The sequence below is a fragment of the Erpetoichthys calabaricus genome, chromosome 8 (assembly GCF_900747795.2).
Source record: "Erpetoichthys calabaricus chromosome 8, fErpCal1.3, whole genome shotgun sequence".
Classification (NCBI taxonomy): domain Eukaryota; kingdom Metazoa; phylum Chordata; class Cladistia; order Polypteriformes; family Polypteridae; genus Erpetoichthys; species Erpetoichthys calabaricus.
In genome coordinates, this window is record NC_041401.2 from 162,195,353 (window position 1) to 162,319,232 (window position 123,880).

General features: G+C 39.2%; 2 protein-coding genes across 4 annotated transcripts; one reads left to right on the forward strand and one right to left on the reverse strand.

Moving 5' to 3' along the window:
• Positions 1-1,294: 1,294 nt before the first annotated feature.
• Positions 1,295-78,587, forward strand: trim62.1 (tripartite motif containing 62, tandem duplicate 1). Of its 3 annotated transcripts, none has more exons than XM_028807700.2 (6): positions 1,297-1,695; positions 2,240-2,840; positions 63,389-63,484; positions 75,520-75,776; positions 76,121-76,236; positions 76,422-78,587. In XM_028807700.2, exons 2-6 carry the CDS (start codon positions 2,400-2,402, stop codon positions 76,970-76,972), a joined length of 1,461 nt encoding a protein of 486 aa, XP_028663533.1. In that variant the 5' UTR covers positions 1,297-1,695; positions 2,240-2,399; the 3' UTR covers positions 76,973-78,587. The 3 variants fall into 3 exon arrangements, with proteins under 3 accessions (XP_051786336.1, XP_028663533.1, XP_028663532.1); XM_028807699.2 differs by having other exon boundaries at positions 2,243-2,840; XM_051930376.1 differs by lacking the exon at positions 63,389-63,484 and having other exon boundaries at positions 1,295-1,695; positions 2,243-2,840.
• A 6,166-nt stretch (positions 78,588-84,753) lies between these two features.
• svbp (small vasohibin binding protein) lies at positions 84,754-107,590 on the reverse strand. The gene is made up of 3 exons (XM_028807701.2): positions 107,485-107,590; positions 97,250-97,425; positions 84,754-85,816 (listed from the first exon to the last, which is right to left on the reverse strand). The coding sequence occupies exons 2-3, from the start codon at positions 97,361-97,363 to the stop codon at positions 85,730-85,732; spliced, it is 201 nt and encodes a 66-aa protein (XP_028663534.1). The 5' UTR covers positions 97,364-97,425; positions 107,485-107,590; the 3' UTR covers positions 84,754-85,729.
• Positions 107,591-123,880: the final 16,290 nt, after the last annotated feature.

Below are 123,880 nucleotides of genomic sequence, written 5' to 3' on the forward strand. Positions count from 1 at the left end.
AGTCATTGGGACTGGCTATTACGAATCCCTATTCATATCCTTCTATATCACTTTGTATCACTTCTATCTTGAACAAGGTGCACCACCAAGCCTTCAAATGAGATTCCAGAATGGTTGAGAATTACATCAACAGTGACAAAAACAGCTCAAAACCATCATTTAAAAGTCACAGTTATGAACATTCATGTGAAGTTTAATAATGAGCAGTCATACAGTACATGAAAGACGTGGTCAAGTGTGAAGCTGAGAGACAAAATCTGGCTATTTGATCCTCGCAAAATCATAGGTTTACTGGGTCAATATTGTCACATGTACAGAGTATAGTGAAATTCTTACTTGCATGTGGCAAACCACATGCAACCTGTTGCCACTGTTGCCACACACCATGATCAATTAGATTACTTCCTTACCTTGAAACTTCTGTGCTCTGTTAACAATAGCTTTACTAGAACAAGTGGGCCAATGCATCTGCCTGTTCTTTGGGATGTGGGAAACAGCAAAAATTAAAATGAATTAATTCCTTGCAAAATGCAATAGTTGCTAGGAACTTAAAAGCCAAAACTTTCAGTCAATAAAGGGTTTATATTTTCCAAAACAGACACTCATGGTAGTTTTCCATTTTCCTGTAAGTTCTTTTATGGGTTAATTTGAGTGTCTGTGCTAAATGGTATTTTTGTGCAGGGTTATGTGTCAGTTGTTTTAATAAAAAATGTACATATAAATAAATAATACTGCTTTTAGCTAATGCTCATGTCTGTTTTCAACCTCATTCAGGCCCGCAGATGCTGTATATACACATCAAAAGATAAAAGTTAGCCCGGTACAGCACAAAGTCCGTAGTCGTTCATAACAAAGCATGTCTCGAGACAACGTCTCCTGCCACCATCACCCATTCTGTTGTAAGATCCCAGTCGCTCGTGACATCTGTTAACTTAGAATCAGCTGTTTCTTTTGGTTCAGGATAAGCAAAACCTCGGAAAGCGGCCCGCATGCAGAACAATAAAGAAGCTCGGGATATTCCACTTCAGCAAAGGAGGGGAACGGTTTATATTTATATTGAGGAAATATTTAATTTGACATTGGCTGCATATAAAAATATTACCCTGTTATAACTTTAATTTTATATTTAATAAATATTGCATATGCAATTTATGAGAATGTTTACAATGAAAAGAGATAAATAAATATTTAAGCCCCCCCCCCTTAGTGCATGTGCAGGTAGCCCGTTGGTTTGCTCCGTCCGCTAGGCTCTGCTCCTTCCTGATATCTGTTAAGAAGAGTAGAGAAAAGCCAAGCAAAATGACACCTTTTATTGGCTAACTAGAAAGATTACAATATGCAAGCTTTCGAGGCAACTCAGGCCCCTTCTTCAGGCAAGATGTTAAGAAGAGTGAATGAGGTGCAGGCGACCAATGTAATGTTGGCGTTCTGGAGTCTTTTTTAAAAATAATTCTAGAACATTTGGTGGACTGAAAAATCAGAGATGCATTGGCAGTAAGAAGTCACTAAGACAGACGCTTCAAGTATTGCCTGGAAACCCACGGAGCCACGGCGACGGGCTGCCAATTGCTTGTATTCTCTGTTCTGTGGGCGACTGCTGCTGACAAACCAGAGGTCGTAGCCTCTCTTCGCCTCAACAACCCACAAGTGACGGAGAAGAAAGACACCGTGGGTCGAACCCCAGGGACTGGACGAGTAAGTTTACTTTCGAAAAGCGAGCCGACCGAACTGGTTCGGCCCGTGTTGTGTCGCGCTGCTAGAAGTAAGGGAGAGTTCAGGGAAATAATTGAACCTTTCAGTGTTTTAAGGCTTGGGAGTTTAGACATCTGGTGGTTCGAATGCTTTTGTTGTAAGGCGAGATAGCTTTCTGTGAATGACATAAGGTATACATATTTACGTACAGTAAAAGAAGCGAAGTTCAGTGATAGACGAGCTGCTTCTTCTCTGGTTCAGAAGTTAAGTTCGGTGAGGAAACCAGCTGTGAATTGCATTCTTCCTCAACGAAAGGATTGGAAACCTAAGTGGCAATGAAAGCAGCTAGTGCAAACCGTGTCGGGTCGTGAGAAAGAGTTTAAACTGTGAAGTCCTACCTGTAGTGATAGCAGATTCCAAGAGCTCCGAAACTGTTTATTTATATAGTGCATTAGAAAATAAAGCTTAATCTTTTGGTTAGGGACAGCAGAGGTTTCTTTGTAATTAGCTGCTCCTTTATGTCTGAATTTATTATTTTGCTTCCAAGCAGAGCAGTGTGACATCCTGCAAACGTAGACCCTGGACTTTATTTCTTTGAAAAGGTTTGCTTTCCTGCATCGATCCTGACCCTGTGATATGATATTTACTTTGCTTATTTGGGAATGACAACTCTGGAGGTGTCAAACCAACCCTCTTGATAACTCTGGATGCTACGTACTTGGTCGAGACAGCCTTTTTCAATGGCGTGCAGTCTAAAGGATGAGTTGCTTTGCTCCATCTGTCTGAGCATTTATCAGGACCCGGTGAGTTTTGGCTGCGAGCACTATTTCTGTCGAAAGTGCATCACGGAGCACTGGAGCAGGCAAGAGCCCCATGGGGCCCGAGACTGCCCTGAATGCCGCAGGACTTTTGCTGACCCGCTACTCTCGCCAAGTCTCAAACTGTCAAACATTGTTGAACGATATTCTGCCTTCCCGCTGGATGCCATTCTTAATGCTCAGAGGACCACATACCCTTGCAAGGACCATGAGAAGGTGAAGCTCTTCTGCCTGAGTGATAAGAGTTTAGTCTGCTTTTTCTGTGATGAGCCCGCCCTACATGAACAGCACCAGGTGACCAGCATTGACGAGGCCTTCGACGAGATTCAGGTAAGATACCCGATACTGTATGAATGGGATTTCAAGTCGATCAAGTTTATTGTAAAGTGTAGATAGTACAGTGGATGTCATTTTGACTTCCTAAAACTACATCCTGTCTTTAAGGGCAAAGTTGGATACTTCTGGGTATGTCTGACTCTCTCCACTATGCTTACTCCTGATTTTTTTTTTATTTTTTTTTATATAATTATGCTTGCTTTATAATGTTAGTTAAAGTGAAGAAAAGAAGCCCCTGACATGGCTCTTGCTTCTGCCTTGTCTCTTCCGGAGTTACTTTACCACAGGCTTGTACATTCAGTTTAGTAAAGTTAACACAAAGCTTTCTTTGTGTGTTTTAATTTTTTTTTTTTTTTTCCATTCAGTACTGCTTTGCACTTTGAAATTTTTCGACACAAGTAAATCAAATTGATTTTGGTATTGTGACTTAATGTCTGTCTTGAAAGGGCTTTGTCTATCTGGTACAACTGTTACAAAAACAAACATGGACTAAATTTAAAGCAAATCCTGCAGCTGGTTCAAGCCCTGAAACGTCATTATAGTGGTGTTGATGGCAGAGATAATATGAACTCTCCACTGATAATTTTGAAGAAAACATTTTTTTTCAAGAATAAGTGTTTTGGCTATCTGATTACTGCTGTTGCTGTTGTGACACCTTTTTTCTCCCCCTTCTCATTTCAAGAGTTCACTCTGAAGTTCAGGGAGATCCTGGTTTGGAATCCAGTTTGACAGCTAGCTTTCTACTTAACTATCAGCAAGTTACTTGTCCCCTCTGCAGTTTTAGTTATAGCTCATCCATCTACACGCAAACCTTGCCATTTTGTTTGTGTATGAATATGTGTGAACATATCAACATAGTTAAGAGTACTCCACCAAAAAAGGTTTTGTTAATGTTATAGTTTGTAGTGATGGCAAAGAAATTTATCATGTTTTCATGAAGAATGAAAATAACATTAGAACAGAAGACTGTGGTGACCAATGTTGGACAACAACAAACATTATCAAAACTTCATCAAAAAAAAAATCTTGTTACTCGCATTATGAAATCCACCTGTCAAGTCATTTGCTTACATCTCAAACACATGTGTTTTTACTAAAACATTGTTAAATAAGTTACTTCCAGAAAAATTATTCCTGTGAATTAAAACAGAACATGCACAGATGTACATGGACATTTGAATTGAAGACCTTCAAAGTATGGTGTTAGAATAGTCAACTCTGGTGATCATCATAAAATTTGTTATCTTAATTCTGCATGAAGTCATGAGATTGAAAATTTCTTTGCCACATACTACAAACTACATGGAGTTAGCAATATGTTAAAAAATATATAGTTTTTGAATGTAATATTCCTTTAAGGAGATACTAGGAATGGCAGGGAAAGAGATTATCGCTAATGTGCGGGGTGGATTCTTTAAAGTAGGTTTCCTTTAGAAGCCCTGCCTTGCCTGTCTATTGTTGTGTTGACCTTGAGATGGTTCCCATTGTAGGGATAAATACACTAGGCTCCAGTAACATTTGGTTTTGAGTATGTTTTCTGGATTGGTTCTCTCTGTGGGGTCATCTTCGCTTTTAAAGAAATTGTTTGTGTCAGAGCAGCGATGGTAGTTGTACTTCTTGTCTGTTGCAGTGATTTGATGGTTGGGGGTTACCAGGTTATTCATTTTGAGGACTGTTCTATCAGAAAGTGATGATTTGTTTTTTAAATGAGAACACGCCTGACTGTGATCGAGACACAGATGTGTCAGGACTGATGAGTTTTTTTTCTGTATCCCTAATGCACCACCAAAGAGAGGAGGGTGGTGAAGCTTGGCTAATTAATTCAAGTTGTCAGCTCGGAATAGTAAAGCCCTAGCAGGATCTTGTCCTACTTGAACAGCCTCCTGCATATAGAGGTGTGTGTTTTTTTTTTTTTTTTTTTTTCCCTTTCTCTGAAAATGAGGGTGAAACTGCTTTGTGAGTCACAGTCCTTCTTAAGACCCCTTGCATGTATTTCTAAGTGTCTGATACTGCTCGCCTGATGTCTGTTGGCACTGTGGATTGTCTTCCATTGTAACTTGATTAAAATCCCAAGTAAGCAGGCATGTCTTTGTTCACTGTGAATTAGACTGAAGGACATGTCCTTCCCATTAGTTTCAAAAAGCAAAGTCGTAACGTTTTATAACCGTTTTAATATGCAGATTCCACAGAGAGTGTCCAGGCTGGGATATGAACCCAGGACTCTTGAGCTGTGAGTCAGCAGCCTCAACCACCATGCTGCCTATGGTCACCCTAAATGCAGTTGTATTATTGTGCATTGTGGAATGCCAAGGCAGGGGCCAAATTGACTCACCTTACCTTGATTTACTTTGACTTGCCTCTTCCTGATGACAGTGTGTTCTGAACCTTTATTTTTATCAGAGATCTGCATAGAATGAAGTTTTGTTTTCCACTCCTGTTTTGGCAGGTAACCTTAGCTACAGTCCCTCATTGCTTTAAGAAGAAAAAAAAAGTATTCAGCCCTCAGCAATGTTTTCATTTTGTTTCTTAAGCTTTGAATATGAAAATAGATTAATTTACTTTTTTTCTCCAGTCATCCCCAAAAGGTTTGCACTCCATATCAAATTTAAATACAGTAATCCCTCCTCCATCGCGTGGGTTGCGTTCCAGAGCCACCCGCGAAATAAGAAAATCCGCGAAGTAGAAACCATATGTTTATATGGTTATTTTTATATTGTCATGCTTGGGTCACAGATTTGCGCAGAAACACAGGAGGTTGTAGAGAGACAGGAACGTTATTCAAACACTGCAAACAAACATTTGTCTCTTTTTCAAAAGTTTAAACTGTGCTCCATGACAAGACAGAGATGACAGTTCTGTCTCACAATTAAAAGAATGCAAACATATCTTCCTCTTCAAAGGAGTGCGTGTCAGGAGCACAGAATGTCACATAGATAGAGAAAACAATCTCTAGCAAACAAATCAATAGGGCTGTTTGGCTTTTAAGTATGCGAAGCACCGCGGCACAAAGCTGTTGAAGGCGGCAGCTCACACCCCCTCCGTCAGGAGGAGAGAGAGAGAGAGAGAGAGACACAGAGTTTGTTTTTCAGTCAAAAATCAATACGTGCCCTTCGAGCTTTTAAGTATGCGAAGCACCACGCAGCATGTCGTTTCAGGAAGCAGCTGCGCAAAAGATAGCAACGTGAAGATAATCTTTCAGCATTTTTAGACGAGCGTCCGTATCGTCTAGGTGTGCGAACAGCCCCCCTGCTCAATCCCCATAAGTCAGGATCACAGAAAGTCAGCGCAAGAGAGAGAGAAAAGTAAGCAATCTAGCTTCTCAGCCATCTGCCAATAGCGTCCCTTGTATGAAATCAACTGGGCAAACCAACTGAGGAAGCATGTACCAGAAATTAAAAGACCCATTGTCCGCAGAAATCCGCGAACCAGCAAAAAATCCGCGATATATATTTAAATATGCTTACATATAAAATCCGCGATGGAGTGAAGCCGCGAAAGGCGAAGCGCGATATAGCGAGGGATCACTGTAGATGAAATATCAAAACATTCAACTCTACACACAAAGTACTATACCGTACAAGTTTTTCTAAGCCCACTTAAGCTTGTTCACTCCCTTTCAAATTATGAGCCTTAGTTTGGTTCATCTCTCAGTAAGTCACCTAGTTAGGAGGTAGTGTCTCACCTACCTTTAATGAATCTGTGTGGCAAAATCTATTCTCCTGTCTCTAAATTTCCACAGCTTGGTAGTAAACTTTAAAATGAAGACAAAAGAGCTCTCTAATTATTCTAAATTGGCCCTAGTGTGTGCTTGGTGTGTGGATGTGTTTGTGTGTGTCCTGCGATGGGTTGGCACCCTGCCCTGGATTGGTTCCTGCCTTGTGCCCTGTGTTGGCTGGGATTGGCTCCAGTAGACCCCCGTGACCCTGTGTTCGGATTCAGCAGGTTGGAAAATGGATGGATGGATGAGCTCTCTAATTAGGTTGTATATCTGGGTAAAGACACGTACGAGTACAATGCTTTCAGAAAGTAATTGCCCTGCACTGACTATTTCTTGTTTTGCTGTTGTGCAAAATTACTTTAAATGGGTTTTTATTTTTTGTAGTTGTCTAGAAGTAATTCTCTGTAGTGTTAAAATGAAATTAAATATATGGTCTTCAGCATTCTATTAAAAATAATCTAAAATTACTTAATTGATATCTACTCACCCCTTTTGTTGTAACAACATAAAATGGGTGAGTGTATGTTTAGAGACTACACTAATTATGTTAACAAGGTACATCTGTACTCATTTTGACTCCTCATGTTCAGTTGTATGATGGTATAATTATTATTGACTTGAAGTTTCAAAACTGAAGCCGCAATCGGATCAGTCTTCTTGTCCTACAACCAGGAAGCTGCCCATGAAACTTCCAGATGATGTTATAGGCAGGAAAAAAGTAAGCTGGAGTTATAAAATATTAGTAAAGTGGCGAGCCATTGTAACAAAATAAAAGTACCACTAAATATACACTAAGTTCAGACCATCCTACCAAATTGAGCAGCTGGAGAAAACAGGCAGTTTTCAAAGAACTCCTCAAGAGGCCAGCTGTAACCCTGATGCAGTTGCATACAGCTCTTTGGATGAAATATGAACATTTTTCCAGACATTGATGATCATTTTCGTACTTCATAGATTTGGCCTGTTTGGGGGAGTTGGTAGAATGGAGCTACTAGACCAACATTAAGTTGTACATGGAATTTGCCAGATGTCATGTGACAAAATCTGAAACCTTTTGGAAGAAAATGTTGTGGTCTGATAACACTAAAGTTGTTCTCTTTATCCTGAAAGCAAAACATGATGTTTGGTTTAAACCAAGATGATCTTGCTTTTCAGCAGGTGGAATTGCGAAGCTTGTTGCCATCAAAGACAACATGGGTGTAGACCCATATAGGAAAATCCTTAAGGGCCTCCTGTTTCGCTCAGCCAAAGAGATGCATTTAAGATAAAGGTTAATTTTCCTGTAGGACAATGGCCTGTGTAACACAGCAAAAAGGAAGGGCCCCACCAGAGCCCAGAACTGCCAGTCCTACAGTATAACCTGAAAACTGCTGTTCTTCAATGCTCTCCATTTAATTTAACAAAGTATTGCCTTGGGGATGTGAGTACTTTTATGAATGAGAAATAAGTGGCGTTTTTAGAGAAACAGGTGTTCTTGAATTAAAAATATATTTTCATTAAAAAATGGATTGAATTTATTCTGGTGGTAAAGAGGTAACACACTTTTTCAGTACATTTATGTTTGGAAAGTGTAACCGGAACAAAATGTAAAAAAAACTAAAGGTTGATAGTCGTCAAAAATAAAAGTACAAAACCATTTCAAAGGCATTGGTCAGCCTTTTGAGCTAATGGCAAGCCCTGTACAGAACAGAAGAAAGTACAAAAGTATTGCCATACTGCTAAATTGGGCCCTCTTATATAGTTGGTGGACAACGAGGACAATTCTTGGTATCAGCTGGTCTTGCAGTAGTTTCTGTGTGACTGCGTTACACGTTATTTTCTGCAATTAAAGATGATGATCCTAGTCCTTGGATGTAATACTTTTGTGAGGAATAAAAGGGAGAAGGCTTATTTTAAAAATTCTCATAAAGTTTTTGCAAAACATCACCTAAAGTTTACTGTAAATAAATGGTAAAAAATCTTGTCATCTGATTACATTAAAGGGGAAATGTCTCTCCTAGAATTCTGAGACCTAACCATCCTTCCATTTTCAAAATCATGCATCCATTTAAGTGTAGGTGCATTCCAGCAAAATAACATCATCTCAGTGGTAACGTGACATTACCACCACCAAGCCTTATTAGGATGCATTTCCATAGCAGGGACAGGCACTCCTGTCATCTTTTGAAAGAAAAATTATTGCATTTTAGCAGGACAAGGAGTTGAAGCAAATATGCCAGAGCAACACTGCGCTGACTTAAAATGCAGAGTATAAATATCCTTGGGAGACCCAGTCAGATTCTTTATCATGAGCTGTCAATAATATGGGACAAGGTGTCAAACCTGCTCTCCATTACCATGCCTTTTTTCCAAAGAAGAATGTGTAATTTATTTTTTATGAATATATGCAATTTTTAAAGTAGTATCCCAAAGACTACTGGCTTCCAAAGACTATTTAGCCCTGTGCTGTTGGTAGGGATGAGAAAGTGTTTTTCCTTTTTATTCCAATGCTTTTCTCAAAGAAAAGTACCCATTCGGCTACATCAAAATCGAAGGCCATGCTGTTATAAATTAAAATTGAAGGATTTTTCAAGCCACTGCAAATTAGTTTATATTGTTTTATTGATTAAAAAAATATGCAAATTCTACTTAATGTGTTACTTCTCCATTTGCCCTCAAAACAGCCTTAATTTGTCAGGGTCATATTGTCATATTTGTGGCACAGTGATTGTGACCCCTATTGACTTCAGTGTATTTCATTGTTGCTCCATACTACGAGGTATCTTCAATTCAAACGTCTTTTACATTTCTTCCTACCAGTGTGTAATTAAACTAAGATTTGTAATAGGAGAGTATTCTGCATCAAGATGAGTCAACCTGAATCTATTTAGGACTTTATAACATGGAGTTAGTATCTCAATATTTTAATATCTTACAGAAAAACATGGATTTGTAGATCAGCATGCTGCCCCATGAAGGCATGCCCCTTTTTTAGTAATTACATTTAGGTTTCTTATGACATTCAGATGCTGCTCTTCTTGTATGAAGAAATCTACTGTTTGCCATGGAAACAAACCCCACATGAGTTTTGATTCCTGGCAAGATAGGGAACTGGACTCAAATATTCTTTTCCTTTCTTTGTCAAGAGTGCAGAAAACCAAGATTCATCTGATTAGTTTTTATTTTATTTGAACCACACAGCATTTATACAAAGATTTATTGATAAGAGTGGAACCAATGTTGTTTCTTGACCGCAATGCTATTTCCATGCAAAATATTGTGAGATGTGCTGTCTGATACACCACCCTGGCATGTGTAAAACCTAAGGAGTGTTACTGTTCTGAACCACTTGCTGTTTCCGTTCTGGTGCCTGTTACAATGCAGTGTTAAGCCACTTAAATGTTTAGCCTTACTCATTGTCTCTCGGAATTGCACAGGATTCATCAGTAGCTGTGTGTGAGAGTTAAATCTCTTGTTCTCCACATACGCTGTGCACCCATAAATGTGGATTCCCAGGATTATTGAAAGGTGGTTTAAATGTGACAAATTATTACATATTACAGTAATCCCTCGCTACTTCGCGGTTCAGTTTTCGCGGATTCACGACTTCGCGGATTTTATATGTAAGCATATCTAAATACATAATGCGGATTTTTCGCTGCTTCGCGGGTTTCTGCGGACAATGGGTCTTTTTACTTGCTTCCTCAGTTGGTTTGCCCAGTTGATTTCATACAAGAGATGCTATTGGCGGATGGCTGAGAAGCTACCCAATCAGAGCACGCAGTTAAGTTCCTGTGTGCTGCTGATTGGCTCAGCGACGGAGTGTTGCATTAACCAGGAAGTCTCATCTCACTCATTCATCATTAACGTGCTAATGCTTCAGGGGCCGTGTCCAAGCACCAACAGAAGATGCAAATGATTGCAGAAAAGGTAAAAGTTTTGGATATGTTGAAGGAAGGGAACAGCTACACGCTGCAGGACATCGATTCTTTTTATTTAAAAAGGAGGAAAAGCATATAAGATCTACGGCCGCAGTGTCCTTTAACCAGGGTGCAAAACGAGTTGCAAGTGGACGTGATAAGGCAGTAGTCTGGATGGAATCTGCTTTAGGAATCTTTGCAACAAGGTCGACGACGTCATGACCGCCTACAAGCTGCTACGTGTACTTCACTATACAGTAAGTGTAAACTTATCTACCGATTTCATATTGCTTAGCAGTTGTCCCTGTTTTTAATAGAGTAACTGGTGGGTTGTAAACAATACAGGGAGGGTTTAAAAACGTCCAAATACACGTTAAATAATTAAATAAATATAGTGTCCCTACTTCGCGGAAATTCAGTTATCTCCCGCGATAAGTGAGGGATTACTGTATCTCATAAAGACATTCTACTTTGCCAGATGTTTTTTTTCCTTTTTTTTTTAAAAAAAAATAGGTTTAATATGGAATGAATGAAAGGCTTTATTTTTTACCGATTTACAATAAAATTTGGTTTTAGGTAGTATTAGCCTAAATTTCAAACCTGAAATTTGTCTGTGTGTGTGTGTGTGTTTTTTGGTGGGCTTTCTCTTTCCTTTTCTTCTGGTATTTTGTCTTACTCCTGTCATTTTCTGGAGTGATGCACTTGGCCCCAGTTTGACCCTAAAATTGGACGAAGTTGGTTTATAAAAGGAAAGAATGCACATATGTTTTATGGGGTACTTTTTGTGTGGACCTGCTCCCCTCCCCTTTGAAAATTGTACTGAGCAGCTTGTTGATTTTAGATTAAACTTCCAACAAGAATCTAAGCTACAGCACCCCAGGGATTTAGATCCCTTTTTCTTTTTTTTTTTTTCATTTTGTCACTCACCCAATCCTCTGATACTCCTTTCCATTGTCATGGTGTAAATTCAGCATTTTATATATATGTATATGTGTATATGTGTGTGTATATATATGTATGTATGTATGTGTGTATGTATGTGTGTGTGTGTATTATGTATATATATATGTATATATATATATATAGTATATATATATATATATATATATATATATATATATATATATATATATATAATAAATAAATAAATAAAATTTGTTTCTTAGTGTGGATAGTCCAGCAATAGGCATATCAAACTTCACATTTTTAAGGAAGCTTCTTTCAGCAAACAAAGGGTGTTATACATGCACAGTAGTAGTCTGTTGTGCACATATTTATGTAACTGTCAGTCTGTGTGCTGCTTCCATATATCTGGCATGTGGACCTCCGACGTGACTAGTGATAATAATTGAAGCCATTAGTGTGTCGTATCAAGACAGATGCTCAGGACCCTGAACTACTTTTATGGCCTGTGAAACCCCTTTTGAAGCAAGGACTACCGTTTTTGATTCTTGCAGTTGAACAAATGGTTTTTTCACAGATGGGCCTTGTGTGAGGTGGATTTTATAGACTAGCTTAAATGACAGGAAAACAGATTAGGCAGAAGTGCCCCTTCCCTTCACCTTGATTCGTATATTTATCCTAAGGATTTTCCTGCTCCAGAGATATGCGTCAAGGATGCGTGGGCTTTACAATTAACGGCTTTTCAGGCTGAACCTCTGTATCCTATAAATATGTAGGTAGTGTTGCATACTTTTCTATTTTACTTATTTTGCTTTGCAGCAGGTCTATAAGGTGTTGTGCATTATATCTTACTAGAATTTGTTTTTTCTTTTTATTCTCAAGGTTCTCAGCATGAACTGTACAGACTTGGCTTTACAGTAAGCCTGTCCTTTGCCTAATGAAAAATGGCTGAAACTATTTTTTGAGAAGGTGGCATATTTCAGCAACTTAGTGATACTTAGCAGGCATGCCTAATCTAATACTGCTGTAGTTGCCACTGCAATTATCTTCTGCAACTACTGCATCATTTTACAGTTCTAACTTCCACTTATTAACCCTTAACTATTTGCACCATTTCTCATCTCATAAGTATTTGTGCTGTGTACTTTGTGCACCAGTGTTAAAATGGCAATTTATATACATAGTATTAGGTTGTAATATAAAATATTGCAATAATTTGAAATTGTACATATTTTTAATGTAATTTAATATTGTATTACTGAATATTATTACACAGTCTTTGACTATCTGAAAACAAACCTTATCCACTTCTCCACTGCTCATTCGTCACCGGTCACACTTTCATCCACTGCAGGATTTGCACATGTATCACATTTCATTTCAGTTGTTGAATGTTCTTTGCATACAAAGTCATTGCAAGAAGAACATCTTATTGTTATCATAGATAAGTAAGTACTCGCACATTGTACCAAATACACCATATGGAACTTGCGACAGTGCATCCACTCATAAAACTGGCTGGGGGCACACTGGAGGGAAACCATTGCAACACTGTACTTGTAGTGAATCAAGCTGAGGATAGATTTAGGTTCATGTAAAAGGATGTTGGACAAAAATAACTGAGATTGGTGTACAAAATACAGTAGTTAAGGGTTAATATAGCACAGATCCCTAGCTGCCCCCCTCTTTCCAGTCTGTGAGCCTCCCAGACACATCCTACCCTAGCTGATTAACATGTCGTGTGTCTAGATGACGGGAATTACCAGATTTTCCATCAGGATTGGAATTAAAGGACTTTCTGATTGCCTAGGATTTGTAAATTGTAGCTTATTCTTTTTTCAGGGGAGAGGTAATGATTAAAGAGAGAACGGACACTTTTATTAGCCTCACATCATTGTTTAGTTTGCTGTCCACTTGCCTAGTGTTCTTGGCTCATGTTTAAATGTGGCTACATGAAGTATCAAGGAAGGGATGATACATTGTCTTTAGCCAGGTGTAAAAGCTGACATGTATACACACACACTTGCCTATGCAGTTGTGGAGGTCGGCAGCAGGTGCTCGCCAATGACAAATCAATGCTGTCAAGTAATCGCATCAAGCGGAGCTTCTGCTACTTTGCTTGGGAGGCTGCCAGCACTGTCTCGACTAAATCTCCAGCCCACACGATGTGTGTGTGTGTTCTCTTGAATCTAAGTGCCAGCTGCTCCCACAGTGTTTGACACTCTGGGCTAATTGAGGTCATGATGTAGACACTGAATCCATGAACCTTTGTTGGCATGAAGCTGTAGGTTTTTCTGTGCACACACTTACAATGATGGTTATGGTTCCATCTTTTTATATACTGTGTCTAAGGAGGTATCCCTCATATTCTGTGAACACTAAAATGTGACCCATTGGAACAGACATCCATAATAAGAGATGTGTCCTGCTTTGACTTTGTGTGCCATTGAGCTCTTCCCTTTGCGGCAATTATCTACTTGGCAGGAGCGGAGCAAATAGAACTGCTAGTGGTGTCTGAGGGGAGTGATCAATTTCAGCTCTGCGGCTGCCTATATATCTGCATTTGTCTTCAGGTTGCGCCATCCTGCTTTGTAACATTTCTGATTTCCCCTGTGTGTGGAAACTCATTTGTGCGAGCAGGACTGAAATTTTGGGCCAATGTATTGCTCTGTTGACTAGTTTTCCTGCCAATACACTGCCAGCAGTTTCTATTGAATTGGTTTGTGTGTGGATTGACAATACTGCTGTGTTACCTCAAGTTACAAATCACCCTGATTCACTGCAGTGCTAGTGTGACACTCCTGTTTTTCTGTTTGTAGTCAGTTTGCCCTTTAAGATGGCCCTGAGCTTTACTATAAGGCAAGAGATTAAACCAGGATCAAAGAAGTATTATTTTGGCATTTATTGAATTTTGATGATAACACTGAAAGGCAGTAATTAAGAAACCATTTCTTCTGGTGTTAGAGTTATAAATATGTGTTGCAAAGAAGGAACAGGGTTTTATTTTTTTTTTAAGGATTTCTCCTGGGATATTTTCCTGTAACAGAGATTCAGTATTTAGAAGGGTAGAAGTGAGCCTCAGTTCATGCACCCCCAACAGCCATTTGCACACCAAGTGCATGTGAAGTAGGGCCCAGCTGCCAAACACCATAGCCTCGGAATGCAATGAATCTACTAATAGTAGCATCATTGCAGAGTGAAGAAAAAAGCCCCACATTTCCTTTAAAAATGTAATTTGCTTCCAACTATGCTCACTTTGAAAAAACATCTGAAAGTATCCAGCTTGATCAAATAAAGGTGTTGAGACATACATCAGAAAGGTAGGAGGACTGTATTGTTGGATCTGGAATGGTGAAAGTTTGGAGGAAAAGCCATAATATCTGAAAATGATGCAGGAGTAACCTTAGTAATAGTAAGGGTGGAGATGAGCAACATTTGACATGATCAGCATCTACAGTGGTACAATAATAGGATGCTATGATCTGAGAGCTGCAATATACTAAAATTTCACTGACGGCGGACTGTACCGAGGGACTGCTACAAGGACCAGACATCCAGGAGGTAAAGCAGTTTGGCCATTTGGATCTGTTGGGATGTTTTTATTAAAATCTTGGAGTATTGCTAAAGGATCCTTAAATGTTGCAAGATCAGCTATGGTAATCGCAAAGGTACAGCCTAGTAAAGTATGATGGTATTAGACCTCAGGAAGGTGCAGCTACAGAATGTCCAGGTCAGAGTCTAGGTGATAGCCAGCAGTAGAGTTGCAAGGCTTTGGCTAGTTAAAGTGAGAAGAATAGACATGCTGGCAGTAGATTATATGACCCTTAGATTGTCATATGTCTGGAAATAAAGCTTCACTGGGAAACTGTGCAGGATATGTTGTCTATTAAAAGCTGCAGTTTTTGGGTCATATCTGCCAGAGGTGCAAATGTAGCATGCATCAATTAGAGAGCATCTAAAGTGGTAAACTGGCAGGGTACTGAAATCTCATGAGACCAGTCTCCATCAGTATAAAGCTACAAGAGTTGGAATGTAGTGGTGAATGGGGCATTGGGATGCTTAGAGTCACACGCCTGAAAGTAAAACTGCAGAATAATTGATTCTGACAGGTGGAATTATAAAAGAGAGAAATATTGCAGGATCAGGCTTTGTCATGGTAGAAAAGAAAGACCAGATTTCCAGGAGGTAAAGAGGAGAGAAGATGGTAATTCTTGATATTTGCAGCAGAATAAGAGTTTAATTTTAGATTGAAAAGTGATGATTCTGCTCAGTTAAACTTGACCTAAACACTACCTAACTGGAATGGCAAAGGATTAAATTGTCAGCATGTTAAAGATATGCCAGCTAATGTGTAACAGGAGACTGGGTGCGGTGTACACGCCTGTGTGTGTGAGTGTAGCTACCAGCGAGAGCAAGCAGCAAAGATCCTCAACTTCTAACTTCATGTTGAGACTAGTGCAACAGTATGAGCCACTGAATCAACCCTGACTTGGGCTTGGGCTATGCTTTTTTTTGGGTTCACTTAGGTGAAAGAATGGAAAAAAAAAATGTAGATGAGGCACTTCCAATCTTGGGCCTGGTCCCAATCACAAATCTGGAGAAAAGGCCACATGCAGGATTGGTAAATGCCTACTTATGGCCTTCACTGTCTGGATTTAGTAGCTGCAATTTGGACTCTGAGACGCACTACACTGGTTAACTCCTGATTTTTCTTGTATTCATTAAAGGATTAATGGTTCCAACCCAGCACTGAGATACGACTTTTCCAGCGAATTTTCAGTTGTAGCGTTAATTTACTTAATATTAGCCTGTCGGATGCATCCAGTGACAAGCTTCCATGAAGGTGGTTGTCTATTGTGACATACCGAATGACTAAGATCAACTAGTCTGTGACTAGCTATGATAAAATTGAACAGGTTTTATTTTCTCTTTGGTCAGAGGAGCAAACTTTTTGCATGCAAGAGTTGAGAATCAATGAGCATTCAGCTGACAGTATAATGCATAGAATGTAACAATGAGGAATAAGGAACACAAGTGTTTTGAACCTTGCAATTTAGAAGAGAAGCTTATCTGACTGATGTCTTGTGTGTTATGTACCATAAGGGAATGGAAAAAAGAAATAAAGGACAAAGATTGCTGCTGAACTTGCCACACCTGTTAACCCTTCTTATAACGCTGGCTCCATCAGGCTGCACAGTATTGGCTGTCAGAAATAGGGGTAAGCATGACTGCGGTGGATGATTGGTGCTAAGTCAGAAAATATGACTTGGTGCGCCAATGAGATCAGTTACTGCAATCGGCAAATCTGACATACCCCGCGACAAAAAGTCACATAATATGACATTGTCTTCTAAGATTCCTACTCTTCACCAGTGCTGACTGGTGGAAGACATTGTCTTGCTGCTGAATAGTACAGAATTGGGTAGTCTTTTGGTGTTCTCTCCAGTTTTAGTTTAACTGCAAATATCTGTTACAAAAAGGCAAGTATCACCAAGCATAATCTTGGACTTTGATGTTATGATTTAGGTGAAACACCCACAGGATATCTGGCTCTTAGGATTTGAAAGAAACACTGGACTGACAGGTTATGCAGGTAATGTGGAATTGCCCAGCAATCTGCAGCACACTTATTAGAAAGCATGTCTGCCACACCTTGTCCAAACAGGAATATGTGCTGCAGGTGAACATCACATGGGCAAGTTGGATGGATGGCAGTCACTCACTTAACACACCATTTCCTGTTACTCCTCCATATAATTTGCCTTTTTAGTAACCTCTTGTTCACATGTTTCGTTACTCTAGCTGTCACGGATATTGTGGTGTGTTTTTTGCCTCTCCTGTTACATATGTATATATGATTGACCTTTCCTGTTGCATATGTATACTTCACTTGCAAATGTGCTTTTTTTTTGTGTCACAACTTTATACTCTAAAAATTGCCTTGTTCACCAGTTACTGCATCTCGCCTTAGACAGGGCTTGCTTTACTGTGAGCCTCTTCCTCTCTCACAAGAAAGTTGCTTTCTTAAAGCTCTCATTCTATGCTTCCTGCAGGTTTGTTTCCTACACAGCCCTCCCAAATCCTGTTTGTCAACCACCATTCTCCTTTACTTGTACATGTATATTTTTGTCTTTTTTTTTTAAATCCCAAATGCAATTTTTACTTGCACAACGTCCTTTCTTCTTATCGTACCATTTAATTCTCACTTTTGCACCTTACCTCATTTTGACATGCTTCCTTTGATTCTCATTCACATGTCTGCCTCTTCTGTCACATGATCCTACTGCCCTTAAAGCCCTCTTCTGGTTTCACCCAAAGACTCCTTTCTAGTGCTATTGTTCCTCCACTACCATTATTCCCACACTTGGGCCTTGCTTCTTCAAAAGTCTTTTCTTTTTCTACATAAGCCAACCTTGTATGGACACAATCTTCTCAAGACTTGCTTTCCCTTTGTCGTTTAATAATTGGTGTCTGTGTGAGAATTGGGATTTATTTTTTACCTTGTTCTGATTAGTGCTTACAAATGAAACAGAAGACAAGCTGCCCTCACTGGCACACTGCAGCCTGAGGCTGCCAGTGATGACTTCGTCTTATTCTACGCTGCATGCTAAAGAGCGAACATGCGTCAAAGAAGCAGCCTTTTTTTTTTCCTCAAGGTTGTACTTATTGATCTTTTAGACATGCTGAAGAAAATATCATCACATCGAGAGGAGTGCAGCCAAGAACTGTGAGGAAAGAGAAGCCTGACCCTTGAGTGAAAACAACATCCTGTTGCTCCTATTGTGTGTGTGTGTGTGTGGTATTTTTTTTTTTGTGTCCGTTAAACTGGGAGGACACATTGACCCCTTGTCACGGAAAACAGTCAGATAAAGGATCATGCCTCTCCCTTTTTAAAGCTAGACACAGCTCTGTGTTTTGTTCACTGGCCATTTCCATAAGAAGCTGTTGGAACTTGTGTGCTCCAATCTTTTTCCATGCAGATGACTGACAACAATTTCCCAAACATGGTGTTTGGAGTTTGTGTAATATTCTCAAGAAATATCAATCCTTCTTTGTTTTGGAGATGATTTACAAGGGACTGCTTACATTTTATACCTTTTTTTTATTATTGTGTTTTTGATTAAATTTGTTTGCTATATGAAGGGAGCTATGCGTGGTTATACCTATTTTGTCTTTTTTTTTGGTTAAATTTGTTTGCTATATGAAGGGAACTGTGTGTTCTAGTGTCTAAGGCACTGAACAGTGTGACAAGAGGTTGTGTGGGGCAATGGCAAAACTGGTTTGGCATAGAACAGAGCTAAATCCCCCAGCAGAGCAGAGAGACCTCCATACGGGCTGTAGGTGGATGGATTGAGTGCATGCTGGTGAGACAGTACATTCTGCTTATGTACTATGTCAGAAGCAAGAGCAGCAAGCGTGGACATGGGGATGAGTGAATGTGTGATAGAGAGATGTCCTGAGTGTAAGCATGTAAGACCAGTGTCGCACTATACCAATTTGAGTCGGAGATTACGTCGCACTTTACAGCTGCAGTTACTGAATATCATTTCCACTGAGGATGTTCGATTCTATGGCTAGGAATCACAGGGAAGTACAGTTAACACAACTGCCTCATGATTTTTCAGCATAGTCTCAATTTTAAAGTGTCACAAGTTCCTCTCATCTTGACAGCCAATTAATGTGCTGTCTGACCACATCAATGGCGATACTAACGTTTTCTTGTTCAAGGGAGCTGAGCTGCAGTCTTAACCTATTATTATTTATTTATTTATTTTTTTCTCCCCTTCATTCTTTATGACAAACAGGGAGACATCAGACTGCCAGGTCTCTTCTTTTTCTGTCCAAAACGCCTACTTTCCTTGTTTTCTTGTGGCTGCATCATTCATATTGTGCTTCTTGTTAAGCCTGTACTGGTTGTCTGGTGTTGCACCCCAAGTAGCCCACCCCTACGAACTGAGGCAGTGTAGAGCCACAGGGTGTTCTGACTGAGCTGCTGGGGATTTCACAGTATATGGCTGATGGTCATGAGCATGCGCTGGAATAGTCTTTGACACTCTAAGATTATGTAAATGAAGGCTACACCTGAAAATCATCTGTAAATTTGCATAGTGAAATGCATGGATGAATATTTCTTGAATGCCAGAGTGCAGGTTGACCCAACAGTTGCTAAGAATACCAGGCCCTCTACCTGAACAGAAGGCATGGTTAGCAAGGAAATGATAAAGATAGCAACACATGATGTTCATGGAAGAAACTGTATGGAACTTTGTTGTGCTGTGCCTCCAAGGTCTGGGATACTATTTGCTGCTAGAGGGAATTTTAGCCTGTTTCTGTCAATGTCACAGCATGGTGGCTGGTGACCTAGAAAGTGAACTTAGGTTGAAGTTTAGATCTGTTTAACCACCAGCGTTTATTACTTCAGAGTCGGGAGGAGAGTAGGACAAATGCATAACTGGCAGGGGTCCATAAGTATAGGGAAATTGATACTTAGAGAGTGTTTCTGTGGTACTATAACAACATGTGAATTTAGTATCCGAAAATGTTGACAAGTATTCAAGACCTGTTCAAGCAGGTTTTTGAAATTTTGTGTTTGCTTTGTACATTTTTTCAACTTTGTGTATATCCTTCCTGGTGATTTTATTCTCTTTTCTCTTTCAGTGAAGTCACTATTTTTATTTACCTTTACCCCATTTCAATTTGAAGGGCTACTGAGAGAGCCACTCCTATCACTGTCGTAAAACAAAGTAGTGGGTTGAGTCTGCATTATGGGCATGCTGTACAGCAGTTAGCAAGTTACTTCAACGGCCAGTACTACAATCTACAAATATTAGATTAGATAAACTTTATTAATCCTAGTAGGAAATTTAAAATAATCGAAATAATTCGAATAAATAATTGACATAAAAACTCAAAATAATGCTATTTGTGGCTGTTGTCTGTCATAATATATCAATTAATAAAGACAGAAGATCGGTACTGTTGCCTTTTTAAATTCCTCCCATCCTCCATTCCAGATTGGTCAAGCAGCTTTGAAATTAGTTACTTCTAGAGTCCCCTAGATGCATAGCCTTGCTTTCATCCTGTTGATTTCATGCCTCTGCTTGCACACTGATGTGCTTGGCCAGTCACTGCACATTAACTAGTGTGCCTTTGTATGGCCACAGATGGCATGTTCATACTCCATGTATATTTTAAGTAAATAGGTAAGATGATACTACTTTTGTCCCAAGGGGGAAAATTGGCATTTTATAGAAGCCAAAGAAGTATTAGAACAAACAACCTGCTCAAATGCACACAAAAATTACAAAAGAAAACTTCTGGCTTAAAGATAAAAGAGCAGTTAAAGTAACAGTGAGGCATTATAAAAGTGAATTGCCAAAGGTATAAAGGAGCCCCAGAAGTGTTTTGTGACATACATCTGCTAAATCATTTTTTTGGCTGAAAGTACTCAATAGCTTGTGTGTTAAAGAGGGGATATGCAGCATTTATAATGGCCATCGGTTTTATCTCTATTCTCTCCTCCACTTTTACCTCAGGCATGTAGTAATTGTGCACCATCACTGAGCCTGCCTTCTTAATCCGCTTATTTGGTGGGACCTCCTTGAAGCGATTTTACCAGCCCAGCACACGCCAACATAGAAAATCGCACTGGCCCACATTAAAGGAATGCAGTCTCCTAAGAAGAAAGAGTCTGGTGTAGTGCTGGAAGGTATACCGGTTTATACCGAAAACCATTTTTATTTTTATGATATGGATTTTTCTTATACCGCAACACCGATTTAAATAGCCTAAACAACGTTCGGAACGTGGTGCAGCGGGAAACTGTATAAGAGGGGACCTATAAATAAGGTTCTATATTTTGACTGCAACTGTCATGCAATGTGATTCCTTCTCTTCATTAGTGCCACCCCCTTGAAAACTATCACTTTATGGGACCATGCAAACCTGCATTAATACTTGTGTGCACATTAAAATGACAGTGGAATAGGTTATTCTTAGCCAGTCTACTGCAATAATTGCAGTGGAAAATGTGGTTAACATCCACTCTTGCATGGGGAAAAAAATACCGTTGAATACCGTGAAACTGGTATAGTCAGTCAGTCATTTTCCAACCCGCTATATCCTAACACAGGGTCACGAGGGTCTGCTGGAGCCAATCCCAGCCAGCACAGGGTGCAAGGCAGGAATAAACCCCAGGCAGGTTGCCAGCCCACCGCAGGGCACACACACACACACACACACACCCACACACCAAGCACGCACTAGGGACAATTTAGGATCGTTAGTGCACCTAACCTGCATGTCTTTGGACTGTGGGAGGAAACTGGAGCACCTGGAGGAAACTGGTATAATTTTGAAAAATACCGTGATGTAGAATTTTGGTCATACTGCCCAGCACTAGTCTGGTGTGTCCTTTCTTATGTAGTGTTAATGTTAGGCTGGACTAGTCTAGTAACGTGGAATCCCCAAGTAATTACAGCAATGCAACATGTCCATATCTAATCCCTAATTAGTGACTGAGCTTAGAGGTTGTTTGGTGTGGTGAAAGTCAATAACCAGTTCTTTGGTATTACTAATGTTAAGTTCTAACTATTTTCTTTGCACCACGAAACCAGTGATGTTGTATCCATGTGTGGTGTACTTGAAGTTAGCTTTAGGTTATTAACTTTGTGTAACGTGATAGAGCATTGCTTAGAATCATCAGATGTTCAAGTTGGTCGAATTATCAAAAAGTTTGTGAGAGTGCCTACTGCCTGGAGTAGTAATGTGATTGGCTGCATTAGTAAGAAACATCCAAAGGTTCATGCGTTTTGGGGCTTAGGTGCCATTCTGCTCTACTGTTAGAGAATGTGCAGTTTACAGGGATAGCACCACTACAACATTTATTTATATAGCAAATTTTCATACAAACAGTGTAGCTCAAAGTGCTTATAAGATGACAAAAAGAAAGTTATATGAAACAAAAAACAAGATTACGTAATAATAATAAAGAATAAGTAACAAAGAAAAGGTAAGGTCAAATGGCCGTGAGGACAGAAAAAAAAAAACTTCAGTTAGGCTGGAGGAACCAAAAAAAAAACAATCTGCAGGGGTTCCAAGGCCAAAAAGACCACCCAGCCCCCACTGGGCAGTCTATGTAACATAGATATTCATTAATCAGTCCTCTTGGTTTTCAGGCTTCACTTGATAGCTGTCCACAAGACCAACATCAGAAAATACTGAGACACCCGCATTCAATTCACTAATGCAGGGGGCTGCATGGTGATTTGATGAGTTGGTGGTGGCAGTGCAGATTGCCACCATAGAAGAACCGGAAGAGTCAGCAGAGAATAGTAGTGATTGGTACAGATTGTGGATCCCTGAAGAATATAATTCTATGCCCATATAGTCTGTCAGTAATTCAGCTAAAATGTAGCTACGAAAAAAACTAATTGAAATATGGGATTTTAGCAGTTTTTTAAAATGTTCCACAGTGCTAACCTGGTGAATTTCTATTTGTAACGTATTCCAGATTTCGAGTGCATAACAGCAGAAGGCTGCCACACCAGTTCTTTTAAGTTTAGCTCTTGGAATTATAAGCAGACCTCCTTTCGAAGATCTAAGGTTACAACTTGGAGTGAATGGAGGACAGGTATTCCAAAATATAGGATAAGTCGGGACTTAATTTTTACTGTATTATTTCTAGTATTTTATAATGTCGGTCATATAAGTTGAATGTGGAAAACTCACACTAGTAGTACAAGGGATCATGATATACTAATGCCCACCTGAGAGAGTAACCACAGAGCACATTGGGTTTTTTTTTTCTTTTTCTATGTGGGTGCATCAGTGCATGCTCCTAACCTCTCTCTCTCTCTCTCTCTCTCTCTCTCTCTCTCTCTCTCTCTCTCTCTCTCTCTGTTGTGCCTATGTGACCACATGGCAATACCCAAACTATTCCGAAGCAATGCTTACACTGATTTGTGTTTTTTGTATCTCACACCGTCATATGCCTTTACCGGAAGAGCATCCCTTATCTACGATGGAGCGTTCGATCAGAAGAAAATATTCAGCTGGTTTTAAATCAAACATTGTTGAAGTATCCAAAGAAATTGGTAACTGCGCTGCTGCAACAAAACTTCATGTGTCTGAGAAACTGATGCGAGATTGGAGGAGGCAAGAAGATGTAAAAAAATATATATATATTGTCGCATTTTTGAACGGGCGTATAAGTCGGGTCTTATTTTATGATCATTTTTTTTTTTTTTTTGGGTTTCAAGACCCAACTTATATGTGAGCATATACGGTAATTCTGAATGACACAGGTAACCACTGTAACAATGCCAAAACTGGTGAAATGTGCTCAAATTTTCTTTTCCTAGTTAAGATTCTGGCTGCTGCATTCTGCATGAATTATAACCAATTAATGTCTTTCTTAGGTAGTACTGTTAGGAGTGCATTATGGTAATCTAGTTAACTGAAAACAGATGTATGAACAAAACTAAGAGTGTCTTTTAAAGTTAGACCTCATAACTTTTGCTAAATTCCTTAAGCGAAAAATGCAGACATAGTAATCTGGTTGATATATGATTTAGAATTTAGGTCAGAGTCAATGATTACCCCTAAATTCTTTCTCTGTCATGACTTTTAAGCCTAAGGAATCAAGTTTATTTCTAATACCCTGTCTATTTCCATGCCAATCACTAAGATTTCTGTTTTTTTTCCTTATTTAGTTTGAGAAAGTTACTAGTCATTCAATTGGAAGTACTTCTATGACACTGGATCAGAGAGCCAAGAGTGTCAAGATCATCAGGTGCTATCAATATATACAGTGGTGTGTCATATACATAGCTGTGGTAGCTCACCTTGTGATTTGAGATAATCTGGCTTCATGGAAGCATGTAAATTGAAAAAAATAATGGACACTGAATAGATCCTTGTGGTACACCATGTACCGTGTATCATGTATCTTTGAAGTACAATCACCAATCACCACAACTAACAAAGACTTTTCTTCTTGTTAAGTAAGACTGAAACCCATTTAACATACTGCTAGAGTGGACCACCCATTGTCTAAGGTAATTTATAAGAATACTGTGGTCTGTGGTGTCAAATGGTCCACTCAAGTCTAAGAAAACAAGAACAGATATACGGCTTCTGTCTGCATTAACCAGCAAATCATTTACTACTTTAACCAGTGCAGTTTCTGTACTGTGATTTGTTCTAAAACCTGACTGAAACTTGTCGAGAATAGAATGTTGAATCAAGTAATCGGCTGCTTATGTACTGCTTATTTTAGACTTTTACTTAAGAAAAGCAGTCTAAAGTTGTCAAGATTATCTTTCATGAGCAGGGCTTTTAAAATTGCAGTCTTAAGACAGTCAAGGAAGACCCTTGAATCTAATGATTAGTTCACTACGTCAAGTGCACTATCAATTAGCACGTTGGAGACTTCTTTCAAAAAAACTTGTTGGTTTTGGATCAAGGGTGCAAGTGGAGGTTTTCTGTTGAGAAATTATTCTACAAAATACGGGTAGATCTATTCCAGTGAAAGAATTTAACTTGCTTAAAAGGGATTGCTGGGATTTAAATGGATTAACTTTTGGGAGGGATGTACTGTATTATTTCTAATATAATTTATTTACTAGCACTATAAGCTACAACTTTGGATTTGGTAAACTGATGCCCCAGGACAAGCATCACAAGAGAGAAGTGGTTGTTTGATTGCTATTTGCTGCTTATGGCAGTTGTAGCTTCAGTGTCTTATTGATTCACTGCATGAATGTGTGTGCGAGGCTCATATTGCAAAATGTGTCATGTAGTTTTAGAGAGACCTACAGTGAGGGTGAAGAGACAGATTTGACAAATTAGTTGATTATGGGCACCTGTCAAGATGCAGGCGTTTGGTTTGCCAATCAGCATTCCCACAGAACCTACTGCACAGGAGACATAAGCAGGTGTTTGGGAGAAGCGATTTGCTCCCTTTTTTTGGTTTTACCTTGGTTTATGATCTATCAGTTAATTATCAGTTTTAAATTTGGCAATGCTGGTGATTAATTGAAAGAATCACCATGATGCCCATGCCACAAAAATGCCAGGTTAGATGTAGGTTGTGGGATCCGTTTTATTTTCTGATGGGACACCAGAAATATAGTGATCTGTACAATTTGTGAATGATGTTCATAAATTGGCAAAGGTCTACGTTTACACTTTCACTTTTTGTTGTGGTTCGACGTGGCGATAGACTTGATTCAGAAATAATCTAAAACATGCATTTTGAAATGAACAAAATTGCAGTTTATAAGGATAATAGGAGATGAAAATATGCAAGTGTGTGTGGTTACAATATTGTTGCCAACACACCCTATAAACACTGGGGTCTCAGCAGAAGTTAAAGCCAGGGTGAGCAGTGAGCTTGATGGAGGAAGCAATGATTTAGGGTTGTGCTAGGGTGTTTTAAAGGTAGTACTGGATGTCATGAGATTGGTTTTTTGGGTGAATATAAGCCCATCCTTTTAGGTTGTCCATTGGATAAAGTTCTGTCCCTCAAGGTTGTCGGTCCTGGAGTGTTAGCTTTTTGTTTGAGCCAAACGTTTTACTGGTACTGTAGATGGCTCTGAGATGCAACTTGACGACTGATCATTTTATCGGGTAAGCCGCAGAGTACTATTTTCCTTAGAGAGGTCCAGTGAAAACAAAGCTGATATTAAGGGTGTCTGGCAGTGGCTTGCCAAGCCAGGACTTGTGTCCCAGCCTGGCAAAATATATAATGCTAATCTGTCCTGCACAACCCTAATTTTTATTTAAATGTACCATTTTTTTTGGCTTTGCTTTGTTGCCTTTCTTTCTGCTATGTTGCTTTTCTGTACTATGAGACATGATAAAAGATAATTAATTAAATAAGGTTTGATAGTAAGAGGCAGATAAGCAGCCTTATCAAAGTCTTGTATTCCTGTGTCCCTACCTGCACCTATCAGCATTCTTGTCTTTCCCTCATTGTTTCTGCACTGCGCATGCTGCCTGGCACACTGTCAAATGTTTCCTATGAATCAGCTACTTTGCAGACTCCCACAGAGAATCGCCCATCTGCCCCCGCTGTGCTTCTTTTGGCATTAGCCTAAGGGGTTCGGCAAAGCGGCTTTAGTGTCCTCTAGGTGGAAAGTAGCAGCAGCTTGGAGGTATCTGTTAATCCAATAGTCTATATCTCAAAAGTGAAGCGCAGATAGTACTTGTCGTCAGTCTAAACCTTGACGGTGCTGATGTAGTCAGTAGGGATACCGAGGGTCCCAAATAAATACGTGTAAAGGGAGAAGTCTTGTGCATATGTGGTTGGGGGCTTGGGGAAGCTGGTAGGTATAATCATTTTTTTCCCCCTACAATGTTACTTTAATTTTACACCTTCTTATTGGCGCATATTTATGCGCACTGTTCCAGCTTTAAACAGTTATCACACTTCAAGGCTTGATGAATAAAACAGAAACATGATTATGGCGCATATTTATATACTTGAATATAAATTTTATTAATAAAACCTAACCGAGTGTTTTCCTAGATTTATTAAAAAACAATCAAACCTGGGGCAGTGATTTTTGGTAGGCTTTTTGTATTTTCTGCTCTAGCGTTCTACTAAATTGATAGTTAATAATATATTTTATTTATATACCACCTTTCCCATGCTCAAGGCGCTTATTTAAACAGCAGGGTATATGTTATATTAGATACAAATATTTTTGCATAGAACACTAAACAGTTATACAGGAGATACAAAGCATTGAATAGAATAAAAAACAATAAACCAGAGTAAAATACTAAATCTAATACTAAAAGAAAAGCCTGAACAAAAAGCATCATTTGTGATATCTCACACACACACAAATGGTCCTGAACATCTGGACAGAGAGTTAAACTGAAAGAAGGGGCAAACAGGAGCATAGTGATGGAGAAGGTCACTGACATAGTCTAGTGCAAGGCCATTTAAAGCTCTGTAGGTTAATAATTTTATATTCAAATCTGTAAGACACGGGGAGCCAGTGAAGGTAAAGATCTGTGGTGAATATGCATGCTCTAAAGACTGTGAAGTTACCTAATCAAGACAAAAGATTATAGTAGCACTTCTATACTCTCGCATAGCTTCAGTCTAGGAGTGGTGTGGCATTGTGACTTAAGGTTATACTTCAACTTATCACTAAAGTGTTTTTGGGCTCCAGTTGCATCAAAATTAATAACACTTTAGGTACTGTAAAAATGCATCTCATTTATTCTTATGTAACAAGACAGTAACAGAGGATGCATTTGGTCATAATTATGCTAATAAAGTGTCAGTAAAGTAGTTATTCATCTCTGTGAAGCACGACATATTAAGAACCTTTGATATGCTGCTAACATTGCTTTTATGAAATGAATCATTCACATGTATAGTATTGAGAAATATCTCACTTAGGCAACTTCTCATTGTTCAAAAGTGATGTTGTTTTAATATTCCATATTGCACAGATGAATAAACATTTTACTAATGAAAGTTGTAAATGTTGCTTACACCAGAAAAAGCCTTTGTTATCTCATTACATAAGTTTGAGTAATAGATGCATTTTTGCAACACCCTAAACTAAAATGTTACCAAATTAATAACGTAAAAATTTTGCTGAAGCTCTGCCCTTCATTTGTAAAGCATTTTTAGAAAGGCATTACAAATAATATGTACATTATTATATTAGATATCATATATTGTTAAAATACATTGCTCACTACAGCAGATCATTCAGAACAAGATACTACATGCAGTGATTTCTGTCTGTTAATGCAAGTTTGCCCTTGAAATGTAAGGGGCTGTCGAGGTATGTCTGAGAGGGAGACCTAAATTGCCAGCGACAGGGCTGACCCACTGACATTCTATGTTTGCAGTGTAGCTTTTTTGGTCACCCATGAAAGGATGCCTGAAACAGCATGGTGCAGGTGCTACCCATGTCCAAGCAGCTAAAGAGCAGATGAGACAAAGTGGAAACTCTATTTCTTACAGTATATCGCATTCACATGCCAAACTAGGAAAATTCATACTGGAAAACAGGCACAGGACAGCATATACATTCACAAGAAACTAATCCAAGGCAGCAGTAGATTGTAATCTAAGAGTATGTGAAGAGCTGAAACTTTTTTTAAAGGGCCTGTCTGATCTTTTTCTTAGCAGCCCCTGCACCCTCTGAATCTGTCCAATAGTGTTATTACTGCCATGTTTGTCAGTTGATTTAGCCTATTTCAAGTAGCACCGCTACAAGTTAATTTTGAATAATATGTTTAATCTTTTCATTTTAGTGCAATTAACTTTTGTAATTGTGCAGCAGCCCTAATTTCTTTTAAAGCCTTTTGAAAGGTGCAGATAAATAAATGAATCTATGATGTAAAGTCAGTCATAGACAAAATTGTAAACAGCACTGGAATCTTAACTAATTCTTCTACATAGCAGCCTGTTGTGATGTCTACTGCATGCCTATATGAAGATCACATCCATATATTATTGCTGCCTTAACAAAATCGGCCAAAATGAATTATGGCAAAACCTCTATATATAGTGTATACGAGAGGGGACCCAAAAATAACCGGAATTTTTTTGTTGTTAGGTTGGTACTTATAGTATGTGGTTGGGCCGCTAGGGCGATCTAGTTATACTCCTCACAAGTCAGTCTGCCAAGTGCCATCAGTCTGGAAGGTTGTGCTTGTGTTCAGTGAATTTTTTTGTAAAAGTAGGTTGCGCAACAGTGTGAGAAGGAAACGCCCTTATTTGTGGGAGTTGGGTGATTGGTTCTTTCATCATGACAACGCTCCATCTCACACTGCTGTCAGCATTCGCCAATTTTTGGCAAGAAACGGTATGACAACCCTGAACCACCCACCCTACTCACCGGCTTTAGCTCCGTGCGATTTCTTTTTGTTTCCTCAGATGAAAAAAGACTTTAAAGGAAGGCGTTTTGCTGACGTCGAAGAGGTAAAACAAGAAACTACCAGAGCGTTAATGGGCATTACTTCAGACAAATTTAAAAAATGTTTCGAACAATGGAACAAACGGTTAGATAAGTGTATTTCCGCCAATGGAGTGTACTTTGAAGGAGACTAATTGTAGTTTGTACAGAAAATTTAATTTAAACACGTTTTAAAAATATTTCTGGTTATTTGTGGGTCCCCCCTCGTATATTGTGACACCCGGCTGGGGTTCCTACCTGGCTGGGATGCCCGGGGAGACAGGAGGAGGGCTCATACCTCCTCCAGACAACGAGGGGGCGACCGCCCTGGTTGTATTGGAGGCCACGGGTACAGGGCTTGGAAACTCAACCCTGTAGGGGCCCGTGGTCACCGCCAGGGGGCGTCCCCATGCCTAGAAGACACTGGACCCCAGCACTAACACCACACCAGGAAGTGCTAGGGGGGAAGAAGAGAGGGAACACCCGGAGTGCTTCCGGGGAGACAGCCAGCACTTCTGCCACACTGGGGCGTGTCGGTGGAAGATTGCTGGTGCACATCTGGAGCACATCCGGGTATGGATAAAAGGGGCCGTCTCCCTTCATTCGAGGCTGGAGTCGGGTGGAAGCAGGACGAGGTCAGAGTGAAAGAGAGAAGGAGGCGGTCCGAAGAGGAGGCAGTGTGGATGGCCTGGACTTTGGGGAAGATTGGGGTTTGTGGAGCACTTTTGGACATTGTAAATAATAGTAACAGTGTAAATAAACGTGTGGTGCTGCAAAAGAACATGTCTGCCTGTCTGTGTCCGGGGCTTGTTCCTATATATATATATATATATATATATATATATATATATATATATATATATATATATATATATATATATATACATACTTTCTCACATTCATTCAATTAATTGATATTGGCAGTTAAACACTGCTTAAATGTAAATATACATGCACTTCTAGTTTTGAATCATTATTAATCATTAGTTGCACTAAACATTTTTTATTCTTAAAATATACATTTACTATATATAGGCATGGGTTTTTCTTCAGTGTATCAGCTAGACATTCGTAATTCTTGAGGTGTAATTATAAATATGGATTACCTTTTTAATTACACTGTACTGTTCCTTACTAAAACTTGTATATTTAACACACAAAACAAATAATAAACACATTAGAAAATACAAAAACAGCAAATTTATCAAATGTTCATAAGATACTCATCAAGAAAATACAAGGCTAACATACTTAGCAAAGCTTCCCTATTTTACTTGTAAACTTGTTAACAAGCATATTGTTTACTAACCAACAATATTAATTCATTTTTTTTTATCCTTTTTCTAATTGAAAATGTATGCTGCTGTACTTAATACAAGCTTGCACACCATTCAAACACTAATAAGCAGTGTTCATTTTACTTAAAGGACAAAATTAAACGGTCTTAATTCATTTAAGCAGCTTTTCTTGCTGTCTGTTTAATTACACATGTTGAATCCTCAGATTGCTTTTTTTTTTTTTTGTTGATTACTCCACTTTCTTTCTTAAATGTAAAGGCTAATATTACAGTCTTCTGTCTCTAAAGTCTGCCTTACTGCTTTCTATTTACAAGTTCAACTACAATAATACCTAGTGTAAAGGAGCATAACAAAATTACTGTAAATCATAGAAAAGCAGATGTTGAAATTTTTTTTTTTTTTGTGATGGGTCAAAATATACTGCGTGCTTATTAAGGCTTTTATAGTGAAAATCGGAAGCCATTAACAGCTGTGTTTGGTGTACCAGATGGGCTTAAAGAGGAGAAGGACAAATTGATTGTAATTTCCTTTACCACACTACCTAGCATGGAGACTTATCTTGCTCAACTGGAAGAATCCCAGCCCATCTGTTATAAGTCAGTGGGTAACTGATGTTCTGTACCAGGGGTGGCCAATGTCGGTCCTGAAGAGCCACGGTGACTTTAGGTTTTTGTTCCAATCCAGTTTCTTAATGAGAAGTCAATTATTGCTGATGAAACACTTATTGCTTAAGTGACATTTTGATGCTTCATTTTAGTGGTCTCACTTGCTAAGGTTCCCCACCCTTACTTGCTTATTTCATTCTTAAACAACTGCATTCACTGTTTTAATGGCTCCTTATTAGCAGTAAGCTGTAAAAGACAAAGCAGTCAGCAGTTCACCATGTAGCTTGTTTCGATTTACATCTTTGTGTGTTCATCATGCACTGTTGGATTTAATAAAACAATTAATGGAAAATGTAACAGACTGCAAATGATCCATTTTGGGCTTCAAATCATTTTGATGATTTCCTTGGAAAGGAAAAAATGTACAATATAAGAACCTTACATTGCAGACTAACTAACAAGCCATACAATTAAATTAGGCCTGAGATTGGAAAGGATTGGTTTATAATTAAGCAATTGGGTTGGAATGAAAACTCATAGACACTGTGGCTCTCCAGGACTGAAATTGCCCACCCCTGTTCTATACTGTTTGAAATTGGAAAAAATCGAATTCTTACTCAGAAGATCTCTTCAAAACTTTTTGAAAATATGGCAAGATCTAATTAATAACTTTATAGAATAAGCACTTATTTCTGGGTAAAGGACATTCTCCCTTCTTTGTTGTTTTTATGGATTTGCTGCTGTTGGCTTTCTTTACACTTGATTTACACTTGATCACAATGAATGTTATTTTCTTCAAGTAAAATTAAAAAAAAAAAAAAATAAGGACCCCATCCCATCTTCTTATAAACATAGCATAATTGAGAGCTAATAGAATGCTAGTAGAACACATTTCGGGATGGAATTATAATGTGTTAAGTGGTACTTGGTTTGTTTTTTTCCTAAACAACTTGAGCTGAAAATGTTCAGATTATAGGTTTTAATTTTGTTTTACTCTGCATTGTATAAAAAGAGATTTCCTATTCCATTAACGTGTCAAGAAATCGCAATGCAGATGTTTGACTTGCCCCTCTTTTGCATGTTATTTCCATAATTCTTTCTATAAAGGAACAAATACTGTAATACATTTAACATTGTATTACATTGTAATGTGTTTAGATTAGCTCAGATAAACTTTATTAATCATATGGAGAAATTCATAGTTTGAGGACTCGGTTAGGTAATTTTAAAAGTCGGAGCATTTTAAAATTTTTTTGGATACTTCATTAGTCTGTCACATTTTTGTTTCCCAGTTTTTGACTGACTTGTATAGGGCATGCTTTTTCTGTCATTGGGAGCAGTAGTTGGATGAGTTAAAGAGAAAAATATATAAAACACACAAGCTGAAGTGAACTCTGTCTTTGTCTGAAAGTAGAGTAGTTTGAAAATTCACCATTGCTCTCCATTGGGAGATTTTCAATATTTCAAAAATGTGTATAGCGTACACTATTGGAAATATCTCAATGAAAACTGAACTTTCCTGTCAAATATCCTTGAAGAAAAAGCATGCCAAATTTGAACAAAATCAGATGCTGGAAGACTTTCATGTGGGCAGGCTGAAAGCTACTACAGTAAGTACATTTCGCAGTATATCTGAGCAAACCTAAAAATGTAACAAATTTTTAGTTATGTTGCTAAAAGACTTTGTTTGGTTCATTGGAAATACAGTCATGTGGAAACTTGCAAACAAAACACTTATTTAGATAGATACTTTATTAATCGCAAGGGGAAATTCACAATTTGGAAATTTTAGAAATTCACATTAAGGAAATTTCACAATTTCCTTATTTATGGAATTTGAGCAATTTCAACGTGGAGCTTTTTGTTGCCACATGATTTTTCCATTTGATGATACTCTGTGTCTTCCTGTTTCAGTTAACCTACAAAGTTAATTGAGTCTGATTTTGGGTTAACCCCCTTCTAATCTGGGAAAGTGCTCTTTCACACACTTGGATTTGGTTGCCATGTGAAAGGGACTTCTCTCTGCCTACCCCTCCACTCCAATGCGTACAACATACCAGTTTCCCATATGTAGGGGTTTGTAAAAGCATATTCTTAGAAGTGACTGTTAAGTGAAACATTTAATTTATTTAGAGTGGGTGTATTTTGAGAATAATTTTAAAATGTTTTGTGAATCTCTTCAATACTTTGCCAGTACTATGCATTTTCCCTCTTTCAGACAATTTTATTATGCAGATATTTTGTGATATTTTATAAGGAGCACACAAGATACAAAAGGTGCCTAGCTAACGGATTCGCTGTTGCCTGCTTTTTTATTTCCACATTAATTGGCTGCTTGTTAAGAGAAAGGAAACAATTAAAATCTTGACCTCTGCCATCATGTCACCAAAAAAACATGACTGATTTGTGTTTTGAGCTCTTATAGTTATAACAGCATTCAGTGTTGTTCTGAAATGTTATAAATGGAAAAAAAACACTGCATTGGTAATTGCAGCACTCACAGCAGTTCATATAATTAAACTACAGTTTTATGTCAGATATTGACTTCAAATTTAGAAGCTGATTTGAAATGAAAACTACCAACCACTGTAGCATTTCATGACAGAGGTTTTTCTGCCCTCTGCCCTAAAGAATCTGCCACTTGTGGCAACCAGGCATTTGTAGAAGTTAAGGTTCTGTTGCTTAAAATTATGTTTGCCATCAAATGCACTTAGATAAATTAAGCATCAGCGTGTTTTGTATATGCAGACGTGCATCACTTTAGTATGACAGGTGCTATATAACAAAAAAGTCTAAGTAATTATTGAGCAGTGTTTCCCTCAGGCATGTACCATATCCCTAAAGGAATGCTGACATGCTGTTGAGGTAGGTGAACACTTTCTATTTACTCAACATGTTCCTTTAAAAAAAATGCATTGAGAGATCCTGTTTCCATAGCAACATATTGCTTGGAGTGCAGATGGCGAAATATACAGAATAAAATTAACTGGAGCCGAGTTTCCTGCAGGCACTTTCTTGCTTCTGGTCAACAATGTATTCTATTGAACTTGTTTTTTCACCCCCTTGAACCCAGTCTAGGCACTCTGAAAGTGCCCTTTAAATTTGCCTAGTTTTTGAGCACAGTCTAAGAGCTAACTGTCACAGCACCTCCTTCAGCTCAGTGTGGAAGATTCCCACCTTGCATTCCAGACATTCTTTAAGTCTGTTTCTGAGCAGTCTGAACATGTTCTCCTGAGCGTGCATTTTTCCTCGTCTGTGCTACTACTGAGCTGTCGCATCAGCAGGAGGATTTATTTTGGCTCCAGGCAGCAGCAGCAGAGCAGAATTAATGGCTTTGGCCCATTTTTTGTCTTTAATTAGCAAAAGCCAGAAATGGCTGAAGTATCAGAGTTGAATACCGACTTTTTAAAGTTGAAGTGAAAAGCACCTTATGCAGTAAAGTATGGGTATGTTGAAATTAGCTCTGTGGTGCTACCCAGTGTACAGCTAGGATCCTTCTCATATCAGGATTTTCAAAGGTTTGTCCCAGGTCCACTGTTCCACTTGGGAAGAGGTTGCTGGCATATTCTTCTGTCTTCAGTTGTACGTTTAGAATGGCTTCTCTTTGTTAGACAAATTTAATTTAACTAAAGAGATGGCCCCTTCACAGAGTTGGAATAATTTACACGCAACTGCTTCCAGTGCTATTAGCTCCTCACTTCTGCTCCATCAACCTTTGTTAGTACTGTAGGTATTATGATCACAAGGCGTGCTACTGAGTAGTTGACATTGCAGCCGACACGACACAGCATACATTTTCCGTGCTAATCTAGGCTGTTGGTCATCAAGTAAAGCTGAGATATTTTGAAGAGTAAAAAAAAATTGAATAATTGAAAGGAAGGCGTAAATGTCTCGGCTGATGGAATGAACATAGACCACTGTAGCATTATACCTAACATCTCTTTTTCTAGCACATTTCAACAACTTCATGTTTCCTTACATCACTCCAGCTTTGCCTTCTTTGTTTCTCATTGTCTTCTGCTAATGGGTTTAATCATTCTTTTAAAGTGTTATGCTCCATGACCTGTTTGGTCAAAATTTCACTGTTTTCTTTGAAATACAAGGCTTACTCTGTACATATTTGCTCAACATTTTTAATGTTGTTTTAAAAAAAAAAGTGTATTCACTTTGCTGGTTTGTAACATACATAACCTACAGACTTAATGAGCTGAAGCAGTCGTATTGTAAAGTTGATCCTTGAGTGGTTTCTTATTAATCAAAGGATGATTAAAGTCCAGCAACAGTGACATAACTGGCAGTCAAAAATATTGTGGGGACTTGGTTCCTGCTGTGATGTCCACACTGATGTGTCCAATAACCCTTTAATTGAATAAGAAGTCACAGAAGAAGAACTGATTGAAGATTTTTAAATTTAGCTTTGTGTGGAGTGTTTATTGGAGAAGGTGAAGCTGACATGTTTTGTTGGAAAAAGGAAGTGGTTTAGCCTCTCTACATCACCCTGCTTGATGGGGCACCATTCCTGATAATGATTATACATGGGCTCACTCATACAGAGATAATTTTGAAAAAAACCCTGAGTTAGCTGTGCTGATCCAGAGGTGCCGGAGTCTGATTTTTAAATCACAGCTTGGCCATTGACTGTGTGAACTTTGCATAGTACCTCCATGGCTATGTGTATTTTTCCTCTGGGTACTGCAATTTTCTCCCACATAACAAAGATCTCCATGATAGGTGAATTCAAGATTGTAATTTTACCCACTGTGGCAATGTTTGAGGGCTGCTGCAAACCCTATAATTTCATTAATCAAGTGGACTCCATGGCTTGATGGATACACTATTATTAGTTCTTGTAAGTGATACCTTATGCTACTGTCATTTCAAAATATTCTTTTTTTTTTTTTTTTACCCTCTCGACCTTTTGTTTTGATTTCCACCTTGACTGAATTGTAACATTAAAAGTATAATCTTATCTGACATTTACCAAAAACTAAAAACCTGCCATAGGCAGTCAGTTGAATTATTATTATTTTTATTTATTTACAGTGCATCCGGAAGTATTCACAGCGCATCACTTTTTCGACATTTTGTTACGTTACAGCCTCATTCCAAAATGGATTAAATTCATTTTTTTCCTCAGAATTCTACACACAACACCCCATAATGACAACGTGAAAAAAGTTTACTTGAGGTTTTTGCAAATTTATTAAAAATAAAAAAACTGAGACATCACATGTACATAAGTATTCACAGCCTTTGCTCAATACTTTGTCGATGCACCTTTGGCAGCAATTACAGCCTCAAGTCTTTTTGAATATGATGCCACAAGCTTGGCACACCTATCCTTGGCCAGTTTCACCCATTCCTCTTTGCAGCACCTCTCAAGCTCCATCAGGTTGGATGGGAAGCGTCAGTGCACAGCCATTTTAAGATCTCTCCAGAGATGTTCAATCGGATTCAAGTCTGGGCTCTGGCTGGGCCACTCAAGGACATTCACAGAGTTGTCCTGAAGGCACTCCTTTGATATCTTGGCTGTGTGCTTAGGGTCGTTGTCCTGCTGAAAGATGAACCATCGCCCCAGTCTGAGGTCAAGAGTGCTCTGGAGCAGGTTTTCATCCAGGATGTCTCTGTATATTGCTGCAGTCATCTTTCCCTTTATCCTGACTAGTCTCCCAGTCCCTTCTGCTGAAAAACATCCCCACAGCATGATGCTGCCACCACCATGGTTCATGTGACGCCTGGCATTCACACCAAAGAGTTCAATCTTTGTCTCATCAGACCAGAGAATTTTCTTTCTCATGGTCTGAGAGTCCTTCAGGTGGCTTTTGGCAAACTCCAGGCGGGCTGCCATGTGCCTTTTACTAAGAAGTGGCTTCCGTCTGGCCACTCTACCATACAGGCCTGATTGGTGGATTGCTGCAGAGATGGTCGTCCTTCTGGAAGGTTCTCCTCTCTCCACAGAGGACCTCTGGAGCTCTGACAGAGTGACCATCGGGTTCTTGATCACCTCCCTGACTAAGGCCCTTCTCCCCTGATCGCTCAGTTTAGATGGCCGGCCAGCTCTAGGAGGAGTCCTGGTGGTTTCGAACTTCTTCCACTTACGGATGATGGAGGCCACTGTGCTCATTGGGACCTTCAAAGCAGCAGAAATTTTTCTGTAACCTTCCCCAGATTTGTGCCTCGAGACAATCCTGTCTCGGAGGTCTACAGACAATTCCTTTGCCTTCATGCTTGGTTTGTGCTCTGACATGAACTGTCAACTGTGGGACCTTATATAGACAGGTGTGCGCCTTTCCAAATCATGTCCAGTCAACTGAATTCACCACAGATGGACTCCAATTAAGCTGCAGAAACATCTCAAGGATGATCAGGGGGAACAGGATGCACCTGAGCTCAATTTTGAGATTCATGGCAAAGGCTGTGAATACTTATGTACATGTGCTTTCTCAGTTTTTTTATTTTTAATAAATTTGCAAAAACCTCAAGTAAACCTTTTTCACGTTGTCATTATGGGGTGTTGTGTGTAGAATTCCTAGGAAAACAATGAATTTAATCCATTTTGGAATAAGGCTGTAACATAACAAAATGTGGAAAAAGTGATGCGCTGTGAATACTTTCCGGATGCACTGTATTTATTTTCATTTTAAACATTAGTCAATTGCAATATTTCTGTTTCAAGTTTCTGTATCATTTTACTCTTGGTAAAGTTCATAGTTCCTTTTCATGCTAGTAATTGCTGCTTTATAAATAGCAATGTTTCTGAATTAATGTCAAATGCAGCTTGTGGTGAGCAGTTTTTAAGGAGAGCGGAAAGCACAATGATTAGTTGACTTATTGGTGGTACTAGCTGCTCATTAAATGACTCACTTTTGTATGTTAGCAGAGGCATTGTTTTTGCCTCTCTTTATATTTTTTTTTCTATTTTTGCAGTGTATTGTTTGTTTTTACCTTAAAATACCCCTCCATGCATTTTTTGTGTTCAGTTCAGGGTTATGAGGTGTCATGACTGTCCAGATAGCATCATACACAAAACAGGAACCTACTCTGCACAAGTTGCCAGTCCATTGCAGGGTGCACTCCTGACATATACACTCATAATGGGCACATTTACAGTTGTTGATTTGCCTAATGTGTACAGAATATGGGAGGTAAACCAGTGTACCTGGTGGAAAAACCTATGCAGACACCGGAAGAATGTGAGCACTCTGCTGAAACTTGGTGTGGGATTCAGACTTGGCTTGTTCTCATACAAATTAAGTGGTTTTTATGTGTGTCTGTTTCTGGGAATCTTTTATGGTCAGGTGGAATCGGAGCCCTGTCCTCTGCAGCATTTATAATGTCAATAGTTGTTTTTGAACCCATGTGCAAGATCACAGCACTACACTTTGCTTCTGGATGGAAGATGTGTGCCTCAGAATGAAGTCCCAGCCTGTATGCCATTTGTGCAAACACTTTATGAAAGCTGTGGCAGTCTGTATGAAGTTATTTGTTTGATCAAAGCCTTTTACTGCCACATCCTGCCAGCAAAATACAAGTTCAGTTTCCTTGGAATCTGTAAGTGTGTACATTTGGTAAAAATATTGTTTATGTTTAGATTTTCTTTATATTATGTATATATTAGTTTTCATTTAACAAGCTTTTTACCTATTTGATGTCTTAAATGTTAATACTTATGTTTGAACTGCATTGCTTCGGCCATGTTTGCTTTTAAAATTCCAATTTTTTTGCTTTATTTTCCCCCAAGTCTTTCATTTTCATCTTCATAGCATGTATGTATGTATGTATGTATGTATGTATGTATGTATGTATGTATGTATGTATGTAATCTTGATAATTGTACATAGGTTGTTGGGACCTTTTATTCCTTTCTGGCCCTTTGAGTTTCATAGGAGGCATCACCTAACACCATTAACAAACTTTCTTTTATGAATGCTTCATTTTTGTCATTGATCTAAACAAATGAAAGTCAGTGATATAGGGCCTTTGGTAACAGACAAGTTCATTTTTCAATGGTTTTGAAAATAACCGTTTTGATAACGCCTTTGTTTCAAGGGAAGAAAATGACAACCTACTGTATAACACTTTTCAGCCCTCTACAGTATTCATGTATTTGGTTCAGAAACAATTCTTAGCAACATTTCAATTCCCTCCTTATAAAACAGCACTTAAGCATGCCAAATGAACTTATGCCATTTTCTTAAGATTTTCAATTTGCATTTATAAATATGCTGCTATGTGAAAGGTGATTTACATAACAGCACTAATATTTTTTTACAGAAAAATACACAAAGATTTTGTATTAGAATTTTTAGTGTCATTTTACACTAGAACAAGATTTTATAGTGCTTTTAAATAAAAAAAAAAAAAAAAAGTGGTTCTGTCAACCGTTTAAAGAGGTTATGATTTAAAGTGGAAAAAGTGCTTGTGATATCTCAAAAATTAAAAGAAGTTGACTCATGCTGAAGTCAAAATTGTGCTATTCTTAAAATGATGATCAGTACCATGCAGCAAAAAAGAAGCTACAGCTCATGCTCTCTCTCTCTCTCTCTCTCTCTCTCTCTCTCTCTCTCTCTCTCTCTCTCTCTCTCTCTCTCTCTCTCTCTCTCTCTCTCTCTCTCTCTCTCTCTCTCTCTCTCTCTCTCTCTCTCTCTCTCTCTCTCTCTCTCTCTCCCACACACACACCTACAATGTTCACAACATGCACAGTCATACATGACCAGAGTGCCTGTGCTCTCAGATCTGTTTTGTCATGCAGTTTGTTGCATGTAATTACCCTAAGTTCTTGTCAATAAGCCGCGGCTTATCTAAGGAAAAAAGTTGTGAAAATGAAAAAATAGAATATCGGCTTATACATAAGTCCGGCTTATACATCCATCGCGGGGGTTGCGTTCCAGAGCCACCCGCGAAATAAGAATATCCGCGAAGTAGAAACCATATGTTTATATGGTTATTTTTATATTGTCATGCTTGGGTCACAGATTTGCGCAGAAACACAGGAGGTTGTAGAGAGACAGGAACGTTATTCAAACACTGCAAACAAACATTTGTCTCTTTTTCAAAAGTTTAAACTGTGCTCCATGACAAGACAGAGATGACAGTTCCGTCTCACAATTAAAAGAATGCAAACATATCTTCCTCTTCAAAGGAGTGAAGCAAACAAATCAATATGTCTGTTTGGCTTTTAAGTATGCGAAGCACCGCGGCACAAAGCTGTTGAAGGCGGCAGCTCACACCCCCTCCGTCAGGAGCAGGAAGAGAGAGAGAGACAGAGTTTGTTTTTCAGTCAAAAATCAATACGTGCCCTTCGAGCTTTTAAGTATGCGAAGCACTGTGCAGCATGTCTTTTCAGGAATCAGCTTTACAAAAGATAGCAACATGAAGATAATCTTTCAGCATTTTTAGACGAGCGTCCGTATCGTCTAGGTGTGCAAACAGCCCCCCTGCTCAATCCCCATACGTCAGGATCACAGATAGTCAGCGCAAGAGAGACAGAAAAGTAAGCCGGGTAGCTTCTCAGCCATCTGCCAATAGCGTCCCTTGTATGAAATCAACTGGGCAAACCAACTGAGGAAGCATGTACCAGAAATTAAAAGACCCATTGTCCGCAGAAATCCGCGATATATATTTAAATATGCTTACATATAAAATCACAATTTAAATGACCGCTACGCGCTCGTGTTGACTCGGCGACGCCCAGAGCAGAAAGAACGCGCTCCGGCCGCTCCAACCGCGCCATGCGGGGAGTGAGAGAGACGGCAATATCTCACACTCTCTCCCCCCTTAAAGAAATTAAATGGGCGCGAGTGAGACCACTGACCTCCCTCCCTTCTATTAGTTATAGGTTATAGTACGTTCGGCTTATCCATGAGTCCGGCTTATCTATGATACGATTTTATTTTAAAAATTCGTATGATTTTTGGTCTCCGGCTAATACATGAGTCCGGCTTATAGACAAGAACTTAGGGTAATTATTAAATTATAATTTTTTTAATTTAATGAGGATATTAGATTTAAGGCTTTAATATGTTATTAATCTCCTCGGCATTAGACCCGAGCGTTACTCAGGCTGTGAAAACCGTTAGTCTTGAGTGTAACGCTGGCTACTATACAGATACATCTTGCGTAAACGTTAGAACCAAGAATCACTTGGGCTGTGAAAGTGCTGCTGTTTTTTGGAGAAATTAGGTCTGAGTGTAGGTTTTTCACTAGTTCTGAAACATTTAATTAGTTTCAATTTTATTTCAGAACTTCATTAAAAACAATATTTGGAATCTTTTGAGTCCCAACATGCTGAATCTTTTAAATGAGGTCCGTGAGACATGTGTTTAATGACTTTGTACCATGATTCAGGATAGGTTTCTCTGTTTGGAATTTCAGCACAGACAAAACGATCCACATCATAAGCAGTTCATTTTTTTTGCAAAGTAACCAATAAATGCATGTGAGGTAAACCCCGTTTTTGAAATTCTCTGACTTAAACTTCAAAGCCTTAAAATATTTACATACTTCAGACATATCACCTATGTCCATATATTCCATCTCTATTCGTCTTTTCGTTATTTCTCCGAGTAATAATTTCTCATTGCGCTAATGCGATGTTTACTTTGTTTTGACACTTTCGTTTTTTTTTTTCTGCTTTCATATTCTGTATCTTGCTCTGCATGTGTTTCGCACCTATGTTTTTTTTGCGTCTTTTTAATTCCACGGTTTTCATTATCTCTAACCTGCTCTGCATGTGTTTGGCCCACTTGTTTTTTAACCTCTTTTGACGTTTTACTTTGTTTTCTACTCTTTGTCTTCTATTTCTGACCTCGCTTTGTCCTGCTATTTTTTTCAATTACAGCTGGTCCATGATGATGATTATTTTCCCTTTTTTATAGTAATAATTTCCTTTTGTTTGTGCTAATGTGATCTTTACTATCTTTTTTTTTTTTTTTTTTTTTTTGATACTGTAGCGACCTCCGCGTCCGGCTCGAAAAGAGAAGTGAAAAAAAAAAAAAAAAAAAGACGTAGTGAAGTCTCACAAAAGTTTTACTTGAACAATCAAGAAAAAGAATGCTGACTTCGTAACCCTAAACACAACCTTCTGGCACCCTCTCCAACCCTTCCTTCCGCCCCGGGCAAACCCACTGCATCAATTAGTACCCCACTGTCAGTCTTCTGTGCTGTACTCCACCCTCCCTCAATTGAACCTAACAGTCACTCCAAAAAAAGGCTTCAACCTGGAAGGGATGCTACAATACTTTTGAATATTCCTGCTTTCATATTTTATACCTTTCTCTGCATGTGTATCGCACCATCGTTTTTTTTTTTTTTTTGTTTTTGTTTTTTTTTTTTTGAGCCTTTCGAACTCCACTGCTTTCATAATCTCTAACCTGTTCTGCATGTGTATAGCGCCAATGTTTTTGAACGTCTTTTTGAAGTTACACTTTGTCTTTTAATTCTCAGCCCTAGTGGACATGCTTTTTTTTTTTTTTTTTTTTTCAATTCCACTTGTTCCGGACTGATTATTACTTTCCTTATTTTCTGAATTTGCACCTAGATTATTCTTTTTCTTTTTTGCATTTTTTTCTCTCCAATGCTTTTGAGTCTCTTTTCTCCGCGCTGCTCTTTCTTCTTCGCTTAGTCGTCGACGTTTCATCTATATCTATTGTCCTTATACGCTTTACATGCGCTGACAGCCCTGGATCTGTGTGTGCTCAAAGCCTTGACATGACTGAGTGTTTTGCTGCCCGTGGTCTTATTTGATATTGGTTGTAAGTAGGGCGTGTCTTGCAAGAATCTCATGTTCTATGTCACCGCAAGACGGTCCTGGGTCAATCTCTTGGCACAAAGTCTCATGTTTGGCCACGGAGCGTCTTCCGGGGACCTTAATCTCTTTCGTCTCGCGGGTCTTAAGCGTCTTCTGTGATCTTCACATGAAGATCACATCTCGACTCCCTAGTCATTCTCTCCCGGAATTTTTTTTTTTTTTTTTAATAATTGAGAGATGTTGTTGTTGTCCATTTCATTATTTTTATTCAATTTTTCATTATTGTGTAGTTATGTTTCTGTTTGTGGTCATATGTTCTTTCAGGTCCCCTGTGCTTTGTGGATAGTTCCCTAAGGGGCAGGGCCACCTGCCTGTCTTCATGTTTGAACCATGGGACCCACTGGTCTAATGTGGTTCAATGTTATTTACACATAGTGTTGGTGAGGTCTCTTTGTTTATATTGCAGCATTATTATTTGCTTCTGACCTTTGCTCTATTTTTGATCACAAATATTTGATTATGTTTTGGGACTTTGTTAGTTTATGGATTGCCTTTGGGCATATCCATATACACTGTATGACTTTTGCTCTCTTGTGAGCAGGTTGTTAATAAAAGAGCTTTTGGAAAATCAATCTTGTATTTTTATAAACATTCTTCATCTGCCAGTTATATACAACCAAAGGTTGACGATTACCCTTTCTCTGTTGTGGGCATTGGCTACTGTGTATTGGGACTGATTAATTGTTGTGTCCAGTTTCCATTTTTGAGGGCCTGCTCCCCCTGAAGCCAGCAGGTTTCTCCCAGGAATTTGCTGAAATAAGTGTGTCTTTGCTGAGTGCACCAGCAAAGAGTTTGGCTTGCTGCTCAGCCAATGAGGAGGTCCCTGTGGATTTTGCTTGGCAACAACTCCGGCATAATAACAGTGTCATTCTTTAAAAATATCCTACACTGAAATTCCCCAAACCAATAAAACCCTCAACTTTGTTGTTACTTTGGGGAGATTCCGCCTCTTTGTTACACATGAAATTCAAGCCCAGAGTCTTAAATGGCTACATTAACCACTGTTAATTACCTTTTGGTTTTTTATAATCCTTTGACAATTAAAGATTTACCAACCTGATCATACATCCTGGTCTTGTTTACACATTTGTTTGTTTGTTATGAAGTATTTGTTTTAATAAAATATTTGAAAAGAAATGGAAGAGAAAAAGTGAAAGAATGTGATTTACTAATCTGGTCCGGGACACACGTCGTTTGGATGATATCCTCAGAATGAAAAAATCTACAATATAAATGTGACCTGATAGGGCAGAATGAAAACACTAACAAGCCATTAAATTAAATGTTATGTTGTTGGCAAGAGTTGGCTTCTAATGAAGGAACTGGATTGGAACAAAATCCTACAGCAACTGTGGCCTTCATTATCTAGACTTTAGCACAACAGAGCCTGCTGCTACTTACTTAGGCTTAGTTGAGGTAGACTTAATGTTGTAACACCTGATATTTCTTCTCTGAAATACTAGCTGGCAATCATTATGCACTTAATGAAAAGCTAATACAGTCAAAGTGAAACTAGCGATATTTTTATGAAAGAAAATATGAAAAAACTCGCATTGAGAGCAAATAACGTCCTAAAAACCAAATCTAAGGCATGACACACTTGATGTACATGTGAAATTTAACAGTCCAAGTACATATCCTTGATTGGTTAGAGTCCACAAAAAAAACCTGAAATTTATGAAGAATTCTAAATTATTATTTACTGCCTCTGTGGATAGGAAAGTGATGCTGGAGGTTGATACCTCACCAGAGAAGAACTTGTGTTCCTACATGTACCTTTTTTCTTCTTGGCAGCAAGCTGATTGTTGTGCTGTCATTGTCAATAGCTGTTCTTTAGATCTGAGTGAATGGCCTCACCAGCGCTGCTCATGGCTCTCTTCCCTCTTTTTCTCTTTGAATTTTCCTCTATCAGTTTTGTTTCTGCAGATGGGCTATGCAGGCCACAACTGGACACAAATTTTGTTGTGACATTAGACAGCTTTCTTGATAGATGCTGTATATTTGCAGACAAGATTAATGACCATTGGAAAGCACAGGTGCTCCACAATTACTTTTTCTGAAGTACATTTGCTGTAATTACTTCAGAAGTACACTGTATGCAGAGTGTTAAAATTTAACTTGACATCTGTGTGCATTAGAATCTAGTTTTCATTCCTCTGTTGCCATCTGGCCTTGGCTTAGCTTTAAAGTATTTTACATTATCATATGCTTGTACTAGTGCAGAATTCTTTTGTTGTGTATGTATTAAAGACAAATTCAAATTGCGTAATAAGTGAATCTGTGGTTTCCACTTCAGATTCTAAATACTAATTTGAAAAATTAGTAGTGTGCTGGATATGGCAGTTCCATGCAAAAACTTTGAAGGTAGAATTACACCTCCCCTCCAACCCTTTGCTCAGCTATAAACTAGCTCCATAAGGAGAGTGGAGGAATGAAACTGTCTGTTGAATGACACACACATGTATACTCCAAGACTCGTTCATACAGGATAATGTAGAGTTGCTGATCAGCCTGACATGCACTTTTTTTAGGGTTAAGAAAGAAAGAACACCTAGACATGCAGAAACTTGTAAACTACACACAGCTCAAGTAACTGTGGTCATGCTAGGAGAGTAAACCAGGTTCCTGGACCTCTGTGCTAGAATTGCTAACCACTGCACCACCATGCTGTCTTTATGTACTTATTTGCATTGAATTTTGGACAGATTAAGATTGATGCCACCTTGCTGGATAAGTGTCCAAAGAGAAACAAATACCTGTCTCAATAAGACAGCACACCCTCCACTTGGTGAGACACAGATAGACCAACAAAACCGGGCAGCCACCACTTAGTGAAACATCAGAAGCAAAATTGAATCCATGAATTATTCTCTGGGAATCGGTACTTAATTTAGACTTCTCAGGTGTTTTTTTTTTTTTTTTTTTTTTTTTTTTATATATATTATCAACAACTTAAACAAATAGTTTCAAGGTCTTTGTGTTTTTCTTTTTTACTTTTCAAAGGAGTCACTTCTTTTGTATTCACCAGTTGAAACCCAAGCCAGAAAGTTGTGCTTTCTTTTGGATTGTTCTTATGATCATGATGTGACATGTGAGCAGGATCAATACCAGTGACATCATGCAGATCTTATAAAAAAAAAAAAAAAAAAAAAAATACACACAAACGTCTAAAGTGGAAAAAAAAAAAGTATGTTTCTTGGAAACTGCAAGAAAACATTTAAAGCCTCTCTCAATCTTCTCTGATGGTGGTGGGCAATATACCAGCTGATGCGGTATACCTGGTGAAATTCTTCTTCCGGTATAGATTTTGAAAATACGATTTTACTGATATACAAAAACTTAATGAAAAACTTGCAGATACATTTAAACGTAAAACATTCATGTGAAAGGAAATGGGAAATATAATGTAGTGTTGGTATGTTAGAGTCTTAAAGTGGGGATTAGAAATGTTAAATGGAATGATAACTGACAATAAATGTAGTTTTTCACTGAAAATAATTTAAATCAGGAACAAAGCAAACCAAAAATGTTCCAGAGTGAAATCAGTATTTTTAAAAACATGTTAACCGGTTAATGATGTTTTTTTTCGTTCCCATTGGTTTTAAAGAAAGTAGTTTTATGTAGCATAAGTTTTCCCTGTAAGCTTTAATATTTCTCTTGCATCATGTGGGATTACATCATCTAATTGATTTGCAAACATGGGTGGTGGCAGGCAAATCCATACAACTTTTGTTTTCGCTATGACTGTGCCACCAGCAAGTGGTACTGCAAGGTGAAGGGATGCACTGACATAACAGCTGGCAATAACTGGTAATCAACAGCTCCATATTCAGAGTTGCACAAACTGGCAGTGAGTGTGCTTCCTCTCTCTGTTGCTCAGGTCAAGTTAATGTGTGGTGAGTAGACTAAAAACACACTTAACCTGATTGCCATTTTTGTATAATATTTGCCTATGCTATTAAAGCAGTAACTGTTGGATATTAGGCTACTAAAACTTTGTGTGAGGTAACCATGTTCAGTGACACTTTTGTACAACGCTCAATATAAATGTTTTTCTTCAGTTTTATGTTTCTATTGTGATATTAAAGTTGTAGCCAGTTAGTTACCTTGATTCTTCTACAGCCTATCTTTTGCTTTTTTCAATTTCTTTTTATTTAGTGATGTAAGTATGATAGCTAGTTACAGCTATAATCTAACAATCCTTTAGTTTAAGGTCTTTTTTTATTTTTAATTGTGCATATCATTATATACATTTTTGTTTATACAGAATATTGTAATTAAACCTGCTTTATAAACACATTTTTGATTTAAGGCAAGTCATTGATTTAATACCGTACGTACTTTACATAAGCAATGTGTCTTACGTGCAAGTAGTTATTAACCATTTTTTCATTTAGTTCTGATTAAAACTAAATAAAGAGGGTGGAATGTTAGAACAGAAATGTAAAAATAGTTTCTGATCGGAACGAACCAAAATTAAAATGAAATAGTTTCTAACGCCTGTGTTAAAGATGTGTGTTGTTTTTGTGTGTGTGCGCGCGTGCGTGCATGCATGCATGCATGCATGTGAGTGTGGACTTGTAAGTGAATTATGTATTGTAAGTGAGCCTACCCTTTAAGAGAATTGCCCAGAGTGCTGTGTGGTTCAAACTGATTAAGTGCAAAACAGGAAGAAGCCTCGTCCTTGTGCTTGGTTTGCTTGACGGTGGAGTAACTGGGAGAAAGAACAGCTTTATTTTTTTCGGTTCAAGAGAGGTGAAAACATGTAGTCAGTTCTGTTTGTCAGTTCTAGTAGTAAAGTGTCAACAGCTTTTCTGTGGATAACAGGTGTGGGTGTGCTAATCATAATAATCATTACATTAATTAGTAAGACTTTTCTTATCCATATTACTAAACGAGAATGGTAAACCGGATGGACGCAGGGACCTGGGCCGTGGACGCAAAAGACGAAGTGCGCAGGCGCCACACAAAGCCCCCCTCCAAGCACCGGAAAATGAGAAATGATGCGCCGCGCCCATAGCAACAGACCCACGCAACAAAGCGCCACACGAAGGCCATACCACATGAAACAGGACACACACAAAAAAGAGGATTCAGACCCACGACACACAAAGCACCCCTCCACTAACAGAAATAAGAAATGAGGCAACGCGCCCCTAGCACACCAAAAATGAAGGAGTCAGACGCAAGCGCCACATAGCACACGAAACGGTATGCACACAAAAATGAGGATTCACACCCACAACACACAAAGCCCCCCTCCACTAGCAGAAATAAAAAATGAGGCAATGCGCCCCTCAAAGAAAACGCACGCCAACAAATGACGTCATACATAAACAACAAGAGACCGGACTACAATACATATACAGGCGCGACACCTGATGGGTAATAATACGAAGAAACCCTCCAAGCACCGGAAAATGAGAAATGATGCTCCGCGCCCATAGCAACAGACTCATGCAACAAAGCGCCAGACGAAGCCCATACCACACGAAACAGGACACACACAAAAAATAGGAGTCAGACCCACGACACACAGCGCACCCCTCAAAAAAAAAAGCTCGATTACTTAACCATTTTACTCACGATAAAGAACAAACAAGTCATGCATTCACGATCAGAAAAAGCTCCATATTAGCAGTCAGTGCGATCGTCCTTATTAACGTTCTATATTACTAACGATAATGAACAAACAAGTGATGAATTCACGATCACGGGTGCAAAACGATACGGCTCGAGTAACGGGACCACAAACACGAACCCGCATGGAGAAAAAACAATACACGTCGGTGCCTACAACGCACTTCTGAAACCGCGGAAGAAAAAATGTCTCGGCTCCAAAAACACATGTCACTCCTTATTCAAAATACCGGTCCCAATCACAGAAACATCGGTATCCACTATGAAAATGAACAGTAACAATGCACGTGACATCCGTCTTGCCAAACTATTAATTATAGATGAATGTACAATGGCATCCAGTCACTTACTCAACACCATTGATAAACTTCTACAAACGTTGAGGAATAATAATATTCCCTTTGGAGGAAAGGTACTTTTATTAGGAGGAGATTTTAGACAGTGCTTAACTATTGCTCCACATGCCATGCGCTGAGCTATTGTTCAGTCCACCTTAAAATACACGGACGACGTCATACATAAACAACAAGAGACCGGACTACAATACATATACAGGCGCGAGACCTGATTGGTGATAATACGAAGAAACGAACAGTCCGCATATTAACAGTGAGTGCCATCCTCCTTATTACTTATCCATATTCCTAACGTTAAAGATCAAACAAGTCATGAATTCACGATCACGGGTACAGAACGAGATAGCTCGAGTAACGGGACCACAAACACGAACCCGCATCAAAAAAAACAATAAATGTCGGCGCCTACAACGCGCTTCTAAAACCGCAGAACAAAAAATGTTACGCGGACAATTGGCATTGCTTTCAAAAGATACAGTTGGTACAAAACATGCGATGTCCAGATCCAGAATATAACAATTGCTTTTTACAACTGGGAGATGGTACACTCACCAATACAGATGGACTTCAACCAGATATTATTACAATTCCTCGAGCCTATATCTGCGACGACTTAGTTACAGAGATATTTGGAACAGCAATCTCATTAGACCAAATACCCCTTTTAACACAACGGACTATATTATGTCCAAAAAATATTAATGTTGATCACATAAATAACCAAGTCGGTGCATTACTTCCTGTAGAGGCACGGCTCTTTCTAAGCTCTGACAAAGTTGACTCTGCTGACAACAATGACCATCTTAATTTCCCCTTACAATATTTGAACACTATTAACCCAGCCGGATTACCACAACACAATCTTAACCTTACAATCGGAACAATAATCATGCTATTAAGAAACCTTAACACTAAACAAGGTTTATGCAATGGTACACGTTTAGTCGTCAACACCATGACACACAATGTTATTGAGACAAAACTTCTTACAGGACCACATGCTAACAATACTGTTCTGATTCCTACAATTGACCTTACAAGTTCTGACCTACAATTACCTTTTACACTTAAACGGCGACAGTTCCCCATTAAACCTGCATTTGCCATGACCATCAACAAATCACAAGGCCAAACCATGAACAAGGTTGGCATCTACCTCTCTGACCCCGTTTTTGGACATGGACAACTTTATGTGGCCTTCTCACGAGTTCGACGTTCATCTGACGTTAAGGTTATAAATGATCCATTCCAAGAGAAACTCATTCAAGAACAAGACACCATCTTTACTACTAATGTTGTGTACAAAGAAATTTTCCGATAAATCTTTACACTGTGCCTTGCAATTTATTCTTGGCTTCCTATATGCGTCATCTACACCTTCACACTATGCTATATCTCATACATTCATCACGCTATTTATAATTACCCAACACCAGGGGTTGGCGAGCGAAGCAAGCAGGGGGCGGAGCCCCCTAGTGTTATATAAGTGAATTCATCAGAATTTTCAGTTGTACCATGATATGGATTTTTGGCCAACTACCTACTCTAACTCTACAACTTTATTTTGCTCATTATAGACCGAATTTGCATAAGGATAGTTTTTGACATAATACCTTAAGTATAAATAACATATGACTACACACATGTTATGACCACAAATGATCATCTCCCAGACTCGACAATCTTGTGAAATATTGCAATGGATCATACCTTTTTAAATGTAAAGATCTGATATGTTTTGATATGTAATAATTACTAAGGCCTGTGTGGATACCCTAAAAATGCTTTTATTAAGCAGGAGTTAGCAACCCCATTTTCCCCATAGCAAGTCATTCTATTGCAAAACTCATTTATTTTCAGTATACAGTGTGTGTGTGTGTGTGTGTGTGTGTGTGTGTGTGTGTGTGTGTGTATGTATGTATGTATGTATGTATGTAATATGTGTGTATATAATATAATATGTGTGTATGTATATAATACAAACACACACACCTCTTATCTTTCTGTCCCAACAAATAGTTGTTTCAGTACGCACCAAGCCTCCAACCCCGTAAATTACTTCAATATTACTTTGTTTTGAAATATTTGGGATGTGTACAGGTAAATTTGTGCCTAAACACCTTCAGTATTAGTTACCCATTACAGCATTTTTTTGAAGAGAAAATGGTGGAAAACTGAAGAAACAAAGTGTAAAAATGTTTTCACTCTCACTTTCCAGCAAAACAGGCTGAGAATTTGAAATGACAAACCGCAAACATTGTACCATATTTAACACCATCTGGTAGATCTGATTTAGCAATGGCTTGAACATATTTAATTATTGGATTCACAACTGTCTTCAGAAGATTCACGATTTAAGAAATAATGCAACTCTATGAGGATGGTATAGTATTTTTATATTAGCAGACCGTACAAAGGTTTGCCCAATATCATTCTGTGGAGACATTGTTTTTTTTTATTCACAATAAAATAAGTGACTGATTTCCATCTTTGGCTGCTATTCAGCAAATGCTCTGTTAACTTATCAGGAATGCTCAGATAACTTACCAAGAGTGTATAATTAAGCTAAGCAAAGTCAGAAACTGACAATGCTGAAAGCCAACTTAAAACTTGATTAGCTTCAAGAATGATTAGACTGCAGTTCACTACCGAAAGGTAAGTATAACATACCACACACAAGCAAATCCTTTGGAGGCAGAAGTCAATTGAAGATGGACTTGCTGCGAACCCTAAATTCTGTTTGTTCTGTTGAAGTCATATTTAAATACTGTGTCTTGTAATATGTGCAGCTTAGTTTTAGAGCCAATAGTAAAGATATGTCAAAAAGCTTAGGTTAGTGGGCAAAATTTTGTGCCTTTTGAAGACTGTGTTAGAAACATAATAGTGATTAGTCAAAATGCTAAATAGATTTTTTTAAATAATGCAACCATTTCTGGTTTGGTTTCAATCTCTCTAGGTCTGTCTTTAGTCTAAGCATAGCCAAAGTCCTCTGCCCAAATTCAGCCACAGAATAATTGGGTAACACTATGTTGAGAGTCTAAGAAATCAAATTTAGTCCCTAGGTAGTACCCATGTTGCCAGTTCAGACCAAAAATTGGTACCCACGTTTGGGAGCAGGTCAGTTAAGAATTATCAGGATTGATAATCGGTGACAACATATTGCAGAATATTATCATTCCAAACAATGTAAATCCAGCACTAAAAATTTAATGTTGGTCAACCATCAAGGTTTCCGATGATGAGACTAAATTGGACTTTGTGGCCAGCAATGAAGTATTCCCCTTAGCGCTGCTTGTTGACACTACCATTGTCTTTCTACAGCAGTCTTAAGTATTAAGCAAGCAAAAAAATGTTGTGCAGCAAGCTGAAAAAAAAATACTGGAAATTGTGTCTTACTTTATCTATATGTCAATCTTAAAATATCTGTTTCTATAGCATATTTGAAAAAAGGTGAAGATCTTAGAGGTAATTGGTGGGCTCTGGTCTACAAAGCATTTGGATCTTGCTTTCAGAAAAAAGGAAGTCAACAGGTTTTGAATATACTAGTTTTGCAGAATGAAAGCGCTAACAAAGCATAGAATTAAATATGAAATTTCATTAACAGCAACAATTGACTTTTTTTTTTTTTGAGCAAAAATTGTGTAGGAACAGAGTATATCGTTGGCTACTGATTAAGGAAAAATAAACAATTTTAGCATTATCAATTTAGAAACCAGGCTGATTAAGGCAAAAGTTTCCTCCAGTAGCAACAGAGATTGGTTACTAATTAAGAAAGTAAATGGAACAAAAACCTACAGCACTGCCGCCCTTTAACCTGACTTCAACAACCCTAGTTTAAGTACATTGTTTTTCCTAAATTAGAATACTGAAAGTGAAGTGGGAAATCTGAACTGATGTGCACATTACCTCTTTATATACTCCTTTAGAAATGAAATTGATACTATATGATCATATTTCAATATCATCTTCTATATTTAGTCTAGCAGTTTCAAACCCTATCAGTTCTTGTACATACTGCTTTAGAAATGCTAACCTTATAGCAGAATCGAATCTAAGAACAGGAAATTACAAATTTCATTTCTAAAAATTAAATCTACTTGTCCTTTTGGCTAAAACCCAACAGAACTACTGAAATGCCTGATTACTGTTCGAGCAGCATCCATTTTAAAATTTATTAATAGATCATTATTAACTGGTTGTGTTCTTAATGTACTAAAAGTGTCTAGTCGCTGTTATTGGTGGGGGGAGGGGGAATCTAGAATCAGAAAATGCTACAGTTGTTAAATTTAAGAGCAGTCTTTGACACCATTGGCCACCCTATTCTGTTGCACATATTTGAAAATAATAATGTTCTTACAAATGCTGTTCTGACATGGTTTACTAAATGCATATTTAATAGATTTTTTTTTTTTTTTACTTTAATGCGATCTGAAGTGTTAGATATATGATGTGCCTCAGGGCTTAGTACTCAGATATTACAGTTTTCTCCTTGTATGTGGATTCTTAGTGAGATCATTAAAAAATATTTTCATATTCACTTATGTATAGCCAAGTATCGTATGCAACTTTCCTTAAGACCAAATTGTTTTTTGTATTGTGTCCTTAATTCTGTCAGTCAAGTGTTTCAGCCTAATCCATCGTTAAACGATGCATAAAATAGCCATGCAATCTCCATTGACAAATATGGACAATAAGAATGGGTTGTACTGAAGAGCTCAGTGTCTTTAAATGTGATACTATAATAGGATGACACCTTCACAAGTAAATACATGAAGTTTCCACTCTGCTATATCGGTCAACTGTAAGTGCTATTATTGTGATGTGGAAGCATGTAGGAGCAATAACAGCTCAGAGAAGTGGTAGACTAGACAAATGTCTAGAGCAGGGCCATTGAGTGCTGAAGCGCATAGCATAGTCTAAAAACTGCCTATTCACTGTGGCATCACTTGCAAAAGAGATCTAAACTGCCTCAGGAAACAACATCAACATATAACCTGTGTGTCAAGAGCCTCATGAAATTGGTTTCCAATTTGGCTGTGACAAACATTGGCTGGAGTAGTGATGAGCATTGCCACCATTGGACTTTGGAGCAATGGGAATTTGTTCTCTGTAGTGTTAAACCATACTTCATTATCTAGGAGTGTGATGGATGAATCTGGGTTTGGCAGATGGTGGGGGAACACCACCTCCTGGACTGCATAATGCCTACTGTAAAGTTTGGTGGTGGAGTGATAATGTTCTGAGGCTGTTTTTTAGGGGTTGGGCTAGGCTTCTTTGTTCCAGTGAAGGGTACTGTTAATGGTATGGCATATGAAGACATTTTACTCAGTTGTTTGCTTCCAGTTTGTGGCAACAGTTTGAAGTCCCTTTTCTGTTTCAGCATAACTGCCACTGTGCACAAAGCCAGCTTCATACAGACATAGACGAACTCTAGTGGCCTGCACAGAGTCCTGACCTCAACCTTATTAAATACCCTTGGGATGGATTGGAATGTTGATTGTGAGCCAGGTCTTTTCATCCAATATTACCTGACCTTACAAATTCACTGTTGGCTGAATGTGCACAAATTTCTACAGGCACACTTCAAAATCTTGAGGAAAGCCTTCCCAGAAGATTGGAGGCCATTATAGTTGCAAAGACGTGGCTAACTCCATATTAATGACGGATGTCCGACAAGCTCATACAGATTTGACAGTCAGGTGACTGCAAACTTTTGTCCACCTAGCGTATCACTGAATATAGAAATAATCTTAATAATTAGTAGGAATTATATCAATAAATTCAAGGTTCTGTGACTATTGTACTCAGTAGGCCTAATTTTTTTAGTTTTACTGAAACAGCATGCAATTTAAGACCACGTCATTCACACAACTTTTAAATGGAAGGGATGTCGCACTTGACGACTGTAGTTCTTAATCTTGTTGCCTGGGGATGTTAAATTTTGTGACTAGAAATCGCAGGGTATGACAATTTATACCACTCTGTGACTTTCTAGAATGGTTTCACAAATCAGAGTATCATGAGCTTGCCTCCTATTTTCTTATAGTTCTGCCTGACCGCAGCGGTGCTCGATGAATGTTTTCCAGGTATGGTAAGTTCAGCCACAGTATCTGTCTTTTCTTTCTTCTGTTCTGTTTGATATTTAAAACATGACAAAAAAGAGAGGCTTGTCTGTCTGTCAAGTCCCAAATAAGCTATTCCCTTATTACCTTGAGGCTGCATTACCTGCATTAGATAGATAGATACTTTATTAATCCCAAGGGGAAATTCACATACTCCAGCAGCAGCATACAGATACAAAAAAAACAATATTAAATTAAAGAGTAATAAAAATGTAGGTAAAAACGGACAATAACTTTGAATAATGTTAATGTTTACCCCCCCCCTCCCCCCAGGGGAGGTGGAATTGAAGAGTCAAATAGTTTGGGGGAGGAACGATCTCCTCAGTCAGTCGCTGAAGCTGCTCCTCTGTGTGGAGATGATACTGTTTAGTGGATGCAGTGGATTCTCCATAATTGATAGGAGCCTGCTGAGCGCCACGGATGTCAAACTGTCCAGCTCCATGCCTACAATAGAGCCTGCCTTCCTCACCAGTTTATCCAGGCGTGAGGCGTCCTTCCTTATGCTGCCTCCCCAGCACACCACCGCATAGAAGAGAGCGCTCGCCACAACCATCTAATAGAACATCTGCAGCATCTTATTGCAGACGTTGAAGGACGCCAGTCTTCTAAGGAAGTATAGCCGGCTCTGTCCTTTCTTGCACAGAGAATCGGTATTGGCAGTCCAGTCCAATTTATCATCCAGCTGCACTCCCAGGTGTTTATAGGTCTGTACCCTCTGCACACAGTCACCTCTGATGATCACGGGGTCCAGGAGGGGCCTGGGCCTCCTAAAATCCACCACCAGCTCCTAGGTTTTGCTGGTGTTCAGGTGTAGGTGGTTTGAGTCGCACCATTTAACAAAGTCCTTGATGAGGTTCCTATACTCCTCCTCCTGCCCACTCCTGATGCAGCCCACGATAGCAGTGTCGTCAGAGAACTTTTGCATGTGGCAGGACTCCGAGTTATATTGGAAGTCCGATGTATATAGGCTGTATATAGTCCCCTGCAGCGCTCCTGTGTTGCTGACCACAATGTCAGACCTGCAGTTCCCGAGACACACATACTGAGGTCTGTTTGTAAGATAGTCCACGATCCATGGCACCAGGTATGAATCTTCTCCCATCTCTGTCAGCTTGTCCCTGAGGAGCAGAGGTTGGATGGTGTCGAAGGCACTAGAGAAGTCTAGAAACATAATTCTTACAGCACCACTGCCTCTGTCCAAGTGGGAGAGTGATCGGTGTAGCATATAGATGATGGCATCCTCCGCTCCCACCTTCTCCTGGTATGCGAACTGCAGAGGGTCGAGGGCATGGTGTACCTGACCTGTGGCCTCAGGTGGTGAAGTAGCAGCCGCTCCATGGTCTTCATCATATGTGACGTCAGAGCAACAGGCCGGAAGTCGTTCAGCTCACTAGGACGTGATACCTTTGGGACTGGGATGATACAAGATGTTTTCCAAAGCCTCGGGACTCTCCCCTGTTCCAGGCTCAGGTTGAAGATGCGCTGTAGAGGACTCCCCAGCTCCGACGCACAGACCTTCAGCAGTCGTGGCGATACTCCATCTGGACCCGCTGCTTTGCTGGCATGAAGTCTCCTCAGCTCTTTTCTCACCTGTGCTGCTGTAATTGTGGGTGGGGATGTCTCTCCTATGCTGGTATCAGCAGAAGGATGGGTGGAGGGTGCAGTACTCCGAGGTGAGAGTGGGTTAGGGTGGTCAAACCTGTTAAAGAAGTTGTTAATTTGGTTTGCTCTCTCCACGTCTCTCTTCGATGGTGGCACCCTGCTTCGAGCTGCAGCCAGTGATGATCTTCATCCCATCCCACACTTCCTTCATGGTTATTCTGCAACTTCTGCTCCAGCTTTCTCCTGTACTGCTCCTTCATCGCCCTGAGCTGGACTCTGAGTTCCTTCTTCTCGCGCTTGAACTCATGGTGATCACTGCCTTTAAAAGCCCTTTTCTTCTGGTTCAAAAGGCCCTTGATGTCACTTGTAATCCATGGCTTGTTGTTAGCATAGCAGCGTACTGTAAAAACACTTGCACTCCCAGGTGAGCACATTTCAAGTGGTCTGGTGCTTCTGAGTGCATTCCATTTTTGTTTACAAGAATATTTTCTGTAAATTGTTTATTTAACAATATTTTAGTAAAAATGCATGCATTAGGAACATTGTGACTGAGTGACTTGACTTGTGGATTGTGCAGCATGATTATCATGAGATTTTTTTTTTTTTCAGGGCTTTTTGATGTTGTAAGGTTATGTCCAGTGCTGGTCACATTAGACTGAATCTTTATTTCTGCTGTGTGTATAAACATGAGACTAAAACTTATTATTGGCCATCACTGCAAAGCACATGGGCGAAGTATCCTATAACAAAATGTGATTTTTGGTTGGTGTATTTCTTTAAGTCTTCACACTGGCACCCAGTTTGGAGCTAATTTCAAACTCTTTTTAACATACAAAGCTGTAATTGGCCCAGGCTCTACTTACTTACAGTATCTGATCTCATCAGTATTTACACAATGGAGTGTATTTTACAGTGCCCTCATGCAGATTTACTAAAGATTTCATAGTTTTGTAAAACAAGTGGAGGTCAAACTTTTAGCTACATGTCCCCAAAGATGTGAAATGATATTCTTGCTTGTTGTATACATTCTCCATCAGCCTCAGCATTTTAATTGTGACTAAAATACCATTAATTTAGTTAATCATAGCCAAATTAATGCATCTCAATTTTCTAGTCATTTGCACAACAGTACATGTGTGACAATTGGGAACAGTTATTGAACTTCCTCTGCTCTGATGATCTTCTTGGTATCCCAGTGTGGCCCTTGCGCCATAGTTTCTGCCCATGGAAAGTGACATAGAGATAATAGGTACATTACAAGTATCAGACAGCTCAGCACTTACATATAATAGTACAAAATGCGCAGGTGAGAGTGGACGGCAAGTTGGTCTAGGCTATTAGAACTGTGATTTAATCTGTTGCAACTGACCATACAGGCTTATTTTCTCCAGAAGTGCAGCTGACTTTTTGAGTTTTTGTTTTTCCGCCACTGTTATCAACTAGCCATATCTCAGTTATGATGTAATGAACCTTTTACATCAATTCACTGGTATACAAAAAATATATTTTATTTGCTACTGGGAACTTCGGAGCAGCTCTCTAAGCTTTTTACACTGATTTCATGTATGAAATTGGAATTAAGCTAGCATGTCAGATTTTTGAGATACACATCATTGCTGTTTTGACACTTTTGAATATCAATATATCAACACAATATCTAGAGTTTGAACTCTGTCCCACCAAAATTTTTGAATGTGTTTATTCTGAAAACAAACCAGAAGACGATACTTTAAAGACACTTTTAAAACATGTTTATGTCAATTCACCTAAATATAAAAGCAAGATGTGATCAAAATTGTCTGAGGCACTTGCTTTTGCGCTTGTACTGCACATCCGTCTCTCGTTGCATGAACCAACAGTAGTCGCCCATCATGCTCAGAGTAAATTTTCCCTGATATCGGTTTTCCATCACCTTTGTATCTTGATGAAAGCTTTCCCCATGCTCATCTGACATCACTTAGATTTGGTGGAAAAAAGTCGAGATGAGAATGTAAAAAAAATGCATCTTCAGTGATATTCTGTCTCCCATAAGCTAATATACTTTCAGCAAGTTCTACAAGCTCAGCGTAATTCTCTGCTCCGACTGTCAAGAAAATTCTGGACAACCTGCACAAATGAGGGTGCTGATTCAGTCGGCATCAGTTTCCTTTTGAACTCCTCGTCAAGTATCAGTTCATGGATTTCAGGGCTAACAAAAACACCTTCCTTAATTTTGACATCACTTTTCTCGAGACCGAACTTATTTCTTAAATGCTGAAACACATCCCCTTTACTGTCCAGTCACCCTGGTTATCCAAGACCTGGAAAATCTTAACTAAAAAATGGGATGTGCTGGATGAAAATTGTTTTCAGATTTGGAGTCAGCAAGTGAAATTTGTTAAAGTACAGGTGAAAGAATCCCAGAAGCAAAATGCTTGTTGACCAATGATTTGGTCAGTTTTATTGTGTTTAATATAATTTGCGTATTAGTGTATGTAATTGATGTGTGGTTTATGGCATCATAGCTGAAAACTCATGCAAATGCGCCATGCACGTATCTCTGAAGAGCACTGTACAAAAATAAATTGAATTTTTCTGAGTCACATCTTGTTTAAAAATATCCTACAGAATAAAACACATTGTCTTGTGTGCTCTGTTAAATGTGTTAGCTCAAATTACAGGGGGTGGTTTGAAGCTCTTTGTAGGCTGGGCAGCACACCATTAAAACTTTAGTTTACTTTCAGCTGTGACATGGAAAACTGCAAACCTGTCACCTTGCCTCTCCAGTGAAGGTTTCTGCAGTTGTACAGCAAAGGCTCCTTTAATTTTTCAAGTTTGGAAGCTACAGTATTTGATGATCGGCAATGCAGATGAGATGGTTGCAACATGTCAAACGTGGCAAATGGCTTAACTCTAGCATGGTTACAACTAAAAGGAAAACAGATCCACAGCTTGCAATGCATTAAAGAAGCTACATTTCTCCATCCTCCATTACAGTGAGTGTGTGGCACAAGGCTGTCAGGTGTGTAGTTCAGTCAAACAATCCCATGCCCTTTTGCCCAAGTCTGTAGTCTCCTTCTCTTTGTCTGTTGCTTTAAAAGTTAACAACAATATGATAGTCCTATTCAAGTGTCCTTTGCCATTGACTGCACTTGAAGATATGTCTGCTGCACAGTGAAATAGTGTGGCAATTAGATGAACAAACATATTACAACAGACAGCAAATTAATCGAGTGTTTAAAAATAGGAAAAGAGTAGTAAATATAATAAACATTACAGTGTAATATAACAAAAGTTGGTTTGTGTCGACTACTGTCTATATAAAAAGTAAACACATTTAGGCAGGCAAGTCTGGATGTGTATGTTACTGGGTGGGATTTTATGTTGTAGCAGTAGAATGAATGCAGTCTTCTGTAATTATCCCTGTTCAAGAAACTTCATTCAAGTCCCTTGCCATTAGCCAGGTAATGGGCGACTACAACTCTTTGGCAAAACTGCCCACAAAGGTGTGTTGGTTTATGAGTTCACTTATTTTGTGTAGGCATTCAATTTAACCTGTAACTAAAACTTATGGGGTTTTGACTATAAGATTTGTCAAAATGTCTGTCCTTCCTCAATATCTTGAAATAGAGGAGGTAGTTAAATCTTCTTCTTCTTCTTCTTTCGGCTGCTCCCGTTAGGGGTTGCCACAGTGGATCATCTTCTTCCATATCTTTCTGTCCTCTGCATCTTGTTCTGTTACACCCATCACCTGCATGTCCTCTCTCACCACATCCATAAACCTTTGCTTAGGCCTTCCTCTTTTCCTCTTCCCTGGCAGCTCCTTTCTTAGCATCCTTCTCCCAATATACCCAGGATCTCTCCTCTGCACATGTCCAAACCAACACAATCTCGCCTCTCTGACTTTGTCTCCTCCCAACCGTTCAACTTGAGCTGACCCTCTAATGTACTCATTTCTAATCCTATCCATCCTCGTCTCACCCAATGCAAATCTTAGCATCTTTAACTCTGCTACTTCCAGCTCTGTCTCCTGCTTTCTTGTCAGTGCCACCATCTCCATCCCAAATAACATAGCTGGTCTCACTACCGTCCTGTAGACCTTCCCTTTCACTCTTGCTGATACTCGTCTGTCACAAATTACTCCTGACACTCTTCTCCACCCATTCCACCCTGCCTGCACTCTTTTTCACCTCTCTTCCACAATCCCCATTACTCTGTACTGTTGATCCCAAGTATTTAAACTCATCCACCTTCGCCAGCTCTACTCCCTGCATCCTCACCGTTCCACTGACCTCCCTCATTTACACACATGTATTCTGTCTTGTTCCTACTGACCTTCATTCCTCTCCTCTCTAGAGCATATCTCCACCTCTCCAGGGTCTCCTCAACCTGCTGCCTACTATCGCTACAGATCACAATGTCATCAGCAAACATCATATTCCACGGGGACTCCTGTCTAATCTCGTCTATCAACCTGTCATAACCATTGCAAATAAGAAAGGGATCAGAGACAATCCCTGATGTAATCCCACCTGCACCTTGAATACATCTGCCACTTCTACCGCAGACCTCACCACTGTCACACTTCGCTCGTACATATCCTGTACAACTCTTACGTACTTCTCTGCCACTCCTGACATCCTCATACAATATCACAGCTCCTCTCGAGGCACCCTGTCATATGCTTTCTCCAGGTCCACAAAGACACAATGCAACTCCTTCTGGCCTTCTCAGAGCAAACATTGCATCTGTGGTGCTGTTTCTTGGCATGAAACCATACTGCTGGTCACTAATCATCACCTCACTTCTTAACCTAGCTTCCACTACTCTTTCCCATAACTTCATGCTGTGGCTCATCAATTTTATTCCCCTGTAGTTACTGCAGTCCTGCACATCCCCCTTATTCTTAAATATCGACACCAGTATACTTCTTCTCCACTCCTCAGGCATCCTCTAATATCAGTGATAAAAATCCAATCTGGCCGTTTCATCTGAAAATGAATAAGAAGATGCTGTCCTGAGCATGGAAGGTGCTTGCTAATAAGATCTCAGTATTGTTATTTGCTTTTATTTTTAATCATTGACATTTAAATGTTTTGGAAATTCAGCATGCTATTAAGAACAGGGATTTTTGAGCACTTGAAAGGTTAACATTTTGTAAGGAAATTTAGTGAGAAGTTAAGCAAAATTATACCTTTTATTGACTAACTAGAAAGATTACAGGTATGCAAGCTTTTGCGGCAACTCAGGCCCCTTCTTCAGGCAAGATGTAAAATAAAAAAAAAAAAAAAAAAAATGTCAATTAGAGAAGTATTTGGCTATGCAAAAAGGACAAATACAGTTGATTTAAGCTTTTGTGCAGACACTTCTTAAATGGTGAGGTAGACAATACACTGGTAACCGGATTAAATGTCAGTTTCATATAAGTGGTAATCAACATATATGACTTACTTTAATGTTTTTCTGTGAAAGTTTCCTCTGTGTGTTATCGTCCCTTAGAGGTATTTCTAACACAAGGTGTCACTGGAAGCGAAAATAAAACCAAGAAGATGAACACAATGTAGCAACTAGGAAAAACAAACTAAATGCTGGAGAATGTGGAAGAAAGTAATTTTCAAAGTCATGAAAACTGGTGAGCTTTACTAATCACAGTGGGTCAGTTGGACACACAAAGCTTGTACAAACACATACTTAAGCTTCTTGTCAAAGTTGGCTTCACTAGTCTGACGACCAAAGAAGTGACTGCAGCTTTCACACATCTAGCCACTCGCTGAAAGGAAGTTTCGTTATTTAAAATCTCAGAAGTGGACATTTTTATTTTTGATTTTACTAATTTCTTAAGGTTATTTGCTAGTACAGACAATATTTCTTAAGTGACAATAGAAGGGTAATGTGGAGGTGGCAGCACTGTAATCAGTGCTTCATTGACTCTGAGCCCAACTGCAGTCTGTTTGCACATTCAGTTTTCTATGGTTTCTTCTTGCATCTCAAATGTGCATGCTAAATTATATTGACCTGATGTGATTGATTTCTGTCCCAAGATTGATGCCCATCTTACACAAAATCATGCAGTTATTAGCTCCAGTCCCATGTGTCCGTTTCTTCAAGGAAGAGGGTTAAATAGTATGGATTGAAGGGCAGGATGTAATCAAAGGCCTAGAAACATGGTCATCTTTCCTTATTTTGGGTATTCCAAGTGAGATTTGTCAAGCTGAATAAAAGACAACTGTTAAAAAGCTTAGATTCAGTTTCTTCTGAGTTGCTCAGTGGCTGCCTGGTACTTTGCTGTATAGCTGAACTACATGTGCTTTGATGAACTGGCTTTATGCAACTGATGACTTTCTGGTTTGTCAAGGAAGGGTGGTTTGAAGCACAACTTGTTCAATGTATAGGAGTATGATCTAGCATGCGAATAGCTAATGCAAAAGTGCTTTGGCTCCTGAAGGACTGAATGTTATACACTGAATGTATTTTTAAAGCTACTGAAAATGCTTACAATGTTAATTCAGTAATGGTCCCCTGGAGCATTTTAGATTGTAGTTGCCTTTGTCCCTTTGCCTGCTGGGTTCTGTGCACTGTTCTTTTTCACAGTATGTTGTCACTTGCTGTATTTAAGATGTGTCCTTAGGCAGCCAACATATCCGCATTATTGTGACAGTAGTCTTTTGTTCCTTCCAGAGGGAGATGAAGGAACAGCTCATTGCCCTGCAGGACAGTGAGGTGGGCCACACGGAAGCATTGCAGCTGCTGCAAAGACAACTAACAGAAACAAAGGTGAGCTTTTTACTCGAAAATGTTGACCATCCACAAATGTCTAGTTCACACGTTCAAGCGGATGTGTATTTATTTTTGGGAAAGAAAAGGCTGCATATTATTTTGCCCAGAAAGTAAGTGTGTGTGTGTGTGTGTGTGTGTGTGTCCTGCTGTGGACTTGGGCACGATCTATACCTGGTTTCTGCTTTGTGTCAATACTGCCAGGATAGTCTCCAGCCTCTACAAAAGTAAAAGGGATTAAACAGGTTTGACTCAGAGGGATAACTGGAAATTATGTACAGGTATCTGTTAAATTCTATTTGAGGCATTTCAGATGGAGGTTTCTGAGTAGGCTTCCTTTCTTTCATACTCACGGCCATTTTAGTTTGGGAAGGTATGGTCATATCTGTGCCTAGTCCCAAGAATGGCTGCTGTTGCCAGTTGTCCTGGGATGTCCTAGGTCAGGAGGTGAGTGTTGTTGCATATTTTTTGTGCAGTTATCTGATGAATTCATCCTCATACCTTGCATAATGACAGGTAGCTTATACTCATTCCCCTTTATCACACTGCAGAAGTTTGATTAACCCATTTAGTGCAACAATTGGGAAACGGTAACGCTGAAACAATAAGTATTAAGCCACAGAAAACAAAGATATTAAGTAAAACAGATGACTGTTACTGATATTAAACATATGTTACTGTTATAGAATAAACAGCACATGTCAGAGTTCTTTTGAAATAACAAAGCTAAATATGCAACTTTAAATGGCGCTAGTGAAAGAAATAACACAATTAGACCTTGCAGTAAACATACAAATAAAGACTATTAAATGTACAAATGATGCTTTGAGTGGCATGAACCGAAAACAGATGGAAGAGGATTAAGTGTCTAAACATGCCATGCTTCTTTATATAAGTTGCTTCTGATTGCGTCATCCAATGGTGACAAGTAAAAGAATAAGTAACACATTTAAATTACCTAATGTTCCACATCAGCAAGCAAATAAACACAGAACGTAACTAACAACATGTAAAGATTCCTGCGTGGCCACTGTAAGTGAACAAAATGTTTACCTGGAATAAACCTCTGTTGAGTGATAATGAAAACTTGGAAGTGCATAAAATATACTGCTCTTTCTCATCTTTGTCTGTAGCTATGTATCCATTATGTGTTAGAATAAAAGGACAGCTTTATCAATCATGAAGTCCATATTTTGGAATTAGCCTGCGATTAGTCAGGATGCTCTGTGGCCCTAAGCTCTCATGTCCTTGTTACTCTCTATCCCTTGAGGTTTGTCCTGTAATTCCTATGAGTTTGTCATCATTAGACTGTTATGTTTCCAGGCAGCAGTGTGCTTCATAGCCCTTCACACACAATCCAACATGATCCAGCTGAAGCAAGCAGTCTATCGTTGGTGGCATTGTGCTGTCTGAGCTGCACACTAATACAGTGGCACTTGTCTGAAGGATATGTTGAGAACCAGCTGCCTAGCAACAGTAACGCTGGAGCCCCCCCTCCCACCAGAAATGGCTAAAGCATAGCGGACATTGTGCCCTCCAGACCATTGCTTTTTGTTTCATCTTGCTGCAGGGGTTCCCGACTGCCATGTCAAAGAAATACTACTTTGTGTTCAGCACACTATTGGTGTAACCACCTCAGGCCAGGTGCCTTAGCCTGGCAGTGACTGCTTGTGTGCCATTCAGAAAGCAAAGCATTTACATACTGTATATAGTGCACCAGTAAATATGTTCTCAATCCCAGTCCCAGTGAGCAATGTGAGAGCCAGTAACAATTCTGCATTTTTTTCTGTCTGGTGCTCACCTGCACAAGGCACCAGAATAATGAGTAAACCAATCTGCTAAAAGTGGACAGACAGGTCCTTAGACCAGACAACCTGGAGCAAGAAGTAACTACTTGAGAATTAGTGTATATATATTTCTTAAAGTGGTTCTCCAGGAAAAGGCCATGGTGGACATGATGTGTGTATGATTAGTAAACAAAGTGCATATAAAGAATTCTCCTCACTTGGAAATTTTTGCATTTTATTATCATACAACATTGAATCACAGTAAATTTATTTGGCCTTTTTTGATATTGATCCACTAGGAAAAGATTCTTCAATGTCAAAGTGAACACATATCCCTGGAAACTGGTCTAAATTAATTACAAACATAACACACCAAATAATTTATCACATAAATATTAGCTGCCTTTAAGTCAGTGTTTAGGAGATGTAGCTAGGGCTGGGTGATATACTGTATCAAATTTTTGATTTGATATTTAGTAAAAATCAGTATGCAAAAGCCAGTATCACAATATTCAGCACTTTAATTTTCCATAACTTCTTCTGAACGTTAAATAAAATCTACACAATCTCCAGCACTCTTTCTAAACATGTCTGTGTTAACTTTGCCCATGTAGCCTGGCAGTGTTAAGCGTGGGGTGAAAAAAAAAAATAGAACAAGGCTCAGAAGAAGAAACATTTAAAACCAATAGGGTTAGTGCTGCTGTTTGCAAATGGCCTGATTTTTCCCAGGATGACAGTTCAGGCAGTATAGTATATAAAAATTAAAATTGTAACCATAACTGAAAAGGACATCCTAGTATGTTCAGCTCCTGCAGTGTGCTCTTCTACATCCCTGGCAAAATGGATCCCTGCTAAGCAAAGTTTCAAAGAATGTTTGATGTTCTAATGTGTATTGTAGCTTATGAGCAGACGATAAGCAGTGGTTTGGGGGTTTAAGAACTAAAGTAATTACCACATTTCTAAACACACTTTTGTGTACTTAACTAGACACCTAGAAATTATCTGAACTTTTGCCAATATCAAATAAGTACACTAACCAGTAATTCACATCATACCAGAAGTGAGACATCTGTGCAGAGTGTAAACCTCTCATCCCTTCATTTCATGGACTCTCAAATACTGAAACATTGCTAGCAGGAATTAAAATGGCATCCTTCACAATGTCGCCCACCCCCCATAAAAAATTTGGTAGTCAGATCTGGAGTAAACTGCATTACTGGTGATTTTATTTTAATGTTGTTGTTTTTTTTTTAAATTTTTGTGTGGGAGGTAAACTGAGTTTCAGAATGACTGAGAGAGTCTGTGTGAATGATTACGTTGCAGTGTTGTGTTTCGTCTCATTTAGTGTTCTGTGTTGTCCTTGTACTCAATGTGCCACTTTTGGAAACGTCTGTTTGCAATGTTTAACTTCTAATGCTTCTCAGCGTGTACGTCACTGATCAAATGTAAGTATGCACAGAGTTAACAAACTGTTCCAAAAGTTTGTCTGATGTCTATACAATATTATCATGTTTGTTTAGTTATATGTTACCTTTCTAGCAAACACTCATTCACACCTTTAAACAAAATATGAGGCGGTGTTTGGGATAGTGTTTCTTTGCATGCCTTTGTAGTTTAAATGCAAATTATTTTATTACCAGTAACGGTGTACTGCACGATAACGTGTAGTGAATACACTTAACTTGACCATTACTAGTTTTCATCCTCTTTCTCTGTACGTTTAGCATTCGTTTGCTCAGAGGTTGATGCGCTGGCTTTTTCCTGAGCAGCTCTTCTTTTCTCTACCCTAGCGGCCTCCTTCTTCTCTTCTTTCGGCTGCATCTTTTCTTGTTAAAACTGATTGTGTTGCAATTACTTAGTAGGTTTTCTTAAATTTTTCACTTAAGCTGGCACTTAAATCTTCAATCTGCCTCAAGAATGATTTAAGATATGAAGAGGTAGGAAAAGTGACAGCGAAGGTGGTAGGGATGAGAACAGCGCCCATATGCATGAGCTACACAGCCACCCTACTGGCCGCTGCCGAGAATTGATTCTACAATAAAAAAATAAAAAGTGGAAAACCTTGGAGGTCAATCATCACCCTGAAATCGGATAGTAGACATCACGTAGTATATGTGTACCAAATTTCAGGTCAATAGGTCAAACGCTTTGCGAGCTACAGGTGATTTAAAATCCTGGACAGACAAACGAACAGCCATGGTAGCGTATTAAATATAAAGATAGGTTCTGTTAATTATTGGTTTTCTTTTACAGTTCTGTTTCAGGAATTGCTTAACTTTTTCAAAAATGTTTTAACTTGAGCTCTGAAAAAGCACTTGTAAAGTTACTGTATTGTATTATCCTCATCGTTTGGTGTAGTTTAACTGTTTTCTTTCAATATTTATTAAAGACCACATATACAAATAAATATCATCAGAATGATTTTTAGAAAATGGTCAGTAAAAGGATTAGATATACTGTCTTCCTCTGTGCCCTATTCTGTGACTCTGACCAGAGTCAAAAGACACTGTGGAGACCCGCCCCAGGCACAGACAGGCAGACACCAATGGTTCAAATCTACACATGTTTATTATACATATTTACAGTTATTTGTAATGCCGCACACAACCCGGTGTCTATGCCTCTCTTCACCACCTCCACTCCTCTCCTCCGAGCTCTGTCCTCTTCTACCCGACTCCAGCTGACGAATGGAGGGAGGCGGCCCCTTTTTAGTCCAACCGGACGTGCTCCAGGTGCCTCCTGATGAGCTTCCTGCAGCACCTCCTGGTGTGGCGGAAGTGCTGACGTCCAGGGCTTCATAGGCATCTGGGTGCCCCCTGGCGATGACCACAGGCCCCTATAGGGTTGAGCTTCCATGCTCTGTTCCCGTGGTCCCCAAACTAACCAGGGCGGCTGCCCTCTCGTGGTCTGGAGGAGGCGTAGTCACTCTCCCGTACCTTCCAGGTGTCCTGGCTGGGTACCACTCCCAGCCGCCCGCCACAACACTTATGTACAAATTATTTGGAACCATTACAAATGAAGTAAATCGTAGAAAATATATGTATAATACATATATGTACATATATAATCTGTGATTTGCAAGTTATGAAAGGCAAATCTTTTAATTTATTACACAAACAGAAGTGAAAAACAGAATGCAAGATTGGTAGACACTGATGCCAGCAAGGCAGGCAAAGGTTTGAACACAATACATACAACAGAAACGGAAAATTAAGTAAAGGAGAAACAGTTAAAAAAAAATGTGCTATTTGACAATTTGCTTTGAGGCATTGCTATTCATGAAATTGTTACATTTTGGGAGAAATAAAAGTTTGCTTTGGTAATACTTCATATTATTAATGTGAGGAAAGTATACCATGTTTTTGACATGTATGATATATTTGCAATCTTTAGGGTGTTTTGAGAACATAGAGATATGTATTTGAAGTTTTGTTCAAAATAATCGGAGTCTCAATTTAAGTACATATCACTCAGGCCTAGATGCAACCATGATAGCTTTGTATACGAGTGCACAGGTCTCAATTAGCTTTGCCCATTTAGAAACTGTACTTTTTCCCATTCTTCTTCCTCTTTTCAAAACTGCTCTAACTCTGTAAGGTTGTGTGGAGATTGTGTGTAAACAGCCTTTGTCAAATGCAACCACATATTCTCAATTGGATTTAAATTTGGACTCTGTCTTGACATTAACACTGCTGTTTTTAAGCCATTCCTATGTAGCTTTGGCTTTCTGTTTGAGCTCTGTGTCTTTCTGAAAAAAATCTTCTCCAAAGTGCAGGTTTCTTGCATACTTCCATCAGGTTTTCCTCCAGGATTTTCATTATTTTGCTACATTTGTTTTTCTCTTCTACCCTCACAAGCCTTCCTGGGCCTGCTGCAGAAAAGCATCTTTAGAGCATGATGCTACCCCCTCTACACTTAATGGTGAAGAGTGTTTCTGATAATGTACAGTGTCTGGTTTGTGGCGAACATGGCATTTAGTCCAATGGACAAAAAGTAAAATTTTGAACTCGCCATACCACAAACGTTTATTCCAGCTAACCTCAGTCTCCCTGGTGCCTTCTGACAAATTCTAACTGAGGTGTCATGTGTGCTCTTTTTATTTTAATAATAGTGACTTTCTCATTTCCACTTATCCATAAAGCTGCCTGCAACTAGTGAGGCACCTGGGCAACAGTTGTTGTCTGCACAGTCTCTCCGATCACAGTCCCTGCAGCTTGTACCTCCTTCAGAGTTCTCATAGATTTGTTGGTGGTCTCACTCACTAGTCTTCCTCTTCTTGTATGATCAGTTAGTTTTTGTGAACTGCCTGATCTGTGCAAATTTACAGCAGTGCCATACATACTCTGGCCATGTCTTACTGACAGGTTCAATTGGATTCCAAATTATATTCAGTGACTTGGATATTTTTTCTCCATCCCCCGACTTTTACTTTTCAATCCCCTCTTCATGGAATTGGTTGGCGTGGTGTTCTGTCTTTGTTGTGTAGGTTAGGCCACTGTACTGACTCTCGACAAGCTGGCTCTTCCAGATAGTCAGGTGCATTCTATAATCAACTGGAACCCCAGACACGTGATCTCCAGTGAACTAATTCAGTGATTTTTGAACACCAATTGGCTGCACCACTGATTAATTAGGAGTGTCATATCAAAGGGGATGTATACTTATTCTGTATTTTATTTTTGTAATTAATATAGTCCATTTTGCTGAGATCTAATTTTAGTTTAATGTTAGTCTTTTCTGTTGATCAGTGTCAAAAAATCAAATAATCCTGTGTGAGTCAATGTTGTATTATAATAAATTCTGAAAACTTCCAAGAGTGTAAATATTTTCTTTGGGGTTAGAGGTAGGTTGGAGGTAGTTAGAACTCTGAATACTTCCCTGACATCCACATTCCTATTAATCTTAGGAGAATCTGACCACTTTATCTACTTTAGTTACCATTTTTCCCAGTCTTTCTCATTCAAGTAACTAAGTATTGTATTTATTTGCGTGTTTAATTGGTTCATAAGACTTTTGCAAAGTGTCTTTTCAACAAAATGCTTTTTAGTTTTGTTAAGCCCACACTACATTTGTGTTTAAAACACAGACATTACCATCTATTTTTGCCGTTCATCCACACTTTACAACCCCTAAAACAGACTTTTGAAAATTCTCTCCACACCTGTATACTTCTAAAAATGGCATCTTTGAATTTCAATGTAGATGGACAAAAAACGTAGACTTTTAAAAATGCAGACTCTAATCGAGCTCTGATTTTATTTGTCTTTATTATATGGCCCTACTCGTTTCAATATCTCATTCCCTAAATGATCACAATCGATGAAAGAAAACCGTGTTCTGGGCATAGAAGAGCAGCTTTCCTTGGTGCTTGTTTTGCTGCTTACTTGCATTCATTTAAATTGTGTTTTTCACAGTTTGACTGCTGCATGCATGTGCAAAAAGCAAATAATTTACTGGTCATTACGGTTTTGCAATAAATTCCGCGGTCGGCACTGTTACTGTTGTAGTGAATAATGCAAACTCATTAAAATCTGATTGTAAATAACTCAGTTGACAGCCTCTTATCGGTGTTTTTTACTAAAACTTGAAATGTAATCCATTTAGTAAGGGGGGGGGGGGGTGCTTTCCACGCAAAAATTAATAACAAGACACTTAAAGTGGACAGGTGTATAAGAATACAGGGCATAGTAAATATAGATACACATGGATACTTTATTTATTTATTTATTTTCTTTGTTTGGTTAGCTTTAGAAATTATTGATACATGATTCTCCGATTGCTGTGGACTACTTATAATCAATTATCTCGAGAACAAATGAACTTGTAGCCGATCACTTAATGCTGCTTTAATATTTGTGGTGCTTTTGTTTAATGACCTGTCACCAGTTGTGAAGATTTGGAGCCAAAAAGGAGATGAAACAACTAAAAACACATTTACAACCCACTACAACTCTCTGATCAGACACCCATTTAGGTTGGATATAGTGAATCCAACTGGGCTTCTTAAGTATGGTGTTTCCCATAGTGATTATCTGGGGAGACATGCAAGCTGCTCGTTCCTTTGTTATAGTTTTTGCTGCCAGGGAATATTTTCTCTCTTCCACCCCAAACCTCAGCAATGGAGGCACACTGTTAACACTGGGACTCTGTGTATGAAGATACTTCAACAAGACCTGCATTATTCATAGTGTAGCCCCCAGTTCTGGGAGTCGGTAGAAGTGGAGTCTTTGTTAATTCAGATGCCAGCTGCCACATGAATGTTACTTTGGGGTCTACAGCACCTGCTCCCCTTGATACAACTTTGCAGATGCTGAAAGGAGAACTGTGCTAAGCACAGTTCTGCACTTTCATACCCTTCCTCCTTTCCTTGTAATTTTCTCTTTTAGGATTGCAAGACAGGGAAGTGGACTTGCAGACACTGAAAGTTTAATTTTTGTTTGTGGGCCCGTCCATACCAGTGTATGGTATGTGTTCAGTCCACAATTTCATTTCTGGTAACTTTTATATTGCTGTCTTCACATATGCCCTTCTTAGATTTCCACAGTTTTTTGTGTTTGAGTAGATTGTGATTAACGTTAAGACACCCTGATGTTGGTGGAACAAAATGTTTATCATTTAATGAAAATTTTTAGCTACCTTATTGATTGTGCATTGTATGTCCGTTTTAATGTTGGGCTTATGTAAACTTCAGAAAAAGTGGTAGCTACAAGTGAAGGATTGCTTTTAATGTTAAATGTCAACACACTCGGTGGGAGAGGTTACATAAATCTGAAGTTTTATGCTGCATTAAAATGAACCTTTCTGTCCAAAGGTACAAACTTCAACTTCAAAAAGGCCACCAACTGGAGATTGGTCAGCATCTCCATGCTTGGAGTTCAAGCAGGACTGGTTTTGTCTTGCATCACAGGGCAGGATTCACCCAAAAGTGCAATGCATATAATGTACCTACGAGGAATAAGAAACATGAGTGTTTTGGACCTGACAAACGGAAGAGAGGCTCATCTGTATGATGTTGCATGTTTTACACACCACAACACAATGGGGGGGGGGGGGCGGGGGAAATGGGGACCAAGACTACAGCTGAGCTCACTGCACCTCTAAAGCCTTTGCACAGGCACCGGCTCTATCAGGTAACGTGTAGTAAAAAGGCCATCTCGTGATACTTTGGAAATGTAAAAGTATGATGTGGTTGTCACACATTTGTCTGTGACATGCACTGTGCTTTGTAATCATGTAATATGACATATTCAGGAGACCCAATCTGCAGCTCAGTCATTAAATTTGACATCCCCATGATTAGAAGTCATGTGATGTGACACCAGTTTAACACCGCATTCTCAAATATACTTAATCCAATTCATTCTTGGATTGATTAAAGGTTGTCCTTAAGTGCAATAGGAATCATTTTTTGATAATGTTGGCTTGTGGCATTGTTGTTCACCTGCATGCTGTTCAGAAGGATAAGGAAAATCTGACTCAATCCTCTTCTTTTTCCAGAATCACCAAGTTCAAGTCTTCATGAGCAACTAGTCACATGACCCTCACTTCTTGTCAAAAATGGCCACCTTAACATGCTGGCATTGCTCACCTTTAATTGAGGCAACATTCAGGTCATTGTTCATGGATTCAAGTGAAGTTCCAATTGAAATGCTATTATGTTCCATCTTCCCAGGCAAACCTGCTGTAGGTTTAGCTAATTCAAGAGTAAGTCCACTTTGACCTGATCAGTTAAAGAGCAATATTGGCTTGAGTGGCTGGGCCCTATCATGCTGATGCTGGCTAGATAGGTTAAGACTGAGATCTTTTATCCTCATGCAGCATCACTGTTCTTCATGTTAACAAAAAAGACAGTCCAAAAAACAACTTGTCAGAAAAAGTTGATGGTAAAATTCAGTTTCATTCCTAATGTGCGCATGCTTATTTAAGCAGTAATAATAATTCTTTGGATTTATATAGCGCTTTTCTCACTACTCAAAGTGCTCAGCAATTGCAGGTTAAGGGCCTTGCTCAAGGGCCCAACAGAGCAGAGTCCCTATTGGCATTTACAGGATTCGAACCGGCAACCTTCTGATTGCCAGTGCAGATCCCTAGCCTCAGAGCCACCATTGTGGCTGCTTTCCCACCTTAATGTTTGTAGTGGACAGATTAATCCTACTGTAGCTTCTGCTCATTCTCATCAAAAGTAAGCCCATCAACCCTGACCTGGTCAATACAATGGCACCATGGCATTAAGCCTCCTTACCCAATCATACTAAACACTTGGTGAATCTGAAAAATGGATAAGTGGGAGATAAAATTGGTCCATTAGCAAGCAGTGTGAAAAGTGTTTAAGGATGTGTCATAAAAGGCTGACCGGGAAATCCACTTACCACTCTTTTGTGCCAAGTGTTATTTGAGTATGATGTCAGTGTGTTTACTTTTACATTAAAAAGTTGAGGAGAGACCTGGGCAAATTTAAAATAACCAATCCTGTGCACGCATACATTTCTCTATAAGGCCTCTGCCCTAAGCGCTAAGGCAGCGAGTTTATGAATAGCTTATACTTCGCCTCCATCTGGGTCAGTGGTGTAGAGGGTCACTTGGACCTTCATTCTCAAGTGGACCTTTGAGCCGACATTCTTTATAAAGTAAAAGTTTTAGTGGAGCAACATTTGTGAAGGAAAATGATCAGACTCCTAGATTGTTGTTTCTGAGAAGCTGTGGCCAAGTGAAATGGCAATGCAGAGTTTTTAAGGATTAAGGCCTTGCTGAAACTTACGATGTTTGATCCTGTAGGATCCATCATAATGAGAATTCACTTTATTTGCCATATACAGTTTCTTGTATTAGGAATTTGTTTTTTACACGCCGCTACTTACTTTTCAGAGACACACAGAGGGAGAGAGGTGCTGGTTTGAGGGTTCTCCTCTTATTCTGTCCTCCACTGGTTTGTCTGTCCCAATTCTGGTCTGACTGCATGTGTGGATTTGGAATTGAAGTTGACTTTTTTTTTTTTTATAATTTTAAATAAAAGCAAATAACAATCCTCACAATCAAGTCAAAGTTAACAAACCAAAGTTCAATCCTCCACCCAAAAGAGAAGAGAGCCAACCAACAAAGCAAAACTTTAAAAGCAGCCAGGAAGGAAAAGTATTCTTTTCCCCCGATTATAGAAGCTTATTCTAAAATGTTATTGATTAGATCCTTCCATATTTTGAAAAGTTTTGAGGAGATCCTCTAAGTAAGAATTAGATTTTTTTGCAATTTCAGACAGTGTAGGACATCGGTTACCCACCGAGTTAAAAATGGTGGGGTGGGAATCTTCCACTTGAGCAAGATAAGTCTATGTGCTAGTAGTGAAGTAAAGGCAATTACGGTTTGCTTGTCCTTCTCCACTTTAAGCCCCTCTGTGAGTCCAGCAAACACAGCTGTTAGTGGATTAGGAGGGATTGTGACACCAAGGCTGTCTGATAGGCATGCAAAGATTTTTGTCCAAAATGTTGTTAATTTGGTGCACACCCAGAACATGTGGCTCAGTGAGGCAGGAACTAAATTGCAAATTTCACAGGTTGAATTATTGCCCTGAAAACTTTTTGGACAATGTTAAACAAATATAAATGCACTTAATAGAAGATTTTAAGTTAAACGATTGAGTGCTTTGCATATGCAGAGCTAGAGTGTATCCCATGCCTGGCTGCCTTCCACCTTGTTTTTCTGAAATACTAAATGAAAGATCCTTTCCCTATTGTACTCTGGTATCTTTGAAAGAATGAGGCTTTAAAATTTTTTTTATAAATTGTAGACCTGCTATCAGAGTCTTCAAGTCTGACCAATATTTCTGGAATAGAAACAGGTGGGTGGTGAGGAAAATTGGGCAGGTTCCATTTAGCAAAGTAGCTTAAAAGTAGTAGAAAAATCATGTTGATAATTATAATTGCTCGTAGGATGCAAAAACATTGTTGATGTATAAGCCTCTAAATGTTTTAATCCGACTTTTTCCTAATATTAAGTACTGTGCATATTTGAGAGGGTGGAAAAGAGTGGTCATCATGTAGAGGTGCAACAGATAACAGCTTCTTTGCCTTCAAGAGCTTCCTGCATTGGTTCCATAGTCTGAGTAAATGAAGAGCAATTGGATTATTAGTGTATTGATGAGCAGGGAGACCAGGCTTATGTATGTTCATCAATTTGTGTCGATGTCCAGGTCTATATGGCTGTACATTTTCCGGCCAGTAACATTTTTTCTTTTAACACCTTGTGTCTCTGCAGTCCTCAGCCAAGAGCTTACGAGCAACCATCGCTGAAGCCTTTGAACGTCTGCACCGTTTCCTGAGGGAACGCCAGAAGCAGATGCTGGAAGAACTAGAGACTGACACAGCTCGGACACTGAATGATATAGAGCAGAAAATCCAGCGCTATAGCCAGCAGCTACGGGACGTACAGGAGGGCATTCAGATACTCCAAGAAAAACTGGGAGAGACTGACAAACATGGCTTTCTTGAAGGTGTAGCCTTGACGTCCAAAAGGTAGGGGCTTGTGCTGGGTGGGCGTTCCATGCTAACTTATTTTTTTTAGTCTGACAAATTGTAGGCACTGGTCAAAATGTGAAGCCAGTCTAGTTCATTTTTCCTGTCTGCTGATCACTTTTCTCCATGATTTGATTCTCTGTCCATGGTGTCTTGCTACCCACAATGGCTGCCTTCTCCAGTGCTACTCTACGTAAACCAGTATTCTGTGTATTATCCATTTCAGGTTCATTTTCTTTTTCTTTGTTGCTTGTAAGAATGGGAATTGGTTAAGGTGGTTTGAGTTTTACCTCATTAGATAACTGCTCAGTGTCCAACTTGTTAATTAAGCATCTCTTCTTTAGGGTAAAAGGCAAAATCCATGAAACAAATCTCACATATGAAGACTTCCCCACACCCAAGTACATGGGCCCCCTGCAGTACACGATCTGGAAGTCCCTGTACCAGGACATCTCTCCAGGTAGCTTTCATGGGGAATATGTGTTACGGGGGTTAGTACACCTGAAGGAAACAAACATTGGTTAATGGAGAGGGAAACTTTTTAGACCATGAGGGAATGAGAGGGCAAAGAGTGGTTGGAATCTTAGGTGGCCCAGCAATAAGCTTGTTAGCTCATTCCTAATGGCACCTGCTCTTGTTTTTCAGTGCCTGCTGCGCTGACTCTGGATCCCATCACTGCCCACCAGAGGCTGATATTGTCTGATGACTGTACCATTGTGGCATATGGTAACCTGCACCCACAACCCCTCCAGGACTCTCCTCGCCGATTTGATGTTGAGGTGTCTGTCCTTGGCTCTGAAGGCTTCTCAGGGGGCATCCATTACTGGGAGGTGATGGTATCTGAGAAGACTCAGTGGATGATTGGTGTAGCTCATGAAGCAGTGAGCCGGAAGGGCAGCATCCAGATACAGCCGAGTAGAGGCTTCTTCTGCATTGTGATGCATGATGGAAACCAGTACAGTGCCTGCACTGAGCCCTGGACCCGGCTGAATGTGAAAAGCAAACTGGAGAAGGTGGGCGTCTTCTTAGACCATGCCAAGGGCCTACTTATCTTTTACAATGCTGATGACATGTCCTGGTTGTATACTTTCCGGGAGAAATTCCCTGGCAAGCTCTACCCATACTTCAGCCCTGGGCAGAGTCATGCCAATGGAAAGAATGTTCAGCCGTTGCGGATTAACACAGTTCGACTTTAAAGAGAGTACTGCTGGTGTCTTGGGGATCCTGGGTTGTGCTTTTCTCTGTTGCTGCTGGGATGGGTTTCTAGTCATATCTAAATATAAATATATATATATGTATTTGTGTGTGTGTGTGTGTGTTTAGAATTCAGGTTTAAAAGCATGGACCTGTTTAATTCTACTTGACCAGATGGACTTGCTGGGTGTGATGGTGATGGTGAGCAGAAACAATGACAACAACTCTTCCTCTACTTGTGTGGTCCTACAAGCAGCATCTTCCAGCTTTTCTTCTCAAGGATATCATAGGGCCACACACTTCATGCATTAATCCCACAAAACACATGTGCCTTCCTCCTGCATGCTCTTCCGTGGGTCCGTGTCGAATAAAGCTGGAGGGCTGCTTGTCTGTGTACTTACCACCTTCACTCCCATCTCTTGCTCTTTGCACTCTGAGGCACCATCTTGTTAGTTTGTACCTATTTTGTTGCCGCTGTCTCCTCAGGCTCTGAACCATTAATTTGACTGCTGACCCCTTTGACCCTTTTTTTCAAAAGAAGGACCCAAATATTCCCAGAACATAATGCTACTTGGTCTCTGCTTTACCACCAACTGCTGGTCTGGGTTGATTTTCTTTTCTAATATATGATGGTGTTGCTGCTTTTTATTGTGTCTGACTGGAGGAGTGGGGTGGTCCTGCTCGGCTGCTGATTAGACCACAGCGTAGTCTTAAAACTGATCTGAGTAGCACTTGAAGTGGTCGAGCTGGGGATGACATACTCTCCTATTCTCTTCTTGCACAACATGACAGCTAAGACAAAAAAAAAATATTTTCAAGGCAAATAAAAGAAATTAAAACAGGACTCTTGTTTGTGTTTTTAATTGAAAACCAGGAGCTAAAGGCTGCAGCTTGCAGGCTTGGAGTTAGGTGGCCTTGGGATGCTATGGGTGAGGATTGGGAACACTGGTGTGTGTGAGTGTGACCACTGAAGTGTATTGTAGGGCTGTTTGGTGACCCTGATTGGCTCATCTGGCTAAGACACATCCCCAGTAAATGTATCGGTAATGGCCGAGAACCAAAGCTGCAGAAGCTCATCTGCCAGCCAGAGCACCAGGGGTGCCTGTGAAGGCCCAGAGAGGGAACACAAGCTTCCTGGAGCATCGATTAGCAGAATGAAGAGCCCCGAGAGATGAGCCTAGTGTGCTGTGCTTTGGCAGCATCTCCAGCTTAATGAGAGCTAACTGCACCCGTGAGGATCTGGCTGCAGCTGTCCCGTTATTAATTGTTTTCCTAATCACAAGCTGTCTTGGACAGGACTACAGGGCTGGCATCAGAGAGTGAGAAGCCACAAGTGTCAGCAGAGACAGGTAGTTTAGCTCTCCACGGGCCTGTCTGTACAGCAGTTGCCAGTTCGTCCTGCAGACGATTACAACTTTCCCACAATTCACAGACATAACCTTCATCTGACTGCAAAGGGAAACTGTGTACCACAGATATTAAGAAAAAGTACAACTCCCCCGACCCCATCCATCAAGATAAGCCCACTGCAACATTAAATATATGTTGTGAGGCATTTGCAGCTGCTGAAGGGCTGAGCACAAATTAAAGGATTGTTTAAAAAAAAAAAAAAAAAAACCTGCACAAATGGTGGGCTACAGAAAAGCCCCGGGCCTGAAGAGGGAGAAGGTTGGGAGCGCATGCACTGATACAGAATGTTGCTGCACCCACCACATAACGAACCACCTCAGGATCCCAAATGAGGACCCGAGTGTGGCCATGCAGTGGGTGACACCTCCACACCACACTAGTTCAAATGAACTTGAACAGTGGCTGGAGTGCCAACCCCAAGGGCTCAGATGCAAATGAGTATTTCAATTGTGGACCCCCTCTGGTCATGATATTACAAGGAGGACCTTGGGATTATTTAGCCTCAGTGTGTGGAACTGCACAGGTGAATTGACCTTTTTCTTGTTGAAGCATCTCCGAGATGCACAAGTACGAGGCACATTCTCTTGCCAATGTTTTCACTTGCTTCACTTTATCCTTTAATCTGTCAGAAGTACCAGGGTATTGATTTGTAACTTTTTAAAAACTGCTTCCATAATCACTTGTCATGGTTGTCGATTCCAAAGCCTATATTATTAAGGCACTTCTGACTTTTGACAATTGAGCCTCATAGCTACCACTGGGCATGGCTGAAGCTGGAGCAGTGTTTCCACCCACTCATAGGTGTTGGAGTCTTCACCAGCACATCTAAAATGACAAAAAGGGCAACCTGAAGTGAAATCTGGTGATGCATCAGTTTTGTGTCAAATGGGGATGGAAGACCAAGAGATAAATGCAAGTCTACCTGCAGGATTTGCTACAAAACAACACCAAGTCAAGGGGTAAATGCGTGAAGGCCCGACACATCGGTCAGTACACAGAATTCCGAGAGGTCAGTCGTCTTATTTGTAAAGTGCATTATTCCATATAAATCTGTTATGTTTGAAGTAATGATGCAATGTTTGTTTTCTTGACAGGTTAAAACATTTTTTGTAGTCAGTTAAACTTTTAACTTGTTAAAAGGGCTCTGCAATTGTTTTTATCTGCAGGTCAGATTTATTCTGCGCCAAAATTTATTTGCACTGGGGCTCCAGAACTCCCTCCATTTTTAAACCCTCTCTGTGAAGTGAGCTGCCATAGTGTTTTACATTCTTTGATTTTATTATATGAGATTTTTAAAACCGTACTTCAACACTTTTAACTACATAATGCAAGTGTAATGGCATAAACAGTGGTGCAACTCCTCTGGGTGCTCTTGTACTTGCATTGTTAAGAGTAGAAAGTGAATTGTGGGATGGTAACTAAAGTGAATGTTGATTGGATTTGGCTGACTGTAAAGGCCGCTGCACATACCCAAGATTACACTGCTTACTTAAATAAGTTTAATGACATTTACATCATTTTATTGTACTGCCACAGTGACAAGGGTTTGTGTTTAGCAATGCAAAAAAAGTGTTTTGTTTACAGAATGTTACTACTTAAAGGTCTGTGTTTTCGTGAAAATACAGATATTAATGCATACAGTATTGCAGTTTATTTAAATACATTTTAATTGAGTTATTGTAGATTGTGGGGTACTGAAAATGGTATCAAATGTCAGTACTTTTCTTCATATCGAAGTTTGAAATTTGGTATCATGATGAGCCTTAGTTGTTTACTTCTTTCAGTGCGCGTTCTTAGTTGATATCACAGGCCGAGCAACTTCAGTCAATGAATACTTTGTTACTGGGCCTACCCTCTGACTGAGGTGGGTTTATACTTCAAGTGCTTAGGTGCGTTTGAACGCATTCCAATTTTGTTCACAACAGCATTTTCCAGAAGTGGTTTATTTAACACAATTTTAGTAAAAATACACATGTTGTACACAGCACATTGTCAGACCTGGGGCTGAATGACTAAGCATGTAGATTATGAAAAACTACTACATGGACGTTCTTGACATCATTTGCTGTTGTCCATTGTTGGTAACTGTAGATGCCCATTCTATTGAAAAGCCCATCTTCATTTGGCATACTTGAGATTAAAAAAAATTAATTGGCCATCATTACAAACTACATGGGGTAAGTAACAAAAAAAAAATAGTTTTTGAGTTGAGTATTCCTTTATTAATCTTACTTATTTCCTGATCTTTTTTTTCCTCTATTTTGCAATGAGAAAAGTATGGTGGTGTGACATTTAAAGGAAATTGTTTTTTTTTTTTTCCTATAAATTCTTAATTCTTTTTTGTCATTTTCTTTGTAATTCACTTTTTGTCTGTGCCGTTTACTCTCTTAATTATATCCAGGAGGGGACAAGGGTACAAATGACATTAACAAAGAATTAAACGGCAAGATCGAAAGAGTTGATTCATCCCTGTAAAACACACATGCAGCGCCTTCCATAATGTTTGGGACAAATACAAATTTTTCCTTGAATTGCCTCTCTGCTCCACAGATTAATTACGTTTGATTTTAAATTTTAAAATGCACATTTCTGACTTTAATTTTAGAGTTCTTGCAAACATTTCAGTCACGCCAGCTACAAATGGCAACTCTTTTTATACATTAGGGAGGTCACTTCATCCAGTTCGCATTTAGCGTAATCAGTTCATTCCTGGAGTAGCACAAGAAAATACAGAAATTGGGCAGTGGCAGCATTTTTAATTAAGAGGAGTCCATGAATGAAAACCTGCAGCCCCCAGGGGGTGGTGGATAGGTTTGGATAACTGAACCTGGGAACCCTGACTGAAGGTAACATGCAGTAAAAGATGGTGGTGAGAAGAGAAACTAAAGGTGCTCATCTGTGTAATGGTACTCTTGCCATGAAGACAAGGTAAACGGACATGGAGTTAGTGTGTTTTGATGAGGCTCACAGAAAAATGAACATTGTTATGTAATAAATGAAGATACTTTTTAACTATGTAAGGAGCCATGCCTCACATCGTTCATTTCCAGTTGGGTTTTCACACATAACTTGCAGCTTTGACATGTTGGCACTGATTAGGTGGTTAGATATAGATATTTTATTAATCCCAAGGGGAAATTCACATACTCCAGCAGCAGCATACGGATTAAAAAAAAACAATATTAAAGAGTGATAAAAATGCAGGTATAACAAACAATAACTTTGTATAATGTTAACGTTTACCCACCCCCTCTGGGTGGAGTTGGCCTGCACTCCTTGATTTAATGGTTCCAGTTATAAGCCCTCTCACCATTACAATCATTACGTTCGATTACCATGAAACACCTGTACATTTTCCAAAATATACCAACCTGAATTTATTAAAGCAGGAGCTTGGATGTGCAAGATATATACAAGGGATGTTCAAAAAGTTTCCACATTTATATTTTCATTAGAAACAGTGAAGCCGGAAGGAGTAGTAATTGGTTGTGTCTGAGAAGCTTGCGAATAGTTCTGTCTGGCAAGCCAGCTGCCCTGGCAGTTTAGTGTAAGAGTTGTCAGCCTGTGGTGAAGATGGCTGCGAAACTTATAAATTGCACCAAAGAGGAACAGTGTTCTGTCATACGCTTTTTGTGGCCAGAAGGTGTGCCAGGAGCACAAATTCATCTCCGCGTATGTACTCAGTAAGGGGATAAAGTTCTCTCTCGTATAGTTGTCTGTGAGTGGACTGAAATGCTTGAAAATGGCCGTACTAGTGTGACAGATGCAGAGCTCTCTGGACGTCCAGCTACAGCCACAAACAGATTTTCATGTGATGATGATGTGAAAGCAGCGGTGCATCAGTGGCTATGTGCTCAACCAAAAACATTTTTTGGTGATGGCATTGAAAAGTTGGTATGACGCTGGGAAAATTACATTGCAAATTTATGGTGACTATATATTGAAAAGTGATGTTATTTGTTTTTGAAATTTTTACTAAATTGAGAGTTTAAGAAAAGTGCAGAAACATTCTGAACGTCCCTCATGTGGTGCTTCTATACAGCGCATTCACAAAATAATCACTTTCTGTAGCCTTGTGCTAAGATCATTTAAATAATTTTTTTCCTCCATCATGCAACATTCAATATCTCAGGAAAGAAAAATGTGGATTTTAGAAATTGTTGCAGATTAAAAATAACAAGAAATCTCACATTGATGCTAGTACAGTATACAGACCCCTAACTCTGCCCCTTTGGCAGAGACTCCAGCCTGGAGCCTTCTAAGGTCTAACACAACAAGCTTCACACACCTGGATTTGGGGATTTTTCTGCCATTCTTCTCTGCAGATATTCTCAAACTCTGTCACGCTGGATGTAGACCTTCGGTGGACAGCAATTTTCAGGTCTCTCCAGAGCTGTTCAAATGGATTCATGTCCAGGCTCGTGCTAGGCTGGTGCTTTTGTGTTTTTCATATGGCCGGTTTTCCTGGTTTCAACTTCTGTTTGTACTTAGGTAGTAAATGGTCAGATGCACCCATGGGATATGTGGGCGCCAGAGATGTTTCCATAACACCTGGCCAGTGTGTTGTCATCTCAAGTGTTAGTATTCATGTACTGATCGTAGTGTGGCAATACCGATTTCAGTTTATAAAAACTGAAATCATCCCTCATGAGACTGAGTCAGGTGATTCAGTTTCCAGTTTCACCAGTCATTTCAGCTGCAGCTCCCACATCAGCATACAGTGGTACATACAGTAAACTACTTTCACAAATCTTTGTTTAAACTCCCACAGTAACTGATACAGATGAAGTCCGACAGTTTCCTAACAACCAATCAAAAAGCACTTGAAAAGATGACAGTTTGTTTCTAATCCTTTATAAAAAAAAAATAAAAAGGACAAGCTACAGTGACAAAGTTATCATCAGAATTTACCATAATTAATTTTAGAAAAACAATATTTGTTAAACAGTCTGAACAATACATTTTCATTGGTAGCTTGACTAAAGTATACAGACACCAACCAGCACACAGCAACAAATGTGCTTACAGTCAGGGTAAAGAGCTTCCGGATATTTCTTCTTCAGAGCTAGAGGTGTCTAGTTTATGGTTAATACAAGTTATGCAAGTCACTTTATTTAGGATAACTGCTTGGAAAAAAGTGGACAACGACCACAAACTTTCAATTCCAACAGACCCTCCTGAACTGTCTGCTGGCTACAGGAAATGTGGCCATCTGCTAGAATTGAGTTAACCGGTCTGGAAGATGTACTATGTTCAAGAGCTCATAGTCGATAAGAGAAATCAGCAAAACTGTTTCCAAAACCAAAGCACTGACTTGTCAACGATATCAACAGGAGAGTTGCTAGATGTCGATAACCGAGAGACACTTAACTGTTAAAGTCGGAATGGGAATAGCTAAGGGTTGAAAATCAAATGACACTAAACAACCAAGAGCTCATACGCCACGTTTGTTGAGGTGAGTCCTTAATCACAGGTGCTGCACTGAATGTGGTGCAGAGTTATAATGTGTAGCATCAGTGACGTGGCACAACACGGCTTCTGGGAGAGTAACACCCCTAGCAACAGTGCAAGACAACACAGCTGTTAAATGTCAAGTCATAAAGGGAAAAACAAAATAATGACGCAGTAAGATTAAAAAATAATGACGATTAAATTCTGTTCCCCTGCAGTTAAACAGTAAATGTGGAACACCCAAATGCTAACATTCTCTAGTTTTTAAAGTCTCCAAAAAACATGGGGGAACAAGAAAAATTTATTTGCAGCAAAGAAAAAACTGGCCCAATTGTTTAACAGTTCTGACATACGACATGTAGTCTTTTTGAGGGGAGTTGCACATAACATGGCATTATCAATTCCACAGTACACATACCCTTTTATTTCTGTCTTCTCTTTGTTTGGGTATAATGTTTCTAATCCTGTTATATGTTTTGACACATTTTTAAATTAAGAAATATCAGTATATAAAGCTCACTTTTCAGTGGTAAAACTTAACTAACAGAAGTTCCCAGATGAGAAAACCCAATGGTCTTAACTACAGGGAGGCATGGGACACTTGAGAATTCTATCTGCAGCCTCACATGAACCGACTGCCTGGATTTACAGCTCGTGGCTCTACAATCTGATGGTCACAGAGCTGCAGCTCCGGTTTCTAACCTTAACCCTAAATACCTATTTACCTCTTTTTAGACTCTTTTATAAACCTATTTATACTTTTAGTATAAAGATAATTTAGGGGGGAGTATTTATTTATAATGGGGGGTGGTTTTAACAGTCGTGACATGTTTCTAATTAAAATCTTCCAGTAACCCCAACCCTGTGTATCTGGCTTTCCAGCCCAGACCTCAGGGCCCTCTCTCTGATGTAATAACTGTCATTTTACTTTCGAGTTCAACTTCCAACCATTTATTACAAATCTACCAGCTCCATATACAAACGTGGACGGGGAAGACCTACAGCTGCCTCTGAAAGGGGAGCCTACAACAGTCCCTACACTTGTGCATCAATTCTGGGGCCAATCCCAGAATTTTTTGCCTACTGCAAGGCAAGCAAGCAAAGGGAACAAATCCAAGACCAGCTTTACAACTCCTAAGCAGGGTGGTAAACAAAACTTCTAAATAAACTCAGGAACCAACAAGAACCTCCAAAACTGAGGTTTCGTGGATGTTACACTTCCTGTGTCTGCTGCAGCCTCAAGTTAATTTTTCCACTACCAAATTGTGAAACTGGACAATGGCTTTGTCACATTATACATTTCTGCTGGCTTCCTAGTACTCCTTTAAGTATGAAACTGTAGTTTTATTTAAACTTTGCTAGGTGTAAAAGAGTCTATACACAAACAAAAGGTTTCAAAAATCATAAGGAGATGGTACTTGGGGCAATACATTACAAGGCCTACATAAAAAAAATATTGTGGCTAAATTGGTGCTTCACCCAAACAGGAACAACTTTGTGCAAGAATTTTTATTCAATAATCTTATCTGATACATTAAAGGGAAAAAGTTTAATTTGTATAAAAATGTATTATCAACTATTAAATTATACCCATTTGTACAGAGTTATGGGGGCGTAACTCCCAAGATTTTTTTTTATTGTTCTGAACCCCACCACCCAATGACCAACCATCACACAGACAAATTCAATCCCAAGACTGGCGTGAGTATTTGTTTACAAGCGTGTGGCATCCGGGACTTTAGCATGGCTGCACAGCTTTGGGTGCCCACTCCACTTTCATTTGGGTCAATGGTTAAGGTTACCAGAGCCAATCCATTGGCAGCAACTGTCACTTACAAAGCCATCAGGGTCTCGAGTCAGAGCACTGCGTAAGGCCAGGTCCCCAAGGCCTGCTCCAGTCACTCCCCTTTGGACTGCATCTGCTTGCAGAAGGCCTCAAACTGTTGTTGCTCCAGTTCTGTCATCACTTTGTTCAGGGCATAGATCTAGGAGAAAGAGCACAGGGGTGAAGATAAACAGCTGATGAGATTTTCTTTAAGAGATTAAACCTTCTGGATTCAGAACTAGCGACACAAGAGCTATGGGCCATGTCCACACTAATACATTTTGTTTATAAATTGCACACATTATTCCCTGTTATCACTTTACATCCACACAATCTCAGAGTTTTTTTTCTCCCCGACTTTTGAAAACACTGAGCTGCACTGCAATGTAGACAGGTGAAAATGTAGGCTTTTGTCAATGCAGACTCTAATCATGCTCAGATTCCTTTGTGCTTAACTAGAGCTGCTAAGAAATCCACTTCTCAAGATGCAACTTGTTCAACATGGCAGCACATGATGAGTGAATGAATATATATGTACTGCTACCAGTTTATGAATTTATATTTGCATTTTACTACTTGTTGTCCTGGTGGTGACCTCAGACGTATGGCATATGTCTTTCATGTTAACAATTATTAGTGGAGGTGATTAATTAGTGATGTCTCAAATTCAGTTCCACTAGCTTACCCGTGCTCCAGATCTTGTTTTCAGGTACTGAATCATCAAAAATAAATAAATAAATAACAGCACCACCCCCCCGATAATGCTTTTCCTGTATAATGTACACATCAGCAATTGCTATTCTAATACAGTGTTTTAGTTATTATGACAAGGACACTGATATTATTTAAAACACTTCATTTCGGTGAGTCCTCACACAAGACTAAAAAAGCATTTCCTTGAACCACCAGCTTTATTTTTCAATGGAATTATTGAAGTGTCAATATATGTGAAAGTATGAGTCATAAAAATATCACCCTTCTGTCTTCATGTAAAGTGGGTGAGAGGATTTCATACTAAAATCACACTGGCTTAGTTTGGTAACAACAATTTTAATAATTCTTGTTATTTATATGCTCTATGAGACAGACAAGTTCAGTCTCAAGGGTAAAAGGACACCAAAAGTGACAGGCAGGCCATTGCATTTAAAATCCTTTGCATATTCAGTAAAGGTGAGGAACTGGAAATGAGAGGTGAACATTGCTGTGATTATATTGTCCTGTGTGAAAAGAAGAAAAATGTACTCAAATAAATGTTTTGAATGGAAAATGCAATGCAAGATGAATACCAATCAGCAGCTTGTCAGTTTTTGGCCCACAATATTATTTCCAGTACAATTGTGGAACACAAATAATCCTGTGATCAAAATGTTCTGGCTAAATTTAATATATTATACATTTTGGTGCAATAAATATTTTTCTATTTTCCTTCCAAAAAAAAAAAAAAAAAAGTAGAGAAAATCCTTACCTCAATTGTTTCTCTATTTTGCACACTTATTTACTTAAATAAAATGTATTTTTATTTCTATGTAGAAGACCCACTTCATTGGTTCATTTAACACTTGAATTACCAAAGCCTATGAAAAAACTTGTAATTCAGGCCCACCTTAAATCCCTTCGCACCTCTCCATTCAGGTCTTTTGTTTAGTAAATGTGTCGACCAACACAAGCAGCAAACAGCCTGCTAGCCCATCTGCCCCTACTGCCGCAGAAAGGGCAAAAAGTTCTCCCAGCTCAAGCCTTGACTATCTGGGAGTGGGGTACCTAGAGTTGTAGAGGGTAAATCTATCATTATTTGGAACACATAACTTTCATGTGTGTTCTGTGTCTACAACAATCTACAGTGGTGTGAAAAACTATTTGCCCCCTTCCTGATTTCTTATTCTTTTGCATGTTTGTCACACAAAATGTTTCTGATCATCAAACACATTTAACCATTAGTCAAATATAACACAAGTAAACACAAAATGCAGTTTTTAAATGATGGTTTTTATTATTTAGGGAGAAAAAAAATCCAAACCTACATGGCCCTGTGTGAAAAAGTAATTGCCCCCTTGTTAAAAAATAACCTAACTGTGGTGTATCACACCTGAGTTCAATTTCCGTAGCCACCCCCAGGCCTGATTACTGCCACACCTGTTTCAATCAAGAAATCACTTAAATAGGAGCTGCCTGACACAGAGAAGTAGACCAAAAGCACCTCAAAAGCTAGACATCATGCCAAGATCCAAAGAAATTCAGGAACAAATGAGAACAGAAGTAATTGAGATCTATCAGTCTGGTAAAGGTTATAAAGCCATTTCTAAAGCTTTGGGACTCCAGCGAACCACAGTGAGAGCCATTATCCACAAATGGCAAAAACATGGAACAGTGGTGAACCTTCCCAGGAGTGGCCGGCCGACCAAAATTACCCCAAGAGCGCAGAGACGACTCATCCGAGAGGTCACAAAAGACCCCAGGACAACGTCTAAAGAACTGCAGGCCTCACTTGCCTCAATTAAGGTCAGTGTTCACGACTCCACCATAAGAAAGAGACTGGGCAAAAACGGCCTGCATGGCAGATTTCCAAGACGCAAACCACTGTTAAGCAAAAAGAACATTAGGGCTCGTCTCAATTTTGCTAAGAAACATCTCAATGATTGCCAAGACTTTTGGGAAAATACCTTGTGGACTGATGAGACAAAAGTTGAACTTTTTGGAAGGCAAATGTCCTGTTACATCTGGCGTAAAAGGAACACAGCATTTCAGAAAAAGAACATCATACCAACAGTAAAATATGGTGGTGGTAGTGTGATAGTCTGGGGTTGTTTTCCTGCTTCAGGACCTGGAAGGCTTGCTGTGATAGATGGAACCATGAATTCTACTGTCTACCAAAAAATCCTGAAGGAGAATGTCCAGCCATCTGTTCGTCAACTCAAGCTGAAGCGATCTTGGGTGCTGCAACAGGACAATGACCCAAAACACACCAGCAAATCCACCTCTGAATGGCTGAAGAAAAACAAAATGAAGACTTTGGAGTGGCCTAGTCAAAGTCCTGACCTGAATCCAATTGAGATGCTATGGCATGACCTTAAAAAGGCGGCTCATGCTAGAAAACCCTCAAATAAAGCTGAATTGCAACAATTTTGCAAAGATGAGTGGGCCAAAATTCCTCCAGAGCGCTGTAAAAGACTCATTGCAAGTTATCGCAAACGCTTGATTGCAGTTATTGCTGCTAAGGGTGGCCCAACCAGTTATTAGGTTCAGGGGGCAATTACTTTTTCACACAGGGCCATGTAGGTTTGGATTTTTTCTTCTCCCTAAATAATAAAAAACACCATTTACAAACTGCATTTTGTGTTTACTTGTGTTATATTTGACTAATGGTTAAATGTGTTTGATGATCAGAAACATTTTGTGTGACAAACATGCAAAAGAATAAGAAATCAGGAAGGGGCAAATAGTTTTTCACACCACTGTATGTAAACACATTGTTAAAACAGAAACTTTCATGCTTTAGTAATAATTGAGTTTTTACGTAGGCTTTGGTAATTCTAGTGTTAAGGGATTTTAATAAGCTGTTCTTTGTACTTAAATACATTTCATTACGGTCTTGTAAAATGCTAGCCATAAGTCACTAGTTATCTTAACTGATGTCAGAAGAGAAAGGGAATCTTTACTATATAAAGGGGAATCAGATTAAAAACCATTTACTTTTTTGCTCTTCTGTTCTCCCAAGCAGGTCAAGTGCACATAAAAAGGACTTATCAGACAGCACATTATTTAAGTGTCACATAATTTACTAACCAAGTCTGAGGAAATATTATATCATATTAAATACATATGTATATGTTTATATTTCAAATATTACCACTAATTATAACCTATAATGTGTACTTTAGAGCAAGCTACTTTGACGAGCACCTTTTCCCAAATGCATACTTTACAAACATGCAGAGCATCTTTGTCACATATCAAAGGTAATCTGTTTGATATAAAAATATAAAAAATAAGGAAGATGTACAACTTAATGTTATATTCCAAAAACAAAACCCTCAACTTATATCATCAATTCATGAAGTTTGTTGTGTTATTTTAGAGGTTTGCTAGTAAAAACAATAATAGCGAACAACAACAACAACTAAACAATTTCAAACATACTTGACTTGTTCAGTTTCTACAGTTTAGAGCAGTGTTTTAATTTTTCCACTCCATTTGCTTTGCCAAAAATAGACGATTTCAATTAGATTTTCTTGATAATGCAATATTTAAATACACATGCACACACACATTACTGGACAAACGTTTTAGCTAGTAGGGTACACAAACTAACAGAAGTTATAAAAAAAAAGAGGCACCAAACACTGGAAAGTACTGTAATGCCATTGCTAATATTGCAAAATAAGAAAATGAAGCTTGTCTGGACCAAGAACCATTACCATTCTCAATTTACTCTGAAATTAAAAGTATGGAACAAATTGAAAATTGGAGATGTGAATACTGCACAGCTGTTGTCCTGTGAGGCGCCTTGTGCACAAACTATTGACTCTTAAAAAGTCATCTTCTGAATCTGTCGTGGCATTGGGTCAGCCAGACCTGTTCCTGTCAAGTGTTTCCTCCAGTTTCTAAGTTCCTTTTCATAGTGCAGGAACCTGTGGTCACAGACACTGTGGCTTTCTTTGCAATGTCAATCTTCTTTTGTTAATTGCTCTATTTTCTTGCCATTATGATAGCAATATACAGTAAAATACTGTCCAAATAATGCATCAGAGGGTGTAGCAACACACTCTATTCCAACAGTTCTTCTATGCAGACTATGTTTGTGATTAATTCACAAAAGCTGCAAGACCTGTAGGAATTACTTGCATCAAAGCTTTATTAACACCTGTTGCTGCAGAAAAACAGTTAACTTTTTTTTTTTTTTTTTTAAAACACACAAATTTTTGTTACCAAAAATTGAAAAAAAAAAAACAAGTTGTCTGCTTTCCTTTGTACCATTTAAGGTTATTTACTAAACCAGAACTTCCTAAATTTCAGTAAAAACTGGGAAAACGAGGGCATTTTAAAATTTTTGACCAGTAGTGTATTTGTTTATACATATTTTTAAGTTCTGACTGTCTTTAATTTTTCTATCTATTATAAACCAAGATGTAAACAATCTTATATAAGCCTCATTTAGCAGTTACTACCGCATCACTGATAAGCTCCAATATTAAAAAGGTGTGCCATAAATGGGGAGGTTTTCAAGCATTCAAAGCAATGATTAGTTTTGTCATGAGTTTAGATGTGTACAGACATTTATACATTTACTCTATAATAAAATGTGAAAGGTCTGTGTGTGTATCCCGTTTCTCCAAGCAGTCTGATTTGTTAGTTCAGTTTTGGTGACACAACTGAAATAAGCAGTGAGACACACGAGGAGGAGTAAAGGCGCAGGATGCATGCTAAGAGTGGCCATCAGAGATGTAAAGTAAAAACGTGGACAGGAGGCGAGCAAGGCACCTCAAAATGACGAGAAGCAGGCTTTACAGGAACACTATATGCAGAGGGATCACCCGAGAAGAGAGCTTTAGACACATGCGACTACAGAGAAAAGGCATCAAAGTTATACTTAAAGTAAGAGATATCAAATACTTTTAAAATTTTATTCTATTACCAATCTTTGACAGGTAATGTGGCTAATAAAATATAAAGAGGAAGCACATACTCCCAGTTTTGAAAAGTAAAATTCCTGGGACTCCCAGTCTATAGAATAACGAATATCCAAATCAAAAGACCTTGATTAACAACCCCTACAGCCAGCTATAGGCATTCTATAATGTGCTGTGGTGAATGCTCAGAACACGGCTAAAAATAAAAATCAAAGCTTTTTTAGGAATCACTTCAAAGAGGCCTTTGAAAAGAAGTTGGTGTGTGTTTGGATGTGTTTGAAATAAAATCAAACTATGTCACAAATCATACTTGGCTGTATTATTTTATAAAGTTTAGTTGGAATGCATAAAAGCTGACTGTGACCTCTAGAATAAGGTATTTTAAGGGAAACACTGCTATTCAGCACTTCCCAAAGATTTTAAAATAGGCCCTGATCATACGAACAGTGATTTTTTTTCCCCACATATATGAAATAACATGGGGGTCCAAATCTGAGAAGCCACTGGATGGACTTGGACGTCCTTTACGTCTTCTGTTCAAAATACCTGCTGGAGTGTATTTTTCTTATTTCCGCCTGAAACAAAATAATCACAGCAATACTTGCTGCCAAATTTCAACGTCTCATCCATACTGAATACACAAAAGTTATGAAATAGCCCGCCTGTCAGCTTTGGTGTTTATAATTCAACTCATTTCTCTTAGTGTGTGTATTTGTTTTATCACGTAATAAACTGGTTTGAGTTGTTATTAGACTAACACAGTATGATTTTTAAGTACAAAATCTTTTCACCTACATTTCTACAATATACAGTAGAATATTAATCATTTTTACTTGTAAAGCATAAAACTGGAACTACATGGAGAAAAACAGTTAAATGTGTTTCTTCTTGTGTATGGATTCCTGTAAATGAAGCACAATATAAATAATATGATGGTCTTATCCATATTACTAACCGAGAATAAACCGGATATGGACGCAGGGACACGGCGATGGGACCATGAGACGTACTGCACAGGCGCGCGTCTCATAGACCCGCAAGCGAAGTCGTATCCACCGCGAACGAAGGAGTCACGGACCAAGAACGAAAGAGCTCAACTAACGTGAATGAGAAATGAAGCAACAACGCGCCCATAGCTACCACTAACGATACAACCATACAAAAAAGAGGATTCTGCACTGCACCCCCCCCCCCCCCCCCCCCAAAGTCACACGTCAGAGGCTACGGAGGCCCCACAAGATCGTACGGAAGCCGCAGACATCACCGCCATATTGTGTGTGGCACTACTGCGGAGTGAAGGTGCAGGCGTCACCGCCATATTGTAAGTGGCACTACTGCGGAGTGAAGTTAGGAATAATGTGCTGCTTGGGATTGTACAAACCGCTGAACGCTTTACACCAAATTCAAACACAATACAGCTCAACGATACAAACATGAGCCAACCTGGATAAGATCAATGAACGCAGGCGCCTACAACGCGCGTCTCAAACTGCGGAAGCAAAGCAGGCACGGGTTCAAAACGAACGAGCTCGACTGACGGATATACAAACACGAGCCCACCTGGATAAAATCAATGAACGCAGGCGCCTACAACGCGCATCTGAAATGCCGCTGGCAAAGTGGACACGACTCTAAAACGAACGAGCTCGACTAATGTATTTCAGGATACCCAACGCCGGGGGTAGGCGAGCGAAGCGAGCAGGGGGCAGAGCCCCCTTGTAATAACTAAAACATTGCATTTGAATAACGATTGCTGACATAATGTGCATGTAATGATTTTTTTCTGAGAGGAAAAAAAAGTGAAACGTTTATTATGTTATTATTTGAAATTTGGGACATTAAGTTACCATATATCCTCATGTTTAAGTTCTCCAACAGATAAGTCGGGGCTCGATTTTACTGTATTTTATAATGTTGGTCGTATAATTTGAATGCGGAAAACTCTAAACGCTATTGGTCCAAGAGATTGTGACATGCTAACACCCACCTGAGAGAGTAACCAAGGAACACACTGCCTATTGTGCCTACATAACCTCACGGTAATAGCCGAACTATTCCAAAGTGACGTTTGCACTGTTTTGTGTGTCTCACACCCTCATACACCTTTATCATAAGAGCATCCCTTATCTACAATGGAGCGTTTGATCAGAAGAAAATATGAAGCCAATTTTAAATTAAGTTATTGAAGTGACAAAAGAAATTGGTAACTGTGCTGCTTCAACAAAATTTGATGTGTCTGAGAAACTGGTGCGAGATAGGAGGAGGCAAGAAGATGGTTAAAAAAAAAAAAAAGTGTCACATTTTTGAACGGGTGTATAAGTTGGGGTCTGATTTTATGATCGATTTTTCAGCTTCCAAGACCCGACTTACACGTGAGTATATACGGTAATCACCTGCAGTTACAATCATTTATACAGGGTGACACAGAATAACGGGAATTTTTGAAATGCGTATTAGTAGCCATTAGCAGGTGGTAGCACTGCGGGTTAGTGACATTTACCAAGTAAACACTCCGCCATTTTAGTAATTATGGATCAGTGGAACGGGCAACAGCGTGCGTTAGCCAAAAAAATGTTTTATAAAAACAATGATAGTTTGGAAGCTGCGCAGAGGGAGTTTCGACGTTTTTATAATTTAGGACGTCATGGTGTTGTTCCGTCAAAACACGTGATAAAAGGTTGGATTAATAAGTTTGAAGAGACTGGATCTGCCCTAAAGAAAAAACCTGGTTTCAACAGGATGGAGCGACATCACACACTGCACGGCAATCAATGGAAGCTGTGCGAGAATTGTTCGGTAACCGTGTGATCTCAAGATCCGGTAACATTCCCTGGCCCCCTAGATCGCCAGATTTATCCGTTTGTGATTTTTTCTTGTGGCGCTACTTCAAGAGTAAAGTGTACACGACTCGACCAAGAACCCTGGATGAGTTAAAACAGAGAATTCGGGATGAAATTCACAGTATCCCAGCTGAGATGTTGCAGCGGTCAATGAAGAATCTCAACAGCAGATTTCAAGAATGTATTCGTACAGGAGGACGCCATCTAAAAGACGTAATTTTTAAAAACTGATAAATTCTATCAATTTTTCGTAAATGGCAAATTTTAAGGTTTCAATTACTATGAATAAAATTTATTTCTTTTATCACTTCTAGTTTTATTGGATTGTAAAAAAGTTCCCATTTTTTTGTGTCACCCTGTACATAGCCAACTGTTTGCTATGTCTGAAAGTCATGAAAAATGCATTTTTTCATTAAATATAGTGACATCACCGAGTAGTCATTTGTCCATACACTGAAATTTGATCCTCCTTTAAAATAATCCCACATAGTACCCTGCACAATAACTTTCTGAAAGATACTGGTATTGGCACGTATATGTTCCTTCACTCATGATATGGTTTCCATAGAACCCTCAGTAAATAAATGAGAAATTTCACGACTTCATGAACGAGCAAGGTTCCAGGAGCAAAAACACAACGTCATCCTAAATCCGCATTTCTGCATTGCAAGTCTTAATTTTGGCATGGATCACACCTCATAGCGAACACAGAAAAGATGCTTTCCATGGTGCTTGTGGTATTGCATATTTATATGTATTTAAATTGCGTCTGAATGGTGCTTAGGTTAGCATAAGGCAAAATAACCAATAGGTAAAATAATCTACAGTGGAACCTTTGATTGCGAGCATAATTCGTTCCGGAAACGTACTTGTAATCCAAAGAACTTGTATATCAAAGCGAATTTCCCGATAAGAAATAATGGAAACTCAGAAGATTCGTTCCACAACCCAAAACTATTCATACAAAAATGATTAATACAAAATATAAAGTAAAAATACATAAAAAAAACTAACCTGCAGTTTACCTTTGAAAAGAATCATGGCTGGTGTGAGTGAGTTTCTAAACTCTTTTGGGATTCCACCCAACGGGACGACACGTGAAACAGCGTGCCAAAGCAACCGCAGGCTCCCAGCACTCTAGCAGTTCGCTGTAAAAGCCAATCCGAAAAGATCACGGACATGTTATAAGCGCCTGCCGTCGATGGGTGATACAAGGAACATTATAAATGCGCAGGGCACAGTATTACTTGGCTACGGCCCTGCCTGACTGCTGTGTCTGCATATACGAGAGTGGCAGATGCCACTACAATAAATCACTGTGCTGTTCCTGTTTCAAGCTGAATAAAGCTGGAGTTGCTAAAATACTGAGACTCAGCTTTGTGTTTTGGGGTGCAAGACAGGGACTCGCACATTACAACACACACACATGGTCACAACACTCTAGTAAACAGTATACGCTTGTATGGATGTTGACTATGAGTGAGGCACGCTGACTGAGCCCGCAGTGAGACAGGGAAGAACCATAAGCGGAGTTGTGATTATGTGACGCTCGACAAAGCGTATACGTACTACTCGTATTGCAAGACCTTGCTCGTTTATCAAGTCAAAATTAAAAATTTTAGCTTGTCTTGCAAAACACTCACAGACCAAGTTACTCGTAATCCAAGGTTCCACTGTATTAGCCGCTACAGTTTTGTGATAAATCCCCATGCCATCAAAGATTTTTTTCTAACGATGCGCGCCTATACTATATTATATTATACTTTCTTAGAAGGCTGGCGTCCTTCAACAAATGCAATAAGATGCTGCAGATGTTCTATCAGATGGTTGTGGCGAGCACCCTCTTCTACGCGGTGGTGTGCTGGGGAGGCAGCATAAAGAAGAGGGATGCCTCACACCTGAACAAACTGGTGAGGAAGGCAGGCTCTATTCTAGGCATGGAGCTGGACAGTTTGACATCTGTGGCAGAGCGACGGGTGCTGAGCAGGCTCCTGTCAATCATGGAGAATCCACTGCATCCACTAAACAGTATCATCTCCAGACAGAGGAGCAGCTTCAGCAACAGACTGCTGTCACTGTCCTGCTCCACTGACAGACTGAGGAGATCGTTCCTCCCTCATACTATGTGAGTAAACGTTAACATTATAAAAAGTTACTGTTATACCTGCATTTTTATCACTCTTTAATTTTTTTTTTTTTTTTTTTTTTTAAATCAGTATGCTGCTGCTGGAGTATGTGAATTTCCCCTTGGGGATTAATAAAGTATATATATCTATTTATCCATCCCAGTGTAGGAACATCTACGTCATATGCATTTCCTGTTGTTTTAGTGTGGCCAGAGATACTATTGTAAACAATGTGAAAACCCTAGTGTGGATGGAGATTATTTTCGTTTAAAAATGCTGTTTTTAAATGAAAATGTCGTGTCGATGCAGCTTAAGAAGCAGCAGCCTTTTAAGAGCAGGTTTTAGCAGTCAAGGAGATGAAATCTTGGGGATGAGGCATATCAGAGTGCTACTGAGTTGCCTCAACAAGAACATAGGGGTGGAACTTACAATACCAGCAGACAAATTTCTGTAGTGATATTCTCTGCATTTAGTGCCAGAAGGAAGGTTGGGGGGTTGTTTGTTTTTTATAAATCAACAGCATCACAGCAAATACAGTTGTGAAATGGTACAAGTAAATCAGTTGGCATCCTGAAAGCCTCAAGTTTCATGGTAGATGGAAGTCTTTTTAAAAATGCATATTGAATGTGAGCAAAGGAAAATAAAAGATTTTCCTGAATTTGCACAGGCAAACATTAAGATGGAGGATAGCCTAGAAAATCTGCTGTTACATATAATTATAGAAATTACTGGCTCTTAAAAGTAGCTTAGAGGTCAGAGCATATACTGTTAGGTTAAACTTTGGATGCACTTTAGAGATATGGGCAACAAGTTAATTTGCAATATACCAAGCCATAACCTTAGTACTGTACAAAGAAAATAATTTCAGTTTCCTTCCGTTCTCCACCGTTTGGCCATCTACACATCCTGCATTACCACTCACCTCCTGTGTGTAAATCTGAACTGAATGATAAGCTGCAATATGAAACCCTGCGACAAGTACACAAGTCTTGATTCTCACCTCAGCCCTCTGCCTCTGTTTCTGCTCCTGCTGAGCAGATTTCTGCTTCGTCTTGTCTGCTCGAGTGGGTGTTTCCTTCTGCTTCTGCTTATCCTTGCGCCCCCCTGGCTCCATGATGCCTTTGTTTATTCCAGAAAGGTAAGAGGCAAGCTACTGCATCATCATTTGGGGTTTCCCTGCATAATTAAACAAGATAACACAAGGCATCCTTAACAGTGTTCAAATATTACATTTGCTTGGCTTGAACAGCAAAGGACGTTCATCAGAAAACTAAGTATATTAAGACCACTCTATCAGACAACTACTAATGCAATAAGAATAACCTACTCAAGCATGCCCTGCATCTTTCACCTGTAGTTTAGAAGAGTGCACAATAGAAACAAAATTATTAGCTGTAGAGTTGTAATTTACCTCCACTTGAACTTTTAAGTGCTTGGTGACACTGCACACAATGAAGAGTACTTGATATTAGAATTTTTTCAGCCTGCATGGTTTCATTTTGAAAGATCTGCCACATAGAAGTCTCAAACCCAGTTAATTCAGTTCATGATTGCTGGGGGGAAAACAAATTCTAAATGGTGTGGCCGAAATGTATTCAAATACCCTTAAATTGAAGTCTGCAATGTGCATTTTAATCACAACTGAATTGTAGAATTTGTAATTTTAAACTGTGGAGCAGAGGGGTCATTGTTGCCCCTTTAAACCCAACAGACAGACACTCGAGACACCAGGTAAAAGCACAAAGAAGTATTTTTAATTCTTTTCTTCTTCCGTAGTGCTCCCCAAGCACCACAGCCTCAGTAAACAGGCAAGTAAATAAGCACAATGCACAAATCTCTCTATTTTCTCCTCCATGCCACCCAGCAAGCTTTGTCCAACTCTGGCTCGCCTGCTGGGTTCACAGCAGTCCTTTTTATAGTGTCCAACCCGGAAGTGCTTCTGTTCTTCCATACACGTGAATCCGGGTCAGATGGAGTACTTAAGTTTTTCTTCAGCCCGGAAGTACTTCTGAGCTTCTGTCCCGTGACCTTCTAGAACTTCTGGGCTAGGCAAGCACTTTGCCTCCCATCCTTGTCTCACAGCCTCCCCTGGTGGCACCCACAGTACCCAGCAGGGCTATATAAATGCACTCCATGTCCCATGGTGCCCTGCAGGAAGCCGGGGTACCGATGCAGTCCAGGGAAGCTGATATTTAGCATCCTGGGGGAGGCAGTGTCCCAAAGTAGCTGCCTTCCCCCATCCTTCCACTCTTTGGGCGTCCCGGCTGGGTTGAGCTGCCAGCCGTCTATCACAGTGTCTTTGTCCCACATATTATGGAGGGCACTGCATATATGTTTTAAAATTTGTATTGCTTGTGCAGTCAGTGTCCGTGACTATTAATTACAATCAAACCTTTCTATACACTAGAGCAAAATTGTAAACTTCGACTTTGATCCTACGGAATACAGAACTACAGCAATCAATACAATATTAACACAAGTGACATGACTCAACAAAGAATAACCAGCCAAGCAGAGCTAGGAAATGGGGATGAAAGGGAAGCAAACATTGCAGCAATCAACCACCACTGCTCAGCGGTTTTCTGGCAGATGTGCAGTGGCTGGATAATAAGGTAGATGACATTCAGGAAGGACTGGTTACATGAGATACATCAGAAACGGCTGTGTTTGGTTCCTTTGAAATGTGTCTAACTGCTGAGTCACTAAACACAGCAATACAGCCAGATGGCTTTACTGCCTCTTGTGGAGATCGGACTGAAAGGAAAAAGCAAAGGAGAAGGTGGAGCGTAAATGTTAAATTTGTCTTTAAAAATTGTTCACCTGATCTGGAATATTTATTGATCAAGTGTCATTTATTTTATCTTCTGATGGAAGTTTTTCTGGTTTTATATTCATCCACAAGCCAACACCAATAATGTTCTGAATGACCTGTATGACATTACAGAATAAGAATACATATTTTTTGAGTTATTTATTTTTAAATGTTACCCAAAACATCACAAGCACGTCACCTGCCCCACAAGGACTGGTAATACTCTGGACCATTGCTACAGCACAAAGTTGCCAGCCTTACCTTTTAATATCAGGGGCTGAATTTTTGTGTCCAAGCTGGAGCATCTGGTACACATTCTGCTTGCATCTGTCAGTCTCTCTCATCAAAATGTTAAGCTCATGTTGCCTTCTGTCAACACTCAGAAACAGCTATAAGGACCTGCTGGGCCGCACTAACTTCGGTTTAACATCAGTACAAAAAGAATCTCATGGTGATTTTTTTTTTTACCTTTTGTTTGACTTGTCTACTCATAAGCTTACTCTCTTCCTCTAAAATCACCCAACATTGCAACACTTATAGAGCTGATTTATAAAAATAAGAAGAATAAAACAGAGCAAGATTAGTGTGCTGTTTCATAAGTCCAGAGAGCCTTGTAGCTCCTAAACCCCTTTGAATAACACCATAGATATTTTTGTTTGAAAGCAAGTAAAGATACTTTCTTCATAATTAGTGAAAGAACTTCACCTCCCCAACCACATACCTTTTTTGTGGCTCAAAAAGCCTTGAGCAATTTTGGGGTGGCCAACTCATGAAGGGGACCGAGTAACTTCATTTCATTATCCATCAGTAGTACTCCTACATATGTGCAGTGTAAAAATGTGTTTCTCCAAGCCCTTCCTTGTGTTTATTTTTAATAACACAAAGTAGTAGAAATGAAGTTTGAAATTCAACCTTAAAAAGAAACTTAGACTTATGGAAAAGTTATGTTTTGCAAAGTACTCCTTTTGAGCTTTTCATTGAGATATTGCTGAGCCATATAGCTTTCACAAGAAAAAAACGTACAGCTCATAAGTGACCTATAATTTGTGTCCCACAGTGAAGAAAGTGCCTATATTTGAAGACATTTTCTTTTAATTTACAAAATTCTTTCTTTCCCCCACTTTCTGAAAAACCTAAGCAAGACTTAACATTGTCAAGATGAATATCCTTCCTAAGCTTCTTATTCGATTTCAAAGCATTCCAAAATACATCAATAAATCATTTTTTAAGAAGTCAGATTCAACCATAACTTTTTATTTATAATTCAAAACATCCAAGTATCCAAAGGGCGACCCTACAAAGACCTAAGGCAGAAGCTTGCATGGCTCTACCTAACTTTCAATTTTATTACTGGGCGGCAAATATACAAGCTATAAAAACCTGGACGCTGACACGAATATATGAACACACACAGGTTTGGTCCGCAATAGAAATAAAATCCTACAGCATTTCTTTATATTCCTTGCTTTGTACCCAATAAGTACAAGTCATCGCCATTATACTAACAACCCAATTGTGCTTCACTCACTCAGAATATGGAACCAATGTAGAAAGTACTTCAAGATAGGGAAGCTTTAATCTGTGGCACCTCTGCATGTTAACCACCTTTTTCCACCCTCTCAAAACGTACACAGTTTTCAATGTCTGGAAAACATTTGGGATTAAATCGCTTAGAGATCTGTACATAGACAACGTCTTTCCATCCTATGAACAATTACACTCCAAATTTAACTTTCCGGCAGCACATTTCTTTCACTACCTTCAAATTAGAAACTTTGTTAAACAAAATCTGCCCAATTTTCCTCACCTCCCACCTACTTCTATTCTGGAAAAAATATTGATCAGTCTTGATAACTCAGACAGCATTTCTGTAATATACAAAAACATTTTAAAGTCTCTCCCTTTTAAATATTCCACAGTACAGTGGGAAAAGGATCTCTCACTCAACATCTCATAAAAAGAGTGAAAGGTAGCAATGCACAGAATTCACTCGAGCTTCATATGCACAAACCATACAATTATTCAACTTAAAATCATATATCAAGCAAACCGGTCTCATTTAAAATTGTCCAAAATGTTTCCAGGGCAAGATCCAACCTGCAAACTTTGCAATCGAGCTCCAGTCTCACTAGGCCACATTTATTGCGCCTGCACCAAATTAATATAATTTGGAACCAAAATCTTTAAATGCCTATCAGACAGTCTTGGAGTCACAATCCCTCCCAACCCACTAACAGCTGTGTTTGGTGGACTTCCAGATGGGCTTATGGTGAAGAAGGACAAGCAAACTTGTTTACTATTGGCACGTATACTTATCTTTGCTCAAATGGAAGAATCCTAGCCCACCTCTTTTAAGTCACTGGGTAACTGATGTTATACATTATTTGAAATTGGAAAAAAAAATCAAATTCTCACTTTTAAAAAACCTGGCAGGTTCTAATCAATAACATTTTAGGCATTTAAACTGAGGAAGTGGATTCTTTTTCCTTATTTATGTATTTATTTACTTATTTTTTCTACTATTAAAGTTTTACTCTATTGACCTCTCGCTTAGTTTTGCAAAATCTGACTTGCTTGTATGGAATGCTATTTGCTTTTAATAAATTCAATAAAATGTAATGCAAAAACATTTTTGATCATTTTTTTAAAAGGCTGAAGTACCTCATTTTATTTGAATATTACACATAAAATGAAGAGTGTGCTTTGGGCACCCTGTTTTCCTGAGCCTCAGAACTAATGGATTTAAACAAGCACTGGTCTACTGTGTTTAGGTTCTTCTTAAAGAGATGCATTTTACAGAATCTACTTGTCCCATCCCATATTGTGTGCGATGTTGCTTCAGCTGATTTGCAAACACATCCATTGCAATGTTTCCTTGACATCCATCATGAAGAAGATGAAGATTACGTGTCTGACATCACATAACTCACACACAGGACCTAAACATGCTTTTCCAACTCCATAACTCATAAATAAACAAACAAGTCCTTTACATTTGTTCTCTTAGAACCTTCAACCTGACACTGAAAAAGAATATCAGTCAAAATTTAGCTGTCAAACTAGCTCCCTACTTGTTTTACGCCAAGGGCTGCCAGAAAAAAACAATAATTCTGTCCATTTATTTTCTGAACGATTTACAAAATGAATGGAGAGATGGAGTCTCGTATTTGAAAGTTGCTCTGCACAGAAAGCTCAAAAATAAGTAAGAAAATGTACACATGCCGTAACATCCAGGCCTGCTAGGAGACTTAGTTAGCTGGTCTGAAGGTTGGAGCATTTTTACATTTTCAAAGTGTTCTTTTTGTTTATTACATACTTTTGCAACAGTGACTCATATTCAGAAATGCATAATTATGTTTATTAGTAGTGTACATAACATATAGTTAACTTCATTTTACAATATCATGAGGCTGAAAATGCTTTCATACACAACCGATTCCAACTCAAGTGTTTGGGGGGAAAAAAGGTCAAAACAATTTTCCCTCAGGGATTTAAAAAAATATATCAAAGTTGTTGGCTGTGTAGGGTGTATAGCCAATTGTAATTCAAAATTCTAAAATATACAATTTTTGAAATTACCACCTGATAAGGTTTGATCTGTGCTGAAATCTCAAGCTACTGTATAATGGTTGATTGCACCTGATCATGAGAGCCAATGGTTCATTGAGGTTCTCTGCTAATAAATTAGTATCAGGGAAATATTGATTCATTATAATCTTTAGCTAATGCAGCTGTGAGGATGTTCCTACTGTAACAGAAGTACTGAATACATTTTTAATCACAGTGGAATAAAGTGTTGCCAATCCATCCATCATACATTTCTGCATATACAGTATTAAGCTGCTTTTATTTTTTCCTTCTACAGACAGACATCAGGTCTCTTATCTGCTTTGATTTCAAGGAGCAGAAGAATTGAGATGCTGTAACTGAAATTCATGCTAAACACTGTGCAGCCACAGGGAACAAGCACAGGATGGGACAGAGCCAGAAGAAGAGTGTTAGCACATAACAAGTCCTAACACTGCATTCTGGTTCAGTAGGGGCAGCACTTACCTTGTACGGCAACAAATAAACAAACAATTTCATTACCACTGTGTTGAATAAATGAGGAATATCATTATTAGCACATTAAATAAATAAATACCATATAAGGAAGGTGAAACATTAGATTGTAAAAGTAGCCCATCCAATCCCACCTATATAGAACTCTGCCCCATGGTGCGCTTCCCTTCAGTACACACGACTGCAGAACGTTTTATTGTTTTGCCGACAGGAGCGACTACTGAACAAGTCAAAAATACACAAGTTGAAGTAACTGCTCTCAAGGTAAAATGGAAACAGTAAGCTAATTCGTAATTCCAAGTCATACAGAATATTCTTCTGTTAGAAGATAGACAAGTATGCAAATTCACCAACACTTTTGAATGGGAAATTATAAAATTTCAAAAATGGGTACGGAGCTTTGTATTTGAGGCAATGAACTGTCCTCACAAATTTGAAAAAACAAGTGTGCCAAACTTCAACAAAATCGCTTCACTAGAAGCCAAGTTGTTTCATGTGGATAGACAGACAGAAATGGCTACAGCAGTAGCTGCTTTTTACATTAAATGTGAATGCATCTTTGTCTACATATTTTAATGGTGGCAAAATAAACACTTTGTAAATTTAACAAGTACGAAAATGGAAGCCATCCAAAACATTCCCACCCAATTAACTCGCCCTCCATAACAACCTGAAAATCGTTACATCCATGTCCTGCACCTGTTACTTTCACTATGACATTTCTATGTAGTGCCACAGCCATTTAATTGGCTGCGAGTTGAGGAAAATATACCAGATTTTTATTCCACAAAAAGAAAAAACTCTCTGTGATGCACATACTGCTGCAATAAAATATGCAATAAAGAGCAGCAGGTATATCACTCAGTACAGAAGTCACACCTGGATGATGTGGCAACCAGTCAAAAACATTAGTGACCTATAGTTTAGGAACACTGTGCTCTAGTGCATTCAAAGAGGAGGAAGAGGGTCTACTGCGCATGGGACAGTAGAACAAACGAGGAGCTGAGCACAAGCTCTTTCAAAACAGCTATATATTCCCGGTACTGAAATTCCCAAACTACCGATATGGTACCATTTAAAAATAGTTTTTCAGTACTGTTATACCATGCAACCCTAGTCTCATTTATCTTTATTGAGTTCTGAAGACACAAAGGTCTAAACACATTTATAAAATACAACAAAACTATCAAACTTTGCTGCATTTCTGGACAGTTTCATTAGGCTTTATATACAGCACATCACTTTTTCTTATGTTACAGCCTTATTCCAAAATGGATTAAATTAATTTTTTTCCTCAGAATTCCACACACAACACCCCATAATGACAACGTGAAAAAAGTTCACTTGAGGTTTTTGCAAATTTATTAAAAATAAAAAAATTGAGAAAGCACATGTACATAAGTATTCACAGCCTTTGCCATGAAGCTCAAAATTGAGCTCAGGTGCATCCTGTTTCCCCTGATCATCCTTGAGATGTTTCTGCAGCTTAATTGGAGTCCACCTGTGGTAAATTCAGTTGATTGGACATGATTTGGAAAGGCACACACCTGTCTATATAAGGTCCCACAGTTGGCAGTTCATGTCAGAGCACAAGCCAAGCATGAAGTCAAAGGAATTGTCTGTAGACCTCCGAGACAGGATTGTCTCGAGGCACAAATCTGGGGAAGGTTACAGAAAAATTTCTGCGGCTTTGAAGGTCCCAATGAGCACAGTGGCCTTTATCATCCGTAAGTGGAAGAAGTTCGAAACCACCAGGACTCTTCCTAGAGCTGGCCAGCCATCTAAACTGAGGGATCGGGGGAGAAAGGCCTTAGTCAGGGAGGTGAACAAAAACCCGATTGGTCACTCTGTCAGAGCTCCAGAGGTCCTCTGTGGAAAGAGGAGAACCTTCCAGAAGGACAACCATCTCTGCAGCAATCCACCAATCAGGCCTGTATGGTAGAGTGGCCAGACGGAAGCCACTCCTTAGTAAAAGGCACATGGCAGCCCGCCTGGAGTTTGCCAAAAGGCACCTGAAGGACTCTCAGACCATGAAAAAGAAAATTCTCTGGTCTGAACTCTTTGAAATTGAACTCTTTGGTGTGAATACCAGGCATCACGTTTGGAGGAAACCAGGCACCACTCATCACCAGGCCAATTCCATCCCTACAGTGAAGCACGGTGGTGGCAGCATCATGCTGTGGGGATGTTTTCAGCGGCAGACACTGGGAGACTAGTCAGGATAAAGGGAAAGATGACTGCAGCAATGTACAGAGACATCCTAGATGAAAACCTGCTCCAGAGCGCTCTTGAAGTCAGACTGGGGCGACGGTTCATCTTTCAGCAGGACAACAACCCTAAGCACACAGCCAAGATATCAAAGGAGTGGCTTCAGGACAACTCTGTGAATGTCCTTGAGTGGCCCAGCCAGAGCTCAGACTTGAATCCGATTGAACATCTCTGGAGAGCTCTTAAAATGGCTGTGCACCGACACTTCCCATCCAACCTGATGGAGCTTGAGAGGTGCTGCAAAGAGGAATGGGCGAAACTGGCCAAGGATAAGTGTGCCAAGCTTGTGGCATCATATTCAAAAAGACTTGAGGCTGTAATTGCTGCCAAATGTGCATCAACAAAGTATTGAGCAAAGGCTGTGAATACTTATGTACATGTGATTTCTCAGTTTTTTTATTTTTAATAAATTTGCAAAAACCTCAAGTAAACTTTTTTTCACGTTGTCATTATGGGGTGTTGTGTGTAGAATTCTGAGGAAAAAATTAATTTAATCCATTTTAGAATAAGGCTGTAACATAACAAAATGTGGAAAAAGTGATGCGCTGTGAATACTTTCCGGATGCACTGTATGGGCTTAAGATTCAATAAGTAATGCCGGTCAGTCAAATATGCAGTTTTTCATGCAAAAAAAAAAAAAAAAGTAGCGCAAAAGTAATGCACTGTTTTGTAATGCATTACATTATATAATAAGTAACTAGCTGTGGTACTCGTCTAAGACAGGTTGAAATCTGAGTAATCAATACAAACCTCAGCATTAATGTTTGCATTGTGCCATTTATCAAAATGTATTTAGAAATTAATATAATAAAATGCATTGCTTTTTCATTCCAACAGATGGCACATCACAAACATTTGCAGTATAGCCATCTGTTGGGATAACAAATGCAATACATGTCTCAGTTGTGTGTCATTTGGTACGGAATTTGGAAAAATAGGGTTAATGTTTGTGATGCTGCATTGGAAGCGCTGCTGCCTCGCAGTAAGGAGACCTGAGTTCGCTTTCCGGGTCCTCCCTGCGTGGACTTTGCATGTTCTCCCCGTGTCTGCGTGGGTTTCCTCCGGGTGCTCCAGATTCCTCCCACAGTCCAAAGACATGCATGTTAGGTGCATTGGCGATTCTAAATTGTCCCTAGTGTGTGCCCTGCGGTGGGTTGGTGCTCTGCCCAGGGTTTGTTTCCTGCCTTGCGCCCTCTGTTGGATGGGCTCCAGCAGACCCTGTGACCCTGTAGTTAGGATATAGCAGGTTGTATAATGGATGGATTGATGTTTGTGATGCTCCATCAGTTGGAATGCAAAACGCAAAGTATTTTATTTCTATAAATGTTGATGTGCCATCTGTTGGAATGACAGAGACATAGCAACTAGACACCCGTTGTTTTTTTAAGGAGGACCATATAACAGATTATAGCAATACTTGTTGGTAACCTAACTTAATTTTCAAAGTAACATTCCCCAACACTTAATCTTGCTCACCATAAACTTATTAGAGTTGTGCGCGTGTCTGTGCCCTTTGATGGCATGGTATGGCTCCCATTTTGACTAGGATAGGGTCTCTGCGGCACTTGTGGAAAATGTTCGTTGAGTAAGAGGGCAGTCAATATTACATGAAAGCTGCGATCTCTCCACAATTTAGTCTATCTTCCCCGTACGTGAAACTACCCGCAACGTATAAATGTTTAATATCTATTAACGGAGGGCTTGATTCTCATCTGCGTTTAGCATTACGAATATCGCCATTGTTGCAATCAGCTCTACTTAATGGCCACTCGGGGCATTAATGAAAAACGACAAAAAGATTACCTTGGACAGTACACCTTAATAGTTAACTGTATGTGGGGGATATTTGTTCTGCCGCTATTTGCATGCTCTCAACCACAACCAAAACCACCACCACCTCCTCCGATCTCTCGGCTTTTAGTACTTCATACACTGCAGCGAACCCCTCCCTTTAAAGTAATGAAACAAAAACTGCGCGAGCTCCATTAATATCGGCCTCGTCTAACTCATGTAGAATTGTGCGCACACATCGAACCTCACTCTTCTATCTGAAAGACCTTCACTACAGAAGACTACTCACAAAGCGGCAGTACCTGCAGGGTTGAAGCACGCCACACTTCCGGCTTGGGCACAGGGTTTTTTTTTTTTCTTTTTTCTGGAGCGTCGCAAAAAAGATTCCCCCGACTGGCGGAGCTACTAATATACCGTTCTGTTTACTTTGAAAACTCCAGCTGCTCGGATGTGGTCATTTACCTGAAATCGTTAAACGTTTGTGTAAACTGTATTAAAACCGCTCTGCGTATACTGTATATTCAACAGCCACCAAACGATCAGACAGCCAGACAGGACCGGATTACGACCTTTGGAGGCCCTAAGCACTTAAAAGATGTGGGTGCCCACTTATATATGTAGGTCTACTTTTATATATATTCTGCGCTCACTGATGACTGGACGGGACAGGCGACATGACCGAGACAAAAACGATCGCGTGAGCCTCGGTGGACCGGGTGGCAGTTACCAGATTCTGATTTTGCAGTATTCCCAAGATGAATCTATCTATCTATCTATCTATCTATCTATCTATCTATCTATCTATCTATCTATCATTAACCTCTTTTATTATTATTGTATATATACGTATGTAATTTTTTCATTTAATGTGGAACCTGGTTCAGCTGCAGCATTTACAGTTTTGCACCATACGGTCCATGGTAAGGCCGACAATGGAAAATTTCTGGAGTTCCCCCTTCCCCTGATCCCTTAAGCACTGGCTTCTTTTGCTTAATGGTTAATCCAGCCCTCTTTCTGGTCTTGTTTTAATGTCTTTCAAGACTTTTACCAAAAAATCAAGACACCACTCTGAGTGCAACAGCAAAACAGTCAATGAATACCGGTAAAAGCAGTAACATTATTTGTACAATTTTAAGCACAAAAGTATAACCTTAATGTAAGTTTCTAACCAGCTTCATCCAGACCAGGGTCGTGGGAGGGCTGCTGCCTATCCCAGGTAGCACATAGCATAAGGCAGGAACAAACTCTGGACATACACCAGTCCTTTGCTGGGTGAACACAAACGCACATTAAGGCCAATTTAGCATGGCCAGTTCACCTAACATGCATGTCTTTGGACAAGAAAACTGGAGCACCAGGAGGAAGCCCTCGCAGACACAGAGAGAACATGCAAACTCCATACAGGGTGTGCCCGGGATGGTCTCCTTATGGCGTGGCAGCAGCACTACTCTGTTTCAAGTGCCCTCCCGTCTAGGCTTTCTTCTTGGGGAGATAGGCTTGTACGTTCACACAAAGTAAAAGAGTGTAAAGTGTCCCCCTACGCACACCTAGTCCATTTTGGTTAACTCACTTGTCCTCACCCAGAAGGTTCAACAAAATGTTACCTGATTTAGTAGAGTCATGAATGTGCTACAAGTGCTGGCTTCCCTTTAAATATTATACAAGTATAAAGCTGACTTTACAGATAAGGACATGCAAAATGTTTATCAACTTATGTGCCAGATATTGCATATTTTTTATACTCTACCCCTCTACCCAAACAAACACTGGAAGAATGCGATGAGACAAGCGACTTTGGGAATCTGAAGTTGTCCGCCATCACTAATGAAGACGATTTTTGCGGGACTCCTTGAAATCTGAAGCATCACACTCACTGAGCGAATTATTAGGAACTCCTGTACACCTGCTTATCCAGGCAATTCTCTAATCAGCCAATCAGGTGGCAGCAGTGCAATGTATTAAAACATGCAGATGCAGGTCGGGAGCTTCAGTTTATGTTCACATCAAAGACCAGAATGGGAAACAAATGTGATGTCAGTGATTTGGACCGTGGCAAAAATGTTGGTGCCAGTCGCTCGTTTGAGTGCTTCTGTAACTGCTGATCTCTTGAGATTTTCACACACAGCAGTCACTAGAGTTTACAACAAACAATAAACATTTACTGAGCAGTGGTTCTGCAGATTGAAATACCTTGTTGATGAGAGACGTCAGGGGAGAATGGTCAGTCTGGGTCAAGCTGATAAAAAGACTACGGCAACTCAGAGAATCACTCTGAACAGGTGTGGTGAGGAGGACATCACACTTCGAGCTTTAAGGTGGGTGCTACAACAGCAGGAGGCCACAGAAAGCTGAGGCTGCTGTGGGCACAGGGTCATCAAAACTGGACAGTCCATGGAATTCAATGGCACATCATAAACAGGAAATAGATTCAAGATTTAAAATTGAAGATCTGTCTCCCCATCTCATTCATTGACCAAAAGGCCAGACTTCAATTCAGAAGTGCAGTATTATGAATATGCCTTTACCTGTTCATGATGTGTGCTTATTATTTTAAAAGTACATATTTAACGTTATTTTAATAAAAAAATTGGGAGTGTGCTGCAGTCGACTTCCTCGTATACTGAGATAGAGGAAAAGCTCATCAAAACTACTTCCAGTTGCACAATATTTCTCAAATATCATATCTCTTTGTTTCTCATCATAACAATTTGAAAATATCGATACACAATCATGTATCTCTATTTATAATCAAACTTTATATTAAAATGAAATTTTCACATTTAGGGGGGTTGAAAACAGTGGTAGATTTTTTTCATGATTACATATGCATTACCTAGATTATGTGCAAAGTAAGAAAAAACAGAGAAAAAGTGTTATTATATAATATTTGTTGCAATAAATTGCTATAGGTAAAACTGCATTTAGCTACATTTAATTATGATAATAATGATGAAAATAAAAAAAATATAAAATTAAATGTATTCCCAGGAATACGATGGAGACTTAGCAGCTTATTGTTCCCATTACATCTTTATATTTACATGGCATGTTCAATGTTTATACGTTATTGTTAAACTTATGATGTATATATTAAAATAAAATTAATAATAGTTATTGAAAGAATACACATTACATTGAACACAGTTTTTAATATCGGGATATACATTTATATTTCCATGATGCAAAAAATTTCAGGTGGTTGTTTAAATAAAATACTACTTCTGGTTGAGTCGATCTGTAATTATAACCAAAGTTTACTTGAAAATTCACGAAGTATACAGTTAAAGTACCACTTCCAGCAAATTTTCTCACATTTCATATCCACTTATTTTTCATCATTTCTACTACCCACACAAAATTTGAATCATTTATCCTTATTTATAGCCATAGTTCTGAAATGTTGTCAGTTAAAGTACCACTTCCGGTCACTGGAAGTGGCCCAAAAGTTGATAGGATTCCTTATTTTTGATATAAAGCAGGTGTACAAAATCTCATTGTCCAGGTCAAAGCGTTTTCAAGTTATCGTGTTCACACACAGACAGACAGACATAATTTCAAAAATGGTATTTTCGGACTCAGGAAGGTCTAATACATCAAGATTCATCAAAAACCTGAGGTCAGATTTTTTCACGATTCCTATACTCTCTCTATACTAAGTGCACGAGAAAGTAAAAGTGTTTTTCATGTGAAAAAATATTATTTTTTGGTGGTGTATTCCTCTTAATACATTTTTGAAACTCTGTCTCACAACAGACATTGCATTTGTCTTCTATATTCCTGCTTTTTGTGATTTTTTGCTTCATTTGGATACTTCTTCTCATCCTTTCTGTACATTTTGAACTTTTGATATTTAAAAGCCTTACCCCTGGCTTTGAGCAAGTGCAGGCAGGAGGGCCATCATTTGCCTTTGGGTGTACACTGCCTGGTATGATAGGATCGATCCCATCATTAAGACTGACAAGATCCCAATTAGAGTGGGTCTGCACCAGGGATGTTCTTTACATTCTTACCTCTTTGATTTGGTTATGGATGTGCTGAGTCATGGGATTAAAGACCGATCCCCTGGTACATGTTTTTAGTTGATGACATTGTGTTGTGTAGCACCAGAAACGAAAAAATGTGGAGAGGAAGTTGAAAGAATGGAGAAAAGCTTTGGAAGATAGAGGGTTGATGATAAATAGGAAGAAGACAGAATATATCAGAAGTTAGCCTTTAGAGAGATTGATTTTAAAAGAGTGGATATATTTAGATATCTGCAATACCAATGGAAGGCCAAGATGGAAAATTAGATGCAGAAATAACCTAAAGAGTAAAGTGTGGATGAAACAAATGGAAGAAGGTATCAGGAATATTGTGTGAACGCAGAATTAAGGTGAAGGTTGAAGGTAAAGTTTTAAGACAGTGGTCAGACCAGCAATGATGTATGGACCTGAGACTTGGGCATTAAAGGGAGAGCAGGAGAAGTTAGATGTGTCAGAAATGAGAATGTTGAGATGGACGTCTGGAGTTAAAAAAAGGGCAGAATAAGAAATGAGGCAAAAGTGGGAGAGATATCTGAGAAAGTACAGGCGAGTAGACTGAAGTGATGAGGAGCGACAATGAATATGTGAGCAAAAGAGTGATGGGAATGGAAGTCCAGGGGAAGAGAAAGTGAGGGGGGCCAAAGCTGACAGAAAGTCAATTCCACATACTACAAGAAGCAAGATTATTGTAGAAATTACATGTAATATGTGATGCAAAAAAATAATTTAGGAAGACAAAGCTGAGGGTTATTATAAACATTTTAATAATAGATTAAATAGCTGAGAGAAGCTTATTATTTGTTTTGCAGATCTTCTGGTGGCCCTAATGCACACATGCCTCTGAATAATAATTATGTGATACCTTTAAAGCAAATAAGTTAGTCCACAGTTTCCATTGCAGCATTCAATTTTCATCTTAACAGCAGTAAGCAGTCCTTTACTCTGTCGTACCCTAACAATTAAAAAAAAATCAAACAGTATAACATGCATGTCTTTGGGATGTGGGTGGGAATAATTGTACTAAGAAAAATAAAATTAATGTGGAGTTTGATTGCAAAATTTAGGTGGAAAGTAGTTGAGCAAATAACATTGTGAACAATATCGTCACATACATTAATAACCCATCCTTTCAAATTAGAGTCACTTGTGGATGCAAAGCCTTCAGTAAGTATTCAGACACCTTCATTTTTTTGATATTTTATTATGTTGCAGAACCAACATATACACTGAGGAGTAGCTTGGAAAAGACTTGATATCAAGAACAAAGTGCAAAGGCAAAACAAGCAAAACACACCATGGCATGAGAAAACAGAAGACCGTCCATTTGAGGTGGCCACCTATTACTCTAGTTGCTTCGAATTTGTACCACCGTTCAAAGAAATGCATGTTAGGTTTTACGGTAACCCTGAGTTAGCCTAGCATTAGTAAGAGTGCGCTGCAATAAGCTGGCATGTCACCCAATGGGACCTACACCTTGTACTCACTTTGGCTCCTATGAGTCTTTAATGGAAAAGTGCTATTGGGATGGGATTTGCCCATCTGGGACCTTGAACTGGGTTAAGCAGATTCGAAAATGTGTTATGTTTATAATAATAGTAGGCTGACATCCCATCCAGAGTTGCTTCCTTCTTGCGCCCAGTGCTGCTGGTCAGAATTAAATGGGTTTGAGAAGGTTACGCTATGCTATCTTGATTATAGTAGTTCTGCTCAGGTAGTGTGCTTTAGTGTCTAAGGCACTGGGCTTTAATCCACACGGCTGCTTGGTCAGTGAGCAGGTCACAAGTATAAAAATGTGGGCACTCCATTGTTCTGTACCCTGATCCTATAAGTCATCTCTCTATTATAAAGAAAATCTTGAGATGAGACTATTGCCAAGAGGTTTTTTCAAGTTGGTACAGGGGGTCCCGCCCTCCTCTCAACCATTTCCAGTTAATGGTCCACAGCCACGGTCCTCTCAGGTCTCATTTGTGTGAATGCTTTTGTCAGACACAGTTCCTGCACTCTCAGCTCTAAAAATTTTTTACATTTTCCTCACTTTAAGTTCCCAATAAAAGAAGACTTATTATGTCCAAATATTATTGAAGAATTTTATCCCGAAGAGTTATTAACAGAAGAAATGAGTACACGGGCAATCCTAGCACCAAGAAACAATGTAGTCAAACGAACTTACACCAAAATTGTCGATCGGTTGCATGGCAAATTGGTTAAATGCGTATCAACAGACTCTGCTGAAACAGTTGGTGGTGATTGTGTGTAAGATCAAAACATCAACTTACAATATCCCGTAGAATTAGAGTTGAAAGAAGGATGTATCGTAATGTTATTGCGTAATTTATGTCTGAGTGATGGGCTATGCAATAGGACAAGATTAGTTGTATTCAAAATTGGTCGAACAATTCTAACATGTAAAATTTTAACAGGCGATAAGAAAGGTAATGTAGTACATATTCCACGAATAACATTAGATACCAAAGGAGATCTTGATATGACATTCATATTAAAACGTTTACAGTTTCCCGTTAGAATAGCTTTTGCTATGACAATTAACAAATCACAGGGACAAACATTTGAAAAAGTCGGTTTATTTATTAAAGAGAAAGAAACAATATTCACTCACGGGCAGTTATATGTTTCGTTGTCACGATGTAACTCCAAACACAGAATCAAAATTCATTGCGATATTGACAAAAAGTTAATTCCAAATATTGTTTTTTTCTGAAGTTTTACAGTAAAAGTGTAAGTTTGAAAAGTATTTATGTGTTAATTTCAAAGCCAAACAGAACGAAAACGTATAACACAATGAACACCTATAATGCATCATGAAACATAATTTTCTTTCAACTTATTACATTTTACTATTTTTTTACTACGGTTAATTACTCACTGTAATGTAAAATAGTTAGGTCTATTATGCATATGTAACAATCTGTTTAAATTGTACATCCGTGTCCCCATACATGAGCAGCAGAGCCATGATGTGGCTAACGTGTAGCGCCTGCCCTGGGGTTGGCGAGCAAAGCGAGCAGGAGACAGAGCCCCCTAGTCTCATATAAAACCATCAGCTATCTATACAAGAGTAATGGAGTTAATAAATACACAACATTGTGCTTGATCACTGATAGTAGAAACATGGCTTTGCTTTGAACATTACAGCCTGGAGTTGTTCATCCTTCAGCATCCCTGACATTTTAAAGAGTGTCACCAGTGGGATGGGAGAGTCCTCAACCTTATATACTGTACAAAGTTATGGAAACCATGTGTCTCAGAAAGATCTAGAGAAAATACAATTCCAGATTCCTCTTTCAGTTAATGGGTTCCAACCGGTTCAGAGAAGATGCCATAATATCTGCTCTTCACCAGTCCATGTCTCACCTGGACTAGTATAACGTCTATGTTAGAATGTTGTTTATTGAGCTCAGTTCAGCATTCAACACTTTCAGCCCTCTGAACCTGAGAGGAAAGATGAGAAAGCTAGGCTTTAGTTTGTAACTGGATCCTGGTAGAAAGACCACAGTGAGTTCACAACAGTAATAACATCACCAGCACCATAACCCTAAGCACTGGAGCCCCCCAAGGGTTTGTGTTCAACCCTCTTCTGTTTAACTCGCTAACTCATCAGCAATGATAGTGAGGCATAATACAGAATGGAAGTGGAGCATTTGGAAGCCAGGTGTAAGTGGAACAGCCTGGCAATGTTGATAAAACTTAAGAGGTGATCGTGGACTTCAGGAAGACCCACCAAACCCACACTTAATATCAAGAGCTCTGTGGTAGAGAAGTTGAAAACCACCAAATTCTTTAGTGTGCACCTGGCGGAGGGCCTGAGGTGGTGTGACCAAGAGAGCACAGAAGCGACTCCACTTTCTGTGCCACCTTTCATGATGCTGTCCTCACCACATTCTACAGGGGCACCACTGAAAGCATCCTGACCAGTTGAATCACTGTCAGTGGTATGAAAACTGTAAAGTTTATGATCGCAAGTCCGTACAATGGAGAGTGTGCACTGTGGAGACCATCATCAGGGTTTCTCTTACTTCCAAATGTTCACAAAGCGCCACATGTGTGAGGCCTCCAACATTGGGGAGTAACCCTACCACCCCTCTCATGTTCCTTTTTCCTTGCTTCCATCCGATGGAAGGTATCAGGCCCTGTGGACCAACACCATTAGGCTGTACAACAAGTTCTTCTCACTGATAGTCATGCTTCTGAACACATTGTCACCATTGGTCTGTCCCTCTGTGTGCCCCCTTATCTACAGTGCATCCGGAAAGTATTCACAGTGCATCACTTTTTCCACATTTTGTTATATTACAGCCTTATTTCAAAATGGATTAAATTCATTTTTTTCCTCAGAATTCTACACACAACACCCCATAATGACAACATGAAAAAAGTTTACTTGAGATTTTTGCAAATTTATTAAAAATAAAAAAACCCACTTGACTTGAATGATTTTTTTTTTTTGCAAAATTGTAACAGTCATGAGGTAGGATGTCCCAGCTTTGATGGGTAAACGCAGTGGCACAGTTTCACACCAATATGTTCTTTTGCTATTTCTGAATGAGTCAGGCTCCCCAGTGTTTATTATTTTGTTGTAATGTGCATCTCCATACTTGAACCACAAGTCTGTCTTTGAAGTCCCCTGACTGATTTATACACAGGCAAACTAGGCACATGTCTATGCAACCACCAACTGGGGGGCCGATTATAACACGTTAGTGATACCAGTTTTTCTATACATTTAGAGACCAATATTGCAAGACAAATACTTCTTAATATTTTCTATTTAAACGATATTTTTCTTAAATAGTCTGTGTCCATCAACATTTTTACTTTTACTACTCTCACACCAGATAAGTCAGTTAATGGGACATTTGTGTATAATGTATTACCTGCATTAAATAAAACATCTGTAACTTCTGGTGCTGCTAAAAGAAAGGAAAGAAAGAGAACACAATTTTTTTGATAAACAGTGAGTGGCTATGGGGCAGTTTATAAGTATTTCAAATTCAGGGAAGTAGACAGTAATAGCAATGACAAAGAGCCTGAGCACACAGATTTGTTATTTAGTGTTTCTCCATCTGAAGCATCAGAGCCAACTAAAATCAAACAAGACAGAAAGCAAACTAGCAGCATGTCATCACGATCAAGAGCAGAGGCAGGTTTGGTAAGCTATTTCAAGAATCGAGCAGGATGGCCAGCAAATGAGTGTGTTATGGACTGCTTCAGCTTTAACAAGAAAATTGATGACTTTTCTGATTCTGCTAGAATACATTAAACACTATATAGACACTATAAGATAGATAGATAGATAGATAGATAGATAGATAGATAGATAGATAGATAGATAGATAGATAGATAGATAGATAGATAGATAGATAGATAGATAGATAGATAGATAGATAGATAGATAGATAGATAGATAGGAAGGTGCTATATAAAATAGAAAAGATGCTATATAATTGATAAGGCACTGTAATAGGTAGATAAGAAACTGTTAATAGAAAGAAAGTGGTATATAAAAGATGGACAAGGCACTTTACGATAGATAGATAGATAGATAGATAGATAGATAGATAGATAGATAGATAGATAGATAGATAGATAGATAGATAGATAGATAGATAGATAGATAGATAGATAGATAGATAGATAGATAGATAGATAGATAGATAGATAGATGAATTCTGCTCTTATCAACCCAGCTGACTTCAGAGTCTCCCATGTGCCCTGTGGTAAACTCTAGGCAGGGTCTCCTGTGCGTTTTTGCGTCTTAACCTCTCTGTCAATTGTGTCCCTTTTAAGCCTGCTTCTCAGACTCTGTCATTTTAGGGTGCCTTGCTTGCTTCCTGTTCATTTTTACATTTCCTGTCTTTGAAGACGACTCTCAGCGTGCCTCCTATGCCTTTACTCCACCATGTGTGTTTCACACTCGCAGGCCCTCTTTCAATTGCATCATCAAAGCTAAACTGACCAATCACATCAAAGCCAACCACACCAATCAGATTGCTCATAGTGACTGGGCACACATTCAGACCTTAGCGTTTTATTAGAGATGTTTATGATGGTGCTCAGTATTGTACTTATCTTGTATTGAAATTTCAATCAACCTATTTTAATTTACTAATTATCCATCCATCCATTATCCAACCCGCTATATCCTAACTACAGGGTCACAGGTGTGTGCTGGAGCCAATCCCAGCCAACAAAGGGCACAAGGCAGGAAACAAACCCCGGGCAGGACGCGCACACACACACACCTACACACCAAGCACACACTAGGGCCAGGTTAGAATCGCCAATCCACCTAACCTGCATGTCTTTGGACTGTGGGAGGAAACCGGAGCACCGGAGGAAACCCACGCAGACACGGGGAGAACATGCAAACTTCATGCACTGAGGACCCGGAAAGTGAACCCAGGTCTCCTAACTGCAAGGCAGCAACGCTACCACTGCACCACCGTGCTGCCTTACTAATTATGTATATAATATATAATTAAATACAATATATATGATATGGAAGAAGATGATATGCTGTGGCGACCCCTAACGGGTGCAGCCGAAAGAAGAAGAAGAAGAAGTTATATGCAATATATATTTGGTAGAAGGTGTGAAACTGCTATTTAGAGAACCACAGTCTGGAAGAGCAACTGGTGTAATGGTGTACAGGGGTAGCTCCATATTGGCCACCTTCTGCTCTTTTGGTGACTTTGGTAAATCCAAGTGACGCTTTGGATTGGCAGTCTTTTCCAAAGACATTAAACCCTCAGCATCACAAACTCCTGGCTTGTAATGTTTAAACAGCTTGGTGTGAATATCTTATCTTATCTTTAGGACCATACTGTTCTTATTCATAAAGGTCTGTGAGTTCCCTAAACTTTGGTTTGGATTTTTAACATCAAATGTCCCCGTAAATGGATTAGCAGCAACCATGACACCAAGTTTGTTTGAGAAGTATGTAAAGATTTTTGTCCAAAATTATGTTCATTTAGTACATTCCTACTATTGTGATAGATAGATAGATAGATAGATAGATAGATAGATAGATAGATAGATAGATAGATAGATAGATAGATAGATAGATAGATAGATAGATATGAAGGGGCAAAAATAATGTCAGTCATTATCCAACCCGCTATACCCTAACACAGGGTCACGGGGGTCTGCTGGAGCCAATCCCAGCCAGCACAGGGCGCAAGGCAGGAACAAATCCCAGGCAGGTCGCCAGCCCACTGCAGGACACTCACACACCAAGCACCCACTAGGGACAATTTTGGATCGCCAATGCACCTAACCTGAATGTCTTTGGACTATGGGAGGAAACCAACACAGACATAGGGAAAACATGCAAACTCCGCGGAGGACCTGGGAAGTGAACCCAGGTCTCCTTACTGAGAGGCAGCAGCGCTACCACTGCGCCACTCAAAAACAATGCAATATGCTTTTTTTAATTTGAGCTACTTCAGCTAAAAGTCTTTAATTTTTTGTTGTGATTATTATTGTTGTTGTTAGAGAGACACCTAACCTGCTGTCATTCTTTCATTGCTATAATTTAACCAGTGGCACTCAGATCAGAATAACGTTTTGAGCTTCTTTGTCATTTATTAGACATTTCCTGCTTATTCAATACCCACCTTGAATTTTTCCCCACTGATGTCCACCCCATCATCACAAGTAACCCTTGTAAAGCTCTAGAAAACGTGGGGATTACTTAAGGCTTTTAATATGCTTTAGCGATATTATTTCTTTTGTAACCATCTTTGTGGTTTTCATCTTTTATGTGAAATACTGTGCAAATTGAACTTACTTTTGCGAGTGGCTAAAATATAATTTTAGTTGGTAAACAATGAAAGTCATCTTCAGCATTAATGACTAATTCATTTCCAGCCCTGCCTCAGTCAGTTCCTCTCCTGTAAGCACAGCTCAATCCAGCAGGTGGTGCTGTCCTGCTATGCCAGAGCTCAACCCTAGCAGCGCCTCTGTCAGGCCTCTGGAGATCACAAATTCGTCGTGTTGGAATTTCTTAGACTCCATCACTAAAACTTTACTTTGAAATTATTCTTTCTTCTTATATAAAATATTCATAATTCAATATCATATTTGTTGCATTTCACTATAAAAGGAATCAATAGTTATTTCCATGCATCCTTCTCTTTCCTGAACCTGTTTAGTCAAGTAAAGGTGTGGGGCTGGAGGGGAGAGCTGGGGCCTGTTTTAACAGTATAAAGCACAATGCAGGAGCCAATCATGGGTGGGTCATCAGTTCATTGCGCACCACACTCCCCCCCACTGGGCCAGATTAAAGGTGCTAATTAACCTGACCTGCCTGTCTTTAGGATGTGAGAAGACAAAGTGAGAAGGTGCCCAGTCCACACAGTGATCAGGCTAATAGCTGAACTCCGGTGTCTGGAGCGAGTAGGCTTTAGTTCTAACCAGTGCACCATATTGTGACCCTATATACACTTACACAACTATTTTTTGTATTTGTCATGGACAGAAAATTCAAGACAAAATCATCAGGAGAGAAGTTCATGACTTCTACCTCTAGAGGGTGTGATAGGAAGGTTCATCCAACATGAGCTTACACACACCTGCTATTTCAAAGAGTATAAATCTCATTATAGGACACAGGGGCTGTCGAGAACCCCTCTGCATTGGATTATTTATGTTTGTTTCCCGTAGTGCCATCCCAGTTCACATTGCAGGTAGTCTCTCTTGGCTTGTGTAATGCCCATTAAACATGATTTGCACAAGTGTGTATTTTATTACTTTCTTTTCGTGTATTTCACTATATCCCACAAAGCCTTTTATTGATAATAACTGAATTGAAATAAATACCTTCAATTAAACACAAACTGGAAACGATGTGATAGACTGCACCCTGGTGGTGTCTTCCTGTAACAACAGTATGAAGCTTCTGTTTTCTCAATGCTGAAGAAACAGAGGGTGACCAGCTGGAGGCTGCTTTTGTCAGTCCAGCATGTCATTACGTTGTGCTACAGTGGTGTGTGTGATACACTGTGTGATAGTGACAACTGGTTTCCATGGAAACAAAATTCTGCTTATGCTCCGGTACCTCATGTTTGCTATGGAGGATGCCAAAGTATTTAGGGATATGTCTACTCCACTGGCTCAATGGCATCCTGACAACTTCATATTATTTGGCTTGCAACCCAAACCCATATCATCATGGGGCATCTTGCATCTGTGCAGACTCATAATGGGCTTAAAAAACCTGAGACCACCAATTAATAAGTCAGGTAATTATTTAAATGGGAGCAGTGGCTGTTACCTCTTTAAAATAATGTTTATTATTAAATTACCTATCAAGTCTTCCGATTACAAGTCATAGGCGTTCTTTAAACACCAAGCTGCATGTCAATGCTTTTTGATGGATGACACAATGATGAGGAATTCCTCTGGCTGTTTATGAAAGTTTAGCTTAACAATGCTGCACATTCATGTGATGCTGGGTCCACAGAAAGGGTCCGCACGCGCCCCGAATTCCACACAAATTACATATGCTCAGCAACTTACAATGGGAAAGCTTTGTGTTTCCAGAAAGCATTCCGGGCCTGGACAGCAGAGGGCAGCATAGTGCCATCACACCACCACAGCCATCTGTTTGGGCTGCCAGATCCTGCAGAGTGATAGGGGTCTTCAAGTTACTCTGAGCCCGAGCCCTGAGCCCTCTTCTATCTGCTATGGGTGTTTCTGTCTGAGACCTCCTAGAATGGGCTGTATCAACCATATAGTGCCTATCTATCTATCTATCTATCTATCTATCTATCTATCTATCTATCTATCTATCTATCTATCTATCTATCTATCTATCTATCTATCTATCTATCTATCTATCTATCTATCTATCTATCTATCTATCTATCTATCTATCTATCTATCTATCTTACCAAACGTATTGGGACCCCCCTCCAAATCATTGAATTCAAGTGTTCCAATCACTTCCATGACCACAGTTGTATAAAATCAAGCACCTAGACATGCAGACTACTTCTACAATTATTTGTGAAAAAATGCGTCGCTCTCAGGGGCTCAGTGAATTCAAGCATAGTACCGGGATAGGATGCCACCTGTGCAATAAGGCCATTTGTGAAATTTCCTCGCTACATAATATTCCACGGTCACCTGTTAGTGGTATTCTAACAAAGTGGAAGCAATTGGGAACAATAAAAACTCAGCCACGAAGTGGTAGGCCACGTAAAATCACAGAGTGGGTACAGCGCATGCCTAGGCGCACAGTGTGCAGTAATCGCCAATGTTCTGCAGAGTCAATAGCTACAGACCTCCAAAAGCTCAAGAAACAGTGCATAGAGAGCTTCATGGAATGGGTTTCCATAGCCGAGTAGCTGCATCCAAGTCTTACATCACCAAGTGCAATGCAAAATGTCGGATGCAGTGGTGTAAAGCACACCGCCACTGGACTCTAGAGCAATCACGTAATCCGATGGACGAGTCTGGGTTTGGTGGTTGCCAGGAGAACAGTACTTACCTGACTACATTGTGCCAAGGTTATAGTTTGCTGGAGGAAGGATTATGGTGTGGGGTTGTTTTTAAGGGCTTGGGCTTGGGCTTGGCCCCTTATTTCCAGTGAAAGGAACTCTTAATGCTTCAGCATACAAAGCCATTTTGGACAATTTCATGCTCCCTACATTGTGGGAACAGCACAAAGAAAGGTCTATAAAGAAATGGATGAGCGAGTTTGGTGTGGAGGAACTTGACAGGCCTGCACAGAGCCCTGACCTCAACACCACAGAACACTTTTGGGATGAATTAGAGTGGAGACTGAGAGCGAGCCAGGCCTTCTCATCCAACATCAGTGCCTGACCTCTCAAATGCTCTCCTGGAAGAATGGTTAAAAATTCTCATAAAAACACTCCTAGACCTTGTAGAAAGCCTTCAAAGAATAATTGAAGCTGTTATAGCTGCAAAGGGGGGACCAACTCCATATGAAAGCTAATGTATTGAGAATGGGATGTCATTAAAGTTCATGTGTGTGTAAAGGCAGGCATCCCAATACTTTTGGCAATAAAGTCTATCTATCTATCTATCTATCTATCTATCTATCTATCTATCTATCTATCTATCTATCTATCTATCTATCTATCTATCTATCTATCTATCTATCTATCTATAATGCCTTTCATTTCTATCTATCTATCTATCTATCTATCTATCTATCTATCTATCTATCTATCTATCTATCTATCTATCTATCTATCTATCTATCTATCTATCTATAATGCCTTTCATTTCTATCTATCTATCTATCTATCTATCTATCTATCTATCTATCTATCTATCTATCTATCTATCTATCTATCTATCTATCTATCTATCTATCTATCTATCTATCTATCTATAATGCCTTTCATTTCTATCTATCTATCTATCTATCTATCTATCTATCTATCTATCTATCTATCTATCTATCTATCTATCTATCTATCTATCTATCTATCTATCTATCTATCTATCTATCTATCTATCTATAATGCCTTTCATTTCTATCTATCTATCTATCTATCTATCTATCTATCTATCTATCTATCTATCTATCTATCTATCTATCTATCTATCTATCTATCTATCTATCTATCTATCTATCTATCTATCTATATTAATAAAAGGCAAAGCCCTCACTGACTCACTGACTGACTGACTGACTGACTGACTCATCACTAATTCTCGAACTTCCCGTGTAGGTGGAAGGCAGAAATTTGGCAGGCTCATTCTTTACAGCTTACTTACAAAAGTTAGGCAGGTTTCATTTTGAAATTCTACGCATAATGGTCATAACTGGAACCTGTTTTTTGGCCATATACTCTAATGGAGGAGGCAGAGTCACGTATCGCGTCATCACGCCTCCTACGTAATCACGTGAACTAAAAACAAGGAAGACATTTACAGCACGAGTCAAACGCGGGAACGAAGGTAAATGATGTTCATTTTTGAGTGTCTTTTAATACTGTGTAAGGATACATATTAACACGTGCAATTAAACGTGTGCATTTACGGGGTGATTTCTCAGGCTTAAAAGCTCGCCTTTATCAAACACGGGAACAAAGGTAAATGACGTTCTTCAGTGTCTTTTAATACTGTGTAAGCATACATATTAACACATGTGCAATTAAATGTGTGCATTTACGGGGTGATTTCTCAGGCTTAAAAGCTCGCCTTTTATTAAAATGCTAAATGCAAACTGTTTTCATTCTGAAGGGTACAAACCACGTTAGATTTCAGACGTTAAACGCGCAAAAATGTCGGTACACCAGATAAATAAGCGCAACATATTATCAGTTGTATTGTATGCTTACAATACATATAGAAATGTGTTAATCGTTAACTAATATTATGGGATGGTGTTTTTCGACTCGCACCTTGATTTAAACGATTGCATTTCTTGGTGGGTTTGCGTAGCTTATTGTCAATATCTTTACACCTCTTTTTAAGACTTAATTTAAAAAGGTTTTCTTTTGTTCTTAATTAAAATTTAAAAGCAATACTTCACCGCTGCGAAGCACCTCTAGCGCTGACGTCCGAGCTTCGATTACCGTAAGCGAGTGCAGTGAGTGTGTACTCCTGATGAGCCAAGAATAAGGGGGAAAGACGTGTCGCGTACTCTTTGCATTATTTGACAGTAAACTATTTTCAACC

Coding starts and splice junctions, on each gene's coding strand:
- svbp (XM_028807701.2), bottom strand. CDS start 97,363: ATGGAGCCAGGGGGGCGCAAGGATAAGCAGAAGCAGAAGGAAACACCC. Junction 85,817..97,249: donor AACAGAGGCAGAGGGCTGAG/GTGAGAATCAAG, acceptor TCTTTCTCCTAG/ATCTATGCCCTGAACAAAGT.
- trim62.1 (XM_028807700.2), top strand. CDS start 2,400: ATGCTACGTACTTGGTCGAGACAGCCTTTTTCAATGGCGTGCAGTCTA. Junction 2,841..63,388: donor AGGCCTTCGACGAGATTCAG/GTAAGATACCCG, acceptor TGTTCCTTCCAG/AGGGAGATGAAGGAACAGCT. Junction 76,237..76,421: donor GTACCAGGACATCTCTCCAG/GTAGCTTTCATG, acceptor CTTGTTTTTCAG/TGCCTGCTGCGCTGACTCTG.